This window comes from Oryctolagus cuniculus, chromosome 9 (genome assembly GCF_051225735.1).
Source record: "Oryctolagus cuniculus isolate XC-2025 breed Fujian yellow rabbit chromosome 9, ASM5122573v1, whole genome shotgun sequence".
Lineage (NCBI taxonomy): Eukaryota > Metazoa > Chordata > Mammalia > Lagomorpha > Leporidae > Oryctolagus > Oryctolagus cuniculus.
The window spans coordinates 34,579,997-34,705,560 of record NC_142875.1 but is presented as its reverse complement, the minus strand read 5'-3'; the positions used below and the strand labels follow the sequence as shown (position 1 = coordinate 34,705,560).

Sequence of the window (125,564 nt, the reverse complement as noted above, 5' to 3'; positions counted from 1 at the left end):
CCACTGGTTCACTCCCCAAGTGGCCGCAATGGCCAAAGCTAGGCCAATCAGAAGCCAGGAGCTCAGAGCTTCTTCCAGATGTCCCAGGCAGATGCAGGGGCCCAAACACTCGGGCCATCTTCTACTGCTTTCCCAGGCCATAGCAGAGAGCTAGATCAGAAGTGGGGCAGCTAAGACTAGAACTGGCACTCATATGGGATGCCTGCACTGTAGGTGAAGGATTAACCTACTATGCCACAGCTCTGGCCCTGGCCCCTGTCACTGATATTATAATGAAATGTCATAAATACTCTGAAGTAGTAATGAAAGTCCATTCCCTAACTTATTGGAAAGTCTACGTTTTTGCAGATTGAAAATAAAGTTACATGACATTTTGCTTCACAACTAATTGTAAAATACAAAATTAAGCTATGGGACATTAATTGTATTTGTTTTTGATGGCTGCTTAACAAACCTGCACAAATTTAGGGGCTCAAAACATCACAAAGTTAATATCTCATTTTCTATACCTCAAAATTCAGGATGGGTTGAAGTGGGTTCTCTATTCGGGGTCTCAAAGGCTGAAATCCAGGTGTCAGTTGGAATGCCTTTCTAGTCTGAAGTTGAGGGTCTTCTTACAAGTGCATTTTTGTGGTTGGCACAATTCAAAACAGGGACCAAGGTCCTATTGGGCTGGCTGGCAGCTAGAGATCTGGCTTAGCTGTCAGCAGTTCCTTCTCCAGGGGCTCCCTCCTAATGCTTTCTTATCCTTCCAAACTATCTTTCCAGAGACCTTGGCCCCTTTAAGGCCTGACTTGCTTTGCTAGGGCTCAAGTGGAGAGTCTCCCATTTGATTAACTCAGAAGTGATCAGATTAGCGACCTAATCAAAAGATAGATTCTGTCACATGCACATATTCAAGCTACAGGGAAGAGGATGCAATTACATAGTGTGTGCACTAGGGGTCAGTAATCTTGGAGGCCCCTTAGAGCGCTGCCTGCCACTTTCCATTATGTTGATGGTCAACCCCGCTATCACATGTCACGGGTTCAAATGAATGGAAAGTGAGGAAAAGATCAAGGGACATTTCCCAGCTAACACAGGCACTCACAGTATCCCATCACACAAGTCTCTCTGCTGCTACTTCACAGTGACAATTTCTTGGCGCAGATATGTCTTTCTAAGAATCGGTGTGAGCCTATTTTTTCTGTTATATTTTGCATCAATTTAAAAAAATTGTCATGATTCAAAAACAAAATTTTGTTAAAGATGTGCAGGTATTATAAAGTCAGAGGAAAGATAATCTATCAGACAAATTTTGTCTTAACTGGTAATCTGGAAACATTTTTGTTCACAGGAAAAACTCAAATATATATATGCAAATGTTGTTTCCAAATAAATTAATATGGAGCATATTATAGGTACAAATGAGTAAACAACTGTAATCTTCAAATGTCTATTTAAACTTACTGTAAGAAAAACAGCAGTACCACCATAGTCCTCAGGAGGGCAGCATCTGTTCTAAGTATATTAGATGAAGTTTTCCAGTGTGTAAGAATTCTTACACAGTTGTTCTAAACTAAGTAAAAAGTAATTTACTCTTGGCAATTAGCAATCAGCCCTGTGAAATCCATAAGATCTATGACTTTTTATCTGATCCAAGAGAATTGAGTTCTTGTTTTATTCGTTGCTTTTTCTTTTTCTTGCCTTTTTCCTTTTCATCATCTCTGCCCATCTCTGGCCTATAGTCTCCCTATGGTGTCCAGGTAAGGCTCAATAAGCATGGGCCCTTTGAGAATGATGATCGTGAACATTTTGTGCTGACTCAGATTCATCATAAAGTCTCTCTCTCAATTTCTACCATGAAGGTGACTTCCACAGGTCTCTAACACTTAGGCTAACTGTTGGCCCTTGCACTGCCGTTTTGGTGAATGGCTCCTAACCAGCATGCAGGAAATGAACCTACACTATGGGTAAGTCTCTGTGTTCCTTCATCTCTAGACATTGAAACACTCGGAAGAGTCTTTTCCTAAGCCAGAAACACAACAAAATCAAGCTGTCTGATCAACTCTTCTGAGACTGTTAGGCCTAAATATAAGTAGGACTGTGGAGGGAAATACACGTTAAATCCCTTCTTTTTGCCTCTGTTCTGAACCCACCATGGATTCAGCTTCAAATCTTGACTTAGTCAATAGATAATTGTCAGGGAGGACCCCCCACCCCACCCTAGTAATCTAGCTATATTTGGAACAATTTTTCCTCCCTCTTTTGTCACAGGTTATAGTGCTGACCCTAAGTGTGTATTTGCTTCAAATACTTTTCTTTTGGGAGGTGTTGGATTGACTGGATCATGCTCTTACATTTTGTAAAGGACCTGACCTGTGTTAAGTAACATTACCTTTGTGAATGTCATTCTTTTTTTACCAATGTGTTAGAGAACTTTGACACTTGACCTCCTTTCTCTTGCCTTTGGTCCCCTGCATTTGCTGTTTGCTCTGCTTGTACGGCTTTCCCCACAACCCTTTCCTGGTCTCCAGGCCCACTTCAGAAGTTACCTGAGACCTCTCCTTGGAAGTCTTGCCTGTGGCCGGAGAGTCTAATGGCACCTCATCTTATTGCACTGTAGATGTCTATTTGTATATCCATTTCCCTCAAGAGACTGCATCCCTTTAGGAACCTGTCTAGAACCTATTGTGGTGTGTGACACTTAGTAGACACACGAAAAACCTTTTTATGAACGAAGTCATAAGTGTCTGCTGATGCTGTTGTTTGACCTTGAGTTGATAGACAAGGCGTTGGTAGATAAGATCATTTAGATATAAACAGGCCAGGGTGGCAGTAGAGTGGTGGGGTGAGTAGATGGGTTCAGACAGGAGAAGCATCCAACATAGAGTGAGATGAGGTCAGGAAACTAGGGAATGAGAAATTTAAATTGATTATGGGCTCATCTACAGACTGAAAATGCACAGAAAGGTATGGATTGTGACTAGGCTGAATGCTCTGACTCTCAAATGGACAGGTGATGGGCTTTCTGCTTGGTATGTTTTCATTTGGCTCCTAAAACCCTCAGGAAGGCATAGTAGGTCTGTTGGCTGCTTGGGTGTAGGGAGGCATCAGAGAATCATAAAGGTAGGGATGGAAGGGCAGAGAGGACTTACAGTTTGTGCTCGAGGCTGGATCTAGAGTGGACTGGAAAAAAGAGGCAGGGCTTGTGCTGTGGCGTAGCCGGTAAAGCCGCCGCCTGCAGTGCCAGCATCCCATATGGGCACTGGTTCGAGTCCCGGCTGTTCCAGTTCTGATTCAGCTCTCTGCTATGGCCTGGGAAAGTAGTGGAAGATGGCCCAAGTCCTTGGGCCCCTGCACTCGCAAGGGAGACATGGTAGAAGCTCCTGGTTCCTGGCTTCTGATCAGTGCAGCTCCAGCCATTGCAGCCATCTTGGGGAGTGAACCAGTGGATGGGAGACATCTCTCTCTCTCTTTCTCTCTCTCTCTCTCTCTCCCTCTCCTCTCTCTGTGGAACTATGACTTTCAAATAAATAAATAAATCTTGAAAAAAAAAAAAAGGAAAGAGGAGGAAACTCATATTCTGGAGGAGAGGAGGAGTAGCTCATGACCAGGTGGAAAAAAACTGAACTACAAGTTTGCTGGAGCTATGCACTCCTGGGTTTAGTTTTACTTCAAAATACATGGTCCTTTTTGTTCATAAAAAGTGTCTTAATAGAGCCTCCAAATCCCTTCACTAACCCTTCAGCATCACGTCCCTCCCTTCACATGTGCTCTCCCAGATCTCTTAACCTTAAAAGGCAACCCCAAACACTCATCTCCCACAGCTGTTTAGGGGATGGCTTCCAGGAAAAACCCAGCTGAACCCGAGCACATCCTCACCTCTTTCCCAGAAGTGACACAGGCCTCGAGGCTTGCTGTGCCCCTGAGTGCCTGTGCAAAGCCAGAGGCCAGACTGTTATTTGATGGCTTGTAAAGGAATTTGTCCTGAGTTTGGAGGGAAGCAGTTCAGGACCTCCTTTTAAATTGGCACATATTTCCGTATTCATGGATCTCCGGACCAACCATTCTAAACCACAGTTTGATGATGATTTAAGAAGAAAACTGTCATTTCTAGAATTTAGAGAAAAGCTGCATTTTAGAAATTGGGTAGTTTTTCCCCTGTGAATACAAATATTCTGTTTTTGGTCACAGAATAACAAGCCCTTAGAAAAATTTCAATGCTCAGAAAGTTAATAGAGCATACTGCTGTTGATAAAAACACACTGAGTTTTTTTCTTCTTAGTTTTATTTACTTATGCCAAGGGGGGCTGGGGGGGGTAGAAAGAGATCTTCTTCAGATGGTTCAGTTTCCAAATACCCAAAACAGTCAGGGCTGAGCTGGGCTGGAGCCAGGAACCCCATCCACGTTTCCCACATGGATGGTAGAGACCCAAGTACTTGAGCTATCACCTGGTGCCTCTCAGGGCTCTCGGGGTATGCATTAGCCCGAAGGTGGGTTGGAAGTGGACCTGAGACTTGAACCAGACACAATGATAGGTGATGCCAGCATCCAAAGTGCTGTCTTAATGGTTGAGCCAAATGCTAGTTCCTTGACTTTTTCTTAATCCAGAAAAAGGCATGGGGACGCACAGAAGCTGGCTCTTTATGGACACATGTGTGAGACTGGGGTGAGGGGGGTTTACATTTCTCCTTTAGTTTCTTTTTCATAACTTTACCTAAAGAAAGAGACTGATGGAATAACTATCTGAAAAGCAAAGCATATATATATTTTATATTATATATATAATCCAAATACAAAGATACTCACTAAGATATTTTTTATAATAGTGAAAATAGAAATAATATAAATGAGCATCAGTAGGAATCTGGGTAAAGAAACCAAGGCACATAGTAGAAGACCATATGGTATGCAACTGAGTGAGCTAAACTACACAGAACGACATGGAACAATCTTGAAAACATTAAAAAAAAAAGAAAACAAGTGCCCAAATATAGCATTTAGGTAAATGTTGATAGTAAAATAACATTATAATTTATATAAATTGTATACAATTATAACAAAGGCATAAAATATCTATAGGAAGGATAAATCTCATACTCAGAATATTAATTTTCCAGAAGCTGTGAAATTGAGATTTTAGCTGTAACTTCATGATGTCATATTGTCAATTCCAAATGGAATTTGGAAGCCAGTTTGACAAAATGTTAGCATTTATTAAATTTGAACACTAGACAATGCATGTTCCTTATCATATTTATTCTTTTCAGTGCTCTTGAAGCTTAAAAATAACATCAAGGAGACATATGAACTTAAGCATATACAAATTATGCCTCAGATAAGAATGGCTGTCAAGACTCTGTTCATCAGATATAAGCCTTCTCAAACAAACTCTATTTCATTGAGTTGTGCCTAACCAATGCAAGTCTGTTTTGAAATCATCGCAGGATAGGGAAAGCTGCAAGAGGGGAAAGAAATGCAAACAAATAGATGTCTTTGGCTACCAGGAGGTTTTTATTTTCTCTTAAGTGGGTCTTCTTTGAAGGAAGGGAGAGTCTTTGATGTTCCTGTACCAATCAAGTGCAGCCAGCCACGTACTAGGAACACAAAGGCAGCTAAAATATCAATAACAAAACTTTCAGTAGTTCTTCTGCACAGCTCAAAGCAGGTTCACATGGATTCCCTCATCTTGCCTCACCAGGGTCCTGGGAATCCCTTTCAGGTCACATTACAAATGCCAGAGCCTCATTTCAATGGACATGAACTTTTCAATATGGAACCAGAAGGGCTTTGTTCTAAGAAAGATGACCTGGGGAATCCTGCGGAGACAGGTTAGTTTGGGTTGCTTTTGGCTCGTTACTGGGCTGATGAATGTGGAGAATGATGACACAGTGTTTCCCTGTTGGATTTTATTGAAAGGAACTCACATTCAATATTTCTGACTGTGACAGAGGCTTAGCATGTTTTCTCTCAGTGCCTGCTATAATATTTCAGAAGGTTTTCATGTTCCTATCTATAAACCAGCATTTTGAGGAGTGAGAATTATGTCAAGATGATTCAGGAAAACTAAAACTTTTTTCCTTCATTCTTTTATATCCATGTTCATGGGTTCGAGTTATTTATTCTGTGTAGGCAAACAGGGTCACACTTCACTTAATGATGGGATATATGCTGAGAAATGCATCCTTAGGTGGTTTAATCTTTGTGGGAACATCACAGAATGTAGCTACACAAACCTAGATGGCGTAGGTCAATCCCTCACTGTGGCCTCACGTATAGGAAGCATGACTGTACTGCTGCCATAATAGGGCATCCTGTTTTACAGTTAACTTTTTCATATAAGTAGAAAGAATATACTCTAAAGTAATAATGCAAATATGGCAAATAAAGAAGCCAGTAATGCTGTATATATGGACAAGAATGTCTTTATCTAGTACATGACTGTGTAAGTGTCTGACACTACAAAATCAGGGAAGATTATTTATGTCACTAGTTAGCTACTAAAGCAGAAAGCCGGGGCCAGCACTATGGCACCACAGGTTAATCCTCCACCTGAAGCGCTGGCATCCCATATGGGTACTGGTTCAAATCCCAGTTGCTCCTCTTTTGATCCAGCTCTTTGGTAAAACCTGGGAAACCAGTAGAGGATGGCCCAAGTGCTTGGGCCCCTATACCCATATGGGAGTCCTGGAAGAAGTTCCTGGCTCCTGGCTTCAGGTCCATCCAGCTCTGGCCATTGCGGCCATTTGGGGAATGAAGCAATGGATGGAAGATCTTTCTCTCTGTCTTGCCCTCTCACTGTCTGTAACTCTACTTCTCAGATAAATAAATAAGTAAATAAATAAATAAAATAAATAGATAAATAAAGCAGAAAGCCAGAGAGTACCAGCACATTTTCTGCATTAATATCTTAATTTCTGATAACTGTCTTTTGATTCACAAGAAATGATTTGTTTCCATAGGATGAAGCAAAAGCCCCGGTTATGAAGAGGCACATTTTGTAGCTTCCTTACGCTGAGTGACGGCCAAGTGGAAATGCTTCCAGCCAATCTATGCCAAGCTGACTCGTCAAGAAAACAATTCCAAAAATACAGAGCACGTAAAGGTATTAGTCAATCTCTTCATTGATGTAGATAGCAAATTATGATGCAGGAAATTATTGGCAAATTGCAGCCTATGAACTAGACCCCTACATTTTGTTAGGAAAGTTTTAATACAAGACAGCCATGCTCATTTGTTTACATATTGTCTACAGCTGAGTCGAGTAGTTGTGACAGAAACCATATGGCCCACAAAACCTAAAATATTTCCCATGTGGCCTTTTACAGAAAAAGTTTGCCAACCCTTGATTTAGAACACAAAGTAGAAGTAGACAATACAATTTTTGAAACAGAATTCTGACCCTAAACATAAATAGATATTTAATCAGTGTTCTGGCTAGAATTTAAAGAGCCTAGTAGAAATGGGGAGAATACCAAATTTCTCGTCTACCTAAAATCCTACATCTTACCAACCTGCTCTGTGTCAAATATATCATGAATACACAACAGATATAGCAAAGAAAATTAAAGAGAGGCTAGTAATAATGAACAAAAGGAATAGTTTCTATTAAAAAATGCTATTAATCTACCTGTCTGAGATGTGGCTGTCAGGCAAACCTTATTTCATCCACTTCAGTCTTAGGAACTGCAGAATTTCAATCTTTCTGGGCTACCTGTCAATCATTACCAAACTGGCCTCATCCTATCCCAGTGTTGGTCTGCCTAAAGTTCAGATTTGCTGCCTACTGCCCTCATAGAGTTAAAGCCTCAACCACAATCCACAAGGCTAGGACCATTTTTAACCCTTGTTTTCTTTCTCTCTCTCTCTTTTTTTTTTAAGATTTATCTATTTGAAAGGTGGAATTATACAGAGAGAAGGAGAAACACACACACACACACCCCCACACAGAGAGGGCGGGGGGAGAGAGAGAGAGAGATTGATTTCTTCCCAAATTACTGCAATGACTGAGGCTAAACCAGGCCAAAACCAGGAGCCAGAAACTTCTTCTGCGTCTCCCACAAGGGTAGTAGGGACCCGAGGTCTTGAGCTATCTTCTACTGCTTTCCCAGGCACATTGTCAGAAGCTGGGTTGGAAGAAAAGTAGCTGGGATGCTAACTGGCACCCATATGGGATGCACCGATGTGGGTGTCAGCTTAACCTGCTACACCACAATGCTGGCCCCAATCCCAAATATCTTTGTACCTGTTAATACTCTGTTCCAATTGTATAGTTTTTTTTTTCTTCCTCCCTCAAAGCTCTCCAGGATCATGGTTTCACCCCGTGTAGAACAGAAAGAGCTCAGCTCTTGGAGCCGTTCAAGCAGCCTGGATCACAACTGAATTTCTATTGCCCTCAGACATTGTGCTTCTGGCTGCTGCCCATTGCAACAAGACCCAACCCTGCAGCTGGGTTAGCTTCTCCAATTCTCTCTCTGCAGATACATTCCCTTTGTTTGACAGTGCAATTTTGAAGTCTCAGTGGGCCTTACAAGTGAAAACAAGGGTTTGTCTGTGGTCTTCCTAGGCTGTAAAATGCAAGCTTGAAATATTTGAAATAAACTGGGTAACAGAATATGTCTATTCTGAGATAAATCAATCACATCTAAGATTTATTTAATGGTTAAGGATCCTGTCTGTAAGCCCAGTTCCTCATGAAAATTCTTTTATAGTTTTCTCAACCCCTTTAAGGACAGAGAAAGTGGTAAGAAGTCAGAACCCCGCTATAATAATTCCCTCCAGCAGTGACTCCTGCACTCGCTAGAGACTGGTCTTTCACTGTCATTTTATCCTCTCAGCTAGGGCCTTAGAGTTTCTCACCAGGATTCCTTGTGCCCAAAGAGGGGAATGACCGCTAGCGCTGCCCAGTGTATCAAAACACAGCATGAATGCCCTATTAGTGCCCAGCTTTATGTTAGGATGTGGCTGGCCTGGTAGCCATTATTTTGTTGGGTGCCCACAAATTGTTTACTTGGTTTCTATTTAGACAATCCCAAGAGAAAGCTACTTGTATTCAGACTGCTCTAGGATGTGTCATTTATAATTTTTTGTGAAGATGCACCACCCCCTGGAAGATGCCTTTAGGAAGGTGGCTGATTTTGTACTGGAATTACCCATTCAGTGTTTATCCCTTTAGCCAGACAGATCCTTCCACACATACGTCAGATTGTATTTCATCTCTGCGTAAGATACCTTGTAACGGTAGCAATTTTTAGGGCTCATAATGCCTGACACAATCTGGCCCACTCCAGCTTTGCCACACTCCTCTCCCTTCCCATCCATGCTTCAGGCACATTAGAGTCCCAAGGTCAACTCATTTCCACCTCTGCGCCTTTGCAGTTGCTGACCCCTCTGCCTGCAATGCACTTCCCCATGATCCTTGTGTGGCTCATCCAATCTTAGCCAAGTGTTAGACCCGATGCCACCGCCTTAGAGATGTCCTATTGGCACTCTGGCTAAAATATATACCGAAGGCCTGCTCACTCTATACCTACACACAGTTAAGTGACTCTATGGATTAATATTTATTTGTATTATTTATTTTGTTTATTTATTCACTCTTGTCCACATTACCAACCAGAATAAGTTTCATGGAGGCAGAACTTCATTTGCTTTTGTTCATTACTTTAAATTCACAGAATTGTAGTGTGTTGTCAAATACTTTTCGAAAAAATATTGAATGAATAGTTAAATTAATGATTATTTTTCCACTACTGCTTCTGTTGCTCATTTATCTTCTAGCAAGTATTCTGTTTTCATTAGATCCCAAGGTACATCTTCTCTGCCATGGTTCACATTCTGGAGAACCCCTAAATTGACTTTTTTTTTTAAAGATTTATTTTTTCATTTGAAAGGCAGAGTTATAGAGAAGCAGAGAGAGGGGAAAGGGAGAGATATTCTATCCACTGGTTTACTCCCAAAATGGCCACCACGCCAGAGCTGGGATGATCTGAAGCCAGGAGCCAGGAGCTTCCTCCAGGTCTCCCATGCAGGTGCAGGAGCCCAAGGGCTTGGGTCATTTTCTTCTTCTTTTTATATATATATATATTTTTTTTTTTTTGACAGGCAGAGTTAGACAGTGAGAGAGACAAAGAGACAGAGAGAAAGGTCTTCCTTTTTCCGTTGGTTCACCCCCCAAGTGGCTGCTACTGCTGGTGCTTTGCGGCCAGCGTGCTGTGCTGATCTGAAGCCAGGAGCCAGGTGCTTCCTCCTGGTCTCCCATGCAGGTGTAGGGCCTAAGGTCTTGGACCATCCTCCATTGCCTTCCCGGGTCACAGCAGAGAGCAGGACTGGAAGAGGAGCAACCGGGATAGAATCCGGCGCCCCAACTGGGACTAGAACTGAGGGTGCTGGTGCCGCAGGTGGAGGATTAGCCTATTGAGCCACGGTGCCGGCCAACTTGGGTCATTTTCTACTGCTTTCCCAGGCCATAAAAGAGAGCTGGATTGGTAATAGAGCAGCCGGCACTATAACTGGCGCTAAATTGATTTTGATGGTAGGGATCTGCCATGTCTCAGTAGAAAAGTTGTAAACTCACTGAACAGCTCATAATTATAAATTGTTAACAAAGTACTTTCTCTAATTTTCAACCATAAAGCTTACCTGTGATTATTAATGAGTAGATCTCCAAAACTTCCTGTGTGAAATGTTCACATATTCTCACAAATTTATCAAATGAAATAATGGAAGTGAGTAGGCTATGAAAATTTTATAATATTGTGCAAATTAATTTTAGAAATATCTTCTATTTTAGAGAAATATGCTATCTTTACAAAACAATTTATATACAAATGCTAGCCAATAATTTTCAAAAGTGTCCACACCATACATTTTTAAGTGAATTAAGTACGATTGGTCTTGTGGGCATATCAGCAATGGTTTGATCAGAGAAGCAGAACCACATTGAGATATAAAGGGGGTTTATTAGAGGGATTTCACTTCTGCAATTCTGTTTTCTGGGTTCTGTAAAGCCAATTGTAACTAGTCCTTGGAATTTCCATCTTCGAAAATTTTGTTGACATACATTGTTTCATATCATTACATCTACATTTGCCATCGTCCTTATTAATAGCTATCATTTTTATCTTTTGCTCTAAATTTTGAGGGGTTCTGGAAATAAATGAATGTGTTTAATCAAGACATTTGAGCTGACGCATATCAACTCAGATCATGGTGTCCCCTTCTTTTGGTAGGACCTTGTTCAGGTGTCTTACATGAATCCATTTCTTCCACAGATATTAACTGGCCATTTATCTTGAACCATGCCTGCCTGGAATTGCAGGATCTGTCAAGCCCCCATTGCATAGTCAGATTTCTCTTTTTAGAATCTTTTGATCAGTCCTGTCTCTCCTGACGTGGGTAATACATTATTGGATAGAGTTATTGTTCTTGGCTGACCAAATAATTCAGTGATTATCACAATTGAAAGCATTCAGACACGCTGTGGATGAGCGCACTTATCTGTGCTTAGAAGCATTCTACCTCTGGGAGGTTGCAACGCCGAATTCTCTCTAAACAACATGGGAGCTACAATGATTCCAGTTGTGTTCCTTTATAAGTCCAGTGAAATGGGATTTTCTTTTTCTTACAGGGATCAAAAGTTCCTTCTCATCATTTCCTAGGGAGGCTTCCAGAAGTGAGGACCATAGCTCCGTGCAGAACTTTCCTGGGTGGAGTAAAGGAGCCAGGGTACTAGTAGAGACCTTGGGAAGTTTTACACGGTCCAGAGGAAGGTGACCTCACCTCCTGCCTTTACCCATTTGTTCGAGTTCAGAGCACAAGCCACATTCTCTTGAGATCTAGGAATTGTGATCTTGTGCCAATTTACAAGGCTACACTTGAGTTGTGTACTTTAAAACCTCTGCTTTGATTTAGACAGCTGTCTTTGTTATAAAGAGAGTGGACCTACAAACCAACACAACTGGAATCACTGTGGCTGCCCATCTTGTTTAGAGTAGATTTGGTGTTGTGACCTCCCAGAAGGTGGAATTAGTTTAGATTCTGCTTTTAAATACACATAAGTAACTAGGAATCAAGATCAAGCATTTAAATGAATAAAGCTCCCAACTCTGTAGACCCATTTCTTTTTTTTCTGTTTACTTCTTGTAAGATCAGAAATAAAACTTCTTTGTGTTTCTGCCTCCTTCTCAGCATTTTTTCAATTATTAGCCTCTAATATTTATTGAGTTCCTGATATTAAATATTTTTGAAAAAATAGTGTATGAGTCAGCTTTTATTTACTATAGCCAAGTATCTGAGTCAACTTTGTAAAGATAAAAGGTTTATGTAGCTCATAGTTTTGGAGGTTCATGTCCAAGATCAGGCAGTCCCATGGTTTGGCCTTTGGTGAGGACAGAGGATGGTGGTTGCAGAGCACAAGTAGGAGAAGGATCACACGGTGATCCAGAGAGCAGAGAGGGGAGTGAGGCCCAACTGCAGGCTGTTCTAGCAATCCTCTCCCAAGCACCATCTCCTGAAGACACAACCACAGTGGTGTAAGGATCTTCCAAGAGACCCCAACTGCTGGAGTTTCCACCCCCTCCCAATAGGAGGACCACCCTGAGGACCAAGCCTTTAACCCATGGGACTTTGTGAGACATTTAACATTGAAACCACAGCAAGTGGTAGGACATAGTTCCAGTCTTTAAAGTACTTACAGCCAATGCAATAACTTTTAACATCGAGATTGTGGTTCAGTTAAGAATAGGAGAAAATATTTCAAAAGGAGCCAAATTTTCATTTTCCTCTTCATTTAAAATTACATCCTCCATTCTCCACTCTGCTTAATTTTGTCTGTCTATGAGCATAAACATTGTCATCATCCAAATTCATCACTTTTTATAACTCACATGCCACCCACATTTGCTCATTTCTCTCTCTCTCTCTCTTCTCTTTTTCACCGAGGGATGTGTCATCTTTGGTTTGGGTTTGTTAGCCCTTAATTAGGAAGTCTGTCTCAAATACACCCATCCTTTCCCCTGAAATACAACTGCCTGCAAATGAACTCATCTGTTTCATATTTCTGTGTGTACAACTCATGGGGTTAGAGTTGGTTTCTCCCATTATCTTAATTGAATCCACCCTCTACATGTAAACATTTTTCAAGGAAATGTACGTTCTGCCAGTGCAGGCAGGACCTTGGGTTTGAGGCCTGTTGTTAGTATTCATTGTCCCAACATCACATGGTTCTCGGGCATCTTTTTTGCCTCAGTTTCCCATTCTCAGGAATGTCCTCTACAACGGTATTTGTTTATTTCATAAGGCTATGGGTAAGAAAAGGGCTACATAAAAACAGCTTGGAAAGTTGCCATTGTCACACAAAATACTTAAAGATTTTAGAAAATCATAAAATAGGGCTCCCCATTGCCATGATACTGAGCATGAACATGCAATGTGTTGTGTGTCCTCCGTGTAGCTCAATGTCTGTTTTGGATTTATTAATCACTTACATGCCTTCATTCTCATTGTGGAATGGGAGAGGTTATATTGTTCTGATGAGATGAAATAAGCTTAAATGAATCCAGGTTGTGAGGATAATTTTCTTTGGCTTGTATTTTTTTTTTTTCTTGGCCTTTCACACTATGCCTTGCTCCTATATGTTACTTCATACCTGCTTAAGGTGAAAGTCACTTTAAAAGTCTGACAATGAATTTAAATTTTTCTGCTTGCTCCAACAAATCATAAAAAAAAAAATCCAGGTCTGTAAGTTTATAGGAGATGAGAAAAGGGTAACTTTTCTTCTTTTCTATTATATTTTTAAAATCTATTAGTTAATTCTAGGAATTGTTTCAGCTGTTATTATACCTTAAGAGGAAAATATGTTCTGATAAGCTAGACAGCAGTTTCATTGCCCATGTATCCACTGTGTATAAAATTAAGGGTCACTAGAATGCTTTACAAATATCATTTGCTTTTCATAATCTGATTTGCACACAGGCTTTCAAGAAATTGCCTGAAACCATATATGTCATTCTTCACAACAGTCATCTTTTAGAACATTAATCACATGATGCACCATCTACCCTTTAGATCCTACATAGTGTTCTATTGTATTTAGAACAGAATTCAAACTACTTACTGTGATTTATAAGACCCATCATTTAGCCTGACCCACCCCTACAATGTTATTTCTCATCAATTTTCTTTTGCTAATTATATTATCCTATAACCATTAACTCATCTGTTCACTTGATTAATATATTGGAAGGAACTAATATGTATTGGATGATGCTGTGTCTTGATATCAGAGTGCTGGTTCAAGTCCTGGCTACCCTGATCCTGATTCAACTTCCTGCTAACCAGCCCAAGTGCTTGGACCTTTTCCACCAATGTGGAAGACTAGGATGTACTTACTGTGGTTTCAGCCTGGCTCAGTCCTGGTTTTTGTGGCCATTTGGAGAGTGAACCAGCAGATGAAAGATCTCTTTCTCTCTCTTTTTCTCTCTCTCACTTTCAAATAAATAAATAAGTAAATCCCTTAAAAAGAAAAACACCTGCGATGGTAGGCTCCCTGGTACATGCAAGATGATGCCCTCTGCCACTTTATGATTCAGTGAGAAGATCCTCACATGACAACATCTTCATATTGGACTTCCCAGCCTCCACATACACACTGTGGAATGATGAAACCAGGCTTCCCAAGAAAAACCATCTCTTCCTCTCTTTCTCCATTTTTGTCTTTCTCTTAATTCTATCTGTATGTCAATTTTTTTTAATCAGTCCTCTTTTATCCTTTCTTCTTCCTGAAGTTTATCTCCTTTTCTGATTCTACAAACAGTCCTTGTTTGTTTTGGGGAGAATGGGGGACATGTTGGTTCTTGAAGTTTCCTGGTAGGTAACCTCTTGACTCGCCTCTGATCACTCCAGCTTCCATCTGGTCGAGGGCAGGGAGAACTCATTCCTGTTCTCATTCAGCAGACAGTGAGTAAACATCATAAAAGACCTCTGTGGAAACTTTTAGGGATCTTAACTTCGTGACCTCTTTCAAACTTCTCCTCCCTTCCCCTCTCCCACTCTTTTCTTTATGTGTAGTATTTGTTTAGCTGTAGAATTCAAGTCCTTGACAACTTTGAGAGTAGCTGACAACTACGTTTCTTGTCCATTTTTCCAGGTGTGGTTGAGCACTGATGGTCCTCTGTAGCTGGCTCTTAGCTGCCCTCCCACAGCTGTCCCTATTGCGTAGCACTGTTTGTTACTCCACAGTCATTTCTCAGGAGGGATAAGACTTTTGTGCCCCCTGACAAATGATGACATTTCAGGAAAGTGATTCCTGGAGCAATTGCGGAAGCAATTACTATCCTGAAAGAGTTGTGGGTTGGGCTCTTTTGTTTATTGTATGTGAATCTGTAGAAAACAAGATGTGCTCCAAGGTGTCCCTGGAAAAAGGTTACACCCCTGGTTTTGCCTAAATTGTGTTTATCACACTCAACTGCTGCTCTGTGAAGAGGAAGGAAGGCTTTCCTCAGGATTGAGTGAGTGGTGTGGAGGGAAATGGGACCAATACACTGACCAAAGCAGGGCTTTTTTCTGCTCCTGGAACTGGGCAGGTGTTCAGTGTATGTGTCCTGGAGAGCCTTCAAGTGCTTACATGAACTCGACAGGCACCTGTGATTTATATTTTGAATCTTGCCCAAGTTTGTGCAGCAAACTTTTGGTTTAGTCTGTGGGGGATATTCTGAGCTGACTATGAGACGGTGGCTTGAAAACCAAATGATGTGAGTTGATGTGCAATTGCTCTGAGTTGTTTTTAGATGAAGGTAGTATGAAGTTCTAGAAACATGTACTCAGAGCCAGTATTGATGTTCTTGGCTAGTGAGCACAGTGAGATGGGAGAAACTTGTGAGCTCTGGAAAACCTGTGTACCTGCCTTTCAGTTACCAAAGATGCCCATCAATATAAAAGTCCTGGGACTTGTATCAGGTTGAACTGCAGGTGGAAATCTAAAGGGCAAATGCTGAGCCTTGATTTCAGTCAGGTCATGTGAGAAAGACTCATCATTAAAAAGTTGATTGTGTGTTTGTAAGAAATAACTCTAACTTCTTCCCACAACAAATTATAAGTAAAGGAAATATTCTGACTTTTTAAACTTGAAGTCTTTCGCAAACACAAACCTGATGGTGTTAGCTTCTTAACATTTTATTCAAGATCTGATCACAGGTATGTGTACTTTTAGATGAATCAGAAAGTCAGAGGAAGTTTTTAAAGCCTAGTTTTGATCTTCTTTTAAAAGTAATATCAGTAGCAAATTTACTCAGCTGTCTAAAAAATGCTAGTCAACAACACTTTTGTTGTTTTTCAAAATCCCATGATTAATCTTTTTTATGGCTTCTGTGTGAAAGTTCTACTGGTTTTTAGAGGAGAACACAAAAAAGCTTGATTTCAGGGGCCACTCTGAGTGATATTTTTCTGCAAAAGGGAACAACAAAAACAACAGAGAAGCAAGACCAAAATTCCAAACTAAACCAACCAACAAATGCCATATGGTTCTTATCTCATAAAAACTTACATGAATATCAAGCGCATCAACAGAGGGACCTGATTTTTGTTTTTGTCCTCTCTCTACCACTTGTTATCTTATCCATAAATTTTCCCTAGAGTGGAAAATAAATAAGAGCCTTCTTTCTACTTTGGTATCTACTCTTGGATTGAAGGGAATTCTGCTGGCTTTTCTCATGAGATAGTTTGGTGTGAAAACTGGTGAAAGGAACTCAGTTGCAGAGCATCTGATTCTACCAAACACCAGTAACAAATGCTTATTTGGGTTCCTGAAACTGTGGAGGAAACTGTTAGCTGTGTATGTTACTGTGAAGTTCCTGGGACTCCTGGAGAAAGACATTATAACCCGAAACATATATGAGCAGTGATACTTTATTTGTTTTTAATTTGCTTGAGAGATAAAGGTAGATAATAAACAGATAGATAAATAGAGATCTCCCACCCACTGGTTCAATCCTCAAATGCCCTCAGTGGCCAGGGCTTGGACCCACCCAAAGCCAGCAGCCAGGAATTCCATCCAGGTTTCCCACGTGGTTGGTAGGAACCCAACTACGTGAACCATCATGGTTGCCTCCCAGAGTTTGCATTAACAGGAAGTTGGAGTCATGAGCCAGAGCCAGGAATTGAACATAGGAACTCTAATGTGGGATGCAGGCAACTTAATGAGCTTCTTATCTACTAGGCTAAATGCTTGCCCCAGCAATGACACTTTAATAGTTGATTTGAGCTCAGAAGTTGTCTAACACAGAGCATATCCACCACTGGGAAAGTCCACCCTGTAGCTGACAGAAAGAATCTGCCCTAGTCCTAGGTGCTTCTGGAAGTTCGGCTATGGAGATCTGGCCACTGGATCTTTCTCACTTAACAAACAAATTGCACTTGAAAGTTTGAGGTTATTTAGGATGATACTGTTATAGTTTAAATAATGAAGAATAATCAAAAGGCTACATATTCTCCCAAAGTGCCCTTATGTTTGTGTTAATTAATGTAACAGTTATTGTCTTTGCAAAGGATGATCAGATACAGTTTTCCAGTGAAATCCCAAGCCAGAGTAGTAGTAAGGCATGGCTGATGCAGCATGTTAGGATTGAGCCTTTGCAGTAAGTGGTAGTCTTTCCCATTGCTTAGTGGTGATTTTGTCATGTTTTTTCCTTTGTATTTGACTCCTTAGTAGATATTAAGTTCCTGAAAAGAGAAGCTATATTGTATTTTCTTAGATTACCTATTCCAGAAGGGGAAATGAAGCTGAGATGACTTTTTGAGGGGAAACCACTTCCCGCTGAATGAGTGGGACTGAGAATGACCCAGCTGAGCTCTCTGTCCTAGCTTTGTCTGCAGTCTGGTTCTTTGGAAGGCCAGGACGCTATAGTGGACTCTGCAGTTGTGTTGCTGATGCCTTTAGGTGCCTTCACCAGAGCTCCTGCTTTATGTTCATGCTCAGCGAACGAGCTGGGGGCCTCTTTAGGTGGTTAACATTGGCACGGTTTCTTGCTTTCTGTTTTATATCTTGGCTCATGGCAGAATTAAATGGAACTTAAAAATTTTTTTCTTCCCAAGAGTGGAAAATCTAACTTTAAGCCATATTCACTCTCTTGTCTTTTCTTAAAAATTGTGTAACACACTAATCGTCATCTATAAATGAAGACTGACAATAATTGGTCTTTTGTATCTGCAGTTTCTGAATCGGCAGTGCCAACAAGATAGCAATGGAAAATATTTGGAAAAAGAATGTCATTCTACTGCTGATAAACATAATATACTTAGTCTATGACAGCTGCATCTGTATTGGACATGGATGAATTTTTTATTTCCTAAATAATATTGTGTAACAACTATTTATATAGCATTTACCTTATATTACTCTCAGTAATCTAGAGATGCTTTAAGGGTGTAGATGGATATGTGTAAGTTATATGCAAATACTATGCTGTTTTATATATGGGACTTGAGCATGTGAGCGTTTTGATATCTGCATGGTGTCCTGGACCCATTCTCTTGTGGACACCAATGAGCAGCTGTATATGCCAAGCACAGAACAAGTTCTCTGTATATCTATAGATACAGATATCCTCTCTGCAAATGCCAAGCACAAAACAAGTTCTCTATATATCCATTGATATAGATACATTCTCTCCTTCTTAGTCCTTTAGTCCTGTGCTTAGCTTCAGCAGCCTTCTTTTCATGGCAACACATTTTGTTTCCATCTCAGAGTCTTTGTATTTGCCAGTACTTTTGACTGAATCATTTTGAAATGTCATTCTCTCAGTTTCATCTAATTCCACCCAGCTCTCAGGTCTCAGCTCATTGTCCCCTTCACAGTAAGACTCACCCGACCAATATCTCTATCACAGCATTTACTACCATTTAAAATTATCTTGGTTGTTTATTGGCTTGTATGTTACTTTCTGTTTCCTGCCATAAGAATGCACGTTTCTGAAGAGCAGAGAATTTTCCTATCTTGCTTTCTGCCCTACCCCCAGCATATAGGACATTTTATTATACATTGTATAGTAACTACTCTATTTGCTGAATAAGTGAATGATTTATCTTGTCTAATTTTCATAAGAATATTTGAGTTGTTATCTTTTACATCTAAAAAGATGGAAATGGAAATTCGGGGAATTTAAGTAACTTCTCTTACGTTGCTGAGTCAGAAAATGGAGGAGTTTTATATATTATTGACAGAACTTCATGAATATAAAAATCTATGTTTTCCTGCTCACTTTTCCTCTTGTTATATCATCATGAGTCACCTTAGAGCATGGATGACAGATGAGCTTAACCTGATGACATGTAATCACTCAGATATTTATGTCGCGATGTGCTCTACAGAATTTAAGTTGGCTCCCCAGTGCAAACCCCGAAACTAGCTTCTGTTCCTAGTTTAACACATGGGAGATGAGAAACAGCCTAAGAATGGATACAATCCAAAGTGTGCAATAAGGTCAGCACTGAGATTAGTACACAACATGCTTATCAGGAAGTCTTTTCTGATTTCTTTAGGGGTAAGCTGCAACTTTGGCTTTCCATTGTTTGGAAGAAATCAAAATGTTTACAGTGCCCACAAGGCAAAAACTAAACAATAATTTAAAAGCAGAATAATTTTGAGACCCCAGAGAAGATTCTTTGGCTTTTTTATTTTTTACAGAGAGAATACGTTGTGGTGAGAGGAACAATGTTCCTTATGGCATCTGTATGGTAAACATAAAAATTTTCAGTCTCTTCCTATATAATATGGCAAAAAATCAAAGCTCTGGATAGTAAAAGGGGCCAATGCTTTGGCATAGTGGGCTAAGCCTCTACCTGCTGTGCCGGCATCCCATGTGGGTACTGGTTCATATCCGGACTGCCCCTCTTCCAATCCAGCTCTCTGCCATGGCCTGGGAAAGCAGAAGATGGCAAAGTGCTTGGGTTCCTGTACCCGTGTCGGACTGGCCCTGATCTGGCCATTCTGGCCATTTGCAGAGTGAACCAGAGGATAGAAGACCTTTCTCTCTGTCTCTCACTCTCTCTATAACGCTACCTCTCAAGTAAATAAATAAGTTTAAAAGAGGGAGGGAGCAAGAGAGAGAGAGTAAAAAATAATCCATTGGATTTCAAAAATAGTTCTATGAGAATTTCCAAAAATAACTAATGAGGACCCTAAAATGGTGTTGTTTGATTGTCAAGTTTGGTAATAATATGGTGGCTTAACTCAAGGACACATTTTAAGCCATTTTGGAAAGACCACATTTGTATCACATCATAAATCCTGTTTTCTCTTTCTTCCTTTCTTCCTTTCTTCCTTTCTTCCTTTCTTCCTTTCTTTTTTGACAGGCAGAGTGGACAGTGAGAGAGAGAGAGACAGAGAGAAAGGTCTTCCTTTGCCGTTGGTTCACCCTCCAATGGCCACCGCGGCTGGCGCGCTGCGGCCAGCACACCGCACTGATCCGATGGCAGGAGCCAGGTGCTTATCCTGGTCTCCCATGGGGTGCAGGGCCCAAGCACTTGGGCCATCCTCCACTGCACCCCCGGGCCACAGCAGAGAGCTGGCGCCCCAACCGGGACTAGAACCCTGTGTGCCAGCGCCGCAAGGCAGAGGATTATCCTAGTGAGCCGCGGTGCCAGCTAAATCCTGTTTTCTTTAACCAGGTTAACCATGATGGATCAGTATTTAGTGTAAAGAGAATGGCATGCACCCACGCACAGACATACTCATGACCTTTGGCAACTATAGGAATGCACAAAGTCTGACACTGGTTAGATGTGTAACCATAGGCTTTGTCACTTAGCAAGGCTCGTGATAAACTGAGTATACTTGGCATTGATCATTGGATCTGGTACAGAAGACTACACTCGAATTTCAGGAGTTACTAGTATTGATGTATTATTAATTTGTGCAATAGAGTTAGATAGAACAATTTTTAAAACTCATACTCCTGTGTGGGGAGCAACTCGGACTAGACTAAGTTACTGGAATTAAGACTTATTCTATGCATCTGCTCTCCCACAATATGGCGCTGGGAGAGAAGAAAACAGCTTCTACACAGCTGCCTCCAGTTCAGCCAATAAACTGTGGGACTTGCTCCTGATTGGAGGAGAGCAGCGTGCTCAGCGTGTGGGCAGCCGAGTTGGGATTGGCGGAGGAGGACTATAAAGGAGGAGAGAGACGGCATGCACCAGGAACATCTAAGGGGAACATCTAAGGGGAACATCTAAGGGGAACACCTGTGCAGCCCCCGAGAGAGCCGGCCGGCGGTGTGCCGCTCCCCTGCGGAAGTGGGGAATGTGACTGGGGGAACTGCCCTTCCACGGAGGTGGAAGGGACAGTAGCCAACCCGGGAAGAACCAGCAGCAAACCCGGGGAGGGCCAAGCAGAGGAAAGAACAGCGCAGGGTCCTGTGTCGTTCCTCCATGAAGACGGGGAGCGACATAATGGTGCCGTGACTCGGATATGAAGCCTAGGCAGGGCTTAGTGTCGTTCCCCCATGAAGACGGGGAGCGACACTCCTGGGGTTGGCTATGTGGTGCAGTGAGTTAACACCCTGGCATGAAGTGCTGGCGTCCCATATGGGTGACAGTTCAAGACCTGGCTGCTCCACTTCCGATCCAGCTCTCTGTTATGGCCTGGGATAGCAGCAGAAAATGGCCCAAGTCGTTGGTCCCCTGCACCTGCGTGGGAGACCCGGAGGAAACTTCTGGCTCCTGGCTTCGGGTCAGCGCAGCTCCAGCCATTGTGGCTATTTGGGGAGTGAACCTTCGGATGGAAGACCTCTCTCTCTCTGCCTCTCCTTTCTCTGTGTAACTGACTTTCAAATAATAAAAATAAATCTTGAAAAAAAACCCTCATACTCCTTTATACCACATTGTGGCAGGTCTGAGGCACTGGGGCCACCCAATAGGCATTATTTTTATGGATGGTTGCATATTCCTGCTACGGAAAGTGGAGCATTTCATTATGAGCCTGAACTGACACTTCATCCAATCTCATGTAAGCAGTGATTCAATTGTGTGTAAATTTATTGAATCACCTGGATGTTCAAAGTATTAAACAGCTCTAATGATATTTTCATATACAAGCAAGTAATTTTCAACAGTTGACTGATTATAGAAGAAGGATAAGTTTTGGTGTGTTAAGCATATGTACAGTTGCTGGGAAGTAAGTCAACGAAACACTAATAAGTTCATTTAGGAACTAATAACATCAGCCCCAAGGCTACAAGAGCCATTCAGACGGGCTTCCTCCGTGAGGGGCACACAGTCTCTCTGAACTGGTAGTAGAGTGGATTTCATCAGATAAGCTGTCAAATGCTTCATAGAACATGCCTTGGAGAATTAAGCTTCCACTGTTCATACAATTTTATCAGACACTAGCAAAGTAGATTTTCCAGTAAAACAGGAAATTGCCCTAAGGCCATGCTTTTGAACATTTATTCAAGATGTACTTTAAATGCTGTTTCAGCTGTCACTTTTTGCTATCGGCAGAAATGTTTTTGCTTTTGTTGCAGATGAACAGTTCTCTTTAATCACCAAAATCAACTAAAGTGCAGAGAAAACAAGAACTGTAAAACTAGAGCATTGGCAAGAAGGGGTGAGGGTAGGTAGATTTTTACACAAAAATAATTTGAATTTATTGGGAACCATGATTGGGATTTTGACATGGAAACAAAGAAATAATGTTTTTCTTAAAACACCATAACATATTATGATACATAAAGAAGCAGAACATCATGGAGGTTAAAGTATAGAGTCTGGAGTCAGACTTCCAAATGTCAATGCTATCATTTTAGCTTTGGACAAATTACTTAACTGCTTTGTTCATCAATTTCTTCATTTATAAAACAGGAATAATTACATAACACATAGGGCTATTAAATTATTTGCTATTATCACCATTGCTTTCAATGAAACAAGTAAGAAATCATCTGAAAAAAAAGTATGAATATATTGATTCTGTAGTTTAAATTATAAAATTTGATAACTTCTGAAGGGTATATCAATATAAGATGTTAAGAAGCAATGTAAAATTTCTAGCTCTGTTTAGGATGTACAGAATTTGTATCTCAGCAGTAGGGAATGAATGAATGAATGAACAGTACATAAAAGAGTCAATTTTCAGTGGATGGCATGCAGGCCAATGATAACCTGTACCCCTTTCAGTAGGAGATAGCCTCTTAGAGGATGTAGATCAATGCAAAACATCTTATTATACAAATATCCCTATCATAGCCAATAAGTGAAAAAATACAGTCTTTCCCATTTTATTATTTATGAATCTAAACCAGAGTCTCAGGAAATGACTGGTTGATCTCATGTGGTATTCATGTGGCCCTTTACTTTCTTCTAATCCGAGAATAGAAGAACCATTAACATCTTTTGCCTCGAGTCATGTTTGAGGACATCAGTTCATTTCCTTGGTATAGTAAAAGAAAATGAAATTGCTTCTTTAACACTTGACTTAAAAGGCAAACTTATTATTAAATTATAGTCCAAATCTGTAATATTTTTATCACTGATAACTGTTTTATGGCACTTCGTCAGCCAACATGGACCAATAAGGGTAACACAAGCAGCACAGACCTCTAGACAAATGACCAGTTATTGGCATGAAAAAATTGGTGTTTTTGGTTATATTAAGAAGAAGTGTGTAAAAAAGATTCTTTCTAATGAAATACATTATTGAGGCACCAGTATGTCAGAAAACATTTTCTGTTCTGTTACTGATTCATAATTTGCAGGTAGCCATTAATGTATTTATTGAAGATATCTATTAATACCAGAAAACTGCAATTTAAAAAATTTAGACACTTTACTATGTTACTAAGGTGTTATATATTGATTTTTGGTACTTATTATCAAACACGATGAATATACCAGGAACACAGAAGAAACCAGTGAATTACTGATTTTTATTACGCTCAAGCTTTTGGTCTTTTAGTGTCATTTCTCTTGTTGACTTCATGCAATGCTCCTCATAAAATGAGTGCCAGGAACTGATTTTGACAATTCAATGTATGGGAACAATTATGAAAATTAAAAATGTGTACAACAGATGGTTAGATGTTTCCCAATCTCATTCTGAGACCTCAGGGAGACTTTATTTTCCAGCTTCTGCTGTAGTTAGGCCAGACCATGTGATTCTGTTGAGGTCACATGGTAACCACATGGGACACATGTTCCCTCAGGCTTTTTCATAAATTTCCCTGAAAATCCTGCATGTTATAGTTTTTTCTTGTGGTGACTAGAGAGACCATGTGTTTAAAATGTAAGAAACATTGAATCATAGCTGGGAGGGGCTCCCAGAAAACCCATCTGACCTACATTGGGCTATATATTAACTTTTAAAATTTCAAGCCCTGTTTGTTACAACAGCATATCTTAGCTTATACTGAATGAAATACCAGGGTAAGTTGATATATATTCAAAACAAATGTCTCTATGGATACCATGTGTATAACTTTCTTTCTACATGCTACAAGAAAATTTCAAGGGGAGGTATAACAATGGCTTGAATTTGTCTGAAATTTTCATTTTTAAGGAAGTATTCTATACGAGGTAGGCATTTTTAGCTGAGATGCTACTTAAGATGCCAGCTTCTCACATCACAGTGACTGGCTTTGAGTCATAGCTATGCTCCCAATTCCAATTTCTTGCTAATGCATATCCTGGGAGGCAGGAGGTGATGGCTCAAGTAGCTAAGTCCCTGTCACCTGAGTGCATGACCCAGATAGTATTCTGAGCTCCTGGCTTAGGACTGGCCCAGCTGTAGTGGGCATTTGTGGAGTAAAGCAGCACATGGAAGATCTCTGTCTGTCTCTGTGTATCTGATTTTCAAACAAAATAAAAACAAATAAATAAAAGTTTAAAAAGAATAAGTATTCTACAAAGCCCTAGATTAAAATTCATTAAGCAGGTTAAAATGTGATATTTATTTTAGAATTATAGGATATTTATCAGCAAGACTTCAGAAATTTTCTGGTCAGTGCACACTTCCAAGCAATATGTGAATTTCATCTACAATTACCACCTGCTACCTGCTTCTGCAATTCTGATAATTTCTACCCAGGGAAATTTAGGTGATTGTGTAATTTCTTCCTTTTTTCTCTATTTTATCAAATAGAACCGTGTATCATATTTAATTTTTTAAAAGCAATGTAATTGTTCCTCAAGTTGTAATTATGAAGTGTATGAAGTTTGTAACTGTAAAGCTGTATAGTTCTGCATACATTCCTATGGACTTACTTCTAAGGGTATGGTTTAAAAACTTGCTATAGGACTTCAAATCCCCTTAAGCTGGGTGGTAAAAATATTATATGAAGTGTTTAAGTGACCATATGGATAGGATTAAGGGTCTGGTAATAATAATATATAGAATTAAAAAGAAGTGAATTCTCCAACATGGAAAGTAGTCCACACAGCAGACTTCATAGAATGACAATCAATTTAAGTAGCACTCTGACCTCAGAATCAGCCACTATGGCATTCTGGTCTGGCTGAAAAGTCCATGAGAGCATTTCAGGCATGGAAAGCCAAGACACTGTGGCAAAAAAATGTCCTACATGAAGGACCTCAGTGGGTGAGACCCCAGTGGAAAGAAATGGTCATCAAAGAAGGAGGTACATTTCTCTGAAGGGAGGAGAGAACTTCCACTTTGCTTATGGCATTGTCTAAATACTAATGTAATTTGTGGATTCAAAAGGCTTCCATAGCCTAGGCAGCTCATGTCTACAACCTCGGGTGATCACTGACATCACACATAAGAGTGTTAATTGTTAAATTAACAAAAAGCATCACTGTGCACTAACTTCCCATGCAGGATTTCTGTCCTCAAAGAGTTGTATTATAATTATGTGTAAGTACTTGCAAAAGATGTATCATTCTTGGGTGCTTCTTTAAAGTTGATTAAGTTTCTAAAAAAAGAAGTGAAATTAACTTCAAAATGCAATGGCTTTGAACAGCCCTTGTCTCGACTGTTGAGGAACAGTTTGTGTGTGTGTGTGCAAATTGTTGAACTTTTTACTTAATATAGAGTGATTCTTCTGTGTATAAAGTTAATCAGAAATGGATCTTAGTGGAGAATGGGGCTGGGAATGGAAGATGGTGGAGGAAAAAAGGTGGGAAAGTGTGTGGGAGGGCGGGTATGGAGGGAAGAATCACTATATTCCTAAAGTTGTACTTAAGAAATGCATGAAGTTTGTATTCCTTAAATAAAATGTTTCTTTGGGGGAAAATTAAATAAAAATCATTGTGATAAGAACCAAGATAAACATGTTCAATATACCTCTGCCTGGGATCCAGAAGTGAGTGCATGTATGTGGGTGACTGGTAGAGAAATTTTCTGGAGGAGATAAGCCCTGTATGAAGTTTTGACAGATAAGAATTGATTCTGACAAAGAATATAGAAAACATATCAGACTAAAGATCAACATAGATAAGGCATGGAGTCCTGCAAGGAGCATAATGAATTTAGGGGCCTTCGAGAGGTAACATTGGCAGAATTGTTGGTCATTTGTAGGGTGTGATATATAAGGGAAGTGGAAGATGATGGAGCACTTCATACTGTCACAGGAAGAGAGGAATGGATTTGAGATATCAAGGTGAAAGGCTGAGTCTCATGTCCTACGTGGCTTAATGAGGGAATCATATGAGGTGACTTTTGGATTCTGCCTTGGAGATTGGAATGGGTGCTTGGTTGCAATTTGTGTGTGTGTTGTGTGTGCAAATAAGGTGTGGGGGGGCAAGTATGTATTTGCATGCAAAGAAGAGGACAAATGGAGTTGGAGTCATAGTCATGATGAATGGGAGATGCTTGTGGAGGAGCTGCATGGTGATGTTCAGAAGGCAACTGTGAATGAAGACATAGCATCTAGGAAGGAGATGCAAAGTGAAAATACAGACACAGATACAAGAGACATCAGATAGGCTAACATCTTCCTGTTAAACCAAGAAGGGGTAAAGGCAGAGTTCAAAATCTTGGGGACAACATGCACATGTAAGGAATTGGAGAGGAAGAGAAGACAATTGAAAATTTTCTCAGCGTGGCCACACAACCAGGAAGAAACTCAGAGGGAGACCACACTAAGAGACTTCAAGAAGAGAATGATCAGTCACAAAACCTGCTCTGAATAGATTGGTTACACAAAAGGACTAAGACTGGATTTAGAAATTAGAGACCAGGCACACCTCATTTTATTGTATATGCTCTGCAGATACTGCTTTTTTGTTTTGTTTTATTTTTACAATGGAAGGTGTGTGGCAACCCTGCTGCATCAAGTTTGAAGATCTCATTTTCTCTACAACATATGGCTACTTCCTGTCTCTGTGTCACACTCAGGTTAACCATTGCAGTATTTTAAACTTTATATTATTATGTCTGTTATAATTCAAATTAAAACTATATTGAAATATGCAAATTCAGCATTGATAGAAAAAATATTATGAATATAAATGTTTACAATTATACTTTTTATAAGAGTACAGAGGAGATATAAGAGAATATATATATAGATTTTGGTTCTTGTTCTTGGAAAAATTAAAAACATCTCTCAATATTAATTTCCTTATCTTTTAAAATTGGGGTAATAATGTGAATAGGATAAGTTCTGAGGATCAAATAGGATAGCATCTGGGAGAACAGTGCTTTGCAAAACATAAAGCACCATATATATTTGTCATGGACAGCCAGCTTATGCCTAGATGTCCAAGATTAATTACAGACTTTAAAACGTGATACAGGGGCCAGCACCTTGGCTCACTTGGTTAATTCTCCGCCTGTGGCGCCGGCATCTCATATGGGCACCAGGTTCTAGTCCTGGTTGCCCCTCTTCCAGGCCAGCTCTCTGCTGTGGCCCAGGAAGGCAGTGGAGGATGGCCCAAGTGTTTGGGCCCTGCACCCGCATGGGAGACCAGGAGGAAGCACCTGGCTCCTGGCTTCGGATCGGCATAGCTCTGGCTGTAGCGGCCATTTTAGGGGTGAACCAACAGATGGAAGACCTTTCTCTTTGTCTCTCTATCTCTCTCACTGTCTATAACTCTACCTGTAAAATTAAAAAAAAAAAAAAGCCATGATACAAACTGAAAAAATTTATTAAATACAATTATGCCTAATTTAGTCATAAGTTTCACATCTGAAATTTAACAAGGCTAACTTTATGAAAGCATGAATTTTGATAATTTACTTGCTTTTGAAGTCAATTTTGTTTTAAACTTAAAACTCAATTTTAAACATTTTTTTTAGAAATTAAGATAATTCTTGTAACTTCGGTGGATTACATATGCCAACCTACTTCTTCATTTATTCATCCAATAAACACTTATTGCTCAGTGAATATATCTCTAGATACTACAGGTGCTGAGGGTAAACATAAAAACTAAGATGTATTTTTTTCCCTTTTAAAATGGTTTAAATTTAAGGTGATGTTGCTTTAGGATATAGTCTACTTGGTGGATGCAGTTTCTGGAGTCATAGGGATAGAAATCAAATTGCAGGTGAGTGCGAAGCAAACACAAGTAAGAAAATTGAGGTAAGAAATACACAACACTTGTTAAGGATCCTGATTTTGGAGTGAGAGTGAGACAGTAGTTATATTTTGGGGAGACATAGGGTCAAGAGAAATTAAGAGGGGAGCATATTTGTAGGAAGAGAAAGAATGATCATAAAGAGGAGTCTAAAATACAGGAAAATAGAAGATGATTAATGGTGGAAATTCCAGAGGGGTTAGAGAAGGGTGAAACCTGGTTCTTATATTAGAATTAGCCGAGACTAAAGCACGCCCTAAGGTAGACGAGAAGAAGGAAACTCTTAATACAGATATGAGTGCATTCTTTAGTGCTCTGGAAAGACAGGAAATTGAGGGATTTTGTAAGGAGCTGGCTACACATAGGAAGATTTGGGAGCAACATTCAGAGTGCAGTTGAAGTTAAGGCATTAATTTATTTCCCATGGAACTGTCATTTGGCATGATTTTCTCTTAAAGGTAGAATTAAATTGGCTCTAACTAAAGTTGGCGCTTTGTTGGAAGGATAAACAAATTGAAAAGAAACGAGAGTATTGAGCCTATGTGTGAAGTGAAATAAGGAGGGTGGGATTGATTTCATACAAATAAAGAAATGGAATGATGGAGAATGAGAAAACAGAAAGTATGAGTAATGCTGACAGGAGTTTGAGATGGCTTAAGGTGTAGTAGGTGATGGTTGGAAACCATGGTATTAGAGCTTGTAGTAGGCTTAAAAATGTGTTCCTAAAATATACTTGTATCCTATCTCTGAAACTTACGAATGTTACCTTATATGAAAACAAGGTCTTGGCAGAGGTGATTAAATTAATGGTATTGAGATGAGGGGCTTATGCTAATTATCTGCGCGGGTCTAGATGCAATCAAAAGCGTCTTTTTAAAGGAGGCAGAGGGAGACTTGAACTAGAAAAGAGAAGGTGATACAATGATCTCAGTAGAGAGAGAGCAAGAACATTTAAAGAGAGAGAGAGAGATCTGAAGATACTGCACTGTGGGGCTTGAAGTAAGGGTCCATACCTCAAGGCATATAGGCTTATAAAGGCCTATATGGAACTTACCAAGTTCTTATTTAGGCAGGAGTGTGTGTGTATGTTGTGTGTATATGTTGTATACAGGCACACACACTTACACACTTCAATAAAGTCACTAGATCTGAAAAAAAAAGACAAGTGAAACTGATTTAGGACTTTTATCCTCTAGAACTGTAAGAGAAAAAAAGTTTTATTGTTTTGAGCCACTAAGTTATTTTGGGATAATTTGCTACAGCAACCGCAGGAAACCAGTTACAGAAGTGGTATGGTTCTGGGTTTAGGAACTGGGTGTGGACATCCATTTGTTATGTTGAAATCCAGGAGGTTAGGCCCCTGTGACAGTGGTGTAAATGGGTTGTGAACTTGCTTATTCAAGTTCTGTGGGATGGTGGAACAGCAGGAACACAGGGGAATATCCTGGACCCAGGTCCCACAGCCTTGAGTTCGATGTGGAGTTAGTGTCAGGAGGGTCAGTGGAACAGAGAAGAGGAAGGAAGAGGTCTGTACGACAAAGTTTCATTAGTCTCAGAAGAGCACGGGTATTTCCATGAGGCAGAAGCAGTATCTCTCCAGTGGGAGTTGGTGATGCTCCTTTGATATCCAGTCCTGAACATGGGACACTGGGAGGACAGCCAGTCCCATATCCATGGGCTGAGGGAAAAGTTGCAGGGGATGAGCCAGGCTTCAATTCTCAGAAGCAGGTGCGATGTCTTCCCTAATGAATATTTCAGTCTGCTGGCTTATTAGCTTTTCTAGATGTGCATGCTTTGTTTATGAGATTTTATCTTTTTTCAAATTACCTTTTTTAATTTAAAAATATTTACTTATTTATTTTTCACTCTTTTTAGAGAAACAGAAGAGAGAGGGAGAATCCCCTGCCCACTTGTTCACTCTCCAAATGCCTAAAAGAGCCATGGCTTGGCCAAGGCCAAAGCTAGGAGCTGGGAACTCCACCCAGGTCTCCCACATGGGTGGCAGAGACCCAAATTTTTGGTCTGTCAACTGCTGCCTCCCAGGATGTGCATTTGCAGGAAGTTGGATCAAGAGCAGACGTGGGACTGCATCCAGACTCTGATATGGGAGGCAGGTGTCTGACGCAGCATCATAACTCCTGTGCCAAACACCTACCGTTTATATCTCCATTTTAAGATACATTGTTGTGTCTGTTTTTCTAATGAGAATGATGATTTTTAAAATGATGTTAAAAGCAGTAGAAACTTAAGACAGGAGAAGCTGTTACATAAACAATGCCACTTTCTCTCTCATTTGTTTTACTATGCCATAGGAAGGATTATTTTACATGAGTACCTGGCTACTGGCAGACATAAATAAATTGACTAGAAGTGATTTATCTTTAAACATTATGCCATTGGATCTGTATACTTTATATAAAAATGTTGGTGTTCATTTAACCACTAAACTTTGTATATATTTTACAAACATATCTGTTGACAAAGCTCAGTCTTTGATACGCAGGGAGGGTAACTGCTATGGATTTATAAAAGTTCATTCCTCAGAGTTCACCAGAATGACTTTTGTCTTCAGCAGTCTGTGGAATATTATCCAGTCTTCACATTGTGCCTGTCTGGTAAGGAAACATGTTATCCCTATTTTAGAGAATGTAAAAGCAGAAAGCAGAAAGCCTAAGTGACTTGTTGACATTAATTACAACCTAAAAGAAGATCATAGCCCTTATTTTTGGCTTATAACCTCACACTGTTATTTTACTTTAGCTTCCTTTGAAGGTATCACAGAGTGTGCTTTTAAACATTTTTATTCATTTATTCTTATTTTATTTGAGAGGCAGGTGGACGGAGGGATGGAAAGAAGGGGAAGGGAGAAAGGGAGGGAGGGATGGAAGAGGGGAGAGAGAGAGAGAGAGAGAGAGGGTTTGAAAGAGATCTTCTATCTACTTGTTCACTTCCCAAATGCCAGCAATAACCAGGAGTTGGGCAGGGTTGAAGTCAGAAGCTTGGAATTCAGATTGGGTCTCCCACATGAGTGGAAGGGAGCCAAGTACTTGAGCCATGACCTGCTGTATCCCAAAGTATACATTAGTGGGACCTGAGTTGGAAGCAGAAGAGCCAGGAATCGAACCCAGGCACTCCAGTATGGAATGTGGGCACCCAAGTAGTGTCATAGCCGCTGCACCAAATGCCTGACCCAAAGATTGTGGTTTAATATGATGTTTTCTGGCTGTTTTCAAATCTATGTAAATAATGTTTCACATTGTGTAGAGAATGTGGTTAAGTTAGTTCTACTATAACTCTGTAAAAGCTTTGAATTCGCTCCAACACAATTGATAGAGGATGACCTGAGAATGCTGTGAAGTTCACATTTGCTTATGCACAATTTCACTCTAAGTAAACACAGAAAACTACACCCAGCTGGTCCTAGCAGCTTAGGAACACATAAAACAGCCCTACCCATCTTCCATCTACCAGAGCTTGCAGGTCCTTCCTTGCAGTAGTAAGAGCAGCTTCTCTTACAACTTTCCCTCTGATTTTAGGAAACCCTCCTTTTACCACTCACAGTGACTTACCAACGGCAACTCCCTCAGATGCCCACTTCTGCCAGCAAACTTTAGGTCCTTTTCAAACCAAGTGCTGTATTCATTGTAGTATTTGTGTACAGTTACCCTTTATTATCCATTAGGGATTTGTTCCATGATCTCTCACAGATACCAAAATCCAAGGATGCTCAAATTCCTTATGTAAAATCGCATATTTTCATATAATCAATGTACATCCCTTTGCATACTTCAAAGCTTCTCTAAATTAATTACAATATCACATACATTATAAAGACTCTGTAAATAGCTATTATACTATATTGTTTAGAGAACACAGACAAGACGTCTGTTCACGTTCAGGACAGAGTTTTTTCCCCGAATATTTTCCATCTGCTGTTGGCAGAATTTTGGGTTGTGGATACAGAGGGCCAACTGTCTTTCTTAACCAATTAATAGGCTTAAAATTGTGGTGTTGTTTTTACTAGGTTCCTGTCTTTAATATGTGTTGCTGATGGATGTTGTGCACATAATCACCTATTTTCCTATTTGCCCTGAGGTTCATGTTATAAGCTAGTGAATAGCACAGTGATTTTCAGGTAAATGTATATCCCATTATGAAAACCTGGGTGTGGAATACAGATTTTCAGATTCTTCCACTACAAAAGCAGCTGTTGAGTATTTGCTGAATGTCAGGCACTGTTCCAGATATGGTGGAGGATACACAGGGGAACAATCCCTGTTCCTGCCTTCTATGGTCATAGTGTGTCAGAGATGGAAACATGCATAAATATCTCTCGTGATTAGTCATATTGTGCTTATAACCAAAGAGTGACAATGATATGGCTGAGGGAGAGGATCATTTCAGCCCAGAGAATCTGGAAGAATTCCTTAGAAAATTGGGGGATTTCACTTGGGCAATCAGGGATGAGCTGTGGCTTTACCCAGGCAGGTAAGAAATATGAGGATATTTCAAAAAGTTTGCAGGAAAATGTAACCAAGTTCTTTATTTTGTTGCAAAAAATGAAATTCATACTTAGATCTTTTTAAAAGTATGAACTGTCCATGAATTCTTTAAAGTTCCCTTGTGTATAGAAAGAAAGCTCTTCTGGTGCTATTTAAATAGCACTTTTAAAATGCTTCTAAGGGGCCAGCATGTGGCTTTGTGGTGCAGCAGGTTAAGCTGACACTTGGGATGCCTGTATCCCACATCAGAGCCCCTGGGATATAGTACCACTTCTGCTTACAATCCAGTTTCCTGCTTATGCCCATTCTGGGAGGTAGCAGATGGTGGTTCAAATACTTGGGTCCCTTCCACCCATATGTGAGACCTGGCTGGAGTTTCTGGCTCCTGGCTTCATTCTGGCCCACCCCTGGCTGTGGCAGACATTTGAGCAGTGAAGCAGCAGATAGAATCAATCAATCAATCAATCTCTCTCTCTCTTCCCCTCCCCCCTCTCTCCTGCATCTCTGTGTGTATGTGTATGTGTATGTGTATTGCTCTGCCTTTTGCTTAAATAAAAATACAGAATAAATAAAAACCTAAAATGCCTCCATTAATGGGCATGATAATAGAATGTATGAGAAAAAATTCGACTTCCAAGGAATGGTAGAACTGTATGCATCACAAATAATTTTGGCTTTTTGAATAAATTGACAATGAACTGAATCAGGCAGATCTGATATTTTGTTTCTTCATTGTCCCTAGGAACAACCCTCTTCTCATTTTTGTTGTTACTCTTCCTCTAATTCATTTTCTTTCTAGTGTTTAGGTTTTCCCTAAGTATTCTTTGATAAAGTAGTTGTCACTTAAAAAGAATATGCTCTTCTAGAGAGAATAAAAATCTCAGAAACATTTTTAGGGGAATCTGGAAAGATACAGGAGCATAAGAAAACTCATTGTTGGACATCTATCATATGCCAGGCACTGTGCAAGTCAATTTTATGTGTCATCTTTTTGACTTGTATTTTTTAAACTCTTGGAAGCACTGTTCTTTTTTTAAAGATTTATTTTATTTATTTGAAAGACAGTTACAAAGAGAGGGGGAGAGAGAGAGAGGGACTTCCATCCAATGGTTCAGTCCCCAAATGTCTGCAGTAGGTGGGGCTGGGCCAAGCTGAAGACAGGAGCAGGAGCTGGGAATTCAACCCAGATCTCCCACATGGGTGCAGGGAACTCAATGCCTGAATCATCATCTGTTGCTTGCCAGGGTGTACACTAGCAGGAAGCTGAAATCAGGAGTGGAATTGGGACTTGAACCAAAGAAATTGAACCCAAGAACTTTAATATGGATGAGAGCACAGCTGTGGCAAATGTTTGCCTGAATAATACACTTTAAAACATAGATTTATTTATTTGAAAGAGCTACAGAGAGAGAGAGACAGAGAGAGAGAGAGACCTTCCATCCACTGGTTCAGTCCTTGAGTGGTCACAATGGCCAGTGTTGACCCAGGCTGAAACCGGAAACTAGAACCCAGGAGCTTCATCTGGGTCTCCCATATGGATGGCAGTGGCCTAAGTACTTGGAATATGTTTTCCCAGGCCATTAGCAGGGAGCTGTATTGAAAGTGAAGCAGTCAGGACAAACACCAATGCCCATATGGAATGTCAGCATTGTAGGTCAGTCCTTTACCCACTATGCCACAATGCCAGCCCCAGCAGTGCATTCTTATACTCCATCATGCACACTGCAGAAGAGATGAAGATTTTTGTTGAGCCTATTGCAGTGCTTCTTAGCCTTGACTTCACATTAGATTCAGCTGGGGTGACAGGTGCTTTGCTTAGACCACACTAAAAATGATGAAATCAGAACCTGTGGTGTTGGGACTCAGATTTCGAAAGTTTTCTTAATGGACTTCAGGTGGTGCCAATGCTAAGCCTATACTGAGAACCTCTGAAGGGACAGTGTAATAGCCTTACAATGGGAAATTTCAGGGCAAAGCCTGAAGAAAACTCATTAGTACAAATAAAAGGTAACTCTGTGTAGATTCTGCCCTTTACATGATAATAAGACAAAAGGGAACTCATAAAATTTTCTTTCAAAATTACTTTATTTTTTTGAAATTTTTTTTTATTTTTTAACTTTTATTTAATGAATATAGATTTCCAAAGTACAGCTTATGGATTACAATGGCTTCCCCCCCATAACGTCCCTCCAACCCGCAACCCTCCCCTTTCCCACTCCCTTTCCCCTTCCATTCACCTCAAGATTCATTTCCAATTCTCTTTATATACAGAAGATCAGTTTAGCATACATTAAGTAAAGATCTCAACAGTTTGCTCCCACACAGAAACATAAAGTGAAAAATACTGTTTGAGTACTAGTTATAGCATTAAATCTCAATGTGCAGCACATTAAGGACAGAGATCCTACATGAGGAGTAAGTGCACAGTGACTCCTGTTGTTGACTTAACAAATTGACACTCTTGTTTATGGCATCAGTAATCAACCTAGGCTCTTGTCATGAGCTGCCAAGGCTATGGAAGCCCCCTGAGTTCACTGACTCTGATCATAATTTAGACAAGGCCATGGTCAAAGTGGAAGTTCTCTCCTCCCTTCAGAGAAAGGTACCTCCTTCTTTGATGACCCATTCTTTCCACTGGGATCTCACTCACAGAGATCTTTCATTTAGTTTTTTTATTTTTTTTCCCCAGAGTGTCTTGGCTTTCCATGCCTGAAATACTCTCATGGGCATTTCAGCCGGATCCGCATGCCTTAAGGGCTGATTCTGAGGCCAGAGTGCTGTTTAGGACATCTGCCATTCTATGGGTCTGCTGTGTATCTCACTTCCCATGTTGGATCATTCTCTCCCTTTTTTATTCTATCAGTTAGTATTTGCAGACACTATTCTTGTTTATGTGATCCCTTTGGTTCTTAGTCCTATCATTATGATCAGTTGTGAACAGAACTTGATCACTGGGACTAGTGAGATGGCATTGGTACATGCCACCTTGATGGGATTGAATTGGAATCCCCTGGTATATTTCTAACTCTACCGTTTGAGGTAAGTCAGCTTGAGCATGTCCCGAATTGCACATCTCTTCCCTCTCTTATTCCCACTCTTATATTTAACAGTGATCACTTTTCAGTTTTGTTTGTTCTACTTAATACTTTTGGTTGAATACTGTAATCAATACACAATTCTTCTTAAGTGCTGAAAGTTAACTAAAACTTAACAAAATTACTTTAAATTAGATGTTTGTTGGCTGGCGCCCTGGCTCACTAGGCTAATCCTCCACCTGCGGCACGGCACCCCGGGTTCTAGTCCCAGTTGGGGCACTGGTTCTGTCCCGGTTGCTCCTCTTCTGGTTCAGCTCTCTGCTGTGACCCAGGAGGGCAGTAGAGGATGGCCCAGGTCCTTGGGCCCTGCACCCGCATGGGAGACCAGGAGGAAGCACCTGGCTCCTGACTTTGGATTAGCACAGCGTGCTGGCTGCAACGTGTCGGCGGTAGCAGCCACTTGGGGTGTGAACCAACGGAGAAAGGAAGACCTTTCTCTCTGTCTCTCTCTCTCTCACTGTCTAACTCTGCCTGTCAAAAAATAAAAAAATAAAAAAATTAGATGTTTTTGTATGTAGAATCTATGTAACTTGGGAGTTGGTAGGAAATGAGAGGCAATTATTTAGTTTTATTTTTCTGGGCCCAGAGCAACTGTGATAGGAGGCCCAGTCATGTGAATCAGTTTATGGGTCAGCCCAGGGTTCTGGTAAAATCAAGCAGGATATTTATTACCATGTGGAAACTAGAAACAAAGATTAATCTAGACAGCAGGTGTAAATGATGCCCACAGGTGAGCCAAGGTAAACATCAGAGAAGGAAGATCTTGTATTAACGAATGCAGCATGGGCCATGGGATCCGGAAGCGGTTCAAATAATATTGTAAAGTGGGAAGAACTGAAATTCTTCAGGACAATGAGGTGAGAAGAGTACAGTGGTTGTTGGTTACTCTTGTGTGCTCATGTAGGGGCAGTTTGGCTCTTGAGGTTGTTGGGCTCCAGATAACAGTAGATAGGGAGGAATCAAAGATGTTGATACAGCAATAAATTACTTGTCTGATAGCCTTAAAGTACCCAACCCTAGAAATAAGGACTACAGAAAGAATAACAGGTTTTGGCTGGGTGGTGTAAGTTGGCAGTGGGCTTAGGTGGGCAATGCTATGGGAGAACCTAAACAGAGGGAGAAATAGTTTTATTTTGGTATATGTTGAGTTTTAAATGTTGACAGTTCATCCCATATTGGTGTTTGAAAGTCAAGGAAAGAAAAAGAAATGCTGGACTGGGTTTCTGTAGGTCACTGAAGTGTGCAGCCAGCTCTCTTCATCCGAACGGCTGGCTGGTCAGTCTTCCCAAACACTCTATAAATTTCTTTGCTGTTTCCGAGTCCTGGTCAGATTCTTCATGTACTCTCTATCCAGTGTTTGTAGCTACAAGCATGAATAGGCCAGAATTACCTTGAAGGGCTTCATAAATGCTCTGGAGAAAATTTTAGAGAACATATATTTCTCTCAGAATCTACACAGAAATTTCTAGGAGTTTGGACTAAACAGCTTTTACCTTCTATTGGCTTTTGGCAGTTTTTGATAATGCCAGTTCTTCTCTGTTTGCCCTTTCTGCAATGGATTCTCTTCTCTCCCCTTGCTTTTGTACTCCAGGAGGCTGAATCCTGAAAACTGCTTCCTTTCTGGATATTGCTTAGGTTCAGCCAATGAGAAACTTTATCAGGAGTTCAAAGGGCTAGAGGAGAGATAATCAGGATATTTTATCTCCAATCCCTTCTTTGGTACTTATTTGGCAGTGGGTGAAATAAACCCTTGCCTCCTTTGTTGCTCTGGTTTTCCTTGTATTCTAATAGCAATATTTTCTTCCTTTCATTTGTTAATCAAAGTAACAGTAATGACTTCCTTTGGTTGGTAATTAGTGGTTCAACATCACCTGCAGGTTCCTTTAGCACTGTCTCAGGTGTGTAATTATTCTCCTTGTTGAAGTTTCTTACTTGAACAATCTTGGAGAAGGGGTGATGATTTCTATTTCTTCGGACCCCAGCTTATACAATTGTCTTGAGCGTGGACACTGGTCCTAGTCTTCCTTTAGCTCCAAGTGAGATCTCCTATCCCAGAGGAGCCCAGGTTTTGACCAAAAGACTACTCCTTGCCACTAGAGGTTCCAACATTTGAGAATTTAAGTCACTTAGCATACCTGGATTTATTACTTTTTTTAAACTTGCAGACTAAGAGGATCCCAGAATATTCTTTGTGTTCCAAGATAAATGTTCATTTTGTTACTTGTACTTATAAGGTTTAATAGATATTATAGCCACTCCACAGACATCAGATAGGATAGTTTAGGTAAAATTTAATGTATTTACTTTTAATGTGATAACATTTGATTTGAACTAAATTTTTAAGTTTCTAATCAACTATAGTTTTCCATAATGGTTATTCGCAACAAAGTATTCATCTCATGAATAAAACAGACCCCCCCATAGAATTATAGACAGAAACCCAATTGATAATTTGTTGTTTCCTTCATTTACAGGTAGGCATATTCTTGGGCTTGGTCCCAACAAGATATAACTTAATGGGCTCAATCGCTTGTAATCAAGATATACAAGAGCTGAGACTTTATTTTTTGATATAAGAACGTATTGTTCAATTTAGGGTTATGGGGAAGACTTTTTTAAAAGATTTATTTTTATTTAAAGAGAGTGAGAATCAGGCTTTCAGGAGAAGTGAGCTAGCACATAGAAAAGAAGGAAGCAAGTAGCAACATAGGCCTTGGCAAAAAAAGAACAGAGTGTCTTTGAGGAAGTGGAGAGAAAGAAGGTGCTATTAAATTTGACAAACATTTTAAACTTCTATCATATGCATAGCACTAAAATAGTTGCTGATGGGAATATATAATCAATGAGTAAGTCTTTGGCTGTAAGAGCTTTCAGTCTAATAGGTGAAAATTATTCATTCTTTCAATATAAGTTACTTACAAGGTTCTCTTACACTCTTTAGAGATTTTCTCTTTTCTTGTCTATATTTTATTAAAACTTTTGTCCATGGGTTTCCAGAAAACTTCAAATTAAAACTGTCATTTATTGGGGCATATGTTTGGTGTAGTGGTTGAGATGTCACTTGGGATGGCCACATCCCATACTGGAGTACCTTAGTCCAAGTCTCAACTCTGCTTTTAATTCCAACTTCCTACAAATGCTCACCCCAGGAGGCAGCAGGTGATGGCTCAAGTAGTTGGGTACCTGACATTCATATGGGAGATCTGGCTTGAGTTTTGGGTTCCTCACTTTGGCCTGACCCAGCCCTAGCTGTTGCATGCATTTGGGGGGTGCATCAGTGGGCAGAAGATTTGTTTATCTTTCTGTCTCTGTATCTCTGCTTTTCAGATAATATTGTCGCTCCCCCTCTTCGTGGAGGAACGACACAGGACCCTGCGCTGTTCTGTCTGCTCGGCCCTCCCCGGGTTTGCTGCTGGTTCTTCCCGGGTTGGCTACTATCCCTTCCACCTCCGTGGAAGGGCAGTTCCCCCTGGCCGCATTCCCCACTTCCGCAGGGGAGCGGCACACCGCCGGCCGGTTCTCTCGGGGGGCTGCACAGGTGTTCCCTTAGATGTTCCCCATGGATGTTCCTGGTGCATGCCGTCTCTCTCCTCCTTTATAGTCCTCCTCCGCCAATCCTAACTCGGCTGCCCACACGCCGAGTACGCTGCTCTCCAATCAGGAGCAAGTCCTACAGTTAATTGGTTGAACTGGAGGCAGCTGTGCGGAAGCTGTTTACTTCTCTCCCAACGCCATATTGTGGGAGAGCAGATGCATAGAATAAGTCTTAATTCCAGTAACTTAGTCCAGTCCGGATTGCTCCCCACAGATCCCCCTTTCTTTTTATTTTTTGGCGTTGATACGCGCCTGTCTTCGGTGTCCCGCGGCACACACTCTGCTCTACTTGCTAGAGTTGCCACAGGCTCTTACAAGTCCTATCAATCAGGAAAACCGAATCCGGGTCCTCTCTTCGCCATTGTGAGGAGGTTTTTAGGCGCTGATGCGTGCCTGTGTTCGGTGCCCTGCAGCGCATGCTCTGCTCTGCTAGAACTGCCTGCAGGTGTTTACAAAACCTATCAGGCAAACCGAATCCAAGCCTTCTCATTGCCGTATTGTGGGGGAGACTTATTAGTGTTGGTTTGTGCCTATCTTCGGTGACCTGCAGCTCATACTCTGGTCGAGCTGCTTGCTGGCGCTTACCGCCTTAAATCAGGCAGACCGAATCCAAGCTTAATATTGTATTGTGGGGAAGCCTTACTGATGTTAATTCGTGCCTGTCTTCGGTGACCTGCGGCGCATAAGCTGCTAGCTGCCCGCAGGTGCTCATCGCCTCACTTGATTAGGCAGACCGAATCCAAGCTCTCACATTGCAGTGTTGTAGGGAGGCCTTTTTATTTCTCTATTTCTCTATCTCCGGGCATTCCTATTTCTCCCATTCCACTTCTATCTTCCAGCATTCCTATTTCTCTCACTTTACTTCTAAAACTTCTGTTTCTCTTATCCCCGCAGCTTCCCGGCACCTCGCCGCTTCAGCCCGCGCGCCTCTCTCATCTGCGCAGCTTCCCGGCTTTGCGCGGCTCGGCTTCGCGCGCTCCGCGGTCTCCACGCTTAACCCTTTCGCGTCTGAACCACGGCCTACGCCAGCGTTCCCTATCTATTCACGCCCCGTGCTCTCTCTGCACGCGGCGGCCTCCGCGAGTAACACAGCGTAGCTTGCGTCTCCACCACTAGCATTCAATCCAAGTTCCCCGGGCTAGCCTGGCGAATTCAACCCAGCGTACGTCTCCGCCCCACGGTTTGGCTTCCCGTCCTTTGCTCCCCGGGCTAATCAGACGGATCCCAACCAGGCTCACGTTTCAGCTTCTAGTTTCAACTTTTCGCCCCCTATTCCCGGGCTAACTTGAGAACCCCAAAGTGGCTTTCGTTTCCGCCTTGGCCTGCCCCCCGCGGCTTCAATTTCCCTAACATTTTTCTCTACCCGGTATGCTTCCCCAAGCCTTCCTCCAACGATATTCCTCCCTCATTTCTCCTGGCCTCTCCCCACAGTCCGCGTCCGAGTCTGTTTGTTCTAGCTTTCACTTTCGCTTTCGACCTTAAAGATTTCTCCCAGCCTCCCCCCTTAGTCCGTATCCGAGTCTATGCCTAGGCTTTCAATAGCTTCTTCCGGCACCCTTTTCGTCCGGCTTTTCCCTAGGCTGTTTGCTAGTCTCTCTCTCCGGCATTTTCCCAGTTCTTCCCGTTTCTTCCCTCCTAAGTTTCCTATCCGTCCTAGGTTTCCTATCCAAGCTAGGTTTCCTATCCGAGTCACGGCACCATTATGTCGCTCCCCCTCTTCGTGGAGGAACGACACAGGACCCTGCGCTGTTCTGTCTGCTCGGCCCTCCCCGGGTTTGCTGCTGGTTCTTCCCGGGTTGGCTACTATCCCTTCCACCTCCGTGGAAGGGCAGTTCCCCCTGGCCGCATTCCCCACTTCCGCAGGGGAGCGGCACACCGCCGGCCGGTTCTCTCGGGGGGCTGCACAGGTGTTCCCTTAGATGTTCCCCATGGATGTTCCTGGTGCATGCCGTCTCTCTCCTCCTTTATAGTCCTCCTCCGCCAATCCTAACTCGGCTGCCCACACGCCGAGTACGCTGCTCTCCAATCAGGAGCAAGTCCTACAGTTAATTGGTTGAACTGGAGGCAGCTGTGCGGAAGCTGTTTACTTCTCTCCCAACGCCATATTGTGGGAGAGCAGATGCATAGAATAAGTCTTAATTCCAGTAACTTAGTCCAGTCCGGATTGCTCCCCACAAATATGAACAAATAAATAATGTTTAAAAAATAAACAAAATTGATTTATCTTTATTCATTTGAAAGGCAGAGTTATAGAGAGGAAGATCTTCCATCTGCTAGTTCACTCCCTAAATGGCTGCAAAAGTTGGGCCCAAAGCCAGGATCCAGGAACCAGGAGTTTCATCCAAGTCACCACCTGGGTGGCAGAGGCCCAGGTACTTGAATCATCCTCTGCTACTTTCCCAGGTGAATTGTTAGGGAGTTGGATCTGAAGTGGAGCAGTCAGGACGTGGGCTGGTACCTATTTGGGATGCTGATGTCAGGTGGTGGCTTAAACTTTGCCGTGATTCTGGCCCCAGTGGGGAAGACTTGTAGCAGTTTAGAAATATATAAGAAAATGAATATAACGCTGGAGGTAGAACTTCCTGGAGTTCTAAAACCAGCTAGGGTACTGTTAAATGAAAATGGCAGACTGAAGTGTCAATTAATAAATATATAATATAGCAGGTACTATCTATTCATCTCAACTGAGTAGATAACATGAGGCAAAAAAATTCTTCTCTCTGAGCTCTTCTTTAGTCCCTTGGCTGGCATTTCTTATGTCCATGGAATCTTTTTTTTTTTTCTCTGCCTCAACAACTCTTATGGGACCGATGTCTACAGGACGGGGAAGGACAAATCATGATGGGCAAACATGACAGATAGTTCAATTGATACATCAATCAGTAGGAGTGGGCAGATGCTGAATCCAGTAACCTGACCAAATAGGCATAAAGGTAGCTCACCAGAGCAAGAAAGGTCAGCCCTGGGACTACAAGCTGTCTTTATAACTGGGTTATGTGCAACTTCCTATACTCTCTCTGCCTGTCATTCCACAGTAAATTTCTTGAGATCAAGACTTAGGTCTTGTAGTTTCCCTCAGCATCTCATAAGAGTTTGGTGCTTACATTATTCATAATCGATTTATAATCAAGGTTAATCTATAACTACTAATGCTGACAGAAATAAATGGAATTATTTATTCTTCAAGCATAAATTGTCTTCCATTTTATATAATTGAGAAGAATAGAATAGTACTTGCTTAGGATGAGGTTTAAATCAGATTATTCAATAGGATCCCTTCTGGTTCTAAGATCCTAGAATTAAGTGGCAACTAGTGATGTCCTGTAATGCTGATTGCCAAAAGAATCAATGACTTTGATTTTTAAAGCATATACTAGGTTGTGGAGTACACTGCACTTGTATGTTGGATACTGAATTAGGATTTAGACAGGCATTCTTTTCCCAGAAGTCTCTTGAGTAGAGTACACATGTATGGGGTGAGATTGGGCTTCGTAATGGGCACAAGAGACAAAAAGTAAAGTCTTCTTTCCAAGTATTCATGTAATTGTTACCGATCTTTGGGGCTCACAGCAATAAGCAGGCTGTAGAGTTGATGAGGGGCTGGTTGAAAAGCCCTATTAGAAGTGAACAGGGTCCTCTGCTTCTTACTCATTTGCACCACTGGTAGAGTTAATGTTTTGAGTCTGAAGGACACTATGACTGCCATCAGTTTTATTGGACAAGTGACTATAAAGGTAATTAAAGAGACCATGCCTAATAACCTCACTCTTACAATTTAAAAGTAAGAAAGAGGCCTGATAGGGTACCAGGGATATACCTATCATCCTAATTAAGTGCTAACAAGACAGTTGTCCTCACTTTGGTAACTTCAGTGTATTCCCTGTGTTAACTGTCTCCATCCAGTGGACTCATCTACAATTCTTAATTCTTCTCCGTGCTTACCCTTCTTCATTCTCCATACAAGCAATGTTTCTATAGGGTTCAATGTGTAGCAAGTAGTGTCCCTAAAGCACTCACCCCAAATTGCCCATCCAGTTTATTCATTCATCCACCTTTTCACCCCTTCCTCCTGCAGTTTAGATTTGGCCAAATCTAAATTGCTGTGCAGTTTGAACTTGTCATCTCTCCTAGCATTTCTAGTTTATGAAGCAAGCACATCTCATAAATGAAAACAAGAGAGATGTATGGCAACCCCGTTTTCTATTTAAATTTTAAAAATTACCTAAACACCTCTCCATGCTTCAAGGAAGTGACTAGAGATAAATCAAACATTTAAATGACTCAAATGGGGATAGACAAAGGCACATTGTATAATCAAAGTGGTAATTTTCTAAATAAGAGAATCCTCTCAATATCTTGATCAAATGTGAAAAAGGCAGAAGATGCTGGTTTTGGAAATGAAGAACAATAGTTTCTGATATAAAAATCAAAGAAAAACTCTTGTATATAATTGCAAATTTTCCTTTTCATTTTAGAATTTGTTTCGGATCCCTTTTTTGCCTTTTAATTTATAATTTGAGTTATAGGGTGGATAAGCATCAACATTTTCTGTGAAGTAGGTTAGGAAGATTAAACCTGGAGAGCCTGATCAATCAATATTTGCTGAATGTTTACTGCAAGAAGAAATGATCAGGTCCAGATATAGTTACATGGACATGGTACTAATCTAAAAAGAGGAGTCAGTGGTAAAATTTGACGTTCTTACTCGTAATGTACATAAGATAATTCCTTTAAGCATAATAAAATATTGTGTATGATAGTGCAAGGGAAATTTTGTCTTAAACATAGGAAATTATTTTTCTATTGAGGTGTCTCACTGAAGTTATTATATCTTTTATTATTATCCATATGTATTTTTATGTAGCTTCTCTATATTAATTTCTTTATAAGATCTCCTTCCAAAATAATTACTTTCAGTAATTTTCTAACTTTACATATATGTAAAAATCTGTTTTTAAATTCTTTTCTGCCATTTTACTTGGATTTTTAAAAAATAACATCTGATTAAGTCCAATATATTTCCTTGAAAACTGAGAAGACATTTTTTATTATTCCATGTGTGACAATTGCTTAGGGATAATAAAATATTCAATTAAGATCAGCTAGATAACCAATGAAGGGTAGACTTGGAATCATGGAAGTTGGTTGCTTGCATGAATATTGATCAATTAAAGAAACTCATGGGGATTTCAGAATAAAGAAATGACATCAGTTTTGGTCTTTTTTCAAAATGTGTTGGGTAATATAGAGGGATGAATTTTTTTTACACTCAAAATTAAGTATGAATTTGCAAGAAAGCAAATCAATGACATTGGTTTAATAAAGTTGAAATAGATAATTTGGGATTCTTATCCGGTTGACTAGTAACTGAAACTAAGCTGCTAAATTTGGCAAAACTCCATGTTTTGTGTTCAAACACTCAGTAAAATAGGAATGGGTAATTATTTCTTAAAAGAGCAAAACATATAGCCAGCGTGCTAGTTAGCCAGGAAATAGTAATGTTTCCCCACTAAATTTGGCAACAAAACACAGTTGCCCATGGTATTCATTATTATTTAACATTGTGTTGGTAATATTAGTCAAGAAAATTAAGAAAATGAAAGCAAGTAGAAGTGAAGAGGCAAACCTACTTGTATTTGTAGGTAACATGACATGAAGGAAAAATTGTAGGTAGTAATAACTATCATAGATAAAAATGAATTCATGTTAAATTGGACAGGAGTGAGATTTAATAGGCTCACTGGCTGAAGATGGGGCATCTTGAATATCAGTAATAATAATAATGAGTACAGATCACTGAAATGCATCAAATATTTAAATCCATGAAATCATAATTCTTTAAAATTTAAAATTTCCACTGTGTCACCACTGAAGAATACTTGGGAACCAATTCACTACTGGAAAACTGGCAAATAAAGGGAAATAATCAAATATTTATTCTTCATTTTTGATATAAATTATAACTAAATATAAGGAGATTTCTTTAATCCCAACTAATAAAGAAGGAGTAACAAAACTAGATCATCATTTTGTAAGCACTAATGGCTAAAGGATCTTGCCTGTTAGGGAGGCAGGAAGTTCAGACTTTCCTGAAGGATGAGATCCTAGAGGCTATGAAGGCAGGGTCAGCGTCAAATTGCACTTTTGGGTTGAACCTTCCTAGACTCCTCTGTGTCTACCACCAGGTACAGTTTGCAAATGGTACCTGGTCCTGGACTGTATGTCAGACCCCGCCTCTCTCACTGACACCTGTCAGAAACAGAATCTGTGTGCTGCATCTGTACATGCACAGTACGCTTTACTGAATCTCTGTCTTAAGAATGCTGTCGAAGCCCAGGACGCGTACCTGGACCTCAGCTAGAGAGAGGTGGAAAGTAAATATCTGGCTGCTCCTTTGGAAGAAAACTCTAATACTCTGGAAAATTCTCCAGCAGAGTAAGTATTCAAAACACTGGACAACTGCCAAGTGGGATAAGAGCCCATGCCAAAGCCTTGATATTAGGAGAAGCTCTATATAAATGTATGATCACTAAGAACATCATGGCTTTTAGCCTGGTATTCATTTGACTAAAGTTGGATTTCTGGCTAAATATAGCCATAAATGAGCTGGGTCTAGGATCAATGAATGAAATACAAATTCTACTTTCTATGACTTTTCTTTAAGTTAATCCATACTGATATACTCTAAGACATAAAAGTACATGTTATCACAGCCTTTAGTTAAGTAATTTTGTGTGTGGCTATTGTGAATGGGATTTCTTTCTGGATTTCTATTCCTGTGAGTTCATGATTAGCCTACAAAAAAGTTACTGCTTTTTTTTTTTGTATGTTTATTTTGTAACCTGTAACTATACTGAATTGTTTTATCAATTCTAACAGCTTTTTGGTGGAGTGTTTAGGTTTTTCCATGTACAATATCATGTCATCTGCAAGCATGGGTAATTTGACTTCCTCTTTTGCAATTTTGATGTTCTTTATTTCTCTCCCCTCCCTAATTGCTCTTACTAAAGCTTCCAGTACTATATTGAATAAGATTGGTGAAAGTAGACATCCCTTCTTTTTCCAGATCTGAGGAGAAATGCTTTCAGTTTTCCCCATTGACTGTTGGTTTGTGATAGCCTTTATAATTAATAATAGAAGGAATGTTCCTTCTATGCCTCATCTGTGGAGGCTTTTCATCATGAGTGAGTGTTGAATCTTATAAAATGCTTTCTCTGTGTCTATTGAAATGACCGTAGGCTTTTTGTTCTTCATTCTATTGATGTGATTTGTGTTTATTGATTTGTGCGTGTTGAACCACACTTGCATTTCTGGAAAAAATTCTACTTGATTGTGATGTATGATTTTTTGATGTGGTTTTGGATTCAATTTGCTGGTATTGGGAATTTTTGCACCTATGTTCATCAAGGATATAGGTCTATAGCATTCTTTTCATATCGTGTTGTTGGTTTTGGTATCAAAGTAATGCTGACCTCATAAAAAGAGTTTGGCAGAATTACATCATGTTCAATATTTTGGAATAGTTTGAAGAATATTTAGATTCCTTTCTCTTTGAATGTTTCATAGAATTCAGTAGGAAAGTTATCAGGTCCCAGACATTTCCTTGATGGAAGAATTTTGATTACTGCTTCAATCTCATTGATTGTTATGGTTCTGTTTAGATTGTGTATATCTCCTTAATTAATCTTGGTAGTTTATATGAATCCAGGAATTTGTCCATTTCTTCAAGGTTTTCCAGTTTGTCAGCATACAGTTCTTCATAGTAGTTTCTTATTACAACTGACACAACTGAAATACGAAGGATCATGTCTCCTTTTTCATCTCTTATTTACTTGAATTCTTTCTCTTTTTCCTTTTTTAAATTTTGGCTTTTTTTTTTTTTAAAGATTTATTCATTTATTTGAAAGGTGGAGTTACAGAGGCAGAGACAGAGAGAGAAGTCTTCCATCTGCTGGTTTACTCCTCAAATGGCTGCAATTGTCGGAGCTGGGTCAGTCCAAAGCCAGGATTCTGGAGCTTCTTCCAGATCTCCCACACGGGTGCAGAGGCCCAAGTACTTGCGCTATCTTCCATTGCTTTCCCAGGCCATAGCAGAGATCTGGGCTGGGAGTGTGGCAGCCAGGATTTGAACCAGTGCCCATATGGGATGCTGGCACTGCAGGCAGCAGCTTTACTTGCTGTGCCACAGCACTGGCCCTCGCTTTTTTCCTTATTCTATTTTGCTTATCTATTTTATCTTTTCAAAAAAACTACCCGTTTGTTTTGCTGATTTTTTTTAGTTTCAATTTCATTTATCTGCTGTGATGCTTATTTCTCTCCTCTTGCTCATTTTGGGTTTGGCTTGTTCTTGTTTTTTGAGGCATTTCTCTTTTTATAATGTAAGCACTTAATGCTATAAACTTCCTCATAATAGTGCTTTTGCTGTATCCCACAGGTTTTGATATGTTGTGTTTAATTTTCATTTATATCAAGAAAGTTTTCGATTTTCTTTTTAATTTTTTCAATGACCCATTGGTCATTCAGTAGTGTGTTGTTTAATTTCCTAGTATTGATGAGTGTTCTGTTGTTCTTATGTTTTTCTAGTTTTATTCCTTTACCATCTGAGAAGACACGTGGTATGATTTCAGAATTTTTAAATTTGCTGAGACTTGATTTGTGGTCTAATATGTGGTTTATCCTAGAAAATGTTCCATGTGCAGATGAGAAGATTTTGTAATTTGTAATTGTTGGGTGAAATGTTCTGTAAATGTCTGTAAGGTCCATTTACTCAATAGTATGTTTCAATTCTGATGTGTCTTTATTGATAGTTTATCTGGAGGATCTATTGGTGACAATGAGGTATTGAAGTCACCCATAATTATTATATTGGAATCTACCTCTCTCTAGGTCTAATAGTATTTTCTGTATTTATCTGGGTTGTCTTGTGTTGGATGCATATGTATTTAGGATTGTTATGTATTTTTGCTTAACTGAACCTTTTATCAAAATATAGTGTTCTTATTTATCTCTTTTTACAGTCTTTGATTTAAAGTTGTTTTAGCTGATATCCAGATAGCTACATCTGTTCACTTTTGGTTTCCATTTGCCTGTGCATATTTTTCCAACCTTTCACTTTCAGTCTGTGCGTATCTTTGTGAAGTGTTTCTTGTAGTCAGCATATTGTGGAGACATGGTCTTTTATCCATTCAACCAACATAAATCTTTTGGTTGGCAAATTTAACCCACTTACATTCAAGGTTAGTATTGATAGATAAGAACTGAGACCTAAGACCTGACATTTTGTTGATTGGATGATGTTTCTACTTGCTCTGTTAGTGAATTTGATGATGTCATGTGTTTTCATGATGTTTACTTTTAATACAGGATGCCCTTCTGAATTTCCTGTTCACCTGCTGCTGATGAATTCTCCCAGTTTTTGTTTATCTGGGAAATATTTTATTTCTCCTTCCCTTTTAAGGAATAGCTTTGCTGGACAGAGTATTCTTGGTTGGAAGTTTTTTTTTTTTTTAAGACCTTAAATATATCATTCCACTCTTTTCTGGCCTTTAGGGTTTCCACTGAAAAGTCTGTTAATCTAATTGGTTTTCCTTTATATGTAACTTGACAGTTTTCTCTTACTGTCTTTAGGGTTTTCTCCTTTAACTTTTGACAATTTGATGACAATATGCCTTGAAGAAGACTTTTTTGATTGAGTCTACATGGGGTTCTTTGAGCTTCTTGTATCTGGATGTCCATGTCTTTTCAAGACCTGAGAAATTTCAAACTATTATTTCATTTAGGAGATTCTCAATGCCTTTTTCCCTTTCTTATCCTTCAGGAATACCTATTATATGAATATTTGGTCATTTAATGGTATTCCCATATTTTATGTAGACTTTCTTCATTCTTTTTAATTCTTTTCTCTTTATTTTTGTTTGGGTTATTACAAGATTTTTGTCCTCTGGTTCAAAAATTCTTTCCTCCACTTGGTCTATCTTTCCGCTAAAGCTCTCAAGTGTAGCTTTGATTTCACTGATTGAATATTTCATCTCTAAAATTTAATTTGGTTCTTTTTAATAAGTTTTATCTCCTTAGTGATGTTTTTCATTCATGTCACTCATTGGTTTTCTCATTTCTTTAATTTGTCTATCTGTATTTTCTTGCATCTTGTTGAGTTTCCTTACAATCGTTATTTTGAATTCTATATTTCTTATTTCATAGATTTCCTTCAGTCCAGTGCTGATGCTGGAGGAATATTGTGTTCTTTTGGAAGTGTCGTACCACCTGTTTCTCCATGTCTCCTGATATCTGCTCATCTGATGTATTCTTCCCTTGTTCTTTATGGAGTAGGTTTTATATTAAGTTTATGGTTTAGCTAAATTCAGGGTATCACTTGGCTCATTGCTTTGATTTTGGTTCTAGGTCAGCCCAGGGGTGTATTCTCTGAATGGTTTCTGTAAATCAATGTCAGCTGTGTCTATAAGTGACACAGTGGACTATTCTGCTGCAGTTCTTAGGGATAGAAGTATGGCTTTGTGGTGAATAAAGCAATCCTTGGGTGTGTGCTTCTGGCCCACAGAGAGTTCAGTGTAAATTCTCTGCGATTTTGGTAGTCAGGTCCTTGTTCTTGGTGCTGAGTGAGACAGGGGTAGCTGCCGCCCCCTTGTCCTACTGGCAAGGCTGAATGATTCCAGGGCCTGTGGCACCAATAGCTGTGGCTCTAGGACTGAGTGATATGAAGGGACCCTTTCTTGGGTATTTCTAGGAGAGTCCAACTGGTGCTGTGGATTATGATACCAACAACTTCAGTCCTAGGACTAGGGGATGTGAACTGGAAGAGGTAGAATGCAGGTTGGTTTTTCCCTATGTCCACCAGGAAGATGCTAGTGGAATTAAGAAATTGAGAACGAATTGTTATAGTCCTGGATTGCAGGGTGTAGTGGGGCCATTACTCAGATCTCCCAGGGTGGGAGTGGATGTTTTTATTGCCCCAGAAGCAAAGGTGAATTCTCCTTGCTCATGTAGAGTATATGAACATAGCTCTGGGGCTAATAAGCCAAAACTTCCACAGTTGCAAGATGCAGGCAATCTGCCCTTTGCCCCACATGTTGCCCTTATTCTGAGATGCTGGTAGGAGAACAGAGGTGCACTGCGTGACTTTGCTGCTGAATATGGTGCTCTGCGGGAGTGGGGGAGGGGAAGGAAGGAAGTCAGCTTCTGTGTTCTAAGCAGGGGGCAGTTCCAGTTGCATATATTTTGATGCAAATGGTAGAATTTCATTCTTTATATCTGAATAATATTCCAGTGTGTGTGTGTATGTTTGTTTGTGTATGTGTATATATCTGTATATATATGACATTTTCTGTTTCCATTTATCTAATGATGGACAGCATGGTTGAGTCCATATTTTGCTATTGTGAACAGCACTGTCATAAAACATGATGGCACAAGTATCTCTTTGTTTCAAAGTGTTCATGCCTTTTGAGTATATACCTAGTAATGAGATTTCTGGATTATAATAGTGACTCTGTTTCTAAGTTTTTGAAGAAATTTCCATAAATTAGTGGCTACACTAATTTACATTTCTACCAACAGTGTATTAGAGTTCCCTTTCCGCACTTCAGCATTTATTACTCTCATAATTATTATTAATAAACAGTCCAGAAAATTAATAAGTGAATTTCACATGACAAGCCCTATATAAAGTATCTGTCAAACATTACTTTACTAGGTCATTCATTTATTGTATACTCATTAGCATTTATAAGTGCCCTCTGCTGAGTCAGAGGATACACATCTATCATTCAGTAAAACAGATATAGTCCATGGCCACGTGGAACTGATAGTGTAGGAAGGAAAGCAGATATAAATCAAACCTCCAGATAAGTGCAGGGAGAGATGAGCACAAGCAAAGTGAACACTGGTTTATATGCCTGATGTTCTTAGCATGGTAGCTCCTTGCTCTGCTCTTGATCTTAAGCTCCTGGATGTCTAGGCTGAGGGTGGTTACTTAGCACAGCTGAATATCTGAGATCTAGAAACAGTCTAGGTTCAATGCCCTCCATACTTGAGGTTAGTGCTGTGTTGCCATATCCCAACAACATCTTGGTATGCATTTCCCAGCATATGCTCTGTTATTAACAGTTCTCTGGTGAGTGACTGGGGATACATGGCCGAAGAGGAAAGAACTTTGGAATTAAGTGGTGTGCTCATTTCTAGGGACTAAACTCAATGAGGACAAATGGTCTGGGCAAATGACATCTTTGTACCCTGAATTCTTAGTTAACAAATTGTTAAGAAGAAAGTCAAGCAAATCTAATCTGTTTGCACTACAAATAGGAGGGATTAGGAGAACCTGAATTGTTCAAACTCAGATCAGAAAGAAAATACCTAAATACCAGCAATTCTTGTTGGTAAAATAGTATTTGAGTCAGTGATATTTCATAAGGATTACAAACTACATATATGTTTCTACCCTTTAAGAAAAATGCTAGCTCAATAAATATTTTAATTATTAAGAGTATTGGACTCATGCTAAAAATTCATATTCATTTTGGAAGTAAGTTCTCCATTGTATAATTTTTATTCCTATGGTTAATAGCTGTTTGTAGGAGTGGTATAATTTGAATGAAGTCTTTTCTCTCACATCCTTTGCAGGGATGGACAGTAAGCACCTGCCTCCTGTCAACTGAGTTGCAAACAAAATATGCTCTTTGCACCTTTAATCAAAATGTATGTTGTTTTAACTTGAATGATATTTGTTGGTGTTCTTAAGCTTAAGAAAAAAATACATTGTGTTCTGTCACTCTCAATAATAATTCTCATATGCTTGAGTCATATCAATCATATTCAGGGATTTTTGGAAGAATTTGTTTCTCTATGACCCTAGTCAGTAGTGGGATGCAGAAAGACAGCTAGACTCTTAGCCCATTTGCAGCCTTTGGAAGGAAATGAGATTCCAATTTGGAGAAAGAATATTTTACCTGCATTTACATCATGATGTAGCCTTACTCCTTGCATTGTTGCTTTGTTTTACTGTCTCCACATCTTATTAGTAGGTCCGTGTTAACTATACAAGAGAATGACTGTCGGGCCATACACCATGGCCTAGAAGGTTAAGCCTCTATCTGCAGTACCAGCTTCCTATATAGGTGCAGATTTGAGTCCTGACTGCTCCACTTCTAATCCAGTTTCCTGCTGATGTTGCTGGGAAATAAGTAGAAGGTGGCCCAAGTGCTTGGGCCCCTGCATCCATACAGGAGACCCAAAAGAGGCTCCTGGCTTAGGCCTGGCCCAGTGCTCGTCTTTGTGGCCATTTGGGAATTGGACCAGCAGATGAAAGATTTTTCTCTCTCTCTCTCTTCTTTCTCTTCTCTGTATCTCTGCCTTTCAAATAAATAAATAAATCTTAAAGAGAGAAAAAATAACTGCCAGGGAACAGGTACCGGTTGATGTCATTCTTTGTACAGACGCAACAACAATAAAGCACTTGTTTAAGATATTGGATGTGGTGCCCAGAATTTTCCATCTGAAGCTATTGTTTGAAATGCTTGTGGCTCCATCAGAGAATCTAGTGTTAATTTATTGACAGGAGTATGGGCTTTAAGGCCAGACCTTAGACCCTAAACCAAAATGTTCCCAACTTCAGAAGTGATTTTTAATGTATTTTCCCTAAGTGATCTAATATAACACTTATATACAGATCTGAATATTAACTTAATAATGAAAATATGTATGTTTCTTTCATTCCTTCTTAAACCGTTTCCTATTTCTTGGACTCTACAGAGTTTCTTTTATTTATTTATTTATTTATTTAGACAGGCAGAGTGGACAGTGAAAGAGAGAGATGGAGAGAAAGGTCTTCCTTTTTTCTGTTGGTTCACCCCCGCAACGGCTGCTGTGGCCAGTGCACTGTGCTGATCCGAAGCCAGGAGCCAGGTGCTTCTCCTGGTCTCCCATGCGGGTATAGGGCCCAACGACTTGGGCCATCCTCCACTGCACTCCTGGGCTACAGCAGAGAGCTGGACTGGAAAAGGAGCAACTAGGACAGAATCCGGCTCCCCGACTGGGACTAGAACCTGGGGTGCCGGTGCCGCATGCAGAGGATTAGCCTATTGAGCTGCGGTGCCAGCCCAAAAGTTTCTTGTGTTTATTTTTGATACCCCCACTTTATTGATGAATAAATTGAAGTATAAGTTTTGAATAATCTGTCCATGATGTCACAACTCATATATAGCATAATCTAGTTATGAGCAGTAGTCTACATAGCTTCAAAGGTACTGCTGCTTTATTTCTCCATTTTTAACCACACTGGAATACACTATTTTCTGTTCCACTAAGCTGGCTTCTTTCTCTCTAAGAAAAATCTTCATGGAAAGCTATGTGATAACTGGGCATACTTAAAATCAGAATGAGAGATTAATGTTCTAATATACAGCAACTATGACTAAGCAGTTTAGCTAGATTATTTTGTATAAAATACATATATCTACCAACAGAAACCAGAGTTTAATTTCATAAATTAGGGAAATATTTCACCTCTATACTATTTGAGATACTAATAAAAATTATCTTTGGGATCTCTCTTTTTTTTAAAGATCTATTTATTTATTTGAAATTGAGTTACAGAGAGGCAGAGGCAGAGAGAAAGAGAGAGGTCTTTCATCTACTGTTTCACTCCCCAGATGGTTGCAATGGCCTGAGCTATGCTAATCTGAACCAGGAGCCAGGAGCTTCCTCCGGGTCTCCCACGCAGGTGCAGGGTCTCAAGGACTTGGGCCACTTTCTACTGCTTTCCCAGGCCATGGCAGAGAGCTGGATCAGAAGTAGAGCAGCTGGGGCTTGAACTGGGGCCCATATGGGATGCCAACACTACAGGTGGTAGCTTTACCTGCTATGCCACAGCACCAGCCCCTGGGTTATCCATTTTTGTAAACAGGTCACAGTATTACTACCTAGGTGGGAGGAGACATTGTAGACACCCTGAAAATGACAGATCAAGGAGTTTGTATCCCTAAAGGCATCACTGAGCCAGTGCTGTCTTGGCACTGCCCATCTCCAAACTGCTTAAAAAGAAAATAAAAAAAAAATGCAGGGCCAGCGCTGTGGCTCACTTGGTTAATCCTCTGCCTGTGGTGCCGGCATCCCATATGGGCTCCGGGTTCTGGTCCCAGTTGCTCCTCTTCCAGTCCAGCTCTCTGCTGTGGCCTGGGAGGGCAGTGGAGGATGGCCCAAGTGCTTGGGCCCCTTCACCCACAAGGGAGACCAGGAAGAAGCACCTGGCTCCTGGCTTTGGATGGGTGTAGCTCTGGCCGTAGCGGCCATTTGTGGGATGAACCAGCAGATGGAAGACCTTTCTCTCTGTCTCTCTCTCTCACTGTCAGTCAAATAAAAAAAATATGCATTCCTAATTTGACATTGCATTTTATTGTGGGTGCAGGAGAGCTGTCTAAATGTGCTAAGTACAAACACTGAAAAATCACATCTGTGGTGGTTTGGTGATGTTTATTCTTTTGCTTGTCTCAGGAAATCATGTTTCAGGCTAAAGAAGAAAAGTTCGCGTAGTACAGCTTTCTGTAGTATCTGAAACTGCTTTTAGATTAAGAAGAACCCTGCTTTAGAAGAATATACTGTTTCATGAAGATGTGCTACCTCAGTGGTGGCTGAATGATCATCTGCCGTGGACACTACTGAAAGGAGATCTGTGCTGGCTGGGAGGTTGATAAGATGGTCCCTTCAAAGCATTGATGCCTGTCTTGACTATATTAGATGGAAGTGGCCTCTTCTTCACACAAACTCTTCACTGGGAAGAGCTTGGGCACAGGGCTCAACTCACAGCTTTCCCAAAATTTCTATTTTGTACTAAAAATATTCAAATTTCCGATGTAGAAAATTTAGTGGAACACTCCCTTCTCCTTCTTATTCCATGAAGTTTCATGTTTATAACCATAAAAGAAGAGGTGGTCTGGGGGCTGGCACCATGGTGCACTGGGTTAATCCGCCTATGGCGCCGGCATCCCATATGGGCGCCGGTTCTAGTCCCAGTAGCTCCTCTTCCAGTCCAGCTCTCTGCTATGGCCTGGGATAGCTGTAGAAGCGGGCCCAAGGGCTTGGACTCGTGCATCCACGTGGGAGACCAGGAAGAAGCTCCTGGCTTCAGATGGGTGCAGCTCTGGCCGTTGCAGCTATTTGGGGAGTGAACCAACGGAAGGAAGACCTTTCTCTCTATCTCTCTCACTGTCTGTAACTCTACCTGTGAAATCAATACATAAAATCTTAAAAAAATAAAAAGAAAAGAAAATGTGGTCTGGTCATCCCGAAGCCCAGCTGAGGTTTTGCTCTTGCTTTATTCCTCTCCTGCCAGCCCTTGTGGAGCTAAGGAGCCAATGGAACCCAATTTAAAAACCTCTCTCTTAAATATCACCAGCATTTTTCTGAGCAGAGCCTTCTATGATTCTACTACAGGGTGAACAAAGAATCATAGTTGATCACAGAATTCACTCTTTCTCTCTCATGAGGAGGCAATGGTTGTTTTGTTCTCTTCTACTGTTGAGAAGCCTTTCAACCCATTTGCCCATGAAAGTAAGTAAGTTTTATCAAAGGGCCATTAAACACATGGAATCATTTTGTTTGCTTCTTAGGCACTATGCAAACTTGAATATGTGGTTGCTTTGAATAGAAGATCTCAGACCATTCTACTAAACTGCCAATCTCCCTTTACAAATGTGCTAACACAAAAGTGTTTGCCCACTTTTCACATAATGAGGCTTTTTAGGCCTCATACAAATGATGCTATTCTTATATTCGGGCAGAATAACCTGCTCACATCTCTTCTTTGTGTCTGCCCTAGCACTTGCCCTCTTCTGAATGTGTGTTTGAAATAAATATATAAAGCAAAAATAGGAATTCCATTTCTAAAGACATTTCTTTATGCTTGTTTTATATCAGCTTCTTACTCTGCTTGCAAGTTAAAATCATAAAATGCGTAGAAGTGCTCTTCATTAGGCTTTGATGGTCTGGCATACTTTTATGTGAATATCATTTCATCTGTAGCATTTGAATTAGGGGAATCTTTTGTGTGATTTCAACAACCTTTTGTCCCGAGAGTTAAATGCACTGGCACAGCTTTTTGACAGAGCCACAGCAAATTCTCTGCTGAATATTTAATCAGTTCCTAGGCTGGCTTACTTCCATTTTTTCTTTCTTACAGGCCATGTTGCTAGACTACCAGACTCTTTTATTTGTGACTGCAAGTTTAAACTGAATAACTTTGGGTCTATTCTATATAATATTACTTGTATATTAACATATAATATTGTATACAATTGCACATACATTAGGTTATATGGAAATGTTATGCTTATATTTTTGAAAACACATTTATGCTTTTATTAATGTATCCATTTACATAGAGAAGCTTCATCTTAATTGCTTTTCAGAATAAGATTACTATGATATCTTTAAATATTAACACAGAAGTCTAAATCAAGTGGTATCTTATTTCTAGGGATCACATAGAAATAGACAATTGGTCAATGAAGAATTTATTTAACATTAATGCATTTTATAAAAAGAAAATGATGGAAGAAAGCTAGTGACATTGGAGATTTTCTTTCTAGTGCTTCATGACAGGAGTGTTTCTGACAGATATTGTGAGCCGACAAAAGCAGTATTCTGGGTGAGTCCTCATCCATTGGCTGGCTGGAATGAGTGGATGTGACCTTGATTGGTTGACTGATTTCCTGCTTCTCCACCCGCCAATGTAATCAAATCAACCATATGTTTTCTCATTGCCTTCTGTATAGAAATACTCTCTGTTGACTATCATGGGTCTTTTCACAAAGGGTTAAATTCTATTAAAATTCCTGTCTTACAGACATACAAGATTCTAGTATCCATTATAATACTGCAAACTATTTCTTTGAATCTTAATTTTAATATGGAGAGAGAAGGTCATTTTTGTTTAAACAGGGATTGAATTTTGGAGAAACCTTGCCTTGAGAGACACAACACGCATTACAACATCATGATGTATTCAGCCAGATGTCTGCAAGACAGAAAATCACATGGCTAAGGAAGCCATGTGAATGTTTTTAAAGGGAGGAAAATAGAAAAAAAAAAAACAAAAAACCAAACATGTGTCAGGCATTTCCCTTTTGCATCGCATTATTCCAAATCATATGGATTCCTTATGTTTGTAATTTGCCAATTATGAATCCTTGCCATGTATACTAAACTCAGGGACCACTATAATTTTAGTTTTATATCACTGTCTTGCTCTATTTGTCTATATCTATTTAATTGTATGGTTATAAGAGAACACAGCATCCAGGGATCCACAGATATCTGTTCAGAAAGTTGTAAAGATACCATGAGAAATTACTCTTTGTCATTCACAGCAAATATATTTGAATGTGTATTTACTCTTCTTGGGATTCTTGTTCATATATTTGAAAACTTTATGTACTTGACAATCCTGAACAATATGGGAATCATTTGAATTAATTTATTCTACTTTTTCTGGACTAGCAATCCCAAACTCAGTATATCAGTAAGTATTTACAAAGTGACAACACTGTAGATCATAGTTTCTTAGTCATATAGTAGGCATGGTTATGTTCCTCCAGGGATGCCCTTGCTTGAACATAAGGGATTAGAGCACTTTTCAGGAAAAGGAAGGTCAATCCCAGGTGGAGAAAGTGGTCATGAATTTACTGTCAATTCACTCTATTTTTAACAACCCAATCACTTCTCTGGTGGCCACTGCTCAGTACAGCCTCTGGCATCTGTTAGATACCCAATGCGTAATTGCTGAATGAAAGAATGAATTCCATCTCCAGGGCATCCATTTCATTTTCCTCTGGAGCCACACCACTGGCATGGCAACAGCCCAGTCATCACATTATTTTTATAATTTTTTTCTTGTACTATTTTCTGTAATGTCATAGTCCATACATTTTTAATCACATACCCCTATTAATTAGTAAGTATTTTGTGTACACTCTGAAAATATGTATTTCATCAGTAAAATGTTATATTTCTTTATAAAATATTTTATCAGTAAAAGAATGATATTAAGTATATTAATAGAAATTCTAATATTTTATTCCTGAATTCTAGCAGCTTGTCATGCTTACCTCCCTTGCATACTCTATTCTAGTGACCCTTGGCTATAGAGGATGAAAGAGGAATAATGCATTCCCTGCCTTGGGGAGCATATATCTTTATCTGTTAGATTAAATGAACACAATGAAGGACAATGAGAAAGTATTTTATGCTAGGGATTTGCTAGGGAAGAGTGTCTATATGAATTTTGCTCAAAACACAGAATATAAAACATATCTCACTATCTATAGCCTTTGATTTATAAGTAAGATATTTCTTACATTGAATTAAGTTCATATCTACTGTGAACTTTTCAATAGGTATATGCTTTTGTTTTTGGAAATCCGTAGGTTTGATGTTAAGCGCAATTTGTTTCCCTTTTCCTTTTATCCTAAAAAATTATCCACTTACTGCTGATCATTGAATTTCCTGGAACAATAAATTTTACATTTTAATTTTTACCCTAAACTTAGAATCTGAGGAGAAGATATCATTTGAAGCAGGTGTTTCATAAATACGTTCAAGAGGTTCATTTACTTTGGGCAAGCAGAATGATGTGGTAATATGTTTATGATTCACAAATATAAGCACAGTGATTCTGTAAATAGTCCAACAACTTCAAGTTTCTTGGCCAGTGACCTCAACACTGACATCATGGAAAATATCCTTTTAGTTTGATGTATATGCATCTCTTCAGGGCTCTTCATCTTTTACTATCTAATTGTTCTGTCCCTTTTCTTCATTTCCATTTCTTTTCTTCTATGACCTTTCATCACATATATTTCTATGTTTAGCACTAACATGGTGACTCAACGTTTACAGTAGAACTAGTAGATATCAACATAAAGCAGATTGAAAGTATAGTTGTTTACGGAATAACTGGCCTTAAGAAATGGTTTGAAAATCAATTCTTTCCAAGTCTCTACAAAGTCAGTCAGGTATACTTGCAGAGAGTAGTACTTGCTTATTCATTAGTTTTGTGATTTGACTATTTAAAATAATTAGGTTAACAGTAATGCTAAATGTTGTTAAATACAAATTCCTGCCAGCACCGCAAGGCTCAATAAGCGAATCCTCTGCCTGCGGCACTGGCACCCCGGGTGCTAGTCATGGTTGGGGTGCTAGATTCTGTCCTTGTTGCTCCTCTTCCAGTCCAGCTCTCTGCTGTGGCCTGGGAGTGCAGTGGAGGATGGCCCAAGTGTTTGGGCCCTGCAGCTGCATGGGAGACCAGGAGGAAGCACCTGGCTCCTGGCTTCAGATCGGTGCAGTGCACCAGCTGCAGCGCACCGGCCACAGTGGACAATGGGGGGTGAATCAACGGAAAAGGAAGACCTTTCTCTCTCTCTCTCTCTCTCTCACTGTCTACTCTGCCTGTCAAAAAAAAAAAAAAATACAAATTTCTAAACTTCAGTCATTTAACAGGATAAACTGTTTCTTCTTTATCATTTAGCACACCAAATCAGATATTTATGATGGAACTGGGGTGCAGTGTTTTGCCCCATCCCCATGAGATTCCAGTTGATGGGGGGGGTCTTTTGTCTTCGATAGGTTGCATCCCATATCACTTAGGCTGTTGTCCTCTAACAGGGAAAAAGTGAGCTTGGGAAGGAAAGGCATCCTCATTTCTTAACTACCCCATTCACTGCTACCCCTTTTCCTCTATGACAAGTCAGTTATGCCCATATGTAGATAAAAAGCAAAGGCATTAGAAAACATAGTCTGTGGTGGGGCATCCATTTCCAAGAAATAACTGCACAGAAAGGAAGGAGCCTTAAAGAACAGCTAAGCTTTCTCTGCCACAACCCATAGCATTGTGAAATGTTCCTAAGGACAGGGGAACATTGAATGTAATCATTTAAAATCCTTTTCTTTGCAAAGTAAACCTCAGATGTAATGCTTTATCCTTAAGAACAAAGCATGCATTTTATATTAACAGTGAAAGTTTAAATTAAGAAGCACAGTGTTTAGATTACCTTCAATATACACAGTGATGGTGTGCTCTGGCAGTTACCTACCTAACTTCACTGTTGTAGACAACTGACTCACATAGACCTCACTGAGATTTTTAATCTAAAAGATATAACTCGTTTTACTACAATATTAAGTAGGTAAGTAAAACATATTCTCCCCTCATTTCATATTACAAATATAGCATATGAATGTGTTCTTTTTCTCTTCCCCAAATTGTTTCTAAATTTTGGGAAGAACTCTTCTAGATGTGAAATAGAGCAGGAAAAAAAAAAAAACAACCCAAAAAACAAAACTCCAAACATTTATTTTATAGTTTGGAGATTTGTTCATGAGCCTGCTCATGAGGAGTAAAAAGAGATTCTATGTGATATATCAAGTTTACAAAAAATATCTCCAAAAGATAAATACATACTCCTTAACAAATGGTACTTTAAAAATGCAGAAATCTTTAATGGGCAAAAGTTGGACTGAAGTAAATGTTGAAGCAAGTTTTCCATAAAAGGACTTGGATTCTCTAATAATATGGAATCTAAAGTGTACCTAGAGTTGTTAGTGGAATTTTTCCTTGAAGGTGCTTTGACTATATTAATTCTATATTCTGCTACCTAATATCAAGCAAAATATTTCAAAAAAATCAGTTTTTGATTACAAATGTCTTTTTTGTCTTTTTTTAAATCTTTACAAGTTTTATCTTTTAATAAACTTAATTGATGTCTCTACTACAAGCAGTTCTGATAGCTAAAACACTGAACTGTGATGTGGCATATATGATTAGGGAGAAAAGTCCCAGAAAAGACTTACTTCACATCTCATCAAAGAATCAGGGTGTGGGCTAATAGGGTCAGGATTTAAGGGGTGAGGAGGGTAATGTGTGAGTGTGAGAGAATCTCTTACAACATTTAGACTGATGCTTCATTAATTTGTAATTAGCAAAGCATAAGTCTGTCCTATGGTTCTATACCTGAGTATGTCACAGTGATCAGGGAAGATTCTGGGTCTACTACCTACCTCTCCAAGTCTACCGTATTGAACAACTGGGGTTACTTAAGTAATACCTTAGTGTAAGACAGGATGGTGATACAATGATAATAATAGTACCAACTATTAAGTACCTACTCTATGCTAAACACTGTATTAGAGGCTTAAAAATCACTAATTTTAAGACTAACCTTGCATAAAATGTTTTATTCTTCCCATTTTGCAGAAGTGGACTCTGAAGTTCAAGGAGGTTGAGTGATTTGCTCAAGGCCACATCATAAAATGCAGGAGAGGCAGGATTCTATCTGTTTGGGTCTGACCCTCCTTCCCTAGGCAATTCTTCCTTTTTCAGTGTGGTTTCCACAACAAACTTTTTGGATCCTCAGACAAGTTCACCATCACACTTCCGCAGACGTGGTCTTCCCCTTGCTCTGACACTAGTGACTGCCCCAGGCAGTAGCATTTCACTGCACACCGTAGCAATTATTTATGACTTGGAGATTTGTAGCCTGGGGCTGGTTTACTGGAACTGTTTTTGAACAAAAACAAAAAAACTCTTTTCTCAATTGCTGCAGGATTCTTTGACTCTTTGATCCAAAGGAGCTCTGTCTTCTGTTGGAGACATGGAGGAGGAGTATGTACAGAAGAAAGGCCTTTTCCAGGCCAGTGGCCTTGCTTGTTTTGTTTCAGTTGAACTTTCATACTAAATCTCATCAACTTCAGCAGTTTAATGGTTGCTTAAAACTCCCTGGGAGTTTTGTGGTGGGAGTAAGGACAGGGTGAAGAATGGAAAGATAAATAGGATGGTCTCCACACATTGGCAGCTGAAATGACTACTATTTTCAAAGAGAAATTATGTTATAATTTTACATTACAATTGCATCCTAAATCTTTATCCCTGAAATGTTGAGAGAAATTAATAGCAGTCACACAAATAACCACTACCCTAAGACTCCAGGGTTTTGTTTTTTTTTTTTTTTTTTTTTCAGCAGTATTTTTTACTTTTATTTCTTTTTTTTAAACTTTTATTTAATGAATATAAATTTCCAAAGTACAGCTTATGGATTACAATGGCTTCCCCCCCATAACTTCCCTCCCACACGCAACCCTCCCCTTTCCCTCTCCCTCCCCCCTTCCATTCACATCAAGATTCATTTTCAATTCTCTTTATATACAGAAGATCAGTTTAGCATATATTAAGTAAAGATTTCAACAGTTTGCACCCACATAGAAACACAAAGTGAAAAATACTGTTTGAGTACTAGTTATAGCATTAAATCTCAATGTGCAGCACATTAAGGACAGAGATCCTACATGAGGAGTAAGTGCACAGTGACTCCTGTTGTTGACTTAACAAATTGACACTCTTGTTTATGGCCTCAGTAATCACCCTAGGCTCTTGTCATGAGTTTCCAAGGCTATGGAAGCCTTTTGAGTTCACCAACTCTGATCATATTTAGACAAGGTCATAGTCAAAGTGGAAGTTCTCTCCTCCCTTCAGAGAAAGGTACCTCCTTCTTTGACAACCTGTTCTTTTCACTGGGATCTCACTCACAGAGATCTTTCATGTAGTTTTTTTTTTTTTTTTTTGCCAGAGTGTTTTGGCTTTCCATGGACTCCAGGCTTTTCTAACTCTGACTCTTACCTCTTTTCATGACCAGCGTTGGGTGACCAACCTCAGAGCTCCAATAGCACTCTTGCTTAATTTGTCACAGTAAATGGTTGTGTTTGATAATTTGAAATACAGAGCAGGGACTGTGTATTAAACATCTTTGTACTGAGAATGCCAATTTTTAACACCCTGAAAATTTTCAATAAGTCTTTGAGAAGATCTGAATTGTATTCACTTATTTAATATTTAATAAATGCTTCACGAACACCTTACTCATAGAGATATATGCAAGAGGAAACTTGGACATGTTCTGCCTTTCCCTTTTGTGCCTAAGACTTTTCAGTTTGTACAATCTAGATTATAAATTTGCATTGGGATATGACTTCTGCGCCATTCAGATTTTTCAGAACTGATTTCTTTCAGTTAAGTCATCTCAAATATTGACAACTGAAAAAGAAGATCTGCACAATAAAATAGCAATTTTAATAAATAAGGGTCAATGAAATTTTCACTGACATGTGTATACAAGTTTACATATAGAAACACTACAGTATACAAACACTAGACAATGCCTCCTTATGGAGTTCAGTTGTTATCATTTTTCCCCCATGACTATGTCCAAGGAGAAAATTTACCATGAACTTTTCTTAATGTCAAAATTTTCAGGATACATATGCAACCAAATGTAAATATGATTTTCTGTATTAATCTCCTGTCTATCATTTCATGCTACATTACTGTCAAAAATTAAGCTTTTTTTCATGGACTAAAGGACTTCATACACCATCCATCCTGGGGGGCCCCTTTAGTCACACACTGTTACTATTTTCTCCTTGCTCGCTTCGATTGTACCATATCTAACTGCCTATAGTCCTGTAGCTAGCAAGCAGTTCATTTTTCCACATTCTCCATATGATTTGGATATTTTTGTTTTTGGAAAACCTAATTTACTTCTCTTCTCCTAGAAGCTTTCCCTATCTGCATCTCATCCTAATTCAGAATTCAACACCCAATCCATGTCAGTATGAGCTACTCCTGCATAATACATACCTCCTAACATTCCATTCACCTCATTGCACTGTGATCTTCGCTTAACTGTTTATCTTTAAAATCTTCTTGGCTGTTGACTGGTACTTGGTCAGCCCTCAATAATCCTTTGTTGAATCAATAGATGCAGTCTGACAGGCTAATCTGTTTAGAAAGAGAATATTGATTTGCCTTCTGACAACTTTATTTTATTTTAATGTGGTAAGTCTATTTTAATTTTAACTGATAAAAATTGTATATATGTGTACTTATGGGAAGTTGTGTGATATCTTGATATATGTGTACATTATGTAATGTTTAAGTCATCATAGAAATACCAATCTCCACAAATATTTATCATATCTTAATGTACAAACATTTAAAATCCTCTTTTCTAACTTAAAAACTATTAAGTACACTATTGTGATCTGTAGTCACCCTACAATACTTCTTTCTCTTACCTAACTATAATTTAATAGTCATTGGCCAATCTTTTCTCTTCCCTCCCTCCTTCTTTACTCTCCATAGCCTCTAGCAACCACCATTCTACTCTCAACTTTTATGATATCAACTTATTTGATTTCACACAAGAATGAGATCATGTGGCACTTGTCTTTTTGTGCCTGGCTCATTTCACTTAATGCTTCTGCAAATGGCAGGATTTCATCTTTACTTATGGAGAGAGAGAGAGAGAGAGAGAGCGAGCGAGCGCAAGCAAGCACGAGCAAGCACTATTGAGAGAATGAGGTAAAGAGAGCTCCCAGTCACTGGCTCACTCCCCAAATGCCTACAATGACTGGGACTGGGGTGGGCCACAGCTGGGAATCAGAAACTTAATCTAGGTCTCCCATGTGGATGGAAGGGGAAGGGACTCAACCAACTACTCGAGCCATCACCACTATCTCCCTGGGTCTGTACCATCAGGAAGGTAGAATCAGGTGCAGGAACAGGCAAATAAATCCAGGTGCTCTGAGATAGGCTGCTGTTGTCTGAACTGCTGGGCTAAATACCTGCTTTTGGTATTGCATTTTAATATAGAGTTTGGAAAGAAAGAGTGGCTTGTTTCCCTTTTTGTCTATGTTATTTTTATTTTATTTAGGATTATAAAAAATAGGCTGCTTTCTGTGGGTTTCCTGTTCAAATAGGTTTTCTTTTTTATTTATTTGAATGTATTTCATAAATACAACATTAAGAACATAATAATTTTCCCCACCAAACTTGTCCACTCTCCCCCACACATTCTTCTTCTCGCTCCTGTTCCCTATCTTGTTTTTTTATCATGATCTATTTTCTTTTTTTTTCACTTTGTTTTTTTTTTTAACTTTTATTTAATGAATATAGATTTCCAAAGTACAGCTTATGGATTACATTGGCTTCCCCCCCGCCGCCATGACTTCCCTCCCACCTGCAACCCTCCCCTTTCCCGCTCTCTCTCCCCTTCCATTCTTATCAAGATTCATTTTCAATTTTCTTTATATACAGAAGATCAGTTTAGTATACATTAAGATTTCAACAGTTTGCACCCACATAGAAACACAAAGTGAGAAATACTGTTTGAGTACTAGTTATAGCATTAAATCTCAATGTACAGCACATTAAGGACAGACATCCTACATGAGGAGTAAGTGCACAGTGACTCCTGTTGTTGACTTAACAAATTGACACTCCTGTTTATGGCACCAGTAATCTCCCTATGCTCCAGTCATGAGTTTCCAAGGCTATGGAAGCCTTTTGAGTTCACTGACTCTGATCATATTTAGACAAGGTCATAGTCAAAGTGCAAGTTCTCTCCTCCCTTCAGAGAAAGGTACCTCCTTCTTTGAAGACCTGTTATCATGATCTATTTTCATTTAACTTTATATACAGAGAATTAACTGTATTCTAGGTAAAGAGTTTAGCATCAAAGAGGTTTTAAAGTGCCCATTGTCTTCTCAGTGCACCTGTTCTCTTGCAGAACATCTGTTCTGTCCATTATGTACTCTAAATTGTATTTATCAGTTAACAAAAAACATGCCTTCTTGGCCATGATGATTTTTTTCTGGGGTGGAAACAAATGACCCAAAGTAAACCCACAAGTATTTTTCCTTCTAATTGTTTGACTGGAATCAGTCCTTCTCTGAATTTGGGGACCCCAGGGCCCCAAATGGCTGCACTTACCGCCATGTATAAACAGTCAGTCTGAGAGCATTAAGGTGAACCCTAGAGATGGGAGACTTGGCATTTGGACACCTTTTGGTTTCTGGTTTCAGTATAAAGAAAACACTCTTCCTCAATGGAAGAGAAAAGACCTGTAAACAATCTCAAAATGTCCTTTTTTTTGGAGTGAATATAAATATTTTTAAATAAGAAAAGAAAAAACTTTTAAAAAAGATCGTGGTTCTTGGAATAACATCTAGACAGCATAAGAACACTGTTTTATTTCCCCTTTGCTAGCATTGAGTATTTTTTTTTTTTTTTTTTGTACAGGCAGAGTTCAACAGTGAGAGAGAGAGACAGAGAGAAAGGTCTTCCTTCCATTGGTTCACTCCTCTAATGGCCACTACAGCCAGTGCTGTGCTGATCCGAAGCCAGGAGCCAGGTGCTTCCTCCTGGTCTCCCAGGCAGCTGCAGGGCCCAAACACTTGGGCCATCCTCCACTGCCCTCCCAGGCAACAGCAGAGAGCTGGACTGGAAGAGGAGCAACCAGGACAGAATCTAGCACCCCAACCATGACTAGCACCCGGGGTCCCGGTGCCGCAGGCGGAGGATTAGCCAAGTGAGCCGCAGCGCCGGCCTAGCATTGAGTATTAATTCTTTAGGACATTTTGGTAATCTCTCTTAGTAAGTTCAAAATTTTCCTATGTTTATCTTGTGTAAATTTTTCTATTTAGTTCTATTTAATTCTTAATACCTTTCTTATTGATAAGCCTTTTAAAAAGGAAAGTCATTAACCTATTACAACTCATTAATTTTTGTTGTGTTTGTTTTTCTCTTACAGTTTGCTGTCTGCTTTAGTTTTTGTTTACCTTTTTATATAATGAAAGTTTACATTTTAATATACCACTCTTTTTCTCTGTATTTGATTTTTTACTGTTAAGCTGAGAATATACTTCTAGATTGGAGATCAGATAATTTGTTCCTTTAAAATATTTTCAAAATTTTATTTTATCATGAGTGTTGAATTTATTTTCTATAAAATATCTACTTAGTTATTTAAGACTATTAAATAATCTACTCTTTCTTTTACTGATTATTAAGATATAAATCATATTTTAATATTTATTAAAAGTTGGGCCAGTGCTGTGGGATAGCGGGTAAAGCTACCGCCTGCAATGCCAGAATCCCATATGGGTGCCAATTCATATCCCGGCTGCTCGATTTCCTATCCAGCTCTCTGCTATGGCCTGGGAAAGCAGTGGAAGATGGCCCAGGTCCTTGGGCCCCTGCACCCGTGTGTGAGACCCAGAGGAAGCTCCTGGCTCTTGGCTTTGATTGGTGCAGCTCTGGTCGTTGTGGCCAGTTGGGGAGTGAACCAGCGGATGGAAGAAGCTCTCTCTCTCTCTCTGCCTCTCCTTCTCTCTGTATAACTCTGACTTTCAAATAAATCTTAAAAAAAAAAAGAAAGTGGTTCATAGATCAAAAATAACATGTTTTTCTGTTCTGTCAGATTATGTAATACTCCTATAAGCCTTGTTAAGAAACAATAGTAATGCTAATAGCTAATAAATATTAAGGGCTTGCTAGCTATGCAGCACAGATGGCACTAAATAATTTTCATTATCTTTTTAAAATATTTATTTATTTAATTGAAAGAATTACAGAAAGAAAGGGAGAGACAGAAATCTTTCATATACTGTTTTACTCCCTAGTTGGTTCCAAAGCCAGAGCTGGGCCAGGCTGAAGTTAGGAGCCAGGAATTTCATCTGGGTCTCCCACTTGGGTGCAGGGGTCCACATACTTGGGTCATCTTCAGCAGCTTTCCCCAGGCCATTAGCAGGGAGTTGATTGAAGTGAAGCAACTGGGATACAAATTGGTACCCTTATGGGATGCAAGAGTCACAGGCAGTGACAGCTTTACTTGCTATGTCACATCATTAGCCTCTTATTATCATTTTAAGAAAGTTCCTCTCCGGCAGGCGCCGTGGCTCACTAGGCTAATCCTCCACCTTGCAGCGCCGGCACCCCGGGTTCTAGTCCTGGTCGGGGCACTGGATTCTGTCCCGGTTGCCCCTCTTCCAGGCCAGCTCTCTGCTATGGCCAGGGAGTGCAGTGGAGGATGGCCCAAGTGCTTGGGCCCTGCACCCCATGGGAGACCAGGAGAAGCACCTGGCTCCTGGCTCCTGCCATCGGATCAGCGCGGTGCGCCGGCCACGGTGGCCATTGGAGGGTGAACCAACGGCAAAGGAAGACCTTTCTCTCTCTCTCTCTCTCACTGTCCACTCTGCCTGTCAAAAAAAAAAAAAAAAAAAAAAGAAAGTTCCTCTCCATTATTCTTCTTCGAAAAAAGTATCCTTACAACAGGCAATTGGCATAGAGATTATGCTTTTCTTTGGGATGCTTGTATCCTACATTTATGTCCTAGCTTCAAATCCCAGCTCATCTTCCCATTCCAACTTCCTGATAATGCACACCTTGAGAAGCATCAGGTGATGGTTCAAGTGCTTATATCCTTGCCACTCCTGTGAGATACCCAAATCGAGTTCCTGGCTCCTGGCTTCATCCTAGCCCATCCCTGTCTACTCCAAGCATTTCAAGAATGAAATAGTGGACGGCAGATCTCTGTCTGTCTATCTGTCTCTCTGCCTTTCAAATTTAGAAACTAACTTAATTAAGGTTTGAAAAATTATTCTTAATGGTTCCTGTACTTTAAATGAACACTAGAATCACTTTGGAAAATTCTATAATTTTTTGAAATTGTCAATGAATAGGTATTTTATTTTTTAATTGTTAATTTTATTTAAGGTATACAAATTTCATATATTTCCTATATATAGAGTCAGTAACATACTGATACTTTTTACCCTAGCCTCCCTCTTACCCACATTCCCGCCCTAATCCTCCTCTCTCTATTTCCATTTTCATTTTTTTTACAAATATCTATTTTCAGGTAACTTTATGTTCATAAGTTTGAACCTACACTAAACAGTTCAACAAATGGTATGAAGAAAAAAAAAACACAACACTGTTCCTCAATAGTAAAGACAACGACTATTAACAATCATGGCATCTCAAAAGTCAATTTCTGTCATAGATTGCCTTTTAGGTACTCTATTAGTTACCACAGATCAGGGAGAACATATGATATTTGTCTTTTTTGGGACTGGCTTATTTCATTAAGTATAGTGATTTCCAGTTGCATCCATTTTGTTGCAAACTGTAGGATTTCATTTTTCTTTTACTGTTGTATAATATTACATAGTGTATTTATACCACAATTTCTTAAGCCAGTCATCCACTGATGGACATCTGTGTTGATTTCATATCTTAGCTATTGTGAATTGAGCTGCAATAAACATGGGGGTACAGATCACTCTTTCATATGCATTTTTCTTCCCATTTGGGTAAATTTCCAGGCATGGGATGGCTGGATCATATGGTAGGTCCATATTCATATTTCTGATGTATCACTATATTGATTTCCACAGTGGCTGAACCAATTTACATTCCCACCAACAGTGGATTAGGGTACCTTTCTCCCCACATCTCCACCAGCATTTATTATTGGTTGATTTCTGTATGAGAGCCATTCTGAGTTGAGGTGAAAACTCATTGTGGTTTTAATTTGTGTTTCCCTGATGGCTAGTGATCCTGAACATTTTTCCATGTGTCTATTGGCCATTTGAGTTTCTCTCTTGAAAAACATCTGTTCAAATTCTTTGCTCAAATACTAGCTGATAGGCAGGTGCCGTGGCTCAATAGGCTAATTCTCCGCCTTGTGGTGCCGGCACACCGGGTTCTAGTCCCGGTCGGGGTGCCGGATTCTGTCCCGGTTGCCCCTCTTCCAGGCCAGCTCTCTGCTGTGGCCCAGGAGTGCAGTGGAGGATGGCCCAAGTGCTTGGGCCCTGCACCCCATGGGAGACCAGGATAAGTACCTGGCTCCTGCCATCGGATCAGCGCTGTGCGCCGGCCGCGGTGGCCATTGGAGGGTGAACCAACGGCAAAGGAAGCCCTTTCTCTCTGTCTCTCTCTCTCTCACTGTCCACTCTGCCTGTCAAAAAAAAAAAAATACTAGCTGATAGAATAAAAAAAGGAGAGAACGATCCAACATGGGAAGCAAGATACACAGCAGACCCATAGAATGGCAGATGTCCTAAACAGCACTCTGGCCTCAGAATCAGCCCTTAAGGCACACGGATCTGGCTGAAAAGCCCATGAGAGTATTACAGGCATGGAAAGCCAAAACACTCTGGCAAAAACAAAAAAAAACAAAACAAAACAAAACAAAAAAAAAACACCACACAAAACCACCACCTAAATGAAAGATCTCCGTGAGTGAGATCCCAGTGGAAAGAACAGATCATCAAAGAAGGAGGTACCTTTCTTTGAAGGGAGGAGAGAACTTCCACTTTGACTATGACCCTGTCAGAATAAGATCGAAGTCGGCGAACTCAGAAGGCTTCCATAGCCTTGGCAACTCATGACAAGAGCCTAGGGAGATTAGTGATGCCATAAACAAGAGTGTCAATTTGTTAAGTCAACAACAGGAGTCACTGTGCACTTACTCCCCATGCAGGATCTCTGTCCTTAATATGCTGTACATTGTGATTTAATGCTATAACTAGTACTCAAACAGTATTTTTCACTTTGTGTTTCTATGTGGGTGCAAACTGTTGAAATCTTTACTTAATATATGCTAAACTGATCTGTATATAAACAGAATTGAAAATGAATCTTGATGTGAATGGAAGAGGGGAGGGAGAGGGGAAGGAGAGGGTTGCGGGTGGGAGGGAAGTTATGGGTGGGAAAGCCATTGTAATCCATATTCTGTACTTCAGAAATTTATATTCTTTAAATAAAAGTTAAAAAAATTTTTTTGCTCATTTCTTAACTGGATTATTTTGTTTTTGTTGAGTTTCTTGAGCCCTTTATAGATTCTTGATATTAACCTTTTATCAGTTGCATAGTTTGCAAATCTTTTCTCCCATTCTGTTGGTCACCTCTTCACTTTGCTGAGTATTTCTTTTGCAGAGCAGAAGCTTCTCAGTTTGGAATCTCAATTGTCAATTTTGGTTTTGATTGCCTGTGCTTCTGGGGTCTTTTCCAAGAAGGCTTTGCCTATGCCAGTATCTTGCAGAGTTTCCCCAGTGTTCTCTAGTAATTTGATGGTATCAGGACATAAATTTAGGTCTTCGATCCATTTTGAGTAGATTTTAGAGCAAGGTGTAAGATAGGGGTTTTGTTTCATACTTCTGCACATGGAGATCCTGTTTTCCCAGCACCATTTATTGAAGAGCCTGTCCTTGCTCTGGGGATTGATTTTAGCTCCTTTGTCAAAGATATGTTTGTTTTAGATTCATGGATTGATTTCTGGAGTTTCTATTTGGTTCCATTGGTCTACAGATACATTTTGGGGGGGGGGCACTACCAATCTGTTTTGATCATAACTGCCGTGTAGTATGTATTCAGATCTGATATTGTGATGCCTCTGTCTTTGTTTTTATTGTTTAAGATTGCTTTAGCTCTTTGGGGTCTCTTATGTTTCCATATGAATTTTAGCATGATTTTTTTTTATTTCTGAGAATGTTATTGGTATTTTGATTCTGTAAATTCCTTTCAGTAGTATTCACATTTTGATTATATTGATTCTTCCGGTCCATGAACATGGAATATTTTTAATGAATTGGTTTTTTGCAAATACTGTCCATATCTACCACAGTGCAGAGTGCAGCAGTATTAGCTCAGAGCAAAATGGGCCAATGGCTTATGAGGAGCCTTCCCATAATTGGTGAGCAAGGGCTCGGGTGCTTATATATCCAGAGACTGTCTATAGCAATGCCACTCAATAGAAATATAATGCAAAATACATCACACAATAGTGCATGTGCAGTTTTGACCTTTCCAGTAGCCATATTTAAAAAGTAAAAATTAATGAGTAATATTAATTTAAATAATTCCATTGATCTTATTCAGACTTTCATAAATATTATCATTCTAACATCTTGTCAACATAAAATCTATGAATGGGATATTCTACATTCTTTTTTCATATTATTTGAAGTTGGGTGAGTATTTATACATACAGCATGTACCAGTCTTAGTCACATTACAAGTGCCCAATAACATATTGTTGATGGCTACAGTACTAAGAACATATCTACAGACAACCTTCAATCTTGGGAAAACCACAAGGAGAGAAGTTACACAGACAAGGGAGCAAATCCATTAGATACAATCAGCTATGTCAAGGGCAAATAGCGGGTGAATTTGAGAGGTTCTGCAGAAAGGGGCAATCTAAAACTAAACCTTTGTTAAAGAGTCTACACTGTGAGCAAGGCATGATTTCCTGGGCTAACATGCTGATCCTATAACAGTATTTAATCTTATGTATATAATTTTGATGACAACAAAAAATAATAATATGCAACGAGGGAAAATTGTCACTTAAAATTATTCATTTACTTGAGGGACAGGAATACAGGTAAAAGGAGGGTGTGAGAGGGTGGGAAGGAGGGAGAGTGACAGAGTGAGTTCCTGTTCACTGGTTCATTTCCCAAATGCCCAAAATGACCAGGGCTGGACCAGGCCAAAGCTGGGAGGGAAACAATCCAGGTTTTCCACATAGGAGCCAGGGACCCTAACGCTTGAGTTATCAACTTGCTTTCTAGGGTTAACTTTAGCAGGAAGCTGGAGTCAGGAGCTGAAGCTGAGAATCAAACGTAGGTACTCTGCAATGGCACTTGAGTATCTTAACCTGCATCTTGATAGCTGTATCAGACCTCTGCCCCTGGTATATTTTTAAGTGGATTTTTAAGTTTTGTATATGCATAGGTGGTTGGGAAAGTGTCTTGGGGATAGGAAATGAGAAGTTTGAAAGCTTGTTCTAGAATATGAGGATATTTGACAAACTTACCTTTTGTTTAAGAAAGGATTTGAAATGTCTATGTATAATAGAACACAGGACAGTATCTCTTTCTGTATCTGTGGAGAAATATAACAAAATAGAAAGTTTGTTTACTTAAGTGGAACTAGAAATTCATAAAACAAATCCAGAATTAAGAAAATGAATGCAATGGCCTTATGTTATAAAGTAAGACTGATGGTTTTGAGAAGCAATGTTGATCTAAAGTATGTAATCAAAAGTTATTAAAAGTGTAAACTCTTAATGGGGTAGTCTTTATTGCATTTTGATTAGCAACCATCCATCTACTTCTGTTGAAAAGGATGAAAAGAAACAAGGGATATGTCATAATACGCACTCATGGAGATATCTGAGAGGAGAAAATCAGCAGGACATAAAAAGTAGCAAGTTATAGAGGTAGCAATAATGGGACTATATAGATTTGAATAGATTGAACCATCTTCAGGCATTTTTAAAAACCTGAGGTTTTATGAATTAGTACTGGAAAGAACAAAATGCACAAATCTCTATATTGGAAAGTTTTGAAATCTAAAATAGCATGTATCTGATTGTGAGATCTTATTTCAGAAACTTTTGTTTAATTAAATTTTATCAGATTGAACAATGTGAAATTACCTTTTCATATACACTTTAATATATCAGATATTGGAAACTCTGTTAGAAATATAGGAAAATTTAGAAAAAGCTCCAATTCTTACTCATTAAACAAATGATATGATCAAGCTGGCTATTTTTTTGGGAGACAGTACATGCAGTTCCCTGGAGACAGAAATCTGAAGTCAGGTTGCTGGGGTATGAACTCCATCAGTGATTTGCCATATACTGTTGGGCAAATGGTTTCCTCCCTACTTGATTTAGTTTCTTTAGCAATAAAATAAAGATATGAATAAATTATCATATTTAATCTTTCAGTTGGGATTTTTAAAAATCTTCTATAAAATAGGAATTTTAAATAGAACTAATTTTATAGAATGGAATTATTTAATCTCCCACAGAGCATGAATCTACCCATAAAATGGGGATATAATAAAAAATCTTATTTAATTTTATGTACTTGTTTTGAGAGGATTATATAAGAATTTATGCAAAGCAGTTCACATGGTGCTAGGCATGTAGTAAGTACTCAGTAAATGTCAATTTTTAAAAAGTTTTATACTGGCATATCTTACTATAAAAATTTTATAAGTGTATGATTCAATAATTTTTCACAACTGTAGAATGTAGTATTAGAACATTTTCCTTTTGCCAGTTCAGTTCCCTCTCTTATCCCCAGCTCCAGGCAAACTGTGATCTGTTTTCTGACCCTGTGGATTAGCATTTTTCTCACAAGTGCATACAATTTGATTCATACAATATGTAGTCTTCTGTGTCTGGCCCCTTTTCCTTGGATTAGTATTTTTAAAGTTCAGTTGCATCTGTTATAGCACATATCAGTAGGTTGTCCCTATTTATTCAATTGTATGATGTACAGAATATAAAAATATATTCACCAATTGATGGACATTGGGTTATTTCTAGTCTGGGGTATTATAAAGAAGGCTATTATAAATATTTCAATATAAGTTTTCAGATATATGTGTCCATATCTTAGGGTGAATTACAAGGTTAAATGGTAAGCTTAACCTTTTAAAAACTGTCAATCAATTGTTTTCCAAGATAATTGAACCATTTTATTTTCTTGCCAGCAATGAGCAAAAGTTGTAATTTCTACATGTTTACTATCACTTGCTGTCATGTCTTTTTGATTATAGCCATTCTGTGTGAAATGGTATCTCATTGCAGTTTTGACTTAAATTTCCCTAATCACTAATGGTTTGAGCAATTTTTCATGACTTTTCTGTGTGTTAAATATTCATTCTATAAATTTGCTAATTTATAAATTTTGTTGCTTTTTTTAAGTTACAAGTATTCTTTGTGTATTCTGGGTACAAGTCCCTTATAAAATGTCTGGTTTCTAGACTTTTTTTTTTCCTTAGTCTGTTGTTTGTCTTTTCATTTTCTTAATGCTGTGTTTTGAAAAGCAAAATATTTCAATTTAGATGAAATCAATTTTGCTTTTTTAATGGATTTTTTTGTGTTGTATCTAAAGATTTTTTGTTTAACCCAGAAACAGAGTTTCTTCTAGAAAGTTTTTCTTTTTCTTAGAAGTTTTATTTTTATAGTTTTTATAGTTAGCTAGATGGTCTCTTTTAAGTTTTACGTTTGATGTAAGTAAGGATCTAAATGCTTTTTTAAAATATTTTTTTAAAAAAATATGGATATGTGATTATCTCAACAGCATTTGTTGAAAACATTATTCTTCCTACCAATGAGTTGCCTTGACATCTTTACTGAAAGTAATTTGCCACAAATATAAAAATTTATTTCTGGAGTTTGAATTTTGTTCCTTTGAACTATGTCTATCCTATGACAATACACCCCTTTCTTACTAATGTAATCTTATAACAAATTTTGAAATTAGGTAATTCCAATTTTCTTCAGTTTAGCTCTTTCTTTTCAAAATTGTTTTGGCTATTCTAGAGTTTTTGTATGGCTACAAATATATTTTAGGATGAATTTATGTTAAGAAATCATACTGGAATTTTGATTAGGATTACACTGAATGTATAGATTTATTTAGGAAAAATTGTTGTTTTGACAATATTGAATCATTCAATGAATAAATACAAAATGTTCATGTGTAAGTAGAGTTCTTTTTGCCTTCTAATTTTAGGGAAAGCATTTATCTTTATTAAATAAATTTGATGATGGCTGTATATTTTTTGCTGATATCCTTTGCTAAAATCTTTTCTATTTCTTTCTAGTACACTGACAAATTTTATCATGAGTGGATATTGAATCATGTAGTTTTGTTTTTTTTTTATACTATTAGCATGGTGTATTATATTACCTTCAGATTTTAAGCCTTGTGTACGTGGGATAAGTTCCACTTTGTCATGATATAGTTATTTTTATATGGTCCTACTGAGTCTCTTTCTTTGGTATCACAGTTGTGAAAAATCCCCTTAAATAAGTTCAGTTTTTAATAGTTGAATTCTATAGATGATTATTTCTCTCTACTGTGTTCTAAGTTATTCTGCTTGTGAGATTTCTTGTATCAGGAATGACTACTTAACTGCTGTTGACTTCCTGTTGTTGCTCCAAACCCAAATGTCTTTGTTCTGTGGCTTCTTATGTCAAGGGTTTCTCTATGAGGTTTCTTCTGCATTCTACAGGGGGCAGAAGGAAATTTAAACATTCTTCCTCCCAAACAAATGACATTCCATTAGTAGGCTTAACTCAAAATAGTGATTCTTGTACTATACCCTGCTATCTTTTTAAAAAATCTTAACTATTAATCCAATTTCCAATTATATGACTTTGTTCACTACTTAGCATGATATGTGAAGTGCTCCCAAAGAAGAGGTAACTCTCTGGTATACCTACATATACTCAGGTTCCCACAAGTTGAATTGTATGCCAGCAGGAATTGGTTGTGCAAACTCTTTACATTGCTTATTCCAGATGTACTTCTTATTGTAAGTAGCATCCTGGCTGCTTCACTTCTGACCCCGATCTCAGCTGTTGTTCCTGGAAAAGCAGTGGAATAGCACAAGGACTTGGGCCCTTGCACCCACGTGAGAGACCTGGATAGAGCTCCTGGCTCCTGACTTCTGCCTGGCGCAGCCCTAGAAATTGCAACCATTTTGGGAGTGAACTAGCCGATGGAAGCTCATGCCCCTACCTGATCTCACTACGTAAGCACTTCCCTTTGGGAGTAGATAAAAGGTCTGGAGCATGGTGGTCCCCTCCTTTATTTTGGCTGTGCACCCTCATTGCGCCCTTGTTGCCCCCCTGGAATGTGGCCTTCTGGTTGCCACTCTCTGCTTTTCTGCCTGGGTGCTTGCTCCGCGTGGCTCATGGCCTGCTCTCTGCCTTTGCTTTGCTGCAGCACTAAGCTACCTGTGGCTGCTTATAACCATATGCTCGCTCCATGTGGCTCGCTGCTGGCCTGCTCTCTGCTTGGTATGGATCCAACTTAGCTTCTAGACCTCTCTTTCTTCCCTAAAGAAAGCTCTCACTTTCCTGCACATTTCTCTCACTAAATAAAAAGCTTAACAACTTACCATGTTGTCAGGTCTATTTGAGCCAGTATTCAGAATTCTTCTCTGAATAAGTGGCAAGAACCCACAGAATTATTAATATTGAAAATTATTAATAAGGACGATATCACCGGGAGGGAAGATCTCTCTCTTCCACACCCCTCTGTAACTCTGACTTTCAAATAAATAAATAAAACTTTAAAAAAAGAAATGAAGAGATCTGAGAGCATGCAGAAATGAGGAGAGATAGGATTAGGTTTCCATCAGAAATATGTCTCTGGAAAATTAAATTGCAAACCCAGTGAAAGAGTCAAGCTACCCCATGGTAATAGATTACTTCCACAAAAAGAAAGTTGGCTTCAGAATCCTCTCTTAGGGTATTGCCCTATTATGTGGAGAAATATCCATCCAGAGCCAAATCCCCATTTTCTGTATCATTGAGTATTTTCTTCTTCTGGCAATACTTTGGCCAAAGGCTTTTGGCAGGTATACACACTTGAAAAAAAGACTATTTTGTTATATGACTTCTTTCCATTTAATTAGAAATCAAGCCCTTGTGATCTGATTAGATTACTGTCTTAACATGATAACAATAGGAAATAATTGTTAAAAATAAAAAGCCAAATTTGGGGGGATGAGAAACAACCCCTTTTCCTTCAGCTAAACCTCCATTAACAATGTGTGAAGAAGCAATAACAAAGCACTCACTGTTCTCTTAGTGGGTCCTTAAGAGCCTGGTCCGTCTGTAAGAAGCTTTCTTTTGCTAATGTGGGCTGAACTACTGACAAAGGCCAGTGTTAATGGTTGGCATTGGGAATCTAATCCCTGGAAGGGAAGCATTTCCTTGGGTAGTTTTGTAATGAGCTTGTCAAACATTTTAAGCCATTTTACAGAGAGGAAGCATTGTGATGACAAGACACGGCATTGTCAGGACTTTGGCACATCTGCCAATAGAGTAATAGGACGATCCTTTTCGGCTCCAGTGGCTCAGGCAGAAATGCAAACTCATGTGTGGAGTACATATTGTGAACTGGTTTTGGTAATTCCTTTTGACTGGGTTTATTAGCTTATTTTGCATCCATTTCCTTGCAGAATATATGATGATGTTTTATTCTAATAATTTCCCTTCTGGTTCATCTTGAACTTCTTTTGGAAGACTCATAAAATCATGATTGCAAACATGTCCTGTTACAAACTCTGAACGACACTGGAATATTGAAAAAGAAACCCAGAGGGAAATCTCCCTTTCTTGTGCCATTTGAAGGTTCATATTCAGTTACTTCTTTCCAAGCCAAATACAGTAAATATCCTGTTAGTTTCTGTCCATCCAGAATACTGAATCTAGTATTAAAACTAATTTATTCAGGAAATTGGTGTATCCATTGTCCTGATTTAATGTATTTGCTTTATTACTGCCAACTATTGTTCTATATGACCACAGTAATCACACTACCCCTGATGACTGCTGGGTTCAAAGATAGCACTGGCAATATTAAATCACAACCACTTTTAGAAATCAAAGATAAGAAATGCTTTTATCCTTCTATTAAGTAAATTGAAAGAAAAGGGTGAGGGGAAAAAGACTTGACTCAGACCAGGGATTCTGTGCACCTACTTATCTACTACCTTGTTCATTCTCACACCATCTTTTTTTTTTTTTTTTTTGCACAGGCAGAGTGGACAGTGAGAGAGAGAGACAGAGAAAGGTCTTCCTTTGCCGTTGGTTCACCCTCCAGCCGCACCGCGCTGATTCGATGGCAGGAGCCAGGTACTTATCCTGGTCTCCCATGGGGTGCACGGCCCAAGTATTTGGGCCATCCTCCACTGCACTCCTGGGCCACAGCAGAGAGCTGGCCTGGAAGAGGGGCAATCGGGACAGAATCCGGCGCCCCGACAGAGACTAGAACCCCGTGTGCTGGCGCCGCAAAGCGGAGGATTAGCCTAGTGAGCCGTGGCGCCGGCCCTCACACCATCTTCACCACTGGAGAAGATGGGCAGCATTGGTTACTTGTTGCCTTTATTTGCAAAATGCATTATTAGTGGTGGATGGAAGAAGTGGAGGACAGTGTGGAGAACTCCAGAGCTACTGAAATCTAAAAGGCTTTAATACCTGCAACTCTTTCCTTTCTGTCTCCTGTCTCTCCTGTTTTTCCTCTTCCATTCCCTATTTCTTTTCTTCCCTTACTCTCTGGATTTCTCATTTCCCTTTTTTCTTCTAAATAGAATCCTCCCATCCTTTCCATGTGTCCTGTAAGGTATGATTATTTCTTGGATCTTAGGAACACTTAAGACTCAATTAATTGCCCACCCTTGGCACTGAACAGATCCTTTCCCTCCTTCCCATTAATCTAATGATCTGTCAACATTATTATCTGCCCTAACACTTATTCTTGGAATTGAAAGCAGCAAGAAAAAGTATTCTGAGGATTTAAGTGATATGTTGCTAATAAAAATGTAACACAGATATTTAGAAATTATTCATAGTTATTTTAGAAATCATTCACAGCTGGTGCAGTGGCACAGTGGGTTCAGCTGCTCTCTGCAGTGCTTGCATCCCATGTGGGCGCTAGTTTGAGTCCCAGTTGCTCTACTTCTGATCCAACTCCCTTCTAATGAGCCTAGGAAAGCAGTGGAAGATGGCCCAAGTCCTTGGGCCCCTGCTTCCACATGGGAGACCCGCATAAAATTCCTGGCTCCTGGGTTTAGGCTGGCCCAGCCTTGCCATTGTAGCCATTTGGGGAGTGAAGAAAGATCTGTGTGTATGTCTCCCCCTCTCTGTAACCCTGACTTGCAAGTAAATAAAATAAGTCTTTTTAAAAAAGAAAAAAAATGGAGGTTGACGCCATGGCACACTAAGTTAATCTTCTGTCTGCAGCACTGGCATCCCATATGGGTGCTGGATTCCAGTCCTGGCTGCTCCTCTTCCAGTCCAGCTCTCTGCTGTGGCCTGGGATAGCAGTGGAGGATGGCCCAAGTGCTTGGGCCCTGCACCCACATGGGAGACCAGGAGGAAGCACCTGGCTCCTGGCTTCGGATCGGCACGGCTCCGGCTATTGCAGCCATTTGGAGAGTCAACCAACAGAAGGAAGACCTTTCTCTCTGTCTCTCTCACTCACTGTCTTTAACTCTACCTGTCGAATAAATAAGTAAAATCTTTAAAAAAGAAAACAATGTTATTAATATGACATTAGACACTAGTTTTCCTGAATGAGAAGAAAGAAGTAGAGCTTCCACACAATTCAGTTGATTTCTTCTATACTTGTAAGCTTTGGAGAGCAGGCTATTAATCCATTGCTTTGTAAATATCATTTCAAAAAGTATTTATTTTGTTTGACAGGCAGAGAAATGGAGGGGAGGCAGACATACACATACATACACACACACAGAAAGAGAGAGAGAATTTTAAAAAGAAATCTGCACATTAATTAGCTGCAAATATTGTAGGAATACTGTCAAAATCAGAATGTCAAATAGTGTTCCCAAAATAGATTTACTTCACCTAGTAATCGATAGCCAATATGCATCAATTGAAGAAGAATGAAATATAATGTGTTTCTTGTGTTTGGAGTAAGAAACAAACATAGAAAACTGCCACATTATCATAGTAGGCTTTACAATCATATTTTACTTATGTTAATATAAATATCAATTCAATGTTCCAAAACTAGGCTAAAATTCCAAAATTTTCACCGAAGTGGGAATGATAGCTCAGTATGGTGTTCCTTGAGGACAATGCCCTCTGTCCCCATCATGCTGTGAGGTGTGTGTGTGTAGTTCTCATGCATGACTATAGGAACTGTGCTTACTTCTTCATGGCAAATCCTTCACTGTTTCTTTGTCAGTGCCTTTTGTTAGAATTGTGGCAACCTGGGGACCTGGGAAGTATCTCTTTCGTCTTGTAATCCCAAAGCCTATAGCCTTAATTAAACAGAAGAATTTAAGGGTTCCTGAGCATTTTACTTTGGAGGTAGTCATGTCATTTCAAATGCATTTCAATGCATCCACAACTTAAAATAAATGTTATTTTGAGGAAATTTTAAGAGTATAAAATTACTTGCCTATGAATAACACATTTCATTTATAATTGGATCGTATTACTTGGCCTATCATTGCAAATTGTCAGAAACTTACATGAGGTATCAAGTACCATAGCTTAATCTGCAAGTTTTTTTTGCAGCATACAATAAAATTTTTATGAATCTTGAATCATATGAATGATGAATTAAATGGATTGTAAAGGCGTGTACATTAATATTTGCAACTTCAGCTTCTTAATATTTGTATATTGGAAGTGATCATTTCTTTTCAGATCTGAAAAATTCTTGGAGGCTCTAGAGCAAGCTCCCTGGTACCAGGAAGTGGGCCTTTGGTGCCTAATGAGTTGAACAGACTTGCAACATGGGACTCAACCAATAGCTAACACCAGGTCACCAAATAGCTACCTACCAAGGTAGAGCACTCAAGTTTGGATACAACTTTTGAGCAGAGTATTTGGTATTTGGATTTCTATTTGTACTGCCTTTGAGGTTGGACATTTTCAAGGAGAACAATTAGGAATGAGAATAGAGACAGTTCATTGTCAGAGAAGCAGAGCCCTTGCTGCTTGGATAGAATGAGTAGGAAGAAGGTCTTTGGGTAATGGGTAAGGAGTTGAGGGGGGTTGGAGGTGTTGATTCCTGCCGGGAAACAAGCTTCATAATCACATCTGGATGATCAATGAAATATTCGGTCTACACAAAGAAGGGTCTGTCACTATTATCATTGTTTATTTTAGCACCATCTGCTAGGTTCAAGGTTAGGAGAACTGAATGGAAAGTTTACCCTAATGTTTTTGTGTACTTGGATTATTTCATATAAACTCAGTGTCAAATATTCATTTGCCATTGAATGAAAAGCATTTCCATAATTTGGAATATCTCTGTCTCATAACTGTGATGTCATTTTCCCATTTTTCTTGTTCAGACTATAGATCTGTATGTGGACAATACTGGCAATTTAAATAACTAACCGATACACTACTATGTGCATCACAACATGTATTTTTATACTTACTTATTTAATCCTACAAAAAACCTACCTATAAGATATGAAATATTATTATTCCTATTTTATTGGTAAGTAATTTAGGTTCAGAGAGAATAAGTGACTTAAGATCACATAACTAGGAAGTAAAAGTAGCTTAGTGAGTAGGTAGTCCATTGTAATCTGTGCTCAGTTGGCTTGCCTATGATGGCTACACATCTTTCGTTGAAGTATTCTCTATATGAATGATGTGAGGTACATAAGCACCTTCAAATTAATTTTCCTTTTTGTTTCTTTTGTTATTCTGGCCTTATCTTCATGAAACTTTGTAAGAGTCCAATATTTGAACTGGAAAAGAAACACATGTTTTCAATTGCCTTGAATATTTAAAATAATTTCAGTAGAATTTTTAGTATATTGATAATATAAAGCCTTTTAAATGGAGTTCCTACAAATTATGATTCCATGAAAATTTCATCCAATAGGTTTTGTTGGAATTTGCCTTTGAATAATCCTTTAAAAATAAATGCTACAACAAAAGTGTCAATAGAATATTTTTAAACAATAAACTTTTGATATATGTTTAATATATTTTATTGATATATTAATAAATGACTTAGTTATGAAATTACTTTTTGGAATACTTTTAGAAATTCTAAATTTATTAACAGTTCAACTACTGTGTTTAAATGGAAAAAACAGAAGTGCATTTCTTTGAAACAAAATTTGTAATATGGGTTGGTTTTCTATGCACAATGCTCTGAATTAGCCATTTATCAATCAATTTCAAATTGGAATTTTAACTGAGAAAGCATATTTTATCTGTAGTACTATTAAGAAATTTTTCTGAAAAAAAGCTTATTGTTTCTTTCCTCTACCTATCCTTCAGTCACCCTTGTCAATCTTCCTAGCCTCTTTCCCTCCCCACCCCCACCAAAACCAACTATAGTACAAAAATATACTTTAATTCATTAGATGTTTACAATATTCAGAGAATTATTTTTGCTCACTTTATTACTTATTGCTTATTCTTTATTCTTAATTCTTCATTTTTTAAAGATTATTCTTCATTGGTTTTATCTTTCTTACCTCAATCTCCCCATGGCTGCAATGTACCCTTTAACCAAGTGCTAGGCATTAACCCAGACTAGATCAGTCCAACTCTCTATCACTGGTCTCTGTGGCCAGGGTGCAGTGATGGAAGAATAGGAAATCATTGGAACTGATTTATTTCACCTGGATGAAGTATCCCTTATTTTATGCCCTTTTTTTTTTTTTTTCTTAAGTGAGCTGGAGTCAGCTTTGGTTATTTACAACCAATGATTCCAAGTGATCTACTTCCTTCCTCTTTTGCTTTACTTCCTTATTCCTCCTCTTTCAGCTTCCCTTCTCCTTTGTAATACTCCCATGTTTTTCTTTCTGTTGCTTGGAGACTTTCAAGGATGAATGAAGAATGAAAAAAAACTAACACAAAAATAGAAAATGAAAATATTTTGAAGGTGTTTAATCATAACTGTTTTATTTTTCTTTTCTATTTTAAAAATTGAGGATTTCTTAACTATGTATTGTGTACTTTCAAGTCTTATCTGAGTGCATGAAAATACTATTACTAATAGCAAAATAAATAAAGAAACTTAATCCTCTCAAAATTATGCACTGATTCCAAAAATTTTGTAGTTTGAGCCTATTAAAACACACACATAGCTTGTCTAAACTAATTAGATGATTTAATCATGTAGTATTTATTTTCAAAGGATCTGCTGCCAGATCTATGTCTTGCTAAAGCAATTAGTAAAATTCTTTTAGGAAGTAAGCATTGAATATCTTTTCTGTAGCAGGCTGAAAGAATTTAATTTTTCATGTCCACGCTTAGGCGATAATTGAAGGCAAATTTAAATATTTAACACAGTGGTAGAGGAGTTGCAGTTACAAAGTTTACTTGAAAATGAAGTGAGTCATTTCATGAAGTCATTTGTCTTATGCTTGCATGCATGATCCACAGAAGTTGTGTTTTGTCCTCAAGTTCCTTCTTAAGATAGCCAACAGCTGTTGTTTCACACAAACTGTAAACTCTATCTTCCTGTTTTACCTTAACTGTTTTACGCAAACTGCCTTAGACATGGTAATACAAAATCATAGAGATTTATAAGTCACAGCTCTTATCATTGTAATTGCTAGGTGATACTAGGAATCAAAACTGGGTCTACTATCATCAACACAATTAATTGTATTTCTAAACATAAATCACTTAAAAAGAGAAAAGTGAGCCTCACCTAGAAATTTACAATTTTTTTTCAGGGAAGAATCTAAGAAAATTTTTAAAGCAACACAGCACACTAAGGTGGTTGCCCTCTATCTTAATTGATAAATTTCTCTTTAATTTTAACCTAATTTGTATCTATTATACTCATTGTGAGAGTTAACAATATAGATTTACAAGATTTTTTATTGCTATCACAATATTTATTCCTTTTGTAGTTATTTCAATATCTGATAAATTGATTGGTCATCTTTTAAATATTTTGGGATCAAAAATTTAAAAGTCATTAGAAAGTAGAACGTTTTACAGATCTGGATGTGGGATACAACAATTTAGATCCAATCTTCTACTTCATTGCATTTTCTGACAGAATTATTCATTCACTTGGGGGTTTTATTAGTATTGTAGTCAAGATGCTGAGAAAAAGTTACCATTGGGTCTCATCTGTTCTGTTTAAAATAGTGATTTGAACTGAAATTGAGGAAAAAATCTTGAATGCTAACACTTTAGATTTGCAAACTGAATTTTCCAATAGACACAAGTTTCCAGCAGTAAAAGTTGATCTTTGAGATTAAGAGCAAAGCCCTTGAGGGAACAGAAAATCAAGTTAATGAGTTCAGGTATAGTTTTGGAAGAGACCAGATGAAAAGCCCAATAATATTTCCTAGAACTGCCTGTGAGAAGACAAGAGCTGGGAAGGAATCCTACATTTAGCACACCCACTTCAGTATGCCTGATTATATACCTTAGCTAACACTAGTAGGGATGAATATTGACAACCTGTATTCGGAGAGTGTATAGAAATTAAGTTGATTTGTAAAATAATGATGAAAGTCCTAGTCTCATCTCATATATTTTTAGAAGATTTTATTTATTTGATAGGCAGAGTTATGGATTGGAGGTGAGAGACAGTGACAGAGGGGGTGGGTCTTGCATTCACTGGTTCATTCCCCAAAGGAGTGCAACAGCTGAGACTGGGCCAGGCCAAAGCCAGGAGCCAGGAGCTGCTTCTGAGTCTCCAACATGCATGCAGGAGCCTGAGCACTTTGGCCATCCTCTGCTGCTTTCCCAGGTGTAATAGCAATGAGCTGGATCAGAAATGGAGTGGTTGGGACTTGAACTGACACCCATTGGAAAGCTGGTGCAGATACCAGCTTTACCCACTGCACCACAGTGCCAGCCCCACATCTCATATGTTTTTAGTGTAAATTAGTATATGTAAATGTGATTGCCCAGATTAAGAGATCATTGTTTACTAAGTTTTCTCATTAATAAGATATGTCTAGAAATATTTTTCTCCCAGTCTCCCCAATCAGATAAGTCACATCATCTCCCTCCTTTTTTTTTTAAAGATTTTTTATTTTATTTGAAAGTTGGAGTTACACAGAGAGAGAAGGAGAGGGAGAGAGGTCGTCCATCTGCTGTTCACTCCCCAGTTGGTTGCAATAGCTGGGGCTGCACCGATCTGAAGCCAGGATCTTCTTCCGGGTCTCCCACGTGGGTGCAGGGGCCCAAGGGTTTGGACTGTCTTCCACTGCTCTCCCAGGCCACAGTGGAAAGCTGTATTGAAAGTAGAACCAGCATCCATATGGGATGCTGGCATGTCAGGCGGCGGCTTTACCCACGATGCCACAGTGCCGGCCCAATCTCTCTCTTTTTTAAGGTGAAAGAATTTGAAATGCATGAAAATATTGTTGAATGTCCTGTCTAATTGCATTCTCCTTATCCTTAAATTGAGCCCTCTTGGAGAGCATTTGGCAGGTACAAGGCTTTGCTTTTCAAAGAAAACTGAAGATTCAGCAATATTGCAAGAATTTGCAATGGAAGGAAAGGAAGATTTGAACATCACAAGAATCCCAATTCATTTATCTATACCCAGATTATGGGAAACATCTCTATTTAGCTGAAGAGGAGATTCAGGAAGCAACTATGAAAACTTGCCCATCTTTTGCCTAAAGAACAGTGTAGCATTGACCAGTTTTTGTCTGAAGATCAATGTTGTGTTCACCAGCCAACTCCAGAGACATAATGCAGGATATAGTAAACTCCATTACTATTCCACAGAAAAAATAAAAAGAAAGCATCCAATCAAAAGACCCAAGAAGAATATGAACAGATACAAGCTAAGCTTGCTGTTAAGAGAGAAGAATTTGAGAGGAGAGGGGCTTGTGTTGTGGTGTAGCTGGTTAAGCTGCTGCCCATGATACTAGAATCCCATATGGGTGCCAGTTTGTGTCCCAGCTCTGCTCCACTTCCAATCCAGCTCATCACTGATGGCCTGGGAAGTCAGTGGAGAATGACCCAAGTGCTTGGGCTCTTGCTACCCATGTGGGAGATCCAGAAGGATCTTCTTTGTCCTAGCCCAGCCATGGCCATTGTGATTATTTAGGAGGGTGAATCAGAGGATGGAATCAAGCTCGCTCTCTCCTCTCTCTCTCTCTCTCTCTCTCTCAGCTCTGCTTTTCAAATAAATCTTTAAAACAAACAAAAAATACAGAAAGAAATTTGAGAGGAGAAAATAAAAAAGGAGCTCAAAGTTTCTACAGAAACAAGAAAATGGAAGTATTCAACATATTGAGCAAAAAACTGAAAAGGGGGCCAGCGCTGTGGTGTAGAAGGTTAATAAGCCTCTGCCTGCAGTGTCAGCATCCTGTATGGACACCAGATTGAGTCCTGGCTGCTCCATTTCCAATCCAACTCCCTAATAATGTGCCTGGGAAAGCAGCTGAAGATGGCCCAAGTACTTGGGCCCCTGCCACCTATTTGGGAGGCCAGGAAGAAGCTCCTGGTTCCTGCTTTCAATCATTTGGGAGTGAACCAGTAGATGGAAGATCTCTCTCTCTCTTTCTCTCTCTCTTTCAAATAAATAAATACATCTTTATATAAAAAAAAACTAAAAAAGGCCAGCCCAAATTGAATTTACAAATGGAATATCTTCTTCAAAAAGTATAAGAAAAAAATCAAGTAATTTTGTCCTTAAGGTTTAAAATACTTGCTGACTCTTATTGGGTTTTTTGAATGAATAACAAGTGCCTCCTAACTATGCACTAAATTTTTCAACATAAATTGGATTGCTAAACTATACATAAAATGTTCAAAATTTTCTAGTAAGAAAACTTTCTATATATGCTATGCATAATATCACTTGTTCTTACTTATTTGCCTCTGATGGAAGATAGGCTTGAAGAACTGAAAACATTCTATTTGGGAGACCAGATTCAGGTTAATATACTTTTGTACCATGTGAAATAAATTGTTTTGCAAATAATGGAGCAGAAAATGAAATACAACATAAAATAACCAAGACTGAAACCATGAAAAAAAGGATACTATGGTTTCATGACATACTTTATGTCCAGCAAAATTTTTTTCATGCAGTATATTTTTTGGTTTTTATGTTAAGATCACATACTTTGTCTAATAAAACACTTCCTAAGGAATTGTTGTAAGTTATTGCATAATGAGATTAATACACATATTAGTAATATTGATTTTTTAACATAGAGTAAGTTTGATTGAAAGTTTATAGTATCAATTACTGGTTCCATGAATCCCTGAAAACACTACAAAGATAACTTGTTGATACAGCAAATCCATTAGTTTCATCAGTAAGGAAGACTCTTTCCATGAAATTCTTCATAGCTATTCAGAATAAGATGGGCTATTTATAAGATGCCAAGGTTCTGATTAAAAGACCATCTTTCAATGTAACAAAATGTAACTATTTTGTAACAAAATAGTTGAGAATTAAAGGGCACAGTGTAGTACGGGTTTCAAAATACTCTTGAAAATAATTGAAGCAACTCAGTGTCTTGAGATAGGATATTTACTTTGAAGGGGGACAATTAAGTGGTCTATTATTGGAAAAATTGATTTTTGGAAATTTTTCCAAAAAGCAATTAATTTGCTTTATTTCATTTTCCTAGCAAGTGTTTACTGGGACAATAAAGTCTTGTTAGAGTGGACAGTCAGGTCATAAAGTCATTTTAATGTAAACAATGTGCTAAGTGGTAGCAAATAATTTAGGTTCTCCAAGCAAGATTTCATAATCTAATTTTTAGTATTATTTAATATTTTGTCATTTGTTGACAGTTCCAATATATAAATGACAAGAATTTATTGGGATGATCAATTCAGAAAGTGCTGTTTAGATTTTAGAACTGAAATAAATGGAAGCAATAAAAATTTTGGACTCATTAAATGTGCCAAAATAATCCTAAAAAGATTAAATAGAGACTTTTTTTAGGTTAAATTATTTTGCTAGCTATGTTCCTTAGAAGTAATTTACAGTCTATCTGTGATCTGTAATGCTTTCAAAATGGATGTCACTTTATTGTATTTCTTCACAGCAAAATATTTATAGACACTAAGCTCATTTGTATATTTTTAAATTCATGTTTTCTAGTTAGAAGTTTAACATGAACTGATGACATTAGTGCTTCTGTAAATTTAGAATTGATATTTTGGCAAGACATTTGTTTTTGGACGTGCCTAAGCTAGTTCTGTAGTATGCATAGATGGATTTGACCACAGTTATTATAATAACTATTTCCTTATCATGCATGTAGCTCTATATAGCAATAGAAATAACAACAACATATCTCAGAGAAGTGAAACAGGATTTGTGATACTTAGGGGAAGAGTTACCATTGGGATAATTTTAGCATTATTTTCATTATCACACGAGGAACTCCACAGCAAGTATGTCTGGCTTGTGTTTTCTGTCTCTTGTTTCTCTCTTTACCATTTATTTAAAAGTTTTCATCCCTTTCCCTTCACTGTATAAAGTAGGTAGCATAAGAACCTGCATTTTCTCTTCTTTCTTTTTTTAGTGAGGAACATTGACATTTTATGCTACTTGTTTAATATTTTAATATGCATTACTTTCTTTTATGGTTTCCAATTCCTACCTTTCAAATGCTAGGAAATGTAACCACATAAAAATAACCCAGGGGATAATGTCTATGCTTCTGGTGCTAATCAGGAACTTTCTGGGTACTTGGGCTGAGCCTCAGTGTTGTGAACTTGGTAGAAAAATTCCTAAACAAAAGTTCATATGCCACTTTTGTACAATGAAAACATAGGCTCTGTGTTGATAAATTTGTGTGTTGATCCTCTCAGAGTGGAGCTATATGTTCCCAGAGCAATAAGGTAGAATAAAAACTAAAGTAGGTAGCTCTAGGCATTAACTGCATGAAGAATTCAGATGCAGCAAATCTGGTAATAATTTTCATATTGAAACTGTAGATCAATCCAAAGCCCAGGTTCTGAGATGTAGATCAAGGTTCAAATCCCATATTGGAGTCCAGGTTCAAGTCCTGGTTATTCTGTGCTTCCAAACTAGTTTCCTGTTAATTCACATCCTGGGAGGCAGTAGATGATGATCTGAGAACTTTAGTTCTTACCATGGGAGACCTGGATGGAATTGCAGGCCCTGGCTTTTGGGTTGGCCCCACCCCAGTTGTAGTAGACTTGTAGATATGTTGTAGATATGGGAATCAAACAGCAGATGGAAGATCTCTTTATGTCTCTGCTCTCTCTGTCACTCTGCCTTTTCAAATAAATAAATCTGAAAAAGAAAAAAAATGGAGATCATGATGGAAAGAAGTTGTTAAACCAGCAGATGGTTTAAACATAGCTGTGTTTATCTCATACATGTTCAATCAACAGCACCCATATTATCACTAATACAAATGGTTAAGTTTCCCTTTTATTTTCAGGCTTATATCATGGAATATGGTTTTCTTTTTCAAGATTAGCCTTGATATTAATTGTAGCATGATTTACTTTAGAAATTAGAGGAGGGACACTTGTGGAAGATAGTGTGTGAATATGGACACAATAGGTCAGACACCTGACAGATATTTTAGATCAAATTTGTTTTCAGGGAAGGTCTACTCTAAGCTACCTTCAAATTAGCCAAGAGGATTGTCAATTTTCTACAACATATACAAGTGTATCAGTGTGCAGGTACCAACTTTTACTATCAATGTCTGTTTATTTCATGGGTATTTATTGGGCACCTACCATATATAATGTTCTGTAAAAGGTTCTAGAGGCAAAAAGTTTTCTATTCTCAGGGAGCTGATATTCAGGATGGGAAGACTGATGTCAAATCAGTATACTAGGACAAAAGTAGTTCCATGACTAAGAATATGGAACATGAGAAAAAATTAAGCAAAGGGGTACTGCATTTTAATTATTAATTATAAGTTTTATGTACAGTGGTGGCAATCTTGTTATTTCTCAAAAATTTGTTACGGAGAAGAAAAAGTTTTTGGATATATAGATATAATGAGAGTGGATACTATTCTATGGCAGACAAATATAGTTTGACAAAGGTCACTTCTCATCTTCTTAGGATATAGTATAGAAGTCACTGAGACTTTACATAGAGGTCTAAGACTTCAGCCTTTCTCTTACGACACTTGTAGTTTTAGACCCTCTCTAATGAAATGTGAAGGCTCTAACTTGAAAGTATTCTGCAATGGCAGTGTTAGGAACATCACAGGCATGGTCTCTTGGGATACAACCGTAACTGGTAAGAATTATTACAAAAAAAAAATAATGTCTCTGAAAGCAGTTCTACAGAAAACAAAGACACTTTTACTCAGAACAGGGAGAGTCTGTGGAGACTGAGTAATGTCCTATTCTATGTCTTTCTTGCTGCCAGCTCATCATGACAGAATTTTTACTGTGGTGAGTACAGCCAAAAATATACAAGTCCTCCTTGACCTCGCTCCCCCAGGGCTAAGTCCATATCCATAGTATCTTCCCTAGGAGAGACAGACCAGGTCATCAGCTTTCTTTATTCCCCCTGCTCTGTTGTTGTGGAAGTAAAAAATGTCAGCTGGGAGTGGCTCAGGGTCTGGGCACCCATCTTCCTCTAGCCAGACAAGGGGTGGAAGCTCTAGAAAGGTATGGAAAACTGGAAATAGTGGGCCTGCTATCACTCCTGCTATAGTTTGCTTATAGGATGGAGGAGCTGTACTGTGAGAGGCAAGCTAAGATCAGACACTACAGTCCTTGCTTAGTCCCTGATCATGAAGCATTCTGATAGTGGCAAACGTTATCCCTACCTTCAGCGTTGATGCTTCAGAGATTTTGCCTAGGTTGAGAATGAAGTTGTAAGAACAGTGAGCCCTGAAAATCTCCCCTAAAGGGACTGATTTATGTATAATAAAATATGGGAATATTCAAGTTTATATACGGCTGCTCTTGGAAAAAATAGAGATTTTGGTGGCAGGCAGTTAAGAGGACACTAGTAATTTCATAAGAACAACAAGATCAACTATGGGCTAGATACTGTGTGAAACAAAATCAATGAGAAAAAGAAGAGGAACTCTCCTGAAATGAGACTAAAATTGAGACTGGCCCCAACAACCTATCTTTACAAAGAGGTTGAAGTTTAATTGGGTTAAACTGGAGAAAACTATTTCCCAAAATGTAGTCTAAACAATAGAGCAATCAAGTAGAAATCAGTGGCGCTTAATAGATGAGGAGTGAATTCAACAAAGGCAAATAGCTTAACAAAGAGAACAGAAGAAAAAGCGGTACAAAGAGCTCTGCTAAAATTACTATTCCTCAGGGTGACCATGCTATGCCCAGAGCAGTGCCTTCTGAGAGGCATCATCAGAGGCTTCATACTGGGGGAAATAGAATTCACTGAAATGGTAGAGCCACATTAATAAACAAGTAAGCAATCAATATTGATAACAAGCAATCAATACTGATAACAAATAAGGATCCAGATTTGTTATATGACCTAAAATCTCCATACACAGGAAAAAAGGCAAGCAATAAAAATGTCTGAGAAGTCTCAGATGTTGAACTTGACAGACAAAAAAGTTAAAGCAGGCATTATAAAAATGGTCAAGAAACTAAAAGAAGCCATTCTTAAAAACATAAAGGAAGGTATGATGATAGTGTCTCACTAAACAGAGAATATTAGTAAAGAGACAGAAATTACTTTGTTAAAAGAACCAAGTAGAAATTATGGAATACAAAAATGCAATGCCTGAAATGAAAACTTCATTAAGATGACTTACCAGTAAATTTGAACTGATGAAAGACAGAATCAGATAACATGAAGATAGATTGATAGAAATTAGAGTCTGAAGAACACTGGTAAAAATATTGAGAAAATTAAACAATCTTATAGAAATGTGGGATACCTAGGCTGGCACTGCTGTCTCCCAGGCATATTAGCAGGAAGCTGAATTGGAAGTGTAGAGTAGCTGAGACCTGAACTGGTTCTCTGATATGGGATGCAGGCATCCCAGCACAGGCTTACCCTGCTGAGCACAACACCTATCCTGGGAATGATTTTGAAAACTTTTCATTTTGAGATAATTGTAGATTCATATGTGTTAGAAGCAATAGAGAATCTACATACCCTTAGCCTAGTTATCCTGATGATAAATCTTGCAAAACTGCAGTACAATATTACAACCAGATATTGGTGTTAATATAGTAAAGATATGGAATATTTCCATCACCAAAATTTCCCTCATGTTGTTCTTTTCTAACCACACTTACTCTCTTCTTTTTCTCTCCTTTTTATATGTTTACTTATTTATTTGAAAGGCAGAGTTATAGAGAGAAAAAGAGAGACAGAAGGCTCTTGCCTCTGGTGGTGCACTTCCCAAAAGGCCACAGTGGCCAGGGTTAGGCCAAGATGAAGCCAGGAGCCAGGAGCTTCATCTACATCTCCATGTGGGAGCAGGTGCCCAAGTTATGGGACCATCTTCTGCTGTTTTTAGAGGCACGTTATAGGCAGGTGGATTGGAAGTGGAGCAGCCAGGAATCAAACCAATGTCCATATGGGCTGCTGGTGTCACAGGTGGTGGGTTAACCCATTATGGCACAACACAAGCCCCATTCTCACCCACCTTTCTTTCCCACCTCATTCTTACCTCCAGGCAAACCCTATAATGTGTTCCATTTCTATGAGAGAAATGGTTTGTCATTGCTTTGTTAAATGGTATAATTTGAAGAGCAATTAATTGTTCAAGGTATGTTTTACAGTCATTAGACATTTCAAAGAAATCTTATGTAATTAGGTCAATACACTACTAATTTTAGAAAGTCGAACAGCAATGATAATGCTCTGTATGAGTTTGGGATTCAGCTATGAAAATGTTTGGAATTTAGAGTGACACACTGATAAAATTGGATAAATGAACTGAATAGCAAAATTGATTAGTCAATTTAAACTTTGTCACCTGGAAGAGATGTTCAAGAACCTGTTCCAGAATATATCAAGAAGGTTACAAATGTGGGATAAATAAAATTTAAAAAAGAAGGGTATGTAATATATTGTCCCTTAAAAGATTATTAGGACAAGCACAATTATTCTATTGGAAAATGTCCTTGCACTCAGCGGTTAAGGCCTTGAGAGAGTAAAAGAGTGAGGAATTTCTGTAGATTTGAAACACACCCCATAAGAAGGGAGGAGGTTCAGGGTGTTGTGGGGAAGTACAGCTGGAGCAGGCTTCAATTACCAAGAAATATAATGCAAATTTTAAGCATATGAGGAAGAAGAGGTATACAAAAAGCTAATTTAGAACAAAACATAAATTAGATTTAATAAATTTATTCAGGAAGAATACTTATTTCAAGACATTGATGGGGGCTATAGAATAATATGGATCAGTCATTTTCAGTGTTGGCTGTCAAGCGAGATCATCTGATGAACTTTAAAATTATCAATGCTTACTTAAATTTGATCCTCAGAGGTTATGATTTAATTGGCTTGGGGTGTGGTCTGCAATCAGCATTTTTAATATCTCCCTAAGTGACACTAATGAACAGCAAAGATAGAGAAAGTCAGGGCTGATGCAGACCTAGTTAATATTATAAAATTGATAGTATGCAATTATGTATTATATTTTTTCTTTCAAAATAAGAAAGAAAACTTTGCAATTAAAACAAGAACAAAAGAAATTTATAGCATCCATACAAGTAGTTCTCAACCCCTTCTTCACATTTGAATCATCTTGAAGAACATTTGAAATATTCCAGTACCCGGGACTCCCCTTAGATCTGGACTGGGCTCCATCTCAGAATCAAATATCTTTGAAACCAAAGGTTCTAATGTGTGGCTAAGGTTAATAATTTCTAAAACATTATTTAAATAGATATTAGCAAGCACCTGGAGAAAACTGATGACCTCATTTGGACATTAAATTGAGTTTAGAATTCCTGGCAACTAATGAAAACAGGAACCTTGTTACCTGACTTCCACATTCTGAATAGGAATTATTCAAAACTTTTTTATAGAGATGACATCTGGAACAAAATTCAAAGTGAAAATTTCTGAGGATTCTCTTCATGAAAGGTCTTGAGTGGTGACTTATGGTTTCAACCAAGGCCTTACAAAAGATATTGTCACACTGTTCCAGTGAATACTCCTGATAGGAACCTGTTACAAATGCAGAGACTACATCCTTCAAATAGGTCAATGAAGAAATTTTTTCCCAGATACAGAAACAAGATGACCTGCAATAAGATGATCTTTTATTATTAGCCCATTTAGAATTAGTTTTCATGCCTAGGTTGAAAATAATAGTCTCCAGGAATATTCCTGAGACACAATTTGTGCAGGTACCCTAGTATTCCAGAAAGAGATAATTGTAAAGATTTGTCTCAACTTCACCAACTTTCTCAGTTACCTGCAGTTTACCTGTGTCCTGGGGAATGTTTATGAAACTGGAGTGTGCAACCTTATGGAAAACATAAGAAAGGTAGTCCCTAGTCTTGCTCTTGGGCATAAAGGAAAGAGAGCTGAGTGGCCATCTGGAAGTGTGATGTTAAACCTTATTGGGGGGCATGTATGCCTCAGAGCATGTGACTCTTAATGTAACCTTCACGAATTCTTTCATGAAGCAACTCCCATCCAGAAGTTGATAAAGCTACAAAATATCTGAAAGTTGAGAAAGAAATTGACAAGTTTATTGTGACATTATTTAATTTTTCAAGTTCTGTCCCTATGTATTCTTCTTAGTAACACTTTGGTTGTATCATTCACTATTGGCTCTTGGTTAATTGGCTCAGAAGCCAATCCCACTGGAATTCATGGCAGGAAATTATTAGACCTTCTTCTTAATAAAGAATAAGAAAACTACATCAATAATTTCTGCCACCATGGGGGTTTATATTGTGAAGCCTTAACTTTCCAGCAGAAAGTTTATAAGTAGCAAGTTACTTAACTCCTTTGTAACTCAATGAGTTCATCTACAAAATGAGAATAATTCTTTTACTAACTGACAAGGTTTCTATCATGATTAAATTAGATAATGCTTGTTAATGGCTTTGAACAATTCCTGACATACAGTAATTACCCAATAAAAACTAGCTTGTTTTGTGGCCATCTCAGTTATAGATTTCATTGCCTTTTTCATCATCATCATCATCATCATCATCAACCCTGGAGTAAAATACAAAATCTTCCCAGGTAGCCGAAACAAATAGGATACCTATTTCCAGAATATTAATTTTTCTAAAAGATTGAAGGATTGGGATGGGAAAAGAAACATTTTTCATTAAAAGGCAAACACAAATGTATTATGAAATAATTCAAAATCACATGGATTTTTAAGCTAAAATATGAAACATCAAAGATATATACTCTTGCAAAATTTCCTAAATCTTTGAAACTTCATGCTTATCCTAAAAACATCTGAGAGTCACACATCCTCTCTCCTCTGCCTCCAGTAGAACTTTTCTATAAAATTTGGGAAGTTCCACAGCACAGAAAAAAAGTCAAACACAAGTTGCATATTAAATAGATCCTTTCTCTTCAACACATGTGCACCACTGTAATTCCAACTAGAACAGATACTGTGCTGCAAGTTCTCTGTCATGACAGTGTTCACATGGTACTTGAGAAGTCAGCTCCACAAACAACTGAAGACCTTGAGCACACATACAACAACCCTTTATATTGACAAGGACCATTCCAGGGAGATAGTTGTGGATGTTTTTCTTCCTAGAAACTGGGGGGAAACCATCAAGTTCTGGGCTAACCTCAAGGGCAGCAACTACTGACTTGTTGACCTCAGCTACCTCAGCTACCATGGATAAACAGATGAGGTTAACCTGAGAGCTGGTTCTTGCAGGATTCTCCACACCTCTGTATTACCTCAGTATAAGTCACTTGAAGGAGGAAGTGAGTATGTGTTTGTGTGTGAATGCATGTGCAACAGAGAAGGTTGAGGAAAAGTCAAAATTTGAGATTTTTGGGGAGCGATGTCCTTGTTTCATCTTCATCAAGAAGGTAGTCTAATGGTAACTGTGATGTATCCTCAGGTGACTGGATGCCCGAGAGTTTAGAGTAGACCTGAAAACAAATTACAGATACCCAATATTAAGTAGATGGACCAGGGTGTTGGTGTCCAAGACAAGAGGGCTCATAAGAAAGAAACTGGAGGAGAAAGGATACCAAATTAGATGTCTCATAGATTCTGCCTCACCCTCAAATATTTGGAACCTTTGTCAGGTGTTGGATGGCATGGAATTATCTTTCTAATTTTGGCAGAGCAGGTATTCTGTATTGATTTGAAGAACACTCAGCCACCTTGGGGTATGTGATTGGTGTATTGATTAAGACACTGCTTGGTGCAGGATGGCCCAAGTGCTTGGGCCCTGCAACCCGCCTGGGAGACCAGGAGGAAGCACCTGGCTCCTGGCTTCAGATCGGCGCAGCACGCCGGCCATAGCAGCCATTTGGGGGGTGAACCAACGGAAGGAAGACCTTTCTCTCTGTCTCTCTCTATCACTGTCCAACTCTGCCTGTCAAAAACAAACAAACAAACAAACAAACGAACGACACTGCTTGGTACTCCTATATCCCCTATTATAGTACCTAGGTTCCAGCCCCAGCTCCACTCCTGATTACAGCTTCCTGTTAATGACACCCTGGAGACTCAAATATCTGGGCTCTTGCCACTCATGTGAGAGATCCAGATTTAGTTCCTGACTCCTGGAGTTAGCCTGGTACATCCCTGGCTATTGGGGGAAATTGGTGAGTGAAACTTGGAAGGATGGGAAGGTCTCTTCATGTCTGTCTCTATCTCTCTGCTTTTCAAAAAATGAAAATCAATAAATTAAAAACATGATAAAAATTAAAAGGAACTCTCACGTTGAATGGATGCCAATTTTAATTCCTTAGTTATGGTTCACAGGAAGTCTCTCATTTCTTTTGTGCTGGGTAGAAGTGGAGTCTACAAATGCAGCCAGGATTTTCTTCATAGTTTTGTACTTCTCAAGCACTTTTACTCATGTATTATATATCACTTTTCAAAACACTGAACTAACAGGAGCCTTTCTCCATGAGATACATGTCCCTTCTGTGAGCCCTGTGATTCTAAACAGTTTATATTTTAGTTGTTTTTGGCTGTCATTATGTGAATTACACTAATACTTGTTATATGAACATACTTAAGTATTGAAGTGATATTTTTCCTCTTTTATTTTCAATAAAGAGTCTAATAATGTTGAGGCTAAACACATTTTTAAAAATGAAAATAGTTGTAGATTAGATTAAGATGGTGGAGTAGGGAGAAGATAGTTTAAAAAAAGTGGAGAGAGTGCAGACTCAGGGAAGAATTAGAGAGAAAATGCCAAATTAGACAAATTAGACACAGTGGACTTACGTGGAGGATGTGGACATGCACAAATCAGGACCCCAGCAGCTGAGAGCCTCTGTACCAGCTTTGGAGAGAGGAGAGAGCAGACTGCTGCTGCCTGAGCCACTGGTGATAAAGCTGCAGGAAAAGCCTGGAGGGAATCTGGCTTGGAGCCCTGTGGGGGATAGTGCACCTGCCAAACTAGAGGAGAACAAAAAAGAGGATACGCATGTTTCTTTCCCCCCTGTCACCCTGCAATTGTATTCTGTAACACAGAGAGCTATTTTGGACAAATGTAACAGCTGCACTAGCTTGTGTCCACACCAAGCAGCCAGTTGAGCAGAGATTCCTGAGACTAGTTGGGAGAACTTGATGGAGGCCTGGTTGCTCCCGTGTGTGGGAGGCTTCTGTGCCAGGATGATGAAAATGCCAAGACTGAAGGGACTTTGAAAACGCTGAAGCTATGTGGGCACATTCAGGGTGTTTCTGGGTCTTTCGGCAGTCATTGTGGAAGGCTCCATATGCTCAGGTCTCCCTGGTACCCTGGTGAGAGACATTGCTGGGGAATCTCCTTACACCAAGGACTGCTCAGATCCTTTGTATGGTCCTTGTGGAAGTGTGGATGAATATTATAAATGCTGGGGCTAGTGCCCAGGCACTGGTCTCTCTGAATAGAGAAAATGAGCTGAGTCTATGCCAATAGAATATTAAAACCTCCCTTCTGATTAAAAAAAGGAGATTTACCATGCCCAACCTGCCTGTCACCTTAACACTCCCTTCACCCTGAAGCACTGAACAGAGCTCCCTGGCAACAACCACCACATGCCTCTAGATATTCTCTGAAAGCAGATATTCCACTAATCCACACATAGTCCAAAGATAAAAGCTATTACAGCAAAAAAAAAAAAAAAGAAACCAAAGATTATCTCTACAAATGACAAATAATAAATGCATCAATTCAAGTAACAAGAATAAGGAACACAACATCATGCACCCAAAAGAATACAACACTTCAATACTAGATTGTGAAGATAGAGTCTGAAGAAATGCCAGAGATGGAATTCAAAAAATTGATCATAGGATTGCTTAGAAGTAATTAAAAGATAATGCATGAACTAATTAAATTTGTACATTTATCCCATAAATTACGGTCTTAAAGAGAAAGCAAAATGAAATTTTGGAAATGCATTCAATAGAACAAATAAAAAATGCAATGGAAAGCTTTAACAAGAGAACTGGTGAACCAGAAGAAAAATATACAACTTAGAAGACAAATTGCAGGAAATTATAAAGTCAGTCAAAAAACAAGAAGAGAAAATTAGAAAACTAAAGTACATACAGGTTGTAGGAGTTCCTGAAGGCATAGAAAGAGAGAAAGGATTAGAAGGCCTTGTTAGTGAAATAATAACAGTAAACTTCCCTAACTTGGAGAAAGTAAGGGACGTCCAAGTAAAGGAAACATATAGAATTCCTACTAGACATGATCAGAGAAGATCTTCACCATGACACATTACAATCAAACTTTCCATAGTAAAATAATGAAGAAAAGATTCTAAAATGTGCATAAAAATTTCAAATTACTTACAGAGGATCTACAAGTAGACTCACAGGGAGCTTCTTATCAGAAACCTTATAGGCTAGGAGAGAATGGTGAGATATATGCCAAGTCTTAAGAGAAAAAAACTGTCAACCAAGAAGACTGTACCCTGCAAAGCTCTTGTTTATGAATGAAGGTGAAATAAAGACCTTCCATAATGCACAGAAATTGAAAGAATTTGCCACCACTCATCCAGCCTTGCAAAAGATGCTTAAGGATGTGCTGCACACAGAAACATGGTCATCACTATGAAAGAAACATCTCCCAGTAACAGTACAAAAGAAATCCAAAGTAAAAAATAAGAGTATTTATGCAAAAATGGCAGAGCAAAGTCGTTACTTATCAATAGTCACCTTGAATGTAAATGGTCTCAACTCTCCACTTAAAAGACCGAGACAGGAGAATGGATTAAAAAACAAAACCCATCTATTTACTGTCTACAAGAAACACATCTCACCAACAAAGATGCTTGCAGACTGAATGTGAAAGGATAGAAGAAGAAATTCCATGCCAACAAAGAGTTGGTGTAGCCATCCTAATATCAGACAAAATAGATTTTAACACAACAACTGTTAAAAGAGACAAAGAAGGGCACTATGTAATGATTAAGGGATCAATTCAATAGAAAGATGTGACTATTATAAACATTTATACACCTAATTCCAAGGCACCTAGCTATTTAAAAGAAAAGTTAAGTGATCTAAAGAGAGACATAGATGCAAATACAATAGTAATGGGGGATTTCAATAATCCACTTTCATCAATGGCTAGATCAACCAGACAGAAAATCAGCGAAGATTTAATTGACACTATATACCAAATGGACCTAACATATATTTATAGAACTTTCCATCCTACAGTTGCAGAATACACATTCTTCTCACCAATACATGGAACTTTCTCTAGGATTGACCACATGCTAGACCATAAATCAAGTCTAACAAAATTAAAAAAAATTGGAAGTCATGCCATGAATTTTCTTGGACCTCAATGCAATTAAGCTGAAAATCAGCAACTCAAGAATCTCTAGAAGATTTGCAAACAAATAGAGACTGATCAACATTCTCCTGAATGAACAATGGGTCATTGAAGAAATCAAAAGAGAAATAAAAAAATTTCTGAAACAAATGAAGATGACAGTATGACATATCAAAACTTATGGGATATGGCCAGCGCCATGGCTCAATAGGCTAATCCTCCGCCTGCAGCGCTGGCACACTGGGTTCTAGTTCTGGTCGGGGCGCCAGATTCTGTCCCGGTTGCCCCTCTTCCAGGCCAGCTCTCTGCTGTGGCCTGGGAGTGCAGTGGAGGATGGCCCAAGTACTTGGGCCCTGCACCCCCATGGGAGACCAGGATAAGTACCTGGCTCCTGGCTTCGGATCAGGGTGGTGTGCCGGCTGCAGCAGCCATTGGAGGGTGAACCAATGGAAAAGGAATACCTTTCTCTCTGTCTCTCTCTCTCACTGTCCACTCTGCCTGTCAAAACAAACAAACAAACAAACAAACAAAAAACTTGTGGGATACAGCAAAAGGAGGGTTAAGAGTTTAAAAGTTTATAGCAATTGGTGCCTACATCAAGAAATTGGAAAGGCACCAAACTGTAGAAAAACCAAACCAAACCAAAATTAGTAAGAGAAAAGAAATAATTAAAAATAGAAAAAAATCAACAAAATTGAAACAAAAAATTTATAGAAGATCAGCAAAACAAATAACTGGTTTTTTGAAAAAATATACAAAATTTGCACACCATTGGCCCAACTAACTAAAAAAAAGGGAGAGAGAAGACCCAAATTAATGAAATTAGACATGAAAAAGGAAATATAAAAACAGACATCAAGTAAATATAAAGAATCACCAGAAATTGCTACAAAGAGCTCTATGCCAAAAACATAGAAGAAATGGATATATTCTTGGACACATACAACCTACCTAAAGGGAGCTATGAATACATAGAAAAGCCTAAACAAACCCATAACCAAGACAGAAATTGAATCAGTAATGAAGATCCTCCCAAAAAAGAAAAGCCAGGACCAGATGGCTTCACTGCTGCATTTTACCAGACATTTAAAGGACTAACTCCAATTCTTCTCAAACTATTCAGAACAATTGAAAAAGAGGGAATCCTCCCAAATTCTTTCAATGAAGAAAGCATCACCTTAATTCCTAAACCTTAAAAATATGCAGCAGAGAAAGAGAATTACAGACCAATTTCCCTGATGAACATAGACACAAAAATCCTCAATAAAATTCTAACCAATAGAATGCACCAACACATCAGAAAGATCATCCACCCAGACCAAGTGGGATTTATCCCTGGTATGCAGGGATGGTTCATTGTGCAAAGCAATCAATGTGATACACCACATTAACAAACTGCAGAAGAAAAACCATATGATTATCTCAATAGATGCAGAGAAAGCATTTGATAAAATACAAAACCCTTTCATGATGAAAATTCTAAGCAAACTGGGTATAGAAGGAACATTTCTCAATACAATCAAAGCAATCTATGAAAAACCCACAGCCAGCATCCTATTGAATGGGAAAAAGTTGGAAGCATTTCCACTGAGATCTGGTACCAGACAGGGATGCCCACTCTCACCACTGCTATTCAATATAGTACTGGAAGTTTTAGCCAGAGCCATTAGGCAAGAATAAGAAATTAGGGATACAAATTGGGAAGGAAGAACTCAAACTATCCCTCTTTGCAGATGATATGATTCTTTATTTAGGGGATCCAAAGAACTCTATTAGGAGACCACTGGAACTCATAGAAGAGTTTGGCAAAGTAGTAGGATATAAAATCAATGCACAAAATCAACAGCCTTTGTATACACAGGCAATGCCACAGCTGAGAAAGAACTGCTAAGCTCAATCCCATTCACAATAGCTACAAAAACAATCAAATACCTTGGAATAAACTTAACCAAGGATGTCAAAGATTTCTACAATGAGAACTTGGAATTGGAGAGGGAGGAGGAGGAGGTGTGGGAGAGTGGGTGGGAAGGTAGATATGGTGGGAAGAATCAGTATATTCCTAAAGTTGTACTTATGAAATGCATGAGGTTTGTATTCCTTATATAAATGTTTCTTTGGGGGAAAATAAATAAAAAATAAATTAAAAAAATGAAAATAGTTACACGAACTGGATCAAAGTTTTAGGATATTTTCCACAATTGAATTGAAAGGAAATGGAAGTCCACAAAATAACATGGAGACAAATTTTGATTTCATTGAGCTTTTCTGTTTTATCTCAGAAGAATCTGAATAATATCCTGTTATAACAGAGGATTGCAATGAATGTCTAAAATTAAATAGGTAAATGGTTTTGGCTCAAGTATACTTAAGGTGACTAGACAAAATATGAATCACTATAGCCTAAAGGTTGCAGTGTGGATATTCTAACATGAAATGATAACTCTAATAAAACCATCCCAAATTAGAGTGCTCTGAAACTTGATAATAAAAAGACAAAAGACAAAGAACACTTTGCAGGTTCTTGCAAGGAAATATATCTCATTTTTAGTAGTGTTGTTCCCTGAGTCATGGCAATGAGCAAGTAGGCTTCCAACTGCTTCCCTGGGTATCATTCTTCTTTTATATATTATTCTTAATGCAGACTAGTCAAACATATTACAATTTCCTCTCTTTAGATGAAGATGTATCTGATAGCTTAATCAGGCTAAGTAATAGAATATGAATTCTTAAACTAACGATGATGATACTTATTATTGCTTATGACAAGTTGAGAAATTTCCATTAATTGTTGGGTGGATGGTGGAATTTTAAAGCCATGGTGTTGTAAAAGCTGACTCATAAAATTTTCAGTTAGTCAAGATATACTTTACAATGTTTTTCTTTTTTAAAGTATAATTTAAAAAATTTCATGTGAGTTTGCAGTTTTATTTTGGTAGGATGGTACACGTGGGTAGTTATCCTTTTTATATTTTCATTCAAAATACTGTCAGTCTTGGCCGGCGCGGCGGCTCACTAGGCTAATCCTGCGCCTTGCGGCGCCGGCACACCGGGTTCTAGTCCCGGTCGGGGCGCCGGATTCTGTCCCGGTTGCCCCTCTTCCAGGCCAGCCCTCTGCTGTGGCCAGGGAGTGCAGTGGAGGATGGCCCAGGTGCTTGGGCCCTGCACCCCGTGGGAGACCAGGAAAGGCACCTGGCTCCTGGCTCCTGCCATCGGATCAGCGCGGTGCGCCGGCCGCAGCGCGCCAGCCGCGGCGGCCATTGGAGGGTGAACCAACGGCAAAGGAAGACCTTTCTCTCTGTCTCTCTCTCTCACTGTCCACTCTGCCTGTCAAAAAAAAAAAAAATACTGTCAGTCTTTGTGAGAATGGTTATTTTATAAATATTGGAAAAACATAATTTTAAGGATGTATATCTGATACCTCCATAGGAGGCTCCATTATAAAGTTGCCCTTAAATAGCTTGGGATTTGTCTCCTATATTAATAAATTCTCTTAAGTATATTCTATATGAAAAATAGCCTATAGTAAGAGACCCATTAAAACTTTTTCATCTCTTATGAAATCTTGATTTCTTTTGTTTCCTGATACTGCCAAAGGACACATTAGGATGTTCACAAGCTCACAACATATTATGGAAATTCTTGGAAAAGATACAAGATCTATAGATCTAGATTTATTTTTGCTTTTTCAAGTGTTTTTTGATATATTCCTATTTTTATATTACCAGTTTCCTTTGAAAATTTTATTTATCTACTAGAGAGAGAGAGAGAGAGAGAGAGAGAGAGAGGAAGAAAATAAGAAAGAGAGAGAGAGAGCAAGCAAGTACCTGGAACTTAGTTCATATATCCCATGTGATTTGCAGAATTCCAATTATTTGAGGCATCACTGTTGTCTCCCAGGGTTTGCACTGGCTGGAAGCTGGAGTTAGGTTTCCCTAACTCAAGCATTTGATGTGACGACACCCTGACCAGCTTCTTAATTGCCAAGCCAAACACCTACTTGTAAATTACCAACTTCTTTAGTCTGCATTCCTTGTTGTGTACTGATTCAAATGTTATGAGACAATAAATTTGTTTAAGTAGAATATCCATAACTTTTCGCGTTTTGTGCCACGAGGGCTGTGTTGTACCAAAATTTTGACTACAGCTAGCATAGTCATAGTGAAGTTCTGGTGTTTGTGCTAATAAATGACTACATACAGAAATAAGGCCTTTTGATGATCATTGTCCTCATTAATTTTTTTAGGATAATCAAGTTTAGCCAGGTCACATTCTTTCTGGTCTTACTGTCTGTCACAAGGAAACTGGGGAAGCATATTTATGCTATTATACCGAAAAATGTTATGAAATATGCATATTATGAAAAAAGTATGGATTTCCAACCATTTTACACAAAAATAAATTTACCTTCTAGCTCCACTTTCCCACAAACTTTTTCAAGTACTCTGGTATATTCTTCCTATCTGGAAGTGGTGCCCTTCTGGAAGGAAATTCTGGAAACAGTTATTATACCCAAAGCACAGCACTGGCACAGAAACCACTAGCAATTATCAGACTAGTGAAGGGAATATTTTAGAACCAGATGGCTTTGTTTTAAGTCTCAAGTTACCTTCACAGGCAGCCTTCTCTCAGATACTATTTTGATAATTAAGTAGATCTTCAGAGATTCATAGCAATGTAATTCGTTCCTGTTTATGTCAATGTGAAGGAAGTTTGTTGCTGGAAAAAAATAAATCGCTGCCATTCTCATCTGAATGGATTTTATTTTAGGAAACTTCCATGGATCCTCCTTGCTATTTGAGAGGCCTTATCTTCACTCCCAACCTGTGCCTCCTGAAGTCCTGTGACTGCGTAGAACACCAGTCTGAATATGGTCAACAACTCCAAATCAGCTGGTGGAGGCCCCAGGGAATGATGCATGGGATAAGAGAAGCTTCTTCCGATAGACATCTGACTGTCTATATGCTTTGTCTGTTTAATCTCCTGCAGCAGTGAGCAGCCTGAAGAGGCAGGCTTCTAAGAGGAGGGGGTGATGTTATCTTCCAGGCTGACTTGAAAAGAGAATAAACAGCACATTCCTCCTCATTAAAGCACGTCACACTGCTGGTTTGTGTATGTAAGAGTTTACCAAAGAAAATCTGGAACCACTAAATGCTATTTGCTCAACCTGTACCCTGTAACCATAACATTCAACTTTCTGGAAGGAAAAAAGCAGCAGGAGGAAGAATATTTTGTTACTCAAATCCCTTTAAAAAGAAGACACATCAGTCGGTCATGAAATAAGTCAATGATGTTGGCAGTTCGTAAGTCTTTTACTTAGACTTAAAAATTCGTAAGCATGAAAGCGCTATGTTTCCAAGTTATATGAGAAAAGTGCTTAGCTGGACCTCCACAAAGTCAGTATTTTCTCATTTTGTCAGTCAACTGGGATATAACAAAAATCCTGGGGAAGGTAGGAGGGTGTTTTAAGAAAAGAACACACTTCAGAATGTGATTATAAAGCAAATTGAAAGTATGTCACTGTAAAAATTAAAAGGAAAGTAAATGAAGGAGGGAGAGTGGAAGAGGGAAGGGTAGAAGGGAGGGTAGGCCGGGAAGGAGCATTATGCTCTTAAAGCTGTGTCAGATACATAAAATTTGTTCCTTTTTATAATTAAGTTAAAAAGAAAAGGCAAATTGTTAAACTGTCAAAATCAATTCTATGATTTCTTTTCCTTTTGTTTCTCAAGAACAATACAAAAATACTTTGGGACTGGCATTGTGGCATAGCAGGTTAAGCCATGGCCTGCAGTGTTGGCCATATAAGCACTGATTAGAGTCTTGGACACTCCAATTCCGATCCAGCCCCCTGCTAATGGCCTGGGAAAAGCTGTTGGAGACAGACCAAGTGTTTGGACCCCTACCATCCATGTGGGAAACCCAGATGAAACCCCTGTCTACTGGCTTTGGCCTAGTCCAACCCTGGCCGTTGTAGCCACATTGGGAATGAACTAGTGGCTAGAAAATCTCTCTCTCCTTCCTACCATACAACCCAGCCATACCACTCCTTGGAATTTACCCAAAGGAAACTAAATTGGCAAACAAAAAAGCTGTCTGCACATTAATGTTTATTAAACCTCAATTCACAATAGCTAAGACCTGGAACCAACCCAAATGCCCATCAACAGTAGACTGGATAAAGAAATTATGGGACATGTACTCTATAGAATACTATACAGCAGTCAAAATCAACGAAACCCGGTCATTTGCAACAAGATAGAGGAATCTGGAAAATATTAAGCCAGTCCCAAAAGGACAAATATCATATGTTCTCCCTGATTGCTGACAACTAACTGAACACCAAAGAGGAAACCTAATGAAGTGAAATGGACACTTTGAGAAACAGTGACTTGATTAGCCCTTGTCCTGACTGTTGATGTACAATTTAATACTTTATCCCTTTTAGTATTTTTTTTTGTTCTAGTACTATTGGTTGAACTCTGTAATTAACACACAATTATTCTTAGGTGTTGAAATTTAACTGAAAAGTGATCCCTGTTAAATATAAGAGTGGGAATAAGAGAGGGAGCAGAGGTGCAATTTGGGACATGCTCAATCGGACTTGCCCCAAATGGTGGAGTTAGAAATGTGCCAGGGGATTCCAATACAATCCCATCAAGGTGGCATGTACCAATGCCATCTCACTAGTCCAAGTGATCAACTTCTGTTCACAATTGATCAAATTGATAGGTCTAAGAGTCAAAGGGATCACACAAACAAGACTAGTGTCTGCTAATACTAACTGATAGAATCAAAAAGGGAGAGACCGATCTAACATGGGAAGTGGGATACACAGCAGACTCATAGAATGGCAGATGTCCTAAATAGCACTCTGGCCTCAGAATCAGCCCTTAAGGCATTTGGATCTGGCTGAAGAGCAAATGACAGTATTTTAGGCATGGAAAGCCAAGACACTCTGGCAAAAAAAAAAAAGAAGAAGAAGACCTAAATGGAAAGGTCTCTGTGAGTGAGCTCCCAATGGAAAGAACAGGCCATCAAAGAAGGAGGTACCTTTCTCTGAAGGGAGGAGGGAACTTCCACTTTGACTATGACCCTGTCTGAATAAGATTGAAGTCAGCAAACTCAAAAGGCTTCCATAGCCTTGGCAACTCATGACTAGAGCCTAGGGAGATAACTGACGCCATAAACGAGAGTGTCAATTTGTTAAGTCAACAACAGGAGTCACTGTCTACTTACTTCTCATGTGGGATCTGTCCTTAATGTGTTGTCCAATGTGAAGTAATGCTATAACTAGTACTGAAACAGTATTTTACACTCTGTGTTTCTGTGTGTGTGCAAACTGATGAAATATTTACTTAATATATACTAAATTGAATATACTAAATGAATCTTGATGTGAATGGAATGGGAGCGGGAGATAGGAGAGCTGCGAGTGGGAGGGAAGTTATGTGGGGGAAAGCCATTGTAATCCATAAACTGTACTTTGGAAATTTATATTTACTAAATAAAAGTTAAAAAAAAAGAAAGAAAATGTCACACACACACACACACACACACAAATCTCTCCCTCTCTCTGGAACTCTGATTTGAAAGTAAATAAATCTTTAAAAAAATGCTTTAGTGGGATGGTCTTTCAGCCTAGCAGTTAAGATGCCTGCCTCCGCCAGATTCTTTCCCAGTTGCTTCTCTTCCAGGCCAGCTCTCTATTGTGGCCCGGGAGTGCAGTGGAGGATGGCCCAAGTGCTTGGGTCCTGCACCCACATGGGAGACCAGTAGAAGAACCTGGCTCCTGGCTTCGGATCAGTGTGGTGCGCCGGCCACTTCGGGGGTGAACCAACGGAAAAGGAAGACATTTCTCTCTGTCTCTCTCTCTCACTGTCCACTCTGCCTGTCAAAAAAATAAAATAAAATAAAATAAAATAAAATAAAATAAAATATGCCTGCCTCCCATATCACGTGCCAGGCTTCTAATTCCAGTTCTGCTCCTGATTCTACCTTCCTACTAATGAGCATCCTTGGAGGCAGCAAGTGATTGCTAAGGTACTTGGGGCTCTCTTCCCTATGCAGATCTGTACTGAGTTCCCAACTCCTGGCTCCAATGTTGGCCTTTGCTTACATCTGGGGAGTGAACTAGCAGAAGGAAGCACACACTCTATTTTTCACACTCTCTCTGTTTCCCTCTCTCTCAAATAAATACATACATAAAGTTGATGAGCAACTTGATATGTTATCCCTCTTAGTATTTTTTGTTTGTTCTACTTAATACTTTTGGTTGAATACTGTAATCAATACACAACTCTTCTTAAGTGCTGAAACTTAACTGAAAAGTGATCGCTGTTAAATGTAAGAGTGGGAATAAGAGAGGGAAGAGATGTGCAATTCGGGACATGCTCAAGCTGACTTACCTCAAACGGTAGAGTTAGAAACACACCAGGGGATTCCAATTCAATCCCATCAAGGTGGCATGTACCAATGCCATCTCACTAGTCCCAGTGATCAATTTCTGTTCACAATTGATCATAATGATAGGACTAAGAACCAAAGGGATCACATAAACAAGACTAGTGTCTGCAAATACTAGCTGATAGAATCAAAAAGGGAGAGAATGATCCAACATGGGAAGTGAGATACACAGCAGACCCATAGAATGGCAGATGTCCTAAACAGCACTCTGGCCTCAGAATCAGCCCTTAAGGCATGCGGATCTGGCTGAAAAGCCCATGAGACTATTTCAGGCATGGAAAGCCAAGACACTCTGGGGAAAAAAAAAAAACCTAAATGAAAGATCTCCACGAGTGAGATCCCAGTGGAAAGAATGGGTCATCAAAGAAGGAGGTACCTTTTTCTGAAGGGAGGAGAGAACTTCCACTTTGACCATGGCCTTGTCTAAAAATGATCAGAGTCAATGAACTCAGGGGGCTTCCATAGCCTTGGCAGCTCATGACAAGAGCCTAGGTTGATTACTGATGCCATAAACAAGAGTGTCAATTTGTTAAGTCAACAACAGGAGTCACTATGCACTTACTCCCCATGTAGGATCTCTGTCCTTAATATGCTGTACATTGAGATTTAATGCTATAACTAGTACTCAAACAGTATTTTTCACTTTATGTTTCTGTGTGGGAGCAAACTGTTGAAATCTTTACTTAATGTATGCTAAACTGATCTTCTGTATATAAAGAGAATCAAAAATGCATCTTGATGTGAATGGAAGGGGAGAGGGAGTGGGAAAGGGGAGGGTTGCAGGTGGGAGGGACGTTATGGGGGAAGCCATTGTAATTCATAAGCTGTACTTTGGAAATTTATATTCATTAAATAAAAGTTTGAAAGCAAAAAAAAATTAAAAAATACTTCAGAGAAAACTATATTTATATCAACCTTAGGAGAAAACCAAGGACAGATACTTCCAGCCCAGGCTGAGCACATGAGAACTTTGGGGAAAAGAATATTCCAAGGTCCTGGCAGTGCTAGAATCCCTGTGGATATCGCTTTCCTCAAGTATCTGCTCTGTTGTTTTATATGGCTTGAAGTCTTTGGGTGACATGACAAATCACAAGGATACCCCATGGATGAAAGGCAGTTACTTGTTACATCCCGCCCAGAGCAAGCAAAGGCAGTCACCAGGACCTTGTGTGCTCTAGGGGACAATGTAACAGCTGGCTGGAGCTGTAGGGGGCAGTGCAGGGAAAACATGGGTGGAGTTAACTCCTGGTGGTTGCATAAGTTGAATGATTGCAGGCTCCAGGGAATAGGGACTGTTCCTAATTGGCTGGTACATGGCCCTGAGGCACTTAAGGCAGAGGGGTTGCCCTTACTGGCCTATTATAGTCCTGGCGCAATTGAGGCTATTGCATGAAAGCCAAATAAGTGAAACGCTTAGGATGTGAACCTCATTAGCCTCTAGTTGGGACCTGAAAAATCAGTCAAGGTAGCATTTAAAAAAAAATGCATCATGGAAATATTTTACCCCTATCCCATCCCATCCCATCCCAGCCTTGTGTTTGGGGCATGGCAGGGCTTTCAGTGTACAGTGTGAGCAGTCATGCTGCTATTAAACCTATGATTTCTTGGCAGAACCACATTCCCATTTATATTCAACTGTTCTACAAGGTGCACAATTATGAGAAAATTAGGCATTAAAGTTAAAATTTGACAGCAGGTCAAACATTCTGCATAAGGAATCTTGATGGTAAAACATTGCATTTCACAGCCCAAGTTACCTTCAAGCTTATTTCAGCCTGGCCTGGAAATGCTATTCTGGAGCTTCTACAGGCTGCATCTCTATCTGTAGACTTCATTAATTCCTTGTAAGCATTTACTTATCCTTTTAAAATGAAAACCTTTTATTAGGATATAATTTATATATCGTAGCATCTATCTTATTTAGGTATAATAATTTCATGATTTTTAGTAAATTTATAGAATTTTTCAGCCATTGTAACAACTCATTTCTGGAACATTTCCATCAGCATGTCAGATTCCATTTGCCATCGATACCCTCTCCCTAACCAAACCCTAAGCAACAAGTAGGCTATCTTTTATCTGTTTTAGATTTGCATTTTCTGAACATTTCAAATGAACATTAAAAGTAGCATTTGCACCTGGATTTTTTGTCTGTATCTGACTTAGCATAATGTTCTCAAAATTCATCCGTGCAATATTATTTATTAGTAATTTGTTCCCTTTACTGATGAATTGAATTCCAGCGCATAGGTAGATTACATTTTGTCTATCTACCAATTAATGAACATTTGGGTTGAGTCCACTTTGGAAAGATATTCTTGTTCATGAGTAAGAATACTATGAACGGTTGAGTATTTAAGAGTATTTATGTCAACACTTGTGTGGATTTCTCTTGGGTGGACACCTAAGAGGAGAATTACTTGATTATGTGATACATTTGTGTGCAAGTTTGAAAGAAACTAGCAAACAATTTTTTCAAAGTGGCAATGACATCTTTTATTCCCACTAGCAATAGAGGAGGGCTATAAGTTCTCTACATCTCCATCAACACTAAAATTGTCATTTTTATCTTTCGGATGATAGCCATTCTAGTTGCATGAAACATTTATTTTTTAGCATTGACTTGATAGTGTATTTGCAATGTAGTCTCTTTCATTTTCTAAGTTGAAAATAGTACCTCCTGTCTTGCTTTCCAACCTCAAGGAAAGCCATTTGATTCTTTTTAGCAGGACTCAGTGACCCGGGAAAGCAGATTGTGATGATGCACGCTCTTAGTGTCCTAGGGCAATGGAGGGGCAAAGGGATATTGCCTTATTGATGAGTCTAGCCAGAAGGCAATCAAAAAGTCTACAAAAGAGGGAAGTAAGCACTGTTTTCAAGCTTCATCTTTGGTAATTGATTCCTAATGATAAATACCTTGGAATTAATCACGTTTGCCCTGCTGTTCTTGGTGAATCGGCAGCACATAGCTAGTAGACTCTGCAGAGATGGATGGTTGGCCAAGCTCAGATCATTTTTGTATCAAAATGGACTCTTAGGAGAAAGAGGTTATTCTAACGAAATTAATTTTGGACAGGAAATAAAAATGCTTGGGTTATGGTCCATGTTCAGTCATTAGTTACCAGATCTCAAATAGGTTTTGGAACTCCTTTGTCTTATCCATAGAATAGAATGGAAATGATAAAATAATCAGAGACTTTCATACTTTTTAAGAACAGGAAACTATTTTAAGAAGAACCCTAATGTAGTAATCAGAACAAAAGAAGATTTGCTCCACTCAAAATGATTTTGGAAACCAAGCTCATAAAGCTTTATTTTTTCTTTGTGGCTATTTCTCTCTAATGTGGGTGACAAAATTACATATCCCTAGCAATATGTAGTAAGGAAATCACTATATCATGTCTAAAATCCCCATTCAGCAACTATAAATTTAATAATAAACAGTTTACCAATTCTAGGAAAGGATTTCTTCTTTTTCATTGCACAGATTACTCTTACTAAATGATTGGCATTAGGGAAGTTCAAAACACCGTATTAAATATATTTTATATAAAATATATAAAAAGTGACTAAATGCTACAGTAATCCAAAGTATTTTGTAAGGCAGAAATTATGCTTTAAATACTGAGAATTTTTTTACCCTAACTTTAGATAGAAATCCTATAATTTTTGTTTTAAAAATCAGAAGCCATTCTTAACACATACTGATGAGTAGACTTCTTTCATATATACGTCAAACATTTTGGCAGCTAGTACATATCCACCACTGAACCAGCTACTGTGTAGAATATTAAATAGACTTGAAATTTATTTTATGTGGGGAGAATGGTCTCAGTAGAATACTCTAGTGGAATTTGCCAGAACAGGACCAGCCTTTGTTAACACTAAGGTCAGATTTTCAGAACTCTGATGATTCTTCCTTATATTTGTGATGAAATCAGCTCTCTTTGTTGACATTCTTTTATCTTGGGATATCCTTTGGAGAATCTAGATTATCTGATCATACTATAGGTCAAATAAGAATGAGAAATGGTCCATGCTCCTCCATGGAGAAATTGGTATAAATAAATCAAAAGCTGTTGAGATTAGGAAAGAAGGTGAACAAACAGGAAGGATGATTAAATGAAGGGTTTTATATGTATTGAAAATTGGTTCTAAAGTTATTTTAAGTAAATTTTTTAGTTCCAAATTTTTGAACTTAGCATTCCTTCTCTTTATTACTGCATTTTGATTATGTATGGAATACCAGTTGAATTCCAAAGAATGATACAATGGCATTTTTACTCAAAACATACATTTATTTATATTTTGAGTGATAAACACACACATATATACACAGAGAAGGGGGAAGAGAGAGAGAGAGAGAGAGAGAGAGCGAGCTCATCTTGGCTTACTTCCCAAATGCTCACTGCAGCCAGGGTTTTATATGGGCCAGGTAAAGTCAGGAGCCAAACGTTAAATCTGGGTCTCCTTTATGAATGGCAGAGAACCAACTACCTGAGCCATTATCTGCTGCCTCCCAGGGTATGCATTAACAAGAAGCTAAAATAGGAAAATAGGGATCAGAGCTGGGACTCAAACCCATGTACCCTAATAAGGAATTCGGGTATCTCAAATTGTTTCAAAGGCTACCCCTTTATTTTCTTTTCAAAATAAATGTGAACTTAAAAATTCTAGAGGAAGGATCTGTTTTTTTTGTGTTTGTTTGTTTGTTCGTTTTACTATTTTTTACTTTCTTTCTTTCATTTCCTGCTCCTTAAGGCATCATCAGTTTCCTGGAAGGAGTAGAGAATTCAACTACATTCAAAATGTACATTTTGGTATGTCTTTGCTTCTATCTTTGATGGTTTGTAGTAATAAACTTATTTCAAATACCTTATAAAGATGTCATTAATTCTTTAACTCTCCACAGAAAAGACTGATTTATGTGGAACTTGTTATTATTCTTCTTAAGTAATGTTGTTTTTTACTAAAATAACTTGCTTCATGCATCTGAAATTATTCAGTGGCTTAGAATAGCAATAAATGGATATATATATTTCTGTAGGCAGTTTTAAAGTTGATTCTATGCAATGTTCAGGAAGCATATGTACTCATGTTTACTTGTTCAGCTGAGAAACACTGTCAGGAGGGAAGAAGTAACTTGTTCCTGTTTCTAATGTATCATACCTTTCAAAGTATATATCTACTACTGAAACCAGGACAGTTAATTACCCACAGTTCAATGCAAAGAAATAAGAGGATTTATTTTCACAATATAATCTGTTGATTTCTTGATTTTTGCTTTACACAATCTAGATGAATATAACATACTATGTGGATGCCATTTCATGGTTTGTCAGGTAAACAGGTTGGGGGAATTCTGTTTGTTCATCTAAGCAATTACCTAAAACAGTAGTCACCCAGCAGAAGACAACATGATCTGCTGGAAACAGCCCAGGAGAAACCTGAGTGCTTATCTTTGCTCTGTGACCCTGGCAATTGACCTGGAACCTGATCCACATAATTAGGACATGATGGGTTAACTCAGTCAGTAATTACTGTGTATCTGCCATGTTCTAGGTTCTAGGGTTAAAACCATGAGCCAAATATTTATAGTCTGTGCCCTGGTGAAGCCGAGATTCTGACTGAAGAAGATAGACAAACTAATCTATAGTGACAGATCTGATAAACATTGCTATGGAGAAAAATTAAGCAGTAAGAGGGTGACAGAAAATATCAGCAAAGTGGTGTTTTTTTTTTTCATATAAGGTAGTCTGAGAAAGTTGATATTTCAGTAAATACCTTAAAGAAGGAAGGGTGAACACTTGTAGAAAACAGGTACAAACGTCTTATCCTGGGTGGGAATGACTCAGGTTTGTTCAAAGAACTGAAAAAATACTGTGGTCAATGTGGTAGCCCTGGAATGAATGACAGGAGGGAGGTAGAGGTGGGAACATGGGAAATAGCAAGATGCCAGATCTTTTAGTGCCTTGTAGGACAGAAAGCTGACCATTGAATTTAATAATATGGTAGACATGAATGACACTAATAAGAATGAACTTAATGAAGTAACATGGTATACAAATTGTAGTTTCATTCTCAATAAAGATAGAAAGCTTTTGGACTTGGGGAAATGATCTAAGCAGAAATGAGAACTGATCTGATTTACTCTAACAGGTTCTAGGGAATAACCATGAAAGAAGAGATTTCGCAGGGAACAGTGGTTTGGGCCATAGTGGTAGCTGTGGTTTGGAAAGAACTGGTCAGGTTTTAGGTGTATTTTGGAGGTAAATTCAATAGGCTGACCAGTTCCATGTTGGGGGAGGGAGGGAGGGAGGGAGAGAGGTGGAGGGAAGAGTTAGAGAGGGAGAGGGAGACAAGGGAGAGGGAGACAAGGGAGAGAGGGAGAGGAGAAGAGGGAGAGAGAAACTCAAAAATGGCTTTAAGATTTTTGTCCTGAGCAACTGAAAGATTGGGACTATCATCAACTTATATGAGAAAGCAATGGGAGTGTTGGGTATAGGACAAAGGCTTTCAAAACCAGTGGTATCGTTTTGCTCATGCTAAAACTTGGGACACTCATTAAACATCCAAGTGAATTTCTCAAAGAAGCAGTGGTTATGTGATTCTCAAGTTGTTATAAGAAATTCAGAGAAGCAATATGACTTTGGAAGTCATCAGCAACCAGAGGGAATTTAAATCCAAGAGAATAGGTGAGATTACATAAAGACGTTGTAGAGAGTGAGAGATGAGAGGTCTAAGGATTGAGCCATGAAGGACTCCATTTTTTAGAACTGAGGAAAATGAGGACTATTCAGCAAAGGAAACTGAGAAAGGGAGGAGAGAAGAAGCTCAAAAATCAAGGGGAGATAGTGTTTCCAGAGGAGGAAATGATCATCTGTGACAAATTCTGCTGATAGGCTAACAGAGTAGAGTACAGAAAAATGATGATCGGATTTAATAACATGGTGGCCACTGGTGACCTTGATTCTGTAAAATGCAAGGGGTAAAAAATTTTTCCAACTTACTGTTAGATACTGTATAAATGACATTCTCTGTAGAGCAGAGATTGGTTGTATTCTTTCAGAGAAACAATAATTAACACATTACAGTAATTGTGCTTCAGGAGCTTAGGGTCTAATTGGGAGCCATCAGCATAAGCAATTAAGTGGTACTTGCTGTAATAGAATTATCTACAAAGTGCAATATAATAATTGATTTTTAAAATATTTTTTAGAGATTTATTTTTATTTATTTGAAAGACAGGGTTACAGAGAGAGGTAGAGACAGAGAGATCTTCTATCCGTTGGTTCACTCCCCAAATGGCTGCAACGGCCAGAGCTGAGCCGATCCAAAGGCAGGAGCCAGGAACTTCCTCTGGGTCTCCCATGTGGGTGTAGGGGCCCAAGGACTTGGACCATCTTCTATTGCCTTACCAGGCCATAGTAGAGAGCTGGATGGGAAGACAAGCAGCCGGGACTTGAACCGGCACCCATATGAGATGCTGGTGCTTCAGGCCAGGGCTTTAACCCACTGCGCCACAGCGCCAGCCCCTATTATATTATTTTGAACTCATTGATAATTAATGTGCTTGATGTCTTTTTATCCATTGGAGTAACTTTTTTATTCAAATATCACATTTTTAGTGGAAGCCCCTATATATATTAGCCTCTATAACTTTTGACAGAATGCTAGTGGTCTTTGATAGTTTCCTTGCTCTCAGTTTTACAAGTTCTGGACCATTTATATATATATATACATATATATTTATATTTATATTTATATTTATATTTATATTTATATTTATTTATTCTGTATATATGTCCTTCCCCCCAGCTGGATTCATCTCTTTCTCCAAAGCACCCTGGTTGTCTTCAGTGGTAAATTTTATATAAAAACCACAGTTTAAGCAAGTTGTGATACAACTTGCTATTCTGCCATCTGTTCTAGGCCTTTTTGGTGGACAGAATTAGAAAGTACATATTTTTGAGAGAATACATCATAGGTTCTTATTGACATTTTCAATTCAAATATTGGATTACAGAGTTTCAAATTAACTGCGTTGATTCATTATCTGTACCTATCTTTCAATGAAAAATTTTGGTTTCTAAGATGACATTAACATTAGGGAAGTAACCAAGTTGTAAAGTGAAGCTAAGAGGGTGGCCTTTCTATAGAACACTGTGGGGATTAGGCTATTTGTGAAGCCAGTGCACAGTCTGTTCAGCATGCCAATGAGACAATCTTTTACATGTGAACAAAAGAACTAGCACTTCTAATGATACAACTATAGATTAGTGTGAACTTACAATTTGGATCAACATATGGTCTTATTCAAATAATTCTAAAACTTCATGGATTATCTCAAAAAGGAGGACCTTAATTTGAATGAATAAAAAGTAGGGAGAATTTGCTACTTATCACAGAGTAAAGACTTGACAGGATTTTCAAGAGATATTTTTATTTCAGAAAACCAGGCTAAAAAAAAAACATGCTGTAACCTGTTAGACAAAGAAGGCTGCTACAGACAGAAAGGAAAGAGCTTTATTTTCTAATCCATTGCTAGTTTTGAAAATTGCTTTATGGATGTGAAAGTGGGAAATCTGTTTGTGCATAAGCGCATATGTATCTGAGTATACATGTTTGCGTGCACTGGGTAGAAATGGGGCAAGATAGGTGGTGTGAAGAATTTCCTTCATTACTCAATTGATGAGTATCACAATTAATGAGATATGATTATGTGCAGACCTAGCTGTAAGTTGTAGTTAATAGTGGTATGAGGTCAGTTTAATTCATATTTGCAGATGGGATAGAAGGAAGAGATTTCATCACATCTACTTATTGTCTCCATTTGTACAGCATATTTTTATTAGAAATCTCTGAATAGGGATTTTTTTTTAAAACTTTTATTTAATGCATATAAATTTCCAAAGTACGACTTATGGATTACAATGGCTTCCCCCCCATACCGTCCCTCCCACCCACAACCCTCCCCTTTCCCACTCCCTCTCCCCTTCCATTCACATCAAGATTCATTTTTGATTATCTTAATATACAGAACAAACATACAATATTCTTTTTTCATTTTTTGATTTTGTTTTATGTGCAGCCTTGCTGCTTTCTCCCCTACTTCAGACCATGCTTCTTAGAAAACATGAAAGTTGGAAAAAAAGACTATGTACATTCTTTTTTTTGGGGGGGCGATATATATTCTTTTGACTGATTTATATATTTCTTTAAATAACAGTGTTTGTATCTATATAATTTCATGGAAGTTCTTTTATAAGATTGCTACATTTTGGGGTGGATATTAGAGATAAGAAAAGCAGCCAATTCCCCCTGGTTACCCTGAGAATGGTAATTTGCATTAGAAGGAGCCTATCATGACACCTGGGAGTAGATTGATTGGATTGATATCACCCTGATTTGTTTGTTCCCAATTGATGATGTCAGCTGAATGGCCTATAACTTATTCCTTTTGTGTGTGTGTGTGGTTTTTAAAAGTTTATTTGGACACGAGCAAGATTTGTAAATAGGCGTCGTATCTCCTATTCCGATAATCAGTGAGCATCCTATGTGATCATTGAGCACAGAATGCCATATATTTGTGATCTTTATCGATAAGGGCTGCTTATTCAAAAGCTAAGAGAAATTCTTTAAAAAGATGGCATCTTTGAGGCTGTTTCTTTTTTTATTTTAAACTTTTATTTAGTAAATATAATTTTCCAAAGTACAGTTTATGGATTACAATGGCTTCCCCCCCATAACTTCCACTCCCACCTGCACCCCTCCCATCTCCCGCTCCCTCTCCCATTCCATTCACATCAAGATTCATTTTCAATTATCTTTATATACAGAAGATCGATTTAGTATATATTAAGTAAAGATTAAGTAAAGATTTCATCAGTTTGCACCCACACAGAACATAAAAAAATGCAAAATACTGTTTGAGTACTAGTTATAGCATTAATTCACATTGGACAACACATTAAGGACAGAGATCCCACATAAGGAGTAAGTACACAGTGACTCCTGTTGTTGACTTAACAAATTGACACTCTTGTTTATGGTGTCAGTAATCTCCCTAGGCTCTAGTCATGAGTTTCCAAGGCTATGGAAGCCTCTTGACTTTGCTGACTTTGATCTTATTCAGACAGGGTCATAGTCAAAGTGAAAGTTCTCTCCTCCCTTCAGAGAAAGGTACCTCCTTCTTTGATGGCCTGTTCTTTCTACTTTGATCTCACTCACAGAGACCTTTCATTTAGGTCCTCTTTTTTTTTTTTTTCCAGAGTGTTTTGGCTTTCCATGCCTAAAATACTCTCATGGGCTCTTCAGCCAGATCCGAGTGCCTTAAGGGCTGATTCTGAGGCCAGAGTGCTATTTAGGACATCTTCCATTCTATGAGTCTGCTGTGTATCCCACTTCCCATGTTGGATCGGTCTCTCCCTTTTTGATTCTATCAGTTAGTATTAGCAGACACTAGTCTTGTTTGTGTGATCCCTTTGACTCTTAGAACTATCAGTGTGATCAATTGTAAATTGAAATTGATCACTTGGACTAGTGAGATGGCATTGGTACATGCGACCTTGATGGGATTGTATTGGAATCCCCTGGCACATTTCTAACTCCACCATTTGGGGTAAGTCCGAGTGAGCATGTCCCAAATTGTACATCTCGTGTTGGTGGTATAGTGTTGAGCATAGCTGCCTTCCAAATTGTACATCTCCTCCCTCTCTTATTCCCACTCTTATATTTAACAGGGATCATTTTTCAGTTAAATTTCAACACCTAAGAATAATTGTGTGTTGATTACAGAGTTAAACCAATAGTACTAGAACAAAATAAAGAGAAAATACTAAAATGGATAAAGTATTACATTGTACATCAACAGTCAGGACAAGAGCTGATCAAGTCACTGTTTCTCAAAGTGTCCATTTCACTTCAACAGGTTTCCCCTTTGGTGCTCAGTTAGTTGTCACCGATCAGGGAGAACTGTCCCTTTGGGACTGGCTTAATTCACTCAGCATAATGTTTTCCAGATTCCTCCATCTTGTTGCAAATGACCTGTTTCATTGTTTTTGACTGCTGTATAGTATTCTATACAGTACATGTCCCATAATTTCTTCATCCACTCTACTGTTGATGGGCATTTGGGTTGATTCCAGGTCTTAGCTATTGTGAATTGAGCTGCAATATAACTTATTCTTGATATGTTGGATATACATCCTTTCTCATCTCCTGGCCATGATATACAGTCCTCCCTCCTGGAAGAAATTTCTCTACTCTTTTCCTCCTCCCTGGATACTTTATTCACTTTCCATTTCTTTTTCTAAGTGCCATGGATTCTAAGCACCTGTGTACTTTTCCTATCAACATTCTTATCAAACTCCATATGATTGGTTTTTGTTCTGCTGATAGGTCTAGATGATCAGTGTTGTTTAATCTCAGAGTCATAATTTGGCTTTCTCCACAATCTTTTAATATATGCTGACACAATGACTTTTCAAACTTGACTGAAATATCAGTTTAGGTAATTACAATCATTTAAAATTTCCTAACCTGAAAGTACTAGGATGATGCCTGTTGGCTGTTACGATCAGGCCTGTCTCAACCCTCTTAAAAATTCTTTCATTTTACTCTAATTTTGCCACTAATTTAAAAGTTTCTAGAGTTAATTTAGTGAGGTATTTTAATTTGCAGTCTTATTATATGGAATGTAATTTTAAAAGACATTTTGGGATTTGTTTTCATAGTAGAGCTTTAGTCAACAGTATGAAATGCTTCTATTTTGCTATTTAGTAAAATAGCCTATTTATATTTCTGCCAACCCAGTTTGGGGAACAATTGTGGAGTTTATCCACAAGTGGAATCTTTTGATCATAGGATAATCGTATCTTCAACTTCCCTGGATTAATTCACAGTTTTTCCTAAAGTGAGTGTTAGATTTTTGCTATAACAAATTAAGACTTTAGCTTTCTTACCCTGTAATCATCAAGTACCATGTTCTTCCAATTATTTACATTATGGTTTTGTTTAAAATAATCTTCAGTGTTTATTTTCACAAGGTAAATTTGGTTACATCTATAATATCTAGCAGTGACTCTCTCTAAGAAAGAATTATACAAGAAAGAATTTGGTGGGGGTTCACATTTGTCAAATAACTTTTTATTTGATTGCTTCTCTGTACTCTTATTAGATGTATTTATAGAACTACAAGTGCCTATAAACATTGTCAGAAATAACAGGTGGGCCAGAGATGTGCATAGCAGGTAAAGCTGCTACCTGCAATGCCAGTTGCCAGTTCTTGTCCCAGCTACTTCACTTCTTATCCAAGTCCCTGATAATGGCCTGGGAGAAATAGCAGAGGATTGCTCAAGTATTCAGGGTTCTGCCACCCACATGGGAGACCTGGAGGAGGCTTCTGGCTCTTGGCTTCAGTCTGCCCCAGAGCTGACCATTGCGACCATCTAGGGAGTAGGCCAATAGATGGAAGATCTCTCTCTCTCTCTCTCTCCATCTTTCTCTGAAACTCTGACTTCCAAATAAATTAATAACTATTTAAAAAAAATTAACAGACAACACCTCTGATCTACTTTAGTCTTGGAGATACTCTTCCTCTTATTCTGTCCATAACCAGACCCATTGCAATATGTAGATTGTTGTATCACCCCGGTCTATCACTTTGGAAACAGTTTTTGACTCTTTCCTGTGTTGGATTCACCTGTTTCCTAGATTACTTTATTTCCTTCCTTAGTTTTGCTGATGCTCATGTTGGTAGAATAACTTCACATTTGACTTTTTTTTTTTTTGACAGGCAGAGTTAGACAGAGAGAAACAGAAAGGTCTTCCTTCCGTTGGTTCACCCCCCAAATGGCCGTTATGGCTGATCCGAAGCCAGGAACCAGGTGCTTCCTCCTGGTCTCCCATGCAGGTGCAGGGCCCAAGCACTTGGGCCATCCTCCACTGCCCTCCTGGGCCACAGCAGAGAGATGGACTGGAAGAGGAGCAATTGGGACAGAACCGGAGCCCCAGCTGGGACTAGAACCCAAGGTACTGGCGCCGCAGGTAGAGGATTAGCCTAGTGAGCCGCAGCACCAGCCTTTACATTCGACTTTTCTGTGATATTGACCTTTGAAGCATTTTATTATGTTTAATTTTATTTATTTTTGTATGTTTTCAGTTTCCAATAGCACTTTATTGATCCCTGAATGTCCCTTTTGTTCTCATAGCATACTGGTTTTTATGTGTTTCCTTTTTTTTTTTTTTGCTATAGAAAAATTAATTATGAATTCTGTTGATTTTTTTTTCCTTGGGCTGCCTGTAGTTTTATTTTTCCTCAGTCTATCCTCTATAATTTTTCTTATTTATTTCAGGTTCTTTTACATCAGAATTTCTGAAAATTTACAGGTTTTTGTCATTCATTCGTATTTTCAAATGGTGTAGAAGTGGAAACTTGGAAATTCGACATATGAGGGCAGAATGCAGCAGGCATTCTGGTGAGAATTCCCCTCATCTCCAGTGTTGATATGTGTAGGTGTGTTTTGCTTTGTTTTGCTTTGTTTTGCTTGGGCTGTTTATTTCCTCGGGATAGAATCTTCATTCTCTCGCCTGGGCCATATAATGCTACAAGTCACTGTTAGAAGGGCTTGAGAACCTAAGACCTCACTGTCTACAACGCAGGTCTTTGCTTAATCCTTGATTCCATAAGGGGTCTCATTTCTACCTTATGCTGCCCTTACTATGTGTCCGAAGATAATATGCAACAACTTTTCCAGAGAGTAAGTCACCTGTCTTTCAGCTGACTGGGCAGCAGCCAATAGCTACATGGAGAATTAGAGATGTTAATAGACTTTTCTTTTTTTTTTTTTTGACAGGCAGAGTGGACAGTGAGAGAGAGAGACAGAGAGAAAGGTCTTCCTTTGCCATTGGTTCACCCTCCAATGGCCGCCGCGGCTGGCGCACTGCGGCCGGCGCACCGCGCTGATCTGAAGCCAGGAGCCAGGTGCTTTTCCTGGTCTCCCATGGGGTGCAGGGCCCAAGCACTTGGGCCATCCTCCACTGCACTCCTTGGCCACAGCAGAGAGCCGGCCTGGAAGAGGGGCAACTGGGACAGAATCCGGCACCCCGACCGGGACTAGAACCCGGTGTGCTAGCGCTGCAAGGTGGAGGATTAGCCTAGTGAGCCGCGGCGCCAGCGTTAATAGACTTTTAATTCTTTTGGTTTAGGTCTCACGTCAGTCCTTTTTCTTCAAGGGCATCTGTTCTTTCTAACTGTTGAGTACATTCAGGGTTTTGAAACATTTCAACCTACCTCCCTGGCAGACATTTAGTAGAGAAAACAGAAATCTGAGAAAGTTATCATTATTTTACCCAATTTTCTTCTTACACAATTTTGTTAACATTTCTAGAAGACTCCTATCTTCTCTTTCATCTTTGTCATTGTGAGTTTATATATTTTTAGTTTTATTTTTTATTTTATTGGAGTTTTTGAAGGAGAGTTAGGAACAAACACATATGTTTAATCACTGCCTTTACAGAAGCTTAATCCTTCTCTAGAGCTAAATTGGCATAATGTATGTTATGAGTGACTAGGAAATGAGAAAGCAGATACATTGTTATATCACACATACGCAGCCTACATGCAAACACACAAATTGCTCTAGCTGAGGTATCCAACATTTTTCATAGTGCCAATTTCAAAATCTCTTACTTTTTCTCATTTTACTTAGAGTCTCATTGTTTTGTATCTCCTTTCTTCCTGACTTTCATGATAACCTGCCTTCCTTACTCCTTGCAGTGACTTTTTCTCTTCTCTGTCTGTTCTTGCAATTGTGGTTTCTACTATTTAATTCTCCATTTCTTTCCTCCTCCACCCCTACTCTTCAGAAATTCTTTTTAAACATTCCACTCACTCCTTTCATCTTAACATCCCTAAACTACAATAATAAAATTTTGTTTTTAACCCGGAGATGTCTCCTAATTATCTCAGTGAACGTCCCAAGATTACCTTAAATCTTTATTTCCCAAACAGAATTCATTACATCCTCAAAATTCCTTTTCCTCCTCCTACTCAATTTCTTCCTCTCTTTTCCTCCAATGCTGTTTATCTAAGTCAGTGGTTAGCAAAATTTTCCATAAAGACTGGATAACCACGTATTTCAGGGTTTGTAAGCCATATGGTTTCTGTCTACTCAAGTACTCAACTGGTGGGTAGTGAAAGACAAGCATAGTAAATATGTAAAAAAAATAGTACAGCTGTGTTCCAATAAAACTTTATTTACAGAAGCAGACCAGTAGACTGAATTTGTACCTCTGGCCCTAATTTGATGATCTCTGACCTGGGTTAATGGCTGTTCAGCCAACAGCCTCTTAATCGAGCTACATTTCCCACATCTGGTTAGTACACTATGATAACTCTATCTTTCACCATCTGCTCTGATTCCAAATCCTTATGCATATTCTTCTCTCAAGTTGTTAATCTTTTTACCTGTCAGTTAGTTACAGTAACTGTACCCAGTCTGCATGATTTCTGTCTTGTAGTCCTCTAATTTATGTTTCACACTGCTTTCAAGGCAGTCTTACACAAGCAGAAGTAATCCTGCTTATTTAAAATATTCAGTTCTTTGCAAATATCTAAGACATTGTAGTCCTCCATTTTAGGTGAATAAGAGCTATTTGAAGTATGGTTAAATACTTCTGGGCTCCATCCCAGAGGTTCTGATGATATAGTTCAATGTTGGGGGCCTAGAAATCTTTGTTTTAAACAAGCATCCAAAATGAGTCTGTGACAGGTGATCCTCACTCATTTGTGAACCAGTAACTCATGGTAAAGGGAAAGCATTGTATGTATCACCTGCCTTGACCTGGTCATCTCTCCAGCCCCACCCCTCACACTCTTCTCCATCATGCTAAAGGTCAGCCCTTCCCTTGAACTAGCCATGCTGCTTTTTCCCTTTTAGTTTCCCGGCATGCCAATCACCACCAGAAGTCCATTAACCCCCTAATCTGCTCAGCCTTGTGTTAAGGCTAAACATAAGTACAAGCTTTTCTGATGGGAATTTCCAACTGTGTACACTTATTCAATCTGCTGATTCTCCAATGCCTGTCCCTTGTGAGGCTAATG

The 125,564-nt window shown here is 38.7% G+C and overlaps 1 pseudogene; it reads left to right on the top strand.

The window, feature by feature from the left end:
* The first annotated feature begins 5,657 nt into the window (after positions 1-5,657).
* Positions 5,658-87,748, top strand: LOC149124541 (thyroid transcription factor 1-associated protein 26-like; annotated as a pseudogene).
* The last annotated feature ends 37,816 nt before the right edge of the window (positions 87,749-125,564 follow it).